This window comes from Cibotium barometz, chromosome 3, assembly GCF_041138505.1.
Source record: "Cibotium barometz isolate CiBa-2024 chromosome 3, ASM4113850v1, whole genome shotgun sequence".
Lineage (NCBI taxonomy): Eukaryota > Viridiplantae > Streptophyta > Polypodiopsida > Cyatheales > Cibotiaceae > Cibotium > Cibotium barometz.
Genome location: NC_141048.1, coordinates 10661706 through 10796024, shown reverse-complemented (window position 1 = coordinate 10796024; position 134319 = coordinate 10661706). Strand labels below are relative to the sequence as shown.

Genomic DNA, 134319 nt, shown 5'->3' with positions numbered 1-134319 from the left:
AACAGCTTCTTTTTCAGCATCATACCAGCTGCTCATCTCATCAAAAACAACATCCCTACTTACCCTCAACTCACATGTAGCAGGATTATAACACCTATATCCCTTTTGCTCAAGGGAATACCCAATAAACACACATTTTTAGCTTTTGGATCCAGCTTAGTTCTCAGCTCATCTGGCACATGCATATGCAATGCATCCAAAGACTTTCAGATGAGACAAATCAGGTTTTCTACCAGTAAAGCTCTCCTCTGGAGTTACAGAGAACTCATTGGAGAAGTACTCTCCCCCTCCATCTGACCTCAGGCACTTTACATGTTTCCCTGTTTGCTTTTTAACCATAACTCTGAAATTCTGAAAATGAGTGAACACCTCACTCTTCTCCTTCATGAAGTATACCCACACTTTCCTTGTGTGGTCATCAATAAATGTCACATAATACTTGTAGCCTCCCATAGACATGGTCTTCGTAGGACCCCATACATATGAATGCACAACATCTAGTGCATTTTTGCTCACATTTCTGTCACGTGGAAATACATGCTTTGTTTGCTTTCCAAATTGGCATGCTTCACATATTTTTGCATACCTTTAACTTTAAACTTTGGCAGCCCTGTCACAATTCTTTTAGTCTGCATAAACTTCATTCTCTGCACATTCACATGCCCAATTCTTTTATGCCAAATGTCTATGTCTGCAACAATTCCTGAACCATTTGCAAACATCGCAGCACTCACTTCAGGCATGTTTACATTCAATGTAAACATTCTGCCCACTCTGTTGCCTTTTGCAACCAGCCTACACTTGTCTTTTAAAGTCTTCAACATAACAACCATCAGGGTTAAACCGAATTTGCAAACCCTGCTCAATCATCTGGCCAACTGAAACCAGATTCTTTGTTATGTTTGGAACATGAAGTACATCTGCAAGAAAGGTACTTCACTTTGCCATTCTGCATATACAATGGCACATCTCCAACATGGGCAATTGGATGAGCAGTGTCCAACATGGGCAATTGGATGAGCAGTGTCATCCCCTGTTTCCACAAAATCTGGTCTTTCAAGGTTTTCATCTCCTTGAACCACTCCCCATGACTTGTCATGTGGTTCGAAGCACCTAAATCAGCGTACCATACATCATCTTTATGTGCTGCTTCAACATTTTCAAACATGGCATTTAACGACATGCTACATAACAAACAACCTTTCATTATCCTCATTGTTTCTCTTCGAGGATGCATAGTTGTTTTGCTGCAATTTCCCATTTTGCATGTCAGCCTGCTTCTTATAACAATTTGCCTGCACATGTCCAGGCTTAATAAAAGCATCCACGTGTATCATTATACTGCCTTTGCCAATTTCTACGACCTCTTTGACTCCCCCTGCCTCTGAATTGGCCTCTTCCACCTGCGTGTTGTTGTTGTTGTGAATTTTGGGACTGTTGTTGTTACTGCTACTGACCATAATTATGATTACCTGTTCGGCCACCTCCTTGGCCGCGTCCATGGCCTCCTCTACCTCGTCCTCTTCTTGAAGTTGTGTAGAAGGCCTGTTGCTCTGAACTGTTTTTGTTTTGTGAAGACTGTTGGTCTTCACCCAAGCTCTTCTCTTCTATAATCAACATAGATACCAAATCTGTGAAATTGGGAATGTTTTCCCGAGTCTGAAGAGACGTCTTGAATGCCTGGTATTGTGGCCCGAGACCATGTAGACAGACTTCCACCTTATCATCATCATCAACTGAAACACCAATAGATGCAAGGGATTCCACAATACCCTCGATCTTCAATGCAGTCATTCATAGACATACTCTTTTTCTCCACAGTATGAAGTTCATTCTTCAACTGTATCTTTCGTGCCTTGGTATTCATTTCATAGAGTTTTATACCAAGGTGTCCCATGCCTCCTTGGGGGACTTGGCATCCTGTATGTGCCCAATCATGGTGTCCTATATACTGATAGAGAGCCAATACATAACTTTTCTGGCTCCTTGGTTCCAATCCTTGAACTCTTTCACATCTGTAGAAGTCAGATTGATCTCCGGTATCTCCAGTGCCTCTTCATGCTCACCTTCTATGTAGTCCCAGTAACCCTTTCCCATCTCAGGGAAATTTGTCAACCTGAACCTCCAAGCATGGAAGTTGTTCTTATCAAGCTTCTCTCAGCACAACAATTTGGTTTATGCCATCATTTGACATCTTGCCAGACACACAAATTTACCAGAAACAGCACTCTGGTTTGTCCTGCACAAACTACTGTGTTTTCTGCAACGGTACTGTACTACACTCAAATGTCACACCCAGTGGCCTCAATGTGCATACATACACCCAATGGTAACTGTTTGACCTCCTTGCAGCACATACAATGTCTGCACAACCAATCTGTCTTCCAAAAGTTCTTAAAACAGAGTTCTGCATAGAATCGATGACTTACTCGCAGTGCTCAAAATCGCCTGCTTTCCAAAAAACAGAGATCCTAACGCGCCCGAAACGCATTTTCGGCCCAAAAAAATTTGTTCGATAAGACTTTATAGTTGCCCTATAGCTTTACTCCGGCGAAAAAAGCTCCTCAAACAGAGATCGTTTGCCAGTGCCTCCCGTGGAACTCCCGACAAGGGTGTAGTCGCCAACACAAATAGGGAAGAGTAGATGACGCTCTTACCCTCGTACCACTTCCTGTGCTTCTCTTGCTTGCAGCTCAGCCCTTAGCACGAACCAGGCTCTGATACCATGGAAAGTTATAGGGGAGAAGAGAGCTTGAGCTCTCGCAACAAGCACACACAGACACACTCACAAAACCCTAAAAGAGAACACACAAGGTGAGAGGCTGAAAATCTTCTTCTTCTTCACACAACACTCAACACACCATATACAAAGATAAGAATACACACAATATGAAAAGGTACTCAACCAAATACATACTAGGGTTCTCTATAGTGTGAACCCAACTAAATGGGCTGGCGCTATAACTATGCCAGTCTCTGGAATGGCTGTCACACAGCCTGTCATCCCACTGGCCGCATATCACCCATGATCTCACCAACCATGCCAGTGGTGTAAGGGTGGGGCCTATCCCCCAGGTGGGTCATCAGTGTCCACTGCCTCACTAGATGAGCTTGATATCTCAACACTTCTTTGGCTCAATACATATGGATCCTCGACATTGACTACCACTCCTATCAATACAAGATCCCAGAGCTCCAATGACAGAAGAAGACAAAGCATAAAAGGAAAAGAGGTAACACCACAACCTGATGTCTCAACATCCACGGGAACCAAGATACCCATCACGGTGCCTTGACAAAGATGCTAGAGCTTCATGCACATCGCCCATCGACATATAGCATCTCAGAGGACAAGCAGTCTCCATGCGTGTTGCCTCCTTTGTCCCTCCGAAATTCCCCCCTCGCAACTTGCTTACTAACCCCATTGTTTTACTAACTCCTCTTTAATCATACTACCTATCACTCACTGGGATACTGGTCATTAAATATTCCATGCTAGTCTACTCATTCAAGTACTCTGACTCCTCTAATGAGGATGTCCCGCTGCTGCTGCAAAGGTGACAAAAAATGATAAAAATATGACAAAATACCCAAAAATATAAATATAAAATATAAAGAGTACACTGGGCACGTACGGCTAGTTGGATGCTTAATCACCAATACTCCACTACCTTCTTTCCATCATACTAACTCCCCCACCCCCTCTCATTTCCAGAGAGATAGGAGAACCAACCAAGTGCGACCTTCCCTGCGTGCCTCACAACCCCTCACCGATCACGAGGACGTGATCGACTTCAGGACGGGGAGTATCCATCATTTGATGAGGGAAACGCCCTAAAGATGCTCCCAAGTATTGAGCTTCAAAGGACATGCAAGAGGATCTTGGTCAGTTGGCCAAACCATAGAGAAAAGCCCTGTAACTATGTTTTGGGCGGCCGCGGGGCGCCCGGGTCACTTCCTCCTCAGCGACCTAGTGGGAAAAGGCTTGGAACTATAAAAGCCAATTTCTCTTGTTCGTAACTTATTCTCCCATTTGCGCAATAGAAGTGGAGTGTTCGTAACTTATTCTCCCATTTGTGCAATAGAAGTGGAGTGTTCTCTCTCACTCTCACTCTCTCTTACAACTCTAATCTAGCATGTGTGGTGTGCTTAGGGTTAGGGTTTAGGAGTGGCTAACCAACGCGATCCTCTTCTGTAGAGATCCCACCAATCTTCATGAGAGAGCTTGCATCACCTATTAGATTAGAGCAACCGCCTCAGTGTGACAACAATGAGTGCGATAGGATGGCAGGATGAGCGACTACAGTGGATCTCTTGAGCCATGCTCGACGGATAGGCAACTTCCCAACGACATAGTTAGGGTAGGCTTTCCTAAACAGATATCTCTATTTTTATACCAGTAAACTTCTGTTCAAGTGTCATACCATAATAAATAGCAATGGAGGTCTTGTTCATGTACACAGCCCAAAAATAATATGGCATATTCTTTTTAGATAGAAAGGCACGTGCCACTTCTACAATGTGTCTATTTTTCCTTTCTACAACATCATTCTATTGTGAAGTGTACCTGCATGGAAGCTGTCTCTTGATTCCTTACTTTCTTAAGAAATCATTGAACTCATTAGAGAAATACTCTCCCCCATCGTCTAATCTCAGGCATTTTATTTGCATGCCTTTTTCCTTCTAGACCAAGGCTTTAAATCTCTAAAAGTGAGAAAACACCTCACTTTTATCCTTCATAAAATAAACCCACATTTTTCTCGTGTGATTACTGAATGTAACCTGCAATTGTTATAGTCTTGGTCAGTCCCCATCATACGTCCAAATGTTTAACATCCAATGGCCTTGCACTAACATACTTTTCATGTGGGAAAACATGTTTGGCTTGCTTACCAAGCTGGCATGCTTCACATACTTTATACATCCGAATGTATAATATCCAATGGCCTTTCATTAACATGTTTTTCATATGAGAAAACATGTTTGTCTTACTTACCAAGCTGGCATGCTTTACATAATTTATGCATACCATCAACCTTAAACTTTGGCAAACCTACAATAATATTTTGTGCCTGCATAGAAATCAACACTATATATTCAAATGACCACTATGCTTGTGCCATATGTCAATATCTGTAATAACATCTATCTCATGTTTACATCCAATGTAAACATCCTTCCATTCCTGTTACTCTTTATAACTAAGTGACAATGATTTTTGAAGTCTTCCACAAAACATCCTTGAAGATTAAACCTCACTTGTAGGCCCTACTCAACCATGTGTCCAACCATCTGTCCAATAGAAATCAAGTTCTTTATAATATTTAGAACATAAAGTACATCTGCCAAGTACTTTATTTTATCATTGTGCATAGACAATGGCACTTTACCAACATGCACAATGGGATGCATAATATCATCACATGTTTCTTCATAACTTGGTTTTTCCATTTTTTACATGCCTCTAAACCACTCACCATGTTTGGTCATGTGGTTAGAGGCGCCAAAATCCACATACCAAACATCTCTAGATCCTAACGTATCACCTATTATGGAACTGAGCATATGTTGCATCACAAACCACTGCTCACACTTCTATCATCACCACCCTGTTTACTTGATGATGCATAGTTGCATTGCTGCAACTTTCCACTTTTAATATTATTCTACTTTTTATAGCAGTCCTTTACTATGTGCCCTAGTTTGCCATAGTAACACTCTATGTTATTTGATTCTGATTTCTTTGCCAACCACCTCGGCCCCTCTGGCTCCCCCTACCTCTAGGTAGCATCTTCCACCTGTTTGTATATTTGAATCCTACTGTTGTTACTACCCATATTTTCTATCTCCAAAATGGCCTCCACCTCGACCTTTGCCTCTACTTGTATCTGAGTAGAAGGCTTGCTTATTTAAATTTCAAGAGAATGAACCTCCCCTAATCTCCTTGCAAATTAGAAGAGCAATCAATTCCTGAAAAATCAAGAAAGTCCTCTCAAACTCCAACTCAAACTCCAATGGAGGTCTCAAACTAGTATTCTTTGCCACCAAGACCATTCAAGGTCATAGACATCGTATCATCATCATCTACTGTGGTGATCTATAAGAAGCAAGGGCATCTAATATAAGCCCCTTAACCTTCATTGAGTAATCATTTACACTTAAGTTTCCTCTAGTCACATTATGCAGCTCCTACTTTAGCTGCATCTTCCGAGCTTAGGTGTTTGTGTTGTACATCTTCACCAAGGTGCCTTAGGCATTTGTGCATCCTGTATATGCACAATCATAGAATTTGTCACACTAACAAAAGACAACCAATATAGCACCTTTCTAGCTTTTTCATGCCATGATTTATATGCCTGCACTTGTGCTAAGTCAAGTTTTATTTAGCAATCTCTAGCTCCTTTTCATCACATGTGATGAACTTCCAATATCCTTTTCCCATAAGGAAATTGGTCATTCTGAACTTCTATGCTTGGAAGTTATTCTTTTCTAGCTTCTCACTCATAATTTGTGATTGATTGTTAGACATCTTTACTTGCAGCAATTTACCAAATAGTGCTTGTTGCAAAAAAGCTTTTACACTTGTAGCAAATCTGCAACCTTCTATAATAGTACTGTAAACCTATTATAATGCCATTGTATGTGAACCAATCACATACACACACAGACTGTCCTATAACCAATTTTCTATTATTACTTTTTAGTGAACCAGTCAAAATCGACACTTCACAGAGTGCATGTAGAAAACTTATAGAGCTAAAACGAGGCCTAAAATGTGCTCATCGAATCGTGCCGAAACCCACAAAAATGTAGTTAACTATGTTAACTACACACAATATGATCTTCTTCCTTCACCTAGGAGGATGCCTTAATCTAAGACAATGACTTCCCTATCTGGGCCTGTAGCTCTCTCTCACAGCTACCAAAGGTGTTGCTCCAAAATCAAAGAGGAGGGAAAGAGATGGAAAGGCTTCCCTGTCTGCTTGTAGCTCTCATAGAGCTACCGAACTTGGGGAATTCACTTTCCATAGAAAGGGAATGTCACCTGCATGCATGAAACTCATAAAAACTTCCTATTTAAGTTTCTCTAAAAAATAAACTTTACCCCTTTCTAAGCATATGAGTCCCAATTATGAAATTCAAGTACCCCCATTTAAGGTTTAAAAATAAAATAGTAGATATTGATGTTATACATGTGACAAGTTTCAACCCATGTAAGTAGCATGGATATAAGTGTTAGAAGCACAAAGACCTACATGTAATCTCCAAAAATTATTCAATGTGTGGTTATCTTAAAAGAGTAGTAAATTAATCAAGTTTTCAAACTATACCATTAGATCACGTATTGTAAACTACAAGAAGAAAGAAAACCCCTACTTTCATTCTCCGTCCCTGTCACCCTAAATCCTTCTCATCCCCTAACTTATAATCTTAAGCCCCCCCTTCCAAAAATCCCCCTCCCTTACACTCATGTGATACCATAAGATATGGCTTGTGAATCCCCCAGGCTATCGAAGGAGTTGCTCCAAAATCAAAGAGGAGGGAAAGAGATGGAAACCGTTACCCATGTAGTACCACTTCCTTGCTGCCTTGTTCTTTCCTCTTGCTTGCCTCCTTAGCTCCCACATGAACCAGAGCTCTGATACCATAAAGAGAATGCAAGGGAGAGGGAGAGGGAGAGCTTATTTTCCTTGCAAGCACACACATACACAAGAGAGAGCTTATTTTCCTTGCAAGCACACACATACACAAGAGAGAGCAAGACACAAGAGAGAGATGGATGGTTGGATTTTCTTCTATCTCCTTCTCTTCTCTACAACCATTAACATAAAGAGATAAGAGTACATACTATAAGAAAGGTACTCTCCTAAAATAACATAGCATGATTAGTCCATAGTGTGAACCTAACTACATGAGCTAGCACTATAACTATGCCATAACTCTAATACTCCGAAGTGGTCACACAACCTATCGTCCACCACTGGTGGTATATCAACCATAATCTCACCAACAGTGCCAGTGGCATAAGTGTGGAAGCTATCACCTAGGTGGGTCATCATGTCTGCAACACTAGTTGAGCTTGAGATCTCAACATATAAGTTTCACGTAACTCATCAATCATCATTGTGCGTTTACCCCTTACCTTACAATGACACTCTTAGCAGTTCTAACAACCATCTAAGCTCCCTTCATAAGAGTGCACTTGTGTGGAACACAATGATCCTTATATCCTTGCATAGTGCAGTGTACTCTTCTTCTCTCTATCATTGTCTTCGATTGTGGAACACAATGATCCTTATATCCTTGCATAGTGCAATATACTCTTCTTCTCTCTATCACTGTCTTCGATTTTGCTTAAGCAATGTTTAAAAAAGAGATCCTACATTTTGTAAATATTCTAGTTTACACCACCATTATAGGCTAGCTTACATTGTATACCTCACCATTATAGGCTAGCTTACATTTTCTACCCCCCTTCACCCTTATCTACCACTATAAGTATCTAAAGATAAAACTTGTCCTGTGACTTTTCTCTGTGGATTTTCCTATGGACTATCCTTCGAGGATTATTATACATGTTTTCCCAAGGATTGATACGTTATTCATCTCATGGTTAATTCCTAAGTAGAAACAACCTTCACACTGTTGGACAGTGGGATTTTGGTTGATCTCTTTATGCTATACCCTCTTCCTCCTCCTATCTTAGCCTATAACTTCTTCATCCACTCCAAATCGATTCTTCTCCCCATCCTTCTCTATGTGTTGTGCTCTCTTGAGACAGAACCCGCCTTTTTTTCCAAGCTCTTTCTTTACAGCCTCAAGTCTTGTTGTTGCTAAAAATCTCTAAAATCTCATGCATAGAATCTTAATCCTAGATGTTTCTTATTACACTCTAATATTTCTAGGCGTTTCTTATCACATGCTAATAATTCTAGATTTTTTAACTCCCACCAAAGCCACTAAGCTTACAAATTTTGTTCTTTGGATAGAACTATGATGAGTCTCACATTAGGAGGAAATTATCATAGTGATGCTATAGCCATGTAAGGTTGAAGATTTACTATACCAAATGAAGTTATACATCTACCAAAGCTATAGTGAAGCCATAGCCAACAAGGTTGAAGGTTTATCACACCAAATGAAGTTATACATCTACAAAAGAGAATTAATAGAGTAGCAATCCATATATTGGATCATAAGGTAGGGTAGATTCACTTAACATGAAACATTAAAAGAAGCTAATAGCTTGAAGGAAACCAAATTGTACAACAAATGTATAGTAATGACTTACATACAAAAGAGGTGGTAAGTGTAGAACAATCCACACATGTCTTTTCATGGAATAATCTATATGGCACCTTAAGTTCTCAACATTCTTTTAATTTAATCAATCTAATGTCTCAATGGAAATTTGCTATTACAAATTGATAATTATGGTGACATTACAAGGCAATTAAATTCTCGTTGAATACTCTTTGGTCACCCTTTGTTAATTCAATCTTATAAATGGCATTATGTTCAATATGATAGCTTACCTTAGCCTTTGCAAAAACAAGTTACATCTGGTCTTGCCTTATAGCCACAGACATAACCTTTTAAATAACATTGTGTTCAAGACAATAGCTTACCCAAAAAAAACAAGTGTTATTTTGTCTTGCCTTAGAGCTGAAAATGTGACTTCTTCTTGATGTGGATGTGGTAGCCCGTTTGATGTGTCATCACGTCGTTTGTCACACCAGAATGCTTCCATGGCCATGAGAGTAAAGGTATAGCTTTCATTACCTGGATGGAGTCAAAGAGGAGATAGCCTTTGTGATGACTCTCTCTCACACAAGAGGTGCATAAAGAAGAAGCTCATGAGAGGGAGAAGCCTACACTCAATCCTATCTAAGCAAGAAAACCATGAAGCTAAGAAAAGATCCATGAGAATACAAGAAAGCAAGAGAGTATAGAAGAGGGAGAGCTCACAAGTAATCTAATGTGCAAGGAATGAATGTCTATTGCTTAGTGTCAAAAATGACTTATATATACAAATGACTAGTTTTCACACTAGACCAAAAAAACTTAAAAAAGGTTCATGGTAGCCTTAAGCAAGTATGCATAGAGAAGTTTATGACTTCCCTATTTGGCATTAAGCTTAGGGTAAGGCGACTTCATAAAGTCTAGTGCTGTCTTTTTTTTACAAGAGATAGGCTTTCGCTAGAAGATGGCAAAGCACCTTACAGCAGCAGGATGGGCAGGTGAAACCATGTTAACATACCCTTCCTAGGACTACATCCTTAGGTGGTGAAGATTTTACCAATTCCAAAGAGATGTGGATGATTGAAGGAACCTCAAGAAAGCATTCTTGAGCTTATCAAATGTCTAGAAGTGGTCCAAACCATATTGTGCATACAGATTAGTTGCTTTGCCACCCGTGTTTTTTAAAAGAACTCTATCTTCTGAGCTACTAGAGGTCTGGTGGCCAAAAATGTGGTGTCAAATGAGAAAACATGGGTATTTGAATCTTGACCACTCTTCTCTTTGAACTTTTTCAATGTCATTACTACTAGTTGAGGTTGATCTTCGTGTCTTCTGTCTTGCAACACTAGCTATTCTCCACCATTGCCTTGTCCTCCTTATAATTCTTGATCTTCTTGAATTTCTTGACCTTGATCTTTTTATCTTGGTGCTTAGCTTCTTATTGTTGTTGCTCCTGCTATTGCAAGTCTTCCATCTAGAGCTAATTTGTGTGTTGTAGCTCACCACCATTCCCATATGGTCTTGGCTACCCTATGCATTGGTAACATATTGACCTAGATGAGTGTCCATCATTTTCCATGTAGCATCCATGTGCACAAATTCACTATAAATCACTCGTCACTCACATGAGTTCTTGTCCTGTGAGTAATAATAATTACACTCTTTCAAAGACATGGTTATACCACTCCTCTTAGCTCTAACCTTTATATGCAGGTTTCTTCCAAACTCTTGGCACTTCTAAAACTTTGGTGCTTCCTAAATTCCCAACAATCAGTTCCAAACGTGCACTCCTCTCATTCATTCGCCCACTTATTTGCTAGTGGTGAGTCCTCTCATTCATTCCCCTTCATTTGCCAGGGTCAGTTTCCAGTCAATCTCCCCATGAGTTATTTGCCTAGCAAGATTGCTAAACTGTGTGGTTTCGGACCACCTAGCCAGCTCTCCTAAGATATATGATTATGCCCAACACAATATGTGGGCAAAACATGCCCAACACTAGTCTGCATGAGCAACGACAAATGATTTATAGATAAATTCAAATGAGCTAGAGTACTATCTAGAATGAGTCCAGACGGGAGACGAAATGCATACTACTGTTAATGGTACAAGAAAGACTTAGTTATGTAAGCTATAATACTCATAAGGAATGCTTACCATACTGCAAAAATGAAAGCTCAACAATGTTAAAGTAAATCACATATGATATGCATAGTTATACTCCAAACATCACACATAACACAATGCACAAATATATTGAATCCATTGAGTAAAGGTAACATTCAGCTTTAGGATACATACTTTAGCTTCCTTAGGCACACCATTAGGCAGTTATTGTTATTAACCACAATGGTTAACATTATTCTAAGCATGGTTATGCTTCATGTAATTCATTTTTTATGCAAAATCGTGCTAAGCGCTTCATGTAAAAAGATATGGAATGACTGAGCTTACAACATGTGTAACGCCAACCATGAGCAACAAGCCTAGGTGTACATAGACCTAGAGAACCCATTTTTGGCTCCCAATTATTAAATGAGCGATCAGCCCTTGTAAAACGAGAGCTTATGTGTATAAGTGACTTATGAAATATGAAAAGGATACAATCCCACTATCACAATTGAGTCTTCTTCTTTTTCTCTCTTGCTCTCTTGTGGCTATGGTAGTGAGCTTGGGTGTTGATGCATGCTTGCTTGCTTGATTGTGTGTGTGTGCTTGTAGGTGTTGCTCCCCTCCTTCTCCCTTCTTCTTCTTCTTCTTAGTCTCTCTCTCTCTCTCTCTCTCTCTCTCTCTCTCTCTCTCTCTTCTTTTTGCACACATAATGGAATTGAGATATGGAATTGAGATAGGATTAGAGCTCTTCATAGATCCTTCTCTCATTGCTCCCTACCTAGATAAAGGAAAGCTCCACTTGGGTGACACAAGTGGTGGTGGAGTGAGCCCCTAGCGGGCTTCACATTGAGGAGTTAACCCTCTTAGGGTTGGCTGAGTGCATGTTCCCAAACTGACCCTTGCATCTTCTCTCTTCTCTTCTCTTCTTAGTCTCTCATGTAAGGAGAATGCTCATCTAGGTGAACATCTTTGGCATCGCTGCTAGGAATATCACTTCGCTTACGGTCCTCCACAATATGTTCCTAAGCTAGACGCTTGGTTTGCCCAAATGAAATTCAAATCCATTGATAGGTGAGATGTTTGTTTAATTTGTGTCATTTTGTTTTTCTTTATACAATGGAGTGCAATGGAGCATTGGGAGCATGAGGAGTTTCGACGGAGACTACACCAAAAGCACAAGCTACAAGTAAGTGCCCTAATTTTTCTCTTGATTCTATTAATTTTGAGGAGTTTCGGAGGCTACAACAAAAGCAGAAGCTACAAGTGCGTGCCCTAATTTTTCTCATGATTTCATTAATTTTGCTTTTCCCTTTTCAAGTAGTTACAAAATTGCATATTAGCTTAATCCCACCATTAGTCTTAGGATATTAGGTATTCCTTGTTGCATCATTAGGTAGCTTGGGACTAGCCTAAGCCATCCATAAAAAGAAAACCCTGAAAAGTCATCATTGAGGGAGAGAAATCAAGAAAAGACTAGGGAAAAACTGGGCGCAATTAAATCTTGGGTTGCATCTATGTGAAGTGAATGGTCGTTCACTTCACAGAGGTACAACCATACCTCCCTTGGCCACGCCCATTCACTTCTTGTTGGAGAATCTCTCCAAATATGTCTCATAAATGAGAGTAATGTGCATTAAAGAGAGCATAAATGTGCATTAAAAGGGCATAAATGTGGTACAATTGAACTATCAGGAGAATATTTGAAGGCAGCTATATTAGAAGATACGCCATTTCAGTGCAATTAAGACACCTTCTTGTCAGTCTATGAGCATACGTCCGTACTTCATAGACGTATGTCTGTTCCTTCACAAGTGAATGGCTATACCTTCATCAGTGAACGCCTATTCCCCCCACTTGCGAAGTCTTTTGCTAACACAAAACACAGCCATAGCCTTTTGCATTGAACATTCATTCCTCTAACAGACAAATGCTCATTCTTCTCTGAAGCCATGGCTGTACCTTCCTGACACACGAATGCCCGTTCTTGTTTCCAACCCACGATCATACCTATGGTAATGTACAATCATAACTCTTATTAAGCCATGCTCATATCTACATAAGGTGAATGCCCATTCCTCTGTGAACAAATAACCGTTCCGAATCTTGGAGTGTTTAGAAGGCCTAACACATCTCCACATGTTACAACATTAGATCCCAGTACAAGTAGTGCAGGGGGTTTCATGTTTAATTTTGTCACCGGGGTTGCAATAACAACCCAAGCCACTAGTTACACTATAGTAAAAACTATATAGAAAGGAGAATAAAGCTTCGGAATAGACCCGCTAGTAATGGGAGGAGCATACACCCCATAGTACAACCCAACCTTACATGGCTACTCGACAGTACCGCAACTTGCCTCAAAGGGTAAGGATATTATCCATCATATGCTATGCTACCACCGACGAACTAATATCTTGAAGAGAGTAGCCCAAATAGGGAGGGGGTAGCAAACAAGGCTTGCAAGTAACTCCACCACCTATAATGGTGGGCCAAAACCCTAGAGAACAAAATATGAACAAATTAGAAGTGTTTGATCAAATGTGTAACACATGTGGTTGACCTATTGATGACCTAGTAAGGGTGAGTGCCTTCTTCCTTACCATGGAAAGGAAAGCTGGATGTGGTTTCAATCACTAAAACCAAAAGACGTTTATTTTGACACCCTAAATACTACCTTCATGATTGGGTATTCCCGATGGAACCCAGTCGATCAACTTTACTATGTCACATAGCAAGAGAAAGAATCAATCAGAGACTATATCAATAGAGTGAGATACCTCCACTCTAGATGTGCTAATACTGACAAATTCTCTAATGAACTGCTAATTGAAGAACTCTAAGGGAGTCCAATCATCAAAAAGACTCTTCTAGTTAATGGAAGAGGATAGCCCTTTCATCTTGTCTTTAAACCCTTTTGTTATATTCCTACCCTTGTGTAAAACTGTAGTCTCTAAGCTAAGATTATAGCCTATGAGGCACCTACAGTGTAGGCCCATTAAATGTATGGTGGTAGTAGTTCATTACTTAAGGGTGTGTGTTGAAATAGCAATTTATGTTGGGTATTGTTTGGAGCATGGGGGAGTGGTAGTAGTTCATTACTTGAGGTAATGTTTGGAGCATGGAGGAGTGGTAGTAGTTTATTACTTGAGGGGGTCAGTTGAAATACCAATTTATGTTGGGTAATGTTTGGAGCATGGGGAGAGGTATGTGACCCTTAAACATTTCTATGAGTTACTTAAGTCATAGACTACGGTTCAAAGGGTCAAAGGGAACCCGAAGATAAAGGAATATGTTAAATGGCTAGCCTATGTGGAGACACCTAAAAAAAGATGTGGGACAAGATGCCAAATGGGTACTCAATTCAAGAGATATGGTGCTCAAATCTATGACAAATTAGGGAGGACTTAATCAAGCTTATGAGCAATTATTAATGGCAGATGAAGATGTAATCAAGCCTATAAAAAGTCACTCTATCTAATGGATTTAAACATATGAGCTTTTTAACTAAACCTCTTACCTTATCATTATAATTTAATTTTGTCATTAGTATTATCATTATTTGTTAATCTCTTTCTTGCATTTCTAACATGCGAAAATGTTAATTCTAATCCATTTCTACATACTCTAATCTTCTCTAGATGCAAATATCTCAAGTTTCTTCACCTATCGCATCAGAGAAATATTATCGTGACTACGATGACCCATGGAAGGCCAGCTTTCACCTCCCACACTAATTCTTCATTCACTGCATCTAGCGATGCCGAATCTAGTTGAATTGGTTGGATTGGTTCCAATGGTAGAGGTTGTGGAAATGGCTCTTTTTATAGCATCATAAGAATGGTTATAGTTTTGGTTAAGGCCTTTGGTAGACACCGATTGGCTCTGGAATGGGTTCAAGGATCTAGTCAGGTAAGGTCTATGGTTCATACTTGACCACTTGCTCAAACATTGGTTTTAGTTCAGCTTGAGCACCTTTCTTACCAGATCTTTGGATTGTTTTATTTTCTCTTTCTCCAACATGGGTTGGGGTACTCTGAGTTTATTTGGAAGGTTTGCATATTCAATGGGTTTCTTCTCTTTAGGGAGCTAGTTTAGGGAGATCTCTTGTTGTGCCTCCATGAGGGAGGCACATTTGGAGCTATCGTCCAAAACACAAGGGAGGAACCTACAGAGCTATCGTCCGTACCACTTTTAAAGATCACAACTTTGCTACCTTGATAATAACTGATAGTGCATTACATTTCCATGTGATCTTCAAGTTTTTTTTCTTTTGGATCTCTAGTTTTGGTCCTTTAGCCTTTTCAAGGGCTACTACAGCCTTTTGGGCTTATGTCATATACTCTTAGATGCTAACTTTGAGGTCAAATCCTGAGCTTTTTGCTTTTTTATTGCCTTAGATGTTTCCTTGGCAACTTCCCTCAACTTGGTTTGGAGCCTTGTAATGGCATTAAGGGGGACTGTATGAATAAGTCCTCCCTCTATGCTTAACAACTTAAGGCTCACTAAAGTGGCTTAACTCTCCTGCGGGTGATTATCGGGGCAGCCAATCCTTGAAGGCATGTTTGAATCCACACTTAAAACATGTGCCTCTATATGGAATAACATTAGGGTTTGGGTTTGGCACTAAATTCAGGGATGGAGTTGGGGCACAAGGTGTGATGGTTTTATGAGGACACTCGGTAACATGGTGCATGCCCTTATAAAGGAAACATTGTGTCAGTGGCCTAGACACCATATTGTTGAGGTCTCTCACTCATTGTTGCACCATGGCTTCAAACAAGGAGGCACAGTCAATGGCTAGAGGTTTCCCTCGATATCCATATGAATTATAAATGTTATAGCTCTCTTGTTCTAGGCTCTATGAGTCCACTAGCAATGTCATCGAGTACTATTACTAGTGCAATTCTAAGAGGAATCAGTTGGGGTAGTAATACTAGACATGGATACATTGGTGGTAGTGTACATACCTCTTTGTATAGGGTTTTGTTAAATGGGCACTAGATTATGTGCCGATTGAGAAGCATTTAGTATGGGTGGTAGGGCTAGTGGTTACTTTAGTACTGGGAGCATAAATTATGGTACTTTGGTTTCCCGGTACCAACAATGGGTTATATCGTGGCTCCCCATGGGGCTAGAATGAGCATGAAAGTGTTGATGTCTAGGCTGTAGCATTCATACTTGTATGATTTTGGTGACAAATTGCACACCATACCATATCTCTCAATTGAAATAAATGTGGGTGTCTCTTCTTAAGGAACTAGTTGGCCCTATCCCACTACTAGCCTTAATGGTTGAACAAGTTTTCCACCAACTTGTTTATGTTCTTGTCCTTGACTATAACTCTAGCTAGTGCTAATTGGGCACTCTTGGTCATTGACGCTTTGGATGATGCATCCCATATCTCTTGATTTGGTACATCCTTGTCTTGGAGATTTTCACTAGGTTTCTTGCCTTGTGTGGTGAGGAGAGAGGAAGCTTGCTAGCATCTCCCTTGTGATGATTAGATTATGGAGGTCCAAACATTGTTTCTATTCCCACATTGAATGTGCTTTCACAGTCTAGAACTGTAGATGGGTTATACTCCTTGGGGTAGACAATGCTTGTTATGAAGCTACAACTTCTCTAGTTTACTCCCATTGAGGAATCCTTACATCTAGACTCCATCAAGGGTTTCTAGGCATGTTGTATCTCTTGTTGTGAGTTTGTAGATCTTGAAAGGACCATCCCTCTCAACTCCAATTTTCTTTTATTTTTCTTCAGGATATAAAGTAGGACTAGGTCCCCTTCCTTAAACCTCTTGGTTTTGATATTGGCATCAAACCACCTTTTTCTTCTCTTTTTCTAGGCATACATGCCCACCACTGAGTGTAGCATTGCTTCATCAATTTTCTCCATCTGTACAAGTCGTTAGACAACTCGTTGATCATGAATTCTATTAGAAGTATAGCATCAAATTTGAAGACTAGGTTATATGGTGTAGTCCCCATTGAAGTTTTGTAGACAGTTCTATAAGCCCATAGGGTGGATAAGAGCTTCTACTTCCAATCTATCCTCGATGCTTTAACTATCTTTGTAAGCATAGTCCATAGGACCTTGCTAGTGCTCTCAGCAACTGTCCGTTTATTTGTGGAAAGTATAGGGAAGACTTACGGTGTACTACCATCAATTCTTCTAAGGAAAACTCCACCATGTTACTTAAGAAATTGGTCCCTTAGTCACTAATTATCTCTAGAGGGCATCCAAATCTAGTGATGATGTGATCAACACATGCATGATTTTATAAGAGCTAATGGGTCCCACGAAGTCTATGTCCCATTTGGCAAAAGATCTTATAGAAGGCATTCTATCCTTTTGTTGTTGAATGGTGTAGCATTGGCACACTCACTATCACAATGTTTAACATTTTCCATTGCATTTCTAAAGATTGTCGTAGAGTCTTAGAACATCATCCTTTTGTTGTTGAATGGTGTAGCATTGGCACACTCACTATCACAATGTTTAACATTTTCCATTGCATTTCTAAAGATTGTCGTAGAGTCTTAGAACATCATCTTTCCCTCTTCTATAAAGTTATTCTAAGGGTGTAGAGGGTTGCTGATTTCACTAACTGAAGTTTTCTTCTTAGGGACATGGTCTCATCTAAGGGAAGTATTCAACAATTTCATAACTCCACATTGGCACTAAGCTTATTTGAAATAGAGATGCATATGGTGGAAGATATTCCTCGATCCCTATCGGTCCCTCCCCATTTGAAATTTTAGACAAGTGATCAATTTTGACATGTGATGTTCCTTTGCGACAAAGCCTGATGGTCTATAAAAAATATAAATTTATTTGCCCAAAGGACAATGGAAAACTTCTTAATTACATAAACCATTGCTAAACCTTTCATCTCTATGGTCGTATAAGAGTTGTCTATTGGTGTAACTAATGGGAAAGTCTATATTCTTTTCAGTAAGTTGAGCTAAAATGCATCCTATAGCATAAGCAAATGCATCCTATAGCATAAACAGATGCATTTTAGCTAAAATGCATCCTATAATGTAAGGTTTTTTTTTTCTAGGTCAAGCTAAAATGCATCCTATAACGTAAGGTTCTTTTCTAGGTTAAGCTAAAATGCATCCTATAGTGTAAGCGGATGAATCTATCTATACATGGAAGATGACATCCCACCTTAGCACTTTGAGAATTAAAGCTATTTTTTCAAGGCCTCCCTAAGCTTATGGAATGACTCTTCGCACTCCTCAATCCACATAAAACATAACAATGGGGCATGTAGGGTTAAACAATCTTTACATACATGAATATAAAACGCCTATAATACCCTATGTGATCCATGAATCTTTGGACTGCTTTAGGTGTTTCGAGTCTTTCAAGTTCTATGATCTCTTAAATCTTTCCTCCTTCATATGTGAAGATTCCATTTTTAGACACCACGTGCCCTAGGATCACACCCTATCTCAACTTTGGGTATGTGCTCTTATCTCAACTCTAAGTTCATGTAGAGATCATCCATACTTCCTTAGGAAATGTTGAGATCTATGGTGCCTTATGCACTAGAAGAGGTAGGGAGTGAGTATGGCTAGCATTGAGCCCCATCATCAAAGCTATTATCCCATAAAACAAAGTAACAAGCCCATGTGGTACTCACCCCATATAAAAGGGAGTCTTTCTAACAATAAATCACTAACAATAAATCAATAAATCTCATCTGAAGTTTCTCTATGAGTACAAGTCCCAATCTTGTAACATGCACATGATGAGTTTCCTTCATTTCTATCCACCTTAGTTCACCTTCATTTCTGTCCACCTTAGTTCACCTTCATCATCATCACCTCATGGCTATGGAGAGCTCTCGATCCATGTTTTCTAACATGGTGTTAGATCCAAGTGAATCTCTCTCATAGCTACATTAACTTTCATAAGCTCATTAGCCATTTAAATTAATACACTCATAAAGCTCATTAATCCCACCCTTATCCACACTCTTCTCTTATGGCTTGATTTTCCCGAGCTTGCCATTACTAACTCTTGCATCCATTTTCAAAATCCTTTTTAGGAGCACCTTCAACTCATTTAGGCGTAGACACTCACTAGAGCATTTAACTCAAATTGCTAACAAAAGTGTGAATCTCATGGAGTCTATAGTATGAGATTCACAAATCAAAGCACTCATCAAATCTTCCACTATGCATGACATTGCAACAAAAAAACCAGTCATTACTAGAACTCATGGATTTCCGTCCATTTGGATATGTTTTGAGCTAGTTGCTAGGCTTCATTAAAGGCTACTCATCGAGTACTTCAAGGCCATGGTTTCATCTTCTATGAGCTCAATTTGAGCCTCTAAATTCTATTACTATTAATCACTATTTTGAGCTACTAATCACAATCATTAAGGAATTATTAGTAGAAATTAAGAGAAATGAGCTTGAAAATTTGAACCTTTGGGTTGCACTAGCCTTGTATAAGCATCAAATCTCATTATTTGGCATTTGGGATGTTGTCATAAAGCATTTGAGCATATTTCATTACATTAGCACTGTAAGCGACTAGATACTACCTAAGTGTAAACTTCAGCATATTTCACAACATTAAAACTGTCACATTATAAGCGATTAGACACTGCCTAAGTGTAAGCTTGGGTAAGACCTTCACAAATGGCATCAAAGCACAACGAGGCAAGTTGAGAGATTCATTAGGGAAGGGTTCCATACTTGGGCTTCACAAATGGAGAATCTTCTCTTGCATAAAAAGCTATGGAAACTCAGTAAAGAGAATGTATCTGCTAATCCTAATGATGAGTGGGTAGAAAAGGATGAGCAAGCACTTTTACTCATTGGGTTACACCTAGGGCCTAACCTTATCCATCACATAGACTACAAAGAACACACTAAAGAAACATGGGATAAGTTGAGTCGTGTTTAGGGCTAAAGCTAAGAATCAAGAAATTCATCTCAAAATAGAATTCTATGGGCGAGAAATAAAATTTAATGAGTCACTAGCATAATTTATTAACAAGATGAAAAGCATAATAACACAGCTAAATGGCATAAATTCGAATTTAGGAGATAAAGATGTATTAATCATTCTCTTAAAAATCATGCCAAAAAAGTATAATGCATTGGTGACTACACTAAAGAATTTTCCAAAACCAACTTTTGAAGAATGTGTCTCGTCTCTTCTCAAAGAAGATAGCGAGCCAAAGCAAGGAAGCACAACTATGGAACAAGAACTCTTTAACAAAACCACCAAGGATGCAACACTACCAACGCAAATGCAAACTTAAGTACAAGTTAAAGTTCAACCATTGTAAGAAGCTGGGACATAAAGAAAAGGAGAGTAGATTCAAGAACTAAGAAGCCAACTATGTGGAGTCTTCATCGAGCAAAGAGGAGATCTCCAATAAGAGTCTCTTATAAGATCTACATCAACAAAACTTCACTACCCAAGCCATTGTAAAAAAGGTCACCAAATAAGTAGACCTGAATTCTATTATTTCCACCACACTTCACCACCTTAGGTAGCCGTGTTTCTCTAAGGTGGGGTGTAGGCAATCACACCTTACCACCTTAAGTAGCTATGTTAGCAGTAAGGTGGGATGTAAGCAATCACACCTTACCACCTTAAGTAACTATGTTAGCACTAAGGGGGGGTGATGACAAGCTATAACACCTCACATCCAACCACCCTCACATCCAACCACCCTCACAAATTTAGACGTCAATCTCCTCTACTAAACAGAAATTCAAATGTATAACAATCTCGTTTACACCATTATCCGACACAAAGTGCACTCTTTGGCGATGCCAGACATTTACAAGATGGAGTTGCCTCTACTGAAGGAGCATTTGGAAAGACAATGGAATACAGAACACATAGAACATGAGAGGGGGGATGACCATGGGGCTGCAAAAGGAGAGGGTGGGCTACCATAGAACATGAGAGGGCGGGCTACTACAAGCCACCAAAGAATAATTTTTTCACAAGAAGCACAATGGAAAACTAGCCAATCCCACAATACAAGAACACATACCGCAACTGAGTGATTAGATTATAGAGGTCTAAGCATTGGATTGGTAGAGCTTGAGTGCCTAAATACGCTTGAGGTTTCCATTCCCACATTTAATGTCGTGCTTTTATGCTCTAGATGGGTGTTGGTGTAGATACTTGTTGTGAAGCTACAACTTCCCTAAATAGACAACTCCCAAAACTTTTATTATGTATAAATAAACTAAAATGTTTCTATGAACTTATACTTTAAATTTTTTACCACAAAGTCACTTTGCTAAAGCAACTTTGTCAAACTCTTTCAAGTTCTAGAGTTTTTCAAGTGACTTGCATAGTTGTTATCTTTGGGTTTTGATAAACTCCTTATTGCTACTTGAATTAAGTGATCTTCTCTTGACTCAATAGCTTGGTGAAAATATCAGCTACTATGACAACATCATTTATATTGACATGTAGCCCAACATGTGGAGTCTCTCACAAAGATAACTTCTTCTAAAAAACTCGTTAATGCACCTCTTCATACATTGTATAAAGATTATACTTTGCCTTGTAGTATATTCTTAATAATTCCACACATTTCCATGGTAGAGTACAATGGAGAGAAAGGGAGAGACATAGCTTAAAAGGGGGGAAAAAAGAGGAGAGAAAGCAATGTATGTGAAGAGGGTGTGCATCACTTCAAAGGAGAGTACTAAGTGGAAGAAGTTGAACTGAGAAGAGGAAAGGGTATGCAACACTTATAAGGAGAGTACTAGGTGGGAGAAATTGCATCACTTAAAAGAAGTACAAAACATGGGAGAAAGCCATGGAAGTTTAAAAATCTACAAGAAGAGTAGTAGGTGGGAGAAGACAAGGGGAGGGAAAAGAGGACGAAAGTGTAGCACCTAAACAGAGTGAAAAAGCTGGAGAAATCCATGAAAGCTTAAAAGATAAAAGAAGAGTAGTAGGTGGGAGAAGACGAAGGAAGGGAAAAGCAGAGGAAAATATAGCACCTAAATGGAGTGCAAAAGCTGGGAGAAATCCATGAAAGCTTGAAGCTAAAAGAAGAGCTTGATAGGAGAACATGGAGTTGAATTTGTGGTTTTACAGAGACAAAATAGGTTTCTTTTGATGGTAGGTAGATATTTGGGGGGGGGGGGGCTTTGGAGGTGCAGATCTTGCATTGAGTAATGGGGATTACAAGATGGGAGAAGGGATGCCAAGTAATCCCACATGCAAAGGTAGTGTGGGATGATGAAAGGGTATATATAGTCTAAAGGGACCCCTCCTATCTTCAACTCCCCCAAGCTTATCTTTTGTGGAATACTGGAGGGTTGGTTAGGCATAGTGGGGACTTGTCTTAGCATGCTATAAACTCCATAGGTCCATGACAGTGGCCTCATGGAAGGGGCACGCTGGGCACATTTGTTGGCTAGCCGTCTATATCATTTTGGTGTGGTGTCATATAGTAAAACAATATTCTTTGAGATTGACTATAAAAGATTTAGGATGTACTTATAAGCCATGGTCTAAGCAAAAACAACAGTCATGTTTTGTGATTTCAAGCTTTCCAATCTTTATCACATTACATAGAATCACTATTATTGAAATTGTGCATTACTTTTTCCTAATTCATATGGACTTCCTTCTTATCTCAATAACAATTGTATATTATTTTTGGACATTCCAAGTTTAAGTAGGTTTTAGGTATAGAATATGCCCTCTGAATCTTGTTGACAAATCTTTTATAGATTTAACCATGTTTAAATCAATATTTTCTCAAGTAAAAAAGCCAAGAAAAGATGGATTCATATAATGCACACAATGCCAACGATACATATAATCATAGTGTTTATGAAGGAAATGATTTGTGGATCCTTGGTTGCAAAACTTGGAAGAATGGGTAAGATAAGAAGGCTTATAATGCAGTCCAAGCATTCAAAAAATTAGTAATATTCCAAGTTGTATATGTTTTAGGAAAACATTTAAAATATTTGTTAAAAGGGTTTGAACTAATTCACCCAAAAGAAAGGTGCTTAGTTGAACTACTTCTTATTGAATTGCCATACAAGATTTCATTCTTTGTGCATTGATATTTTAGGAGCACTTAACACCTAGGAAAGAGCCTAAAGAAGTTTCCTTGAGCAAACAATCGTGTGCCATGCTAAGCCAACTTCCACACATCTTCACAAACAAGGAATCATCAACGATGTGTTATATTAAGCCAACTTCCACACATCCTCACAAACAAGGAATCATCAAAGAAAGGTGACGAGGAATGGAATCACTTGATCGTGAAAATGGGAAAAAAATATGTCCAACTATGTTTTTCATCCTAATCATGAAGAATACTATCCATTTCATTTGTGGTTGATATTGGAGCAATTAAGACTATTACTAGGTGTCAAAAGCTAACAAATCAATTAAGACTATTACTAGGTGTCAAAAGCTAACAAATCAATTCAATTATGACATCGTAAGGTCATATTAAAGGACCTCCACTTATTTAAGAATATTTAACTTTTAAATGTTCTAATTTTGAGATAGATTGGATTGATAACACTGAATATATTCTAAAAGACTTTATTCACCAAATTAAGGCCCTTGAATTCCCCCACATACCTTTGATGTAATTGATTATAAAACAATGTATTCACCGCATTTAAAGCCCTTAAATTACCCCACATAACTTTGATACTTTGACATGTTGCTGCTGCTTAATGTCTTTCCCCTCTACAAAACTTTAAATGGTTTTTATTTGGTTTTTAGATACAAGTTTACAAATAGAAAATTTAAATTGTGTGGGGGCCCTTGTCATTAAAAGAGTCGCTAGACTTTTATTTTAAGACACTAAGGTAAAAAGAAAACCTGAGAGTCGCTAGACTTTTATTTAAAAAGAAAACCTGGGAGGGGAGCTGTAAGAATAATCTTTTTTTATTTTTACCACTTTATGAAATTCACTTGTGCCATTGAGAAAGTGAAGATAGAGATTTCAAAGGGTATCGTGAGATGGTTTGGATGGACATCGTTGTAACAACACTTTTACCATTTTAGGGGCTCCACATCAACAAGTGCCAACCCCATCATTAGGTTCTTCAACATCTTTTAGGAGACACAAGTACACAAGTGGTAGAGTGGTCCATATACTTGAAGTTGGGTAGGAAGTTAGCATAAAAAGGAAATAGAAATAAGGGTTGTGGATATATACAAAAGCATGGTAATTTAAAAATGTGTGCCCCTCACAAGCAGAGGGGTTTTGTCCACATTTTAATCAATGACGAGGTGATTCTAAAATTTGAGAAGGTCAATATCTAAGGTCTTGATATAGTATATTTGGGTAAGAAGGAACATGTTTTTTGGGGGGGCAGAGGGTGGGGTGCGGTGGGGAGATTTTTGGGTGTTCTCATTGCAAGAGGAGGCGCTAATTTGTTTTTTTGCAGGAGAAACTTAAAGAGATTTGCAATCCTTGTAGAAGGTAAAGAAATAATGAGAGGGGATATGCGAAAGGTAAGAGAGGTTGATGGAAGAAGCTTGGTTCCTACCTTGATTGGTTAATTAATTAAAAAACCTTATCTAGACTAAGGTTTGAGCCTTAGCTCACTCCCTCTCTCCCTTCACCTACACTCAGGGAGATTGGTGCAAAACAAGTGCAAAACAACCCATTATTTGACGATACAAAACACATCGTCTCTCTCTCTCTCTCTCTCTCTCTCTCTCTCTCTCTCTCTCTTCGAGGCGGTTTGGAACATACGTACATTTGCTTCTTCTTTTAACCATGTGAACTCTCTAAACCATCAACGTGTCAACCTCAAGGTCCCATTCCCTTAATTTTTTACATAAAATATCATCCCTAAGGTCCCATTATCTCACTCCCTAAGGTTGCCTATACCCCCACTAATTAGTTAATGTAAAAAGCGTTTGTGACCCATATTGGGAATGGCGAAGGGGTAATAGGTGCAAGGTGAGGTTTGGTGAGATGAAGGAGGGCTTTCATGCGGCAAGGCGTCAATGAGTATCATTAATTGATGGCCCCACGGGTGGTTCTATGAATATGAATGGATTTACTTCATCGTTCCAAGGCATTAAGATGAGCTTGGCATGTCAATCTTTGCACACCTTCACAACCCTCAAATTTTGAGACCAATATATTGCACGGACATAATGACAAAACCTTGGCGGGCTAAGTAGTAGGTGCCATTCTTAGTTATCGGGCAAACTATTTCCATTCATAGTTGCATGTTGCATGGCATCAACCAAGCTATACAATATTCACTCTATCAAAGAGCTCATACTCAATCTCAATGTGTTTTGTGTATTTATGAATCAACAGTCATGTAACTTTTGTTGTTGTGTTGCAACATTTTGGGATACTTTTCCACCATTTCTATATCCTATAGAATTATCCTTTGCCACAAATCCTCACAGGATGCAAAACAAGAAGCTATGTACTCAAGCTTTGTTGATTTTATAAATACATCTCAAACCAAGAGAAAAACAATACTCTCGTGTAAGCATCTAGTGTTTAAATCACATATCTAAAGTCACAAAAACCATTGAGGACCTTGGTCATAGCCTAGGTGATGCCATACTCTTGAGTACCTTGGATATACGAGCACACATATAATCATGCTTTCTTAGGGCTTATTAGAGAAAGTGCTCAAAACACCAACAAAAGCATTGATTGTATTATATATAAGAAGATTAGACTCTCTACCAGCTTCTTGTATTATATATAAGAAGATTAGACTCTCTACTAGCTTCTTGTATCAACAAGACTACCTTCCTATATAAGGTCTCATCATATCAACAAGACTACCTTCCTATATAAGGTCTCATCACAACAAGATTTGAAACATCTTCAATGAACAATTTCATGTCAACCTCCATTGTACTCTCTTGGATACTTCTTCTGAGAGATAAAAGTGCTGAATGACATCTACTAGATCTCAATCCCCAAACAATACTATATAAGCCCAATATTAATCATCTCAAACTAGCACTAAGTGTCTATGGATCATTTTTTTCCGATGATCCCCTGTTATTAAGATGAGGTCATCCACACAGTAAACAATGACCAAATGTTTACACTACTAAACTTTATACGACCAATCATTGTAGTGGAGTGGAAAAGTGCCAACAATAGGACCTAGAGGTCTCACTCCTCATAGAGAGAGCAAGCGTTCAGCCCAAAAGCAATCTGGCCTCCAAACCCTCTCACATATCCGCACCCTTTCCGACCAAAACCCCGCGCGAGAACTTATCAACTGCTGCTTCCTCATTTTGTGCAGGATGAGCGGACCTTTGTGTGTGTAAGCACGGTAAGTGTGGACAGTCCATCTAAAGTCTCCTTAAATGAAGAGGTCTTATGAACAACTCAACATTTGGCAGAATGTTGCTTCCCCCATGTTGTGCAGGATGGGCGGACCTTTCTGTGTGTAAGCAACCTACGTGTGTACAGTCGATCTAAACTCGCCTTAGGTCTCATGACTGTGCCACTGCGATGCTGCCCTAAGCCTTACCTTTCATTACATGTTAGTTTCTTCTCCATCATGATCTTTAATTATCTTTTGCTGGCTAGCTTTCTTTCTGCAGAGAAACCCTGACCCTAGTCCTCTCGCACAGGCAAGTCTCTGCCACTACATGCTGTTGTTTCTTGTCTTTTCTGATGCAGGCATCAATGGATGCCCACTGTTGCTTTACTGTGTTTCGTTGCGATCTGACATCCTTAGCTTGACAAGCGCGGATACGGTGGGCGGATGCGGTGTTGCTTGATACTAGAAGCAACCTGTGCTGTATAAGAAGTCTTCACTGCATTGTTTTGAGAGAGAGAGAGAGAGAGAGAGATAGAGGGTCTGGGGTTTAGGAGGCTACGTTTGGCAATGCTGGATAGCCCGGACAGTGTGCACATGCTGAAACCCGAGGTGGACAGTCTAATGGAGGCTACTGCCAATGCACATTTCTCTGGCCTTCGCCTTGATGATGCTGGCCATTCTTCCCCAGTAGAGTCTGTTCACAAGCAGCCCTTTGTCATCGGTATGCTGCACAAATTCACTCTACATAAATCATATAGGTCTAGTTGTTGTGTTCAAACATGTGCCTAACTAAGCATACAGTACCGTTTTGAGCTGCCTTACGTCTAATGGACAACTATGTTACAATTGTCATCCTGTAGGCGTGGCTGGAGGTACTGCTTCAGGCAAAACAACAGTTTGTGATATGATTATTCAGCAGCTCCATGATCACCGTGTAGTTCTTGTTAATCAGGTAGCATTTATTCAGAGCTCAATGGATCCAATGTTTGATTCTGATGAATGCTTGCTCTTCTAGTTGGTTTATTGTAGCGGTGATATGAAACGCTTGCAGGATTCCTTTTATCGCGGTTTGACCCCCGAGGAGCTAGCCCATGTCCAAGAGTACAACTTTGATCATCCAGGTGCTGCTAGTCTCTACTCTTCTCTTTTGAATGTTGCACGATGTTGAGAGAATGCAATGCTTGCACTTTGTCAGGGCAGCTTAAGACACATTTTGCTTGTTCACTGCTTATGTGCAGTTCTTTTCATAGAAGATTTATGGTAGTCTCAGGGTAAGTGTTGTGATTCTACTAGCCAATAGCGTGCAGCTGAAGTTCTACTGTAAGAAGGGGATTAGAACCAATGTCAGAGAGTCTGGTGGTGTAATTAGAATGCAATTAAATTAAACACATGAGTTGCATGGACAAAAAAACATCCACACGTGAACAGCACTGGGTCCAACCTGCCAGGACAACAAACAACCTCCTCTCCCTCCCCCTCTCCCCCACCGCAACCCAAAAAAGGAAAAGGCTATTTTTCGGTGGATTATTTGCTTTGCATGAGAATGAATAATACAAGGCTGAAAACAGTAAATATTCCTCACTAAGTTCTTTGTGCAATAGCTAATTGGAAACCTGAGCTTTTTCCATTGCCTTGTGTCGGGCAGGTTCTCTTACGGGGCGGTAGGAGATTGTGATAGCACATTTGTAGGGACCCGAAATTGTTAGAGTGGGCACAGGCAGAAGCATAAAAGAGAAAGGAGAGAGAGTCAGTAGAGAGAGAGGAAGTACACAATGATGAAGTTCTATTATCATAGCAAAGAGGTTACAAGGGTAGTGCAGCCAGCAGATGGGCGTCATTACAAAATGTGCTGGGATTGAATGAATACAACAGTGATGAGAGGAGGCCTTTATAAAGGAGGCCATGTAGTGAGCCGACTGCTATCATGAAGCTGGCCGACTAGATCCCATTACTTGTCACCGAACAATGTTTGCTACCTTGACCAAGAACAAGTCCCTAATGTGCCATAAAAGGTCTATACCTACACATTGAGATGCACAAAATTCTAACTTCCCCTAATAAAGCTAATTTAAGCATGTTACTTTTGATTAATTTCTGTAATTAGATTGGTTTCCCAAGTTTATGGAATGATATGAAGGATTAGATGGAGGGACACCTCGGGGCAGGCATGCACGAATATATGGAGCCTCACAGCCCTACCCAGCAAGTCGGCCATGTGTGGGAGGCAGTCCCACACCCATGCGCAGGCTGGACAGCAGCCTGGACATCAACAGATGCATGCGCATAAGTGGCCAGCTTTCATAAGGTGTGAAAACGCTGATTATTTAGCATAAGTAGCTATTTTACCCAGCCGTGGAGAATATTTCTGCCACCCGACTCCTGTTGGAACAGCTGATGAGCAACCTGAAGGGGTATATAAAGCCCAGCCATAAATCAAGTCATTCATCTCATATTTCGCAAAGTGCCGCAACTACTCAAGGGCCCGGACAGCCAAGGGAGAAGCTAATGCAAGGGTGAAGGTCAAGGGCAGAGATTCATCTTAGCCAAAACAGGTCAAGTTAGTCTTTTATTTTCAGATTTTGCATCATTCTAATAAAGCAAATACACCATTCGTGGTGGGGGTCCTACAGAGGGTATTTGGGACCCAATACTGTGTCCTCTTCTCCCTCTCTCTCTCTCTCTCTCTCTATTTTTCTGCACATCTACTTTCAGTTTTGTGCGTTATTTTCGTGAATGATTGCTGATTTCTAAGCATTGAAGTTACCGATCTACCCCAAAGCTTCTGCATATCACAAATAAGCTGATGAAGATGCAACCATGGATACTCTAGTACTGTAGATACTAGATACACCTCAGAAAGAGCACGTGCCAACCTAGCTCCGCGAAACAAAATGCTACCCTGAATAGCAAAGAAATCTGCTTGGCTTTGAATTCCCATGTCAATGTGCAATGAACTCCATTCACCACAACAGTAGATTGTGAACACATTACAACCTCAAACAATGAACTTGGAACACATCCAGTCCATAGCTTTTGTCACACCAAGCAATGAATCTGGAATACAATCGATCCATAACTATCAAAATTAACCTTTACTTGCTAGATTTTTCATGCTTGAAACTCCGACTCACGGTTCCCATGCACTAGAAATGAGGAGTTGCTGACAGCTCCCTCTCCCGTCCACAAGTGTCGGTGGTCAGTTTGATGGACAAGATAGTCGCTTACTGGTTGAAAAGGGATTTGGCAATGCCTAAGTCCAATGGGTTTGGAAGTCACAGATTCACAGATTGATCAGATAACACAGAGAAAACACAAATGCTTACTCTCTCACTTGCTCACTCAGACAGTTCACAATGCACTCAGACAGTTCACAATGAATAATATTTAGACACTCTGTATTAGTGTGCTTCTCAAACTTGTACAATTCTACTCTGTCTGTCTATTTTGTCTCTCTCCTTACTCCTATCTGCTTTCTACTTTATTAAGGTAGAAGGACTCTCTTTCTTGTTCCTCCGTTTGCCTTTATGTTGCAAGAACATTCTGTTACAAGAAAATACATATGATTACAATGAATGCGCTAGTGTCTATTGTTGGGCTGCGTCCAATGGCTAGTTCTTTAGGTCCCACTAGTCCATAGCTTCCGTTGGACGGTCAACACCTAGCATGCTCGGTGGCTTTGCGCTAGCAGCTGCGATTACAATGAATGCGCATGTGCGCTAGTGTCTATTGTTGGGCTACATCCAATGGCTAGTTCTTTAGGTCCCACTAGTCCATAGCTTCCGTTGGACGGTCAACACCTGGCACGCCCGGTGGCTTTGCGCTAGCAGCTGCCTTAGATGCTGACCGGAACGATTGATGGATGGGTGGGGGTGGCATAGTGTTGTCCGACTGAAGCCACCCTTTATTCTTTCACTAGTACCTTTTTGCTACATGGGGATCACATCCTAAGCCTCCCTTATGATCTTGGGGTTGTATTTGTTAGAAAATATATCATCTCTAGATGGTCTACATGTACCCTAGCATGCTTGTACTGGTCATTTCTATGAGGCCTTGCATTGGCATATCTAGCTGACATCATTTAGGATTTTCCTAGCATTTTATGAGTCTTTTTTAGACTATTTATGTCATATTTATGCCTCACGACGGTCGTCGGCCTGCTCTAGCTGGCCGATTGGCTCATATGGGAGATATGTAAGGGTTCACACCCTTCTCATCATTTCCCATCTCATTCTTGCATATTTGGTGGTGGAGGTCCTTGGCTGTTGCAACAGTCTCTTATGCTTGTAAGGACCTATGGGCTTCCCTTGTGCTCATTTTCAGCAATAATGAACTGTCTACAGCCTTCTACAGCTTGTACTTGTGCCTACAAGCTGTGTTTTCTCTTTCTTTCATGGTATCAGTGCCAAACGTTGTCTACAGGTAGGAAAGTGCTGCATTTTTCTTCTTGGAGCAGAGGTTTCCTCAAGAGTTGCGTTTTTTGCAACTCTACCCTGGGATTGTTGCGTTTTTGTTGTTGGAAGCTGAAACCCTCTTCTAGGTGCTGAGGACAGAGTTCTTGAGAGATTTGCTTTCTTCCCACCCTCTTTCCCTTTCTTCTTTCTCTTCTCTTGCTGTGCACTGCTTGAGAGGAGGCTATTTGCTGTTTTTAACAACCCTCTTGCTTTAGAGAAGGTTTCTTGTTAGAGGACATGGCTTCATGAGATTTCTCTACTGCTGCTCCTTCTCTAGTTAGCACCTTCATAGCTTGGATCCCTGCTCCCGCTCCACAGGTGGTTCCTCTTTCCGAATCTCTCTTCTCTTGAGTTTCTCTCATTGACTTCTTGCTCCCACCCCTACCGATATACCATCCTACAATCCTCCCCAAGTCAATGACTCCATGAAGCTTCCAGCCACCAACTATCATACTTGGTCTTTGTACACTCAGTTATTGCTAGAAAGAAATGGTGTGTGGATGTCCATCTCCACACCTCGCTTGGTGGACCTTGCTTTGAGAAGCATATTGGATGCTCGGTCCCATCTTATCATCATCCACTAGATGACTGTTGAAAACAGGCACAATTTGTCTCTACTCGGAGTAATGCTCATCAGATGTGGACGGAGATCCAGAGGAGGTATGGGAGAGTTTCGACAATGAAGATTGCCAAACTAGAGTCAGATTTGGAGAAGATTACAATCAATGAGTCAGATAACATGGTTGAGAAGATTGGAGAGTTCACCTGTATCAAGCTGCAGCTTGAGGAGTACGCAGCTTGAGGAGTACGGGAGCACAATCAACGACCTAAAGAAAAGGTTTCTCCCTCCATAGTACATGAACAATCTTGAGGATGAGTTCTACAAGCTCTCTCAAAATGGGTCACCCATGTTGACTTACTCTAAGTAATCACGTCAGCACAACAGCTGGGTATATCTGAGGAGGATAAATTGAAACAATTCATTAGAGGTCTAGATACTGACATTAGGTTTACTGAACGTACGTCTTATGATAGGGCTCTCACTCTTGCTCAGTATCAAGAAATGATACTGAACGGAGGTAAGCATAAGCAACCCCAGGCTATCTCCAAACCCCAACAACAATCATCCATAACCCAATAGTCATCATCTTAGGGGGGGAAGGGGACTCAGAATAGCAAAGATACTAAGAAATAATCTCAGAGCACTTCAGGAGGCAAGAAGGATAAAAACTTCGTGCCTAAGAAAACACTTGAGGAAAAGGCCAAGGAGGGCATCGCTAGTGGATATCTCCAACCAGAAGAGCAAACACGGTATAAGGGGGAGAACAGATGTTTCTTTTGCCACACTGTGGGGCATGGTAAGAAAGATTGTACCAAGTGGTAGGTTGCACAAGCCGCCAAAGCTTCTGCCTCCACAGTAGCCATCGCAACAGCCACAGCTACACCTCTCGCATCGGCCATCAATGCAATCCAACTCTTGCCCCGCCTTAAACGCCGTACCCACAGTTGTATTTGACGATAAGCAAGAGGGCGAGGTTGAGGAGCAAAAGAAAGCCCTCATTCGTGCTTATGGCATTGCAAAGGGACAAGAGTTTATTGTTCTCTTTGATGTGGGCAGCTCTGAGGATGCCATTTCTCCTTAGTTGGCTAAAAAGATGAGTTGTACACTTGTACTCTTCGTTTGGACGTCGACGGGTTCACATCCGGTCTTTGCATGCATCCCTCTCATAAAGCTTAACAATTCTCATTCATGGTTCAAAAGGCCACATTTCAATGTGACTTCATTGTCTCACCTCTTTTGGGGTGTGATGATTCTCGACATTCAGTGGTTTATGAAGTATGCACCCATTCGTGATTGGAGGCGAGACACTTTCACGATAGTTGATGGTGATTCTGAGCTTGTTCTAATTCGCGGGGATAGGAGCATTCTAGGTATTCCCCTAATCTCACACATCCGGGCCCAACGAGCTATTTCAAAAGGAGCCGAATGTGCATTTATATACGTCCGTAGCCAGTAGTCTACTGTTCAATCAGTAACCCCATTAGAGCTAAAGTTGGATGGTCTCCTAGCATAGTTTCAGGACATCATACTAAAGGATGATCTTCCACCACAGCTCCCACCTAGTCGTCTTGAGGATCATGGTATTGAGTTGGTCCCCGAGATAGAACCACCGAGTAAGTTCCCCTATCGCCTTTCTAAGGCACTAGAGAGCAAACTGGAGCAACAACTTTCCTAGCTACTTCGTGCTAGATTTATTCGGCCGTATTCCTCGCCCTTTGCTGCACCTATCTTGTTTGTGCAGAAGAAAGACAAGTCTGCACGAGCATGCTTGGACTGCAGGGCTCTTAACAAACTCATAGTGAAGAATAGGTTTCCAATGCCTAGGATTGAGTAAATCCTTGAGCGACTCAATGGTGCGAAATTCTTTTCAAAGATAGATCTCAAAAGTGGCTATCATAAGGTTCGGATCTTTATGGACTGACATTCCAAAAATAACCTTCAGGACTGAACGTGGCCATTACGAGTTTGTGGTTATGCCATTCGGTCTCACCAATGCACTTGCGATGTTTAACAAGATGATGTCTCAGGTGTTTGTGGAGCTTATAGGAAAGTGCGTGTTCATCTTTTTAGATGATATACTCATTTTTTCTACAACTGCAGAGCAACATGTGAAGGATGTCGAAAAGGTCTTGCAACTTTTGTGAGACAATGTGCTCTACATCAATGCAAAGAAGAGAGAATTTGGAGTAGAAGAAATCCATTACTTGGAATATGTTATCAGTTTAGGCGGGATTAGCCTCGACCCTGAAAAGGTAAGGGCAATTCTCGAATGGGATGTTCCCAAGAATGCGCAAGAGATCCGCTCTTTTGTGGGTCTCTGCCAAGCATATAGTACCTATATGGATAAATTTTCTAACCTTGCAGCACCTCTCATAGATCTGGTTAAGGGCGTGAAGATGAGCCGACAGAAGGTGTCCGTTAACGGGCAAAGCACTCGAGGCATTTCATGCAATGAAAAAAGTGGCCTCTGAGTCTCTGGTTCTCAAATTGGCTTCATGGGAGGATTCTTTCGAGGTAATCACTGATGCCAACAATCTAGCCATAGGAGCTGTCCTCCAACAGGAAGGGTGTCCAGTGGCTTTGTAACATGTGTTGCGGAAGTGTGTTCATGATTAACGCTAAGCAAAGAAGATTAACGCTAATCCTATGTTTAGCAAAGACACAAAAGAGAAGGAGAGAAAGACCTAGTCTATTGTATATTGCCGAAACATGCTATATATGCAATGATCTTGCTGATTGACAGCTTCGTAATGCATACCAAAGATCCTTGGAGCCCTCTACTTGCAATCGAAAAAGAGAAGCTCCTATTGATCCACCATTGTGTCCTTGCTGCCTTGTAGACTCTAACAAACAGATCCTCTTGAGCTTTGAATGATGCATTCTAATGAATGCCTAATGATCCTATTTATAGGAAAAAGGCATAAATTCGTAATCAAGTCGGTTTTGTCTATTTTTCCCACAAAACTTTGTCCAAAAGGTCATATTTTGTGTCCAAACTATGCCCAAAAGGTGTCCCAACCATTGGGCTATGTCTTTGGCACTTCCGGGAACTTGTAGGGCTTCCAAATCCGCTCTAAATCTGCCCCTAAATCTACCCATATATTTGCTAATGAGAATATACATGTCTGTGAGCATCGGGAATAACGGATGCACATGACATGCTTATTATAGCCGGAAATTAAATGATGTAGAAAAGAATTATTCTGTGTATGACAAATAGCTATTGGGGGTGATGACATCGCTTAAACATTGGAAACATTTCCTTTATGGGAGAGAGTTCACCATTAAGACAAATCACCAGGCACTAAAATGGTTACAAACCATGCCTAGTGCCCATTGGAGTGACAGACAAGCTAGATGGAGTCAGATGTTCCAACAGTTTGGAGGTATGATTGAATACATCCCTGGCTCAAATAATCCCGTTGCCAATGCTCTCAGTCAAAAAGGCACAATTCAAAACTTGTAGGAGTCCACTGTGTTTGAAATATAGGGAAAAGATATGAAGGCACAATACGAGGATTGGTTGGAATTCGGGACTCAATTTAGATTGGTGCTATAGCCAGAATTGGGTTACTACACCATTCATGATGGCTGGTTACTTTACAAGAACTGGCTGTGCATTCTCAGGGAAAAGCGACAGACACTTCTCTATGATGCTCATGACTCTCGTTGGAGGTCATCGTGGTATCAAACTTGAGCAATCATTCTATCGGCCAAAGATGTGATGGGATATCTCTCAATATATCGAAGCATATCAAATATGCCAAAAAGTGAAGATACCTCATACGAAATAGGTAGGGTTACTTCAACCTTTGTTAGTTCTAGACGGTCCTTTCCAGGATATCAGTATGGACGTTGATGGACCTCTTCCCGTTGCATTTGGATCTCGGAACACATAGTGCATGACAATTGTGGATCGATTCAGTAAATTCTGCATGTTGATCCCATGCAAGCAAACGGCCACAGTTGAAGACATTGCTTGCCTGTTCATCCGGCATTGGTACTCCATCGGAGGTTTGGACAATAACATCAGATAGGGACCCCAAGTTTACTTCAAATTTTGGAGAGCATTCAAATTTTGGAGAGCATTGTTCGATAACTTTGGGACCAAGTTACATCTGTCCAGTGCATTCGATCCGTAGACAGACAACCAGACAGAAATATATAATCAGCTGGCTGTTGATGTTCTCAAATCGTATTGCCATGACAGGCAGTCAAAGTGGAAGCATTACCTTCATTTGGTTTAGGCCATCCTCAACGACACTCATTCATCTAGCATTGGTCGAACTCCGTATGAGGCAGTGTTTGGTCATCATTTCTCGTCACTTCTGACAAGGATGGTATCACCTTCCTTGGAGGCCAACAAGACCATCGAAACATTTTCAGAGTTCCGTTGCCAAAACACATGAAGCATACACCAGGCAAGCCAACAAATTAGGAGGAGATGTCAACTTTAAAGAAGGGTACTGGGTATATCTCCGGATTATGAAGCAAAGACTGAAGCAAGTGGGCAAACATTGTCCAAAACTAAGTGTGACGTGCGTATTGTTCACGAGACGGTGCCCAAGGACGTGCACACCTAGCCGGTGTAGTTTCAGAGGGAAATTGGTTTATATACTTACAATTGAGTGCGTGCATGGCACCAGTCAGTGCACACATCTGAACTAGGGTTTATACAGGTGCACGGGAGCCTTTTTGGCATAGCTGGGGTTTCACAGCCGAGGATCAAGGTGGGATGGTAGGTCAAGGAGATGCATCTAGGCTAGCAAAGTTCGTCTATTTGGCGAGAACCACTCAACATTGAAATGTGTGCAAGATGTTGGCAGCAAGTGAGAGTGCTACGGGCCTCCGTGCTCTTGAGGATGTGGTGGTACATGTGCCCTGTGATCTTGCGGGAGAGCATGACAAGATTACTTTCGGCAAAGGTTGAAAGTCCAAAGATTATTTGATTGGTGATTTCGTGAAAGTTGAAGAAGAATATAGAAAAAGGTAGATTCAAGTCATGTGGGTTGATTGACAAAATTTAAGAGTTGATTAGGCAAAGAATCAAGTCGAGAAATTAGGGGATTTGATGGAGAAATGGATCTAGATGCTTCCATCAGAAGCTATAAATTGATCTAAGTCCTTGCTCATTTGAGGGTGATTATCAATGAAATGAGAATGGTTGAGTTAATTGCCTTGATTAATGTGCATTTGCATTTGGTTAGCTTTTCTTAATTAAATTTTAGTTATCTTAATCTTGTAATCATGAGTTTTAGCATTTGGTTAGCTTTTCTTAATTAAATTTTAGTTATCTTAATCTTGTAATCATGAGTTTTAGCATTTGCTTTGATCTGCCTTAGTGTAGTGATTTTCAAGTTGGTTGTTGTTTGCAAGTTGCCTTTCACGTGCAATCTTATGGTGGCATTGTGTGTAGATACTTAAAGATTAACATTTTGAAGTGAGTGTTCGGTGGTTGATGCATACTCATTTGTTCATTGAAGACTATTGTGGTGGGTCTATTCAGATGCATTTGACACAGAGCAACTTCTTGATTGCATTCATACGCTTAGACGAGGAGAATCAGTGCAGATACCCACTTATGATTTCAAGAGACATCAGCGTTCCTCTGATACTTTTCGGAAGGTTCATTTCACCATTGAGTTATTGTTTTATTCTGGGGCATCTAATGCTATGCATAATTTTGTTGCTTTACTTGTACATCGTATAGTTTGAATACAAAGTCGTGTAAAAAGGCAATGATGACTTTACAAGGTCAGTCTAATATGTATTTTTTTGTTCAAAACCTACCTGCATATTCTATATGTATTAAAAATAGACAGCAGGGAAATAGCTCAAGGATGACACACACATAATCTTGCATTAAGAGAAAGGGAAGGGTCCATGTTCATTACAGCAGTTTCTGCAATTACATTTTACAGTCATTTGTTGGGTCTCATCATAGCAAATTTTAAAGCAGTATTGTACAGGTAAGGAACACGTGGATCTGCCTTGCATCCTTGTAGAATTTTATAGTTTCGAGGCCCTTAATTTGGGTTTTCCTTGAAGCATCAAGACTTAATCACTTTGCTTTTCTTAATCACCGAAGCTGTTTGCTTACAGGTGAATGTTGCTGATGTTATGATCTTGGAGGGAATTTTGATTTTTCATGATCCTCGAGTTCGCGTTCTAATGAACATGAAAATTTTTGTAGATACAGGTTTGTCTGTAGATCCCTTTGAACCATGGTCACATAGAGCTCTTTGTTTGCTCTGGAGATTGCAAGAGGTGTTTGGTGGCTTTTCGTCATGTTTTTCTTGTAAAAAGGGATTGTTCAATAAGTTTGTATATCTTATTCATGTGACTCTACGTCTAGATTTATACTTTGGAGGCTTTTTAGAAGCAATGCTTTGCATTTGAATATTTGTCTACCTTTCATTCATAACTTCAATACACGTGTAAGATGTGTGGATCTACTTTGCATTTGGGGTGGATAAAAGAACCGAGATTTTGAGAAGCAAAGATATGGGAAGTGTATTTGAACGAGAAAAGAAAGGATACAGGGCGAGAGAGCAAGGAGGCATTCCTAATAAACAGCAAGAGAGAGTCTTTTTGGTTGGAGTAAAATTATTCAACAAAAGGCCATACATTTCAGGATATGACGTTCTTCTTTAAAGAAGTGGATGAGTGGTGTTTTTCTTTAAAAAGCATTGCTGCCAAAGACTCTCAAGCCAAACATTCTCAAAGTATCAAATGCTTTTTGCCCTTGTATGATAGTGTTGTCGGGACAAGTCACTCTGTATGCCTACAAATCACGCAAGAAGAAGGTTACACTTCTTGGTTTTCACAGCTAGTGACTTAGTGTAGAGGACTGAAGTCTGAATGGCAATGCATTTACAGAATGTTCACGAGATACATCTCAACCTGTGGTCCCTGCATACCGACAATCAATGTCAGTCGAGTTGCTATTTGGATAAAGAAAGATAAGGAAGATAGTCTTTGGTTGCTCTCAGCTGTCTCTCGCATGTAATTGGCTCTTTGGATGTATATGAATTCAAATGATATAATTGGGCAAGTTGCAAACGTGGTGAAGGATAATGTGACGTGGGATGAAAGGTTTACCTTGGATGAGGTGCAACAACATGATACTTTGTAGTCTCTATATCTGGCTTCTCAGCTGTCTCTCACATGTAATGGGCTCTTTGAATGTATATGAATTCAAATGATATAATTGGGCAAGTTGTAAACGTGGTGAAGGATAATTTGACGTGGGATGAAAGGTTTACCTTGGATGGGGTGCAACAGCATGATACTTTGTAGTCTCTATATCTGGCTCAACTCTAGTGAAGGTAGGTTCAGAGCCCACCATATATCACTGGTGGGTGGACGAGAACTCAGAAATGACTGCTTTGCTTTATACTTGCTGAAACCGGTCTGAAAAGCAGTGTTGTTCATAGTGTGGCAATGATAGCCTGCCATGTGATATTACAGCTGTCTTTTCATAAATATCGGGCCTATAAAGATGACTTGTAACCTGTCCTAGTGTGTGGATAATTATAATCTTGGTCTTACCAAGGTTATACTAAGTCTTTGTGCTGGAAAGACTTAAGAGGGCTTCTAAATGGGATAGTATTCTTTTGGGAAATTGTGATAGGTATTTACATCACATGTCATCTTGGTCATTTAAGGCAGGCCCCTCTTAGGTGAAGCAGCTTCCTCTGTGACAGAGAGGAAGAGAGGGCTTGAAGGAGAGAGGCTGACAACCACTTCACGTCTCAATTATGCACACTCTGCCAGTAACTCGCCACTAGTGTCATAGTGACCCAAATGAGTAGCTGCTCTAGCTCGAGCTATCTTTGTCTACTGATCACTTGAGCTTCTGTGACTGCATCAGAAAGCTTTGCAGAAGTCAGATCTTTGCTATTAAGTCCCCAACCATGATAATGTGGGGTTGCTGTGGGTCCTTTGGCTCTTTGACAGGAGTTAATAGATGGGAAATTTGTTAAACAGCCAAACATTTCTCCTGTCTAGAGAGCTTTCTTGGAATTGTCTTGTTTGGTAGATTAGGCTTGAAGAGTTTAAACAGAACTTTAGGATGTGAATGGCTTTATCTCATGATGCTCAATTTTGGAGGTGGATCATACAATTTTTTGTATGGATCTTATGTCTTATACTGTGTGTGGCTCTTGATGCACTGTGTCTTTAAATGCTGTTGTTTGGTTGTTTGGTCAAATGCCTATTGTCGACTTCAAGTGGTTTATGGATGAAACTCAAATAGAGGCTATGACATTGAATGGGCGGACCCTTGTTCATGGCCATGACCTCTAGTCACAAGCTAAACCACAAAATTTTGTAAGGTCACTGTTGAGCAGTACATGAAATGAAGGAAACCTTCTATCAAACAGGGTCGGTACATGAATTGAAGGGAACTTCTATCAAACAGGGTCGGTACATGTTTGCATGAGGATTTATCACCTTTGCATGCATCCAGTGACATATAGCCGACGAACTATTTTGCTGCGAAATTTAGACTTTGTTAGGAAAATGCAATGTTGTAGTTTTAATTTCTTTCAATCATTCATAAACATTGCTTAAAGAGTGGTTTTTAATTAGTGTACGTGTACAGTGCAGATGCGGATGTAAGACTAGCCAGAAGAATAAGACGTGACACTGTTGAACGAGGAAGGGATGTAAACAATGTCCTGGAGCAGGTGACCTTTGTGTGGATCTTTCAGTTCACATGATTCGTGACTACGAATTTCTTTATTACATGTTTCCTTGTTTGTGCTTAGTTGGCGTTCATCATCTCTGTAGACTGTTATGCAGTCCATGTAACTCAACTGCCAGGGCTGAAATATATTTTGTGTTAATTGTAGTTCATAGTCGCCGGGAAGGTTTTAGGCTTTGGAAATTTCTGTTATGAGAGGCTTCAGCTCTGAAGGGAAAAACTAGCTAGATATTACACAAAATGTGTTGAAACATGTTGGTAGTGATGCATCAAAACCCTTTCCTGTAATGCATGGACACCTATACATGTTGGTAGTGATGCATGAATTCATACCGCGTGGAAGATTTGAAAAGGCAGATGTTTTTGCATGGAGGTCATTATTATTACTACTAGTATGATTCAGTGCATCAATAGTATGAGGTCAGAGGTGATGCACACTCTTAGGGGACCCACTTTTTTTGCTGTTGTAGGCATCCATTGATGCCCTATCCCTGGGCAAATATCAAAATCTGGACCTCCTTTTTTTTTGCTTTTCCAAGGGGCGAACCAGGAAGGAAGCAGGCTGAGAGCATTAAGGGGCCTATGAGAAGGGTCTTCCCGCCCTCCTCTTCTTCTATTGTGAGTAAGCAAACAACTAGAATGTAAGAGCAAGTTGACTGTAGGAGATGTCCAGTTGGCATCACCTCAATGTAGAACAAGTACCCTTACAGTTTCTTACTTTTCAGCAACAGTTCTACGCACATCTTCAAACCTTTCTTTTGGTTGGATGCCCCAGGCTCCCAGTCCCTCAATTTGCACTCGCATGGGGGGTGGGAAAAAGCTGTGGCAAAGTACTCGTTTGTTTCAGATGAAAGCATAGTGCATCAGTAATCAATTATCAATTGCAACAAGGGAAAAACTAGCTAGAAATCACATGAAATGTGTCGAAACATCATCAAAACCCTTTCCTGTAATGCATGGATACCTATACATGGTAGTGATGCATGAATTCATACCACGTGGAAGATTTGAAAAGGCAGATGTTTTTGCATGGAGGTCATTATTAATACTACTATGATTCAGTGCATCGATAGTATGAGGTCAGATTTGATGCACACCCATCGCGTATCAAAAAGTGGCATGGTCCTGTGGCATCCAATGCCTGTTTCCATTGTGTACCGAATTCCTCGGAATCTGCGTATGTGTGCTTCATGTCGTCTAGTCCCATACAAACAAGGTCGAGTCTAGTGGTCTGAATCAAAGTTATACTGGGGGTATAAAATGGTATACATCAATGAAGGGGGTGTCCACAGCTCCTTGAAGAACATGCCTGGGTCTGCTCTGAAGCGACCCAGTCGCTCCGCATCCTCTCTGTGGAACTGAGCTCTGATCTCTGCCATCTCTCTCTAGTATAGGCGTGGTGTCTGAAAGCCAGGTGTCCTCTGTCTCTTGCGGGCTCTGAGTGTCTCTGCTCTCTGGAGAGTAATTCCTTGCTGTGTAGGGGCTGGGAGTGGGGTGGATCTCTGAAAAAATGTAGTAATCTGTGTCTGTCGTCGTCCCTCCTCTGGAGCTGTCTGAGCCTATAATGATGTCTCTCTGTGACGCTGTATGTCTAGAATGAATCTCCCCTGTATGCGCTGGTCTGCTGCCTCAATGAGCTGGCGTAGGGAATGTGGCTCTCTGAATAAAATGGGATCTCTCTCTCTCTCATGGCTGTATATGCTCTGCATCTGCATACATAATGCTCCTCACTCTCCACCTCCTCTCTGCACAATCTGCATACCCTCTCCTCTCGGGGGATTCGTGCTGCTCTGCCAGTCTCGATCTCCAGTCGATGTGATGAGACTCTAAGCTGACCAATAGCTACTCGGGAGCCGTGTGGTAAAAAGCCCTCCATGTATCTAGGCCTCTCTATAAATCCATCATCAGTGATACTCATGAAGTGATCTCTGTAGTAGTACATCTTCGGTGGAAGAGGCTGTGTAGGCGTTATCCATGTCTCTCGTGTATAGAGCTGCCATAGTTCTTGTCTCAATACTCTGTTCCTCTCACTATAAGAGAGACGGATATGTGGTGCATCCCTGTCATACTGGAATGGTGGCAGATGATCCATGTCTAGGCCATGCTGTGAGAACCAATGTGTGATTGTGCATACCATGATCCTCTGTCTCCTGCCTCAGCCAGCTGTCTAGATGCCTCAAAAGCTCTGTATGACAATCTGTCTTGTGGCATCTCTCTGAATCTGTCTAGCAGGCATATAGTCTGGAATATGGCCTCTACCATCATAGGAGGCGCAGCAAACTCTGCTCGGATAATGTCATGAGGTACTGACGGTTTGCTGCGTATCATGCGTGCCATCATGAGGGCCTGTGGTCTCTCTATCTGTGTCCACCAATGGGTAGCAAGGCCTGTCGCCCATACCGTTGCTCCATACATCAGTGCCAGTGTGACTAATGTGTCAAATAGCCACCCCTTCGTCCGGGGCTCCTGAAAATGCGCCTGGTGGCACTGTCTCTCTAGCATAAGCAATGCTGCATATCCCCGTGTCAATCTAGCTCTGGCTACTGAACCCATGGTGAAGCGTGTGGCTGCTGCAGAGAAGGTAACCCCTAGGTACACGTATGATGTCACCACCTCCACCTGGCGTCTTGCAAGAGTGAATGTCAGTTGACTTCTACCTTGTCTCGATGTATGAAAGACCATAACCTTGGTTTTCCCAAGGTTCACAGTAAGACCCCTCTGTGTGCAGAAATCATCAAGTGCATGTAGATGCTGCTGTAGACCTCCTGGAGACTCAGACACCAATACAATATCATCAGCATAAAGCATAATATGTATTGAGGTACCTGCTAAATCAACTCCATCTCCGCCTCCCTGTGTAATGAAGTCAGCCACCTCATCAATGTATAACCCAAATAGCGTGGGGGAAAGTGGGCATCCTTGCTTCACACCAATGGTGCTAGCAATAGTCTCGGACATACCTCCTGGGCATCTGACTCGCCCAAAAACCTGCTCATATAATGCATAGATGCCCCATGTCATATCTGCTGGTATGCCAAGAGACTGCAGGCGCTGAAAGAGCCTCTCTCGTGGTACTGTGTCAAATGCCTTGCGGAAATCCACAAAGCAGCAATAGAGCTTTCTCTTCCTCACTCTGGCTTGATCAATCATACATCTCAAAGTGAATACATGGTCAGTGGTAGAGAAAGCTCTCCTGAAGCCTGCGTGCCCTGATGAGCGTAAACTTGCTTGCTCAGCATATAAGCTAAGCTCTTGCTCCAACACTGCACCATAGAGTTTGGCCAACACGTGGCCAACCATAACCGTCTTGTAGTTGCTCGGATCGAGCATATCCCCTGTTTTGTGAATCGGCACAATGGTGTGCATCGTCCACTCCGCAGGCAAACCCTCTGCTAGTGTCCTGTTAAACAGGTGTGCAAGAAAAGGAGCCAAAGAATCTACTGCATATATGAGATGCTCACCCTGTAGGCCCATATGGTTGGCGGCCCGTCCATGCTGTAGGCGGCGGATAGCTTCCTTTACTATCGAGTGGGTAAAGAAGCTAGCTGTGGTAGGTCGAGGCTCCTGTGGCTGAGGTATAGGTGGCTGCTGTGGGGCGTGGTATAGGCCCTCTGCATATGTGTGCCATGTCTGTGGGTCTGCAATGGGTGTCGGTGTCCGGGGCTCTTTGAAGTGCCGCCATGAGATAGGGCTATCTCTACTCATGAAGAAATGGAAGATCTCTAGCTCCTGTATCTCTGCGAAGGCCCGCCTTTTGCGGCGAGTAAGTCTCCTCATCTCTCTCCTCGACTCCTGCTCTGTGATGGCTCCCAAGGCTCTTTGTATGCGGAGCCGTGAGTATAGGGCTCTGCACTCGTCATCATACCATCTGTAATGGGGCATAGTCCCAGATCTCGCAGGCTCTCCTGAGTGGACACGATGTGGGAAGCTCTGTAATGCAGCCGTGTGTAGGAGTGATGCTAGCTGGGCTGTAATGGTATCCATAGGTGCTAGGCAAGGTTGCTGCCGTACGCATGTACGGATCCGTACAGTACAGTACAGCCGTACGGTACGGTACGGTACCATACTGTATGGATCCGTACGGAATCATTTAAAAAAAATTAAAAAATGTGTGGCATGTGGCTCTCTTCAAAAGACTCATCATCTTCATCTGATGATGAGATTTGAGACGCTTGCGCCTGCCGTTGCTCCTGCCGTTTTTGGCCGTTGCGCCTGCCTGTTTTCTAGCCGTTTATGGCTGTTGGAGACAGTAGTAAGAGAGACAGTACGAGAGATGATTTTGAGTTCGTTTCAAGCTTCGGGGGCAGCGCCCCCGAACTCCCCCGCCAAGGGGGGCCTAAATGGCTGCCGCCGGCCCCCCTTGGATCCCCCCGGCGGCAGAAATTTAGAGAGAGTATTTTTTGAGTGCCGTTCCCTCCCCCGTCCCCGTTCCCTACTTATGGCCGCCCCCCGTCTCGTCCCCGTCCCCGTCCCCCGTCCCTTGTGACTATACTCTAGAGTCTAGACAACTGTAGTGTTTCATTGTTTTGCTTTTTGCACTTGTGGACCAGGACATGTGCTGTAGACATGATATTTGTACTCTCTTTTATCATCTATGACTTTCATGGTTCTTGCTTATATCACTATGACTGTTGACATGAGGTATTGTGTAATGGGCTTGGTAACTGATAATTGATTTAAACTTTAAGTAATGAGGTTCAGTCTTTATTTTAAGTATTTTGGTTGCTATGTCCACAAAATATTCAGGTTTCTAGGACTGCTTACAAATGGTACGTACTGTTTACGTACCTTAAAATTTGTTCCGTACAAAAGTACGTTCCGTACGTACTGATAGCGTGCCGTACACTACGTACCTTTCCACCTTGGTGCCAGGGGATCCATGAGTAGGAGCCCATCCTCTACTCTGCCAGTGTATATATCTGCCATGTCATGTGTGAAGTAGATGGTAGTGTGTGGCGTCGGTATGTGGGGGCCTGATGATACTGGTGATCCGGCTAGTGAAAATGCCAAGTATGTATGATCTGCCCCAATAGGACGAGGTGGAATGGAGAATGAGGTGACAAGCTGTGATGCCTCCAAAGACCCCTTAATGTAGTCTACCACCATGCCTCCGGTCCGTGTATGACCCCCATGTGGGAAGCATGTCAGCCCTCTTGATCCCGGCTGATCCCGGCCACTATAGCATCCCGTTATAAATAACGAGACGATGCCTGGCTCCCAACTCTAGTAAGTGGTCCCCATAATGTCCTATGTCTGGTCTAGTGTCCTCTAATGCCCGACTAGCCCCTATCTCCTCTGGATCCACAGGGTGGAGGATCTCCATGTCATCATAGTCATACACCTCACACTGTCTGCTCTGTGTGTGGGCATTGAAGTCGCCCGTAAGAAATATTTTCTCCTAGTGTAGAATAATGCATAATCTTCTCTGACAGACAAGTGTATGGCGAGGCTCCTGTCTCCTCCTCCTGTGGCATGTCCTCTGTAATGACATAGGAGGATCTTGATGGAGGAAAGTAACATAGGGCTATGTATATAACCTTGTCCTGTGAGAGTTGTAAGCTGATCCACATGTATCTGGCCTCTGGATCCTGTGCTACCACTCTCAGTCTCCCATGTAGCTCCCGTCTGAATAGAACTGCTACTCCCCCCGACCCTCTTGAGGTACCCTGGCGTGTGGTCCTCCTGTATGCTGACTCCCACTGGAATCCCTCTACTCGAGGTAGCCCTCTCTCTGGGCTCTGATGTGTCTCTATTAGAAGTATGATGTCTCTCCCCACCATAACATGCTCCAGCCGTCCAGGCTGCACCCATAGTGAACCATTACAGTTCCATACTGCCGTGTGTATCTCTGTCAGTGGCCTGGTTTGTGTCCCATAGGCCCCAAACCGCTAATCCATGGTCCGGCCATCAATGATGACCCGGCCATCTCGATAGAAGGCCTTCTTGCCTTCTCTCCTCGCGTGTAAGACTTGTGGCATGCAAGCTCTCCTATGCTCTAGCTGCATCCTCGTGAGATCATCATCCAAGAAAATAGGAGCTCCCTCTAAGCCTCGTAGTATGACCCTCTTCCTCATGAAGGTGACCCTCTCCGTCTCTCCTGCAAACTGTAGGATGAGGACTTGCTTGCGTGTTGAGTCTTTCCCGGCTCTCCATGCTTTGGTGAAGGGGAGAGGGTCCTCTTCCCTGTAGCCTAGCTTCATGCATAGAAGCTGTCCATCTTTCTCGGGAGTGGAGTTGGGTGTCTCGGCTATACCTGTGACTTGAATGTTGAGGCGGCGGGCATGCCTCATCTTCTCCTCCTCAATGGTGGTGTGAATGATTTGATGTTCTTCCCTTTGAGTCTCCTCCCTCACTTCTTTGCGGATGTTCTTCTTCACCATCTCAACCCATCCTGACTGCTTGGTTTCGAGTTTTCCCTCCATGTCCTTTGTGATCTCCTTGGAGATCTCTTCTTTGATGGCCGTGAGAGTGTTCTCATTGATCTCCCCCTCTTTCTTCTCGGTGTTCTTGACGGCTACCAGTTCCACTTTCAATGCACTCACCTCCTCCTTGAGTGCTGTGTTCTCTTGTTCAAGGTCCGTGACCCGTGCTTCGAGGGCCATGATGTGCCGGTGTAGTTTGTTCTCCACCTCATTGAGGTTGGAATCGGATGTCGTCTTATTCTCCTTGATTAGTGCCTTCATTGTCGTCTCGAGGGCCTCGAGTTTCTCTTGGAGACTCGGGGGCATTCCTTGAGATCGAGGAGAGAGAGAGAGTTATGTTGCTGCCTTCGGCCACCTTGGTCGGATCAAGTCGAATGCCTTTTGCACTGATTATATATCCAAGGTAATGAACCTCGAATAAATAAAATTCAGACTTCTTCTCATTGACGTAGAGCTTGTTGCTTTTCAGCAACTTCAGGACTTTCTCCACATCAATGTCATGCTGCTCAACCGTAGTTGAAAATACCACTATGTCGTCCAAAAATATGAACACACACTTTCCAATCAATTCCCGGAACATCCGCATCATCATGCGGTTGAATGTGGCTGGGACGTTCGTCAAACCAAAAGGCATGACCACAAATTCATAGTGGGCCCGTTCCGCACGGAAGGCTGTCTTGGGGATGTCCCCCTCAACAATCCTTACATGGTGTTACCCACTCTTCAAATCGAGTCTTGAGAACACCTTAGCCCCATTTAGCCTCTCGAGAATATAATCTATTCGAGGCATCGGGAATCTACTCTTGATAGTCAGCTTATTGAGTGTACGATAATCGACACACAAACGAGAAGACCCATCTTTTTTCTTGACAAACAGGATCGGTGCTGCAAATGGCGACACGTTGAGGTGGATGAAGCCAGATTGCAACAATTCTTGGAGTGGGCGGTCCAACTCCGATTCCATTGCCTTGGAAAAGCGATACGGAAATTTGGTTCCGAGCCTGGGAGGAGATCGATCTTGTGGTCCTTTGATCTGGACGGAGGGAGCTGGGGAGGGAGATTGTCCCGAAGAAAAATCTTCTGGAACTTTTGAGGAAGAGCCAAATACTTCTCGGAAGCACTGGCCACCGTCTGGGCAGTCTGGATGTAGATCATGGTTGTTAGAGACGTTAGAGGCGTTTGGTACTAGGCGGGTATGGTACGCGTCTCGAAAGACTCGTATTTTTTAGAGACGTTAGAGGTGTCTGTTTTATATATATATATATATATGTGTGTGTGTGTGTGTGTGTGTGTGTGTGTAGTGATAGATATATAGTGAAAGTTGTGAGAGAGAGAGAGACTAGAGTGTGTATGTATGAGCCTCGAGGGAGGGAGAGAGAGGGTGTGTATGAGAGAGGGAGAGAGAGAGTGTGTGTGAAAGAAAGAAAGCTGTATTAAATGTCTGCAGGACAGAAGGCCAAAATGACCTATGAGACCAAAATAGTGCATCCTCATCATTCGGATACATCATCAAGATTCAAGGGTACAAAGTAAAATGAAATGAATTGAAATGAACCGGTAGAGTATAGAGAGCTCCAAAAGTGGGTATAAAAAACATCATCATCCTAGTGTGTTTGAAGTTTGAAGTTTGAACTTTGGGTCTTGAGAAAGGCTTAAGGGAGGGAGGGAGAGAATGTATGAGAGAGGAGAGAGAGAGTGTGAGAGGGGCTGCCTTGGGCCCTTAAAGCCCCAGTCTAAAGACTCAAACCAGTAAATTTTTTTTTTTGGTGGACGCCTCGATCAGGCAGTTGTACACCTCGAACGCCTCATACACATCGAACGCCTCGAACTGTTAGAGGTGCGCCTCGTAACAACTATGATATAGATCATCACACAATGTGCGCCTTTCCTGATTGCTCGTTTAGCCTGCAAGTGGCTTATGAGCGGAAAGTTCGGAATTCCTGGCTCACACTTAATGGTCACTGGGGCGTTTGACACATTCCGACTAATCTGGAAAGTGTGCTTGTCCCACTTGACATCAAGAAGGAACTTGTGAAACCACTGAATGCCCAATATTATGTCTGCTCCTACAAGAGGAGCAACCATAAAATCACGCACAAACTCTATGCCCTGAATAACTAACTTAGTATCTAGAGCTTCATACTGGAGGGTGACAGAGAGGTTAGTGATGGTTGGAGAATTATCTTGGATCGTCTAGTGCCAGATGGAGGCATTAGGCGCAAAATCAGAGACCGGCTTGCTGCATACAGGTCCTTTCGTGGTGCTTTTGGTTGTGGATAGGTTGAAGGTTGGGGCTGCGTTGTGGTGGGAAGACTATGGTTTAGATGGGCCTGAGCTGCAACACTTGGCTGTCCGCATTCTCAGCCAAGCTGTAAGCTCCTCTTGTTTGGAGTAGCTTTGGAGTTCTTACAGCCATATTGCATCAAAGAAGAGGAACCGCCTTGGTGTAGAAAAGGCCAATGATCTTGTTTTTGTAAGCGCAAACTTGTGAATGCTTTGCAAGGGTGCGACTGCAAAGGCAGATCCCTTTACTCAGTGGGAGATGGAGCAGGAGGAGGAAAATGAGCAGGTGGAGACACAACAGAGCCCAGAGGATGATGCCACTACCTTTCAGACTGGTCATGTAGGCAGCCATGATCATGACGCCAATACTTCTCACGCTCCAGCCTTCGATTGAGCATTGCAAGGTCTATGATTTATCATTTAGCTATGTTTCATTGTTTTTACTTTTGAGTCTTGACTCAGCACTTTATGTGCATTGTAGACACTAGTCTTTTGTTATTTGATAGTGATCATCATTCCATGCTTATATATTGGTTTGAACTTTGTCGGTGTACTTAAGTCTTATTAGCGCTTGTTCGGTGTTTGTGCCACGTATTGCACATTTAAAGTGATGCCTTGAATGTTCAAAGTGTAAAAACATAAATGTTATTTTATTTAGTGTGCTTTGTAGTCAATAAATTGCATATTCCATATGCCGTTCCCTTCCCCCCGTCCCCGTTCCCTGCCTTTCGCCGTTCCCCGTCCCCGTCCCCGTCCCTGTTCCTGTTCTCGTTCTTGTTCCCGTTTCCCGTTCCCCGTCCCATGTTACTATGGTCTTCTTAGGACTCTCCCGAGAAGTGTGTCCTTTTGTATGACAAAAGAAACACCTATCCTCCTTCTTGTACCGAGCAATCTCCTCATCACTCAACTTGCCACCAGTCTTGCATGCCTTCGCTTTCTGGTTTGGAGTAAGCTTGGGCGCATTGGTCGAGTTCTTGGAGCCAGAGGCTCTCGTGCTCTGTCTTGGGGAAGACCTTGTCTAGTTCTGGCCTTTTCTCCTTGAGGTGGTAGCCTTGGGAGTAGTTGGCTGGGAAGTCTTGGGCTTTCCATTCATTTCAGCAGTCTGTGTAAGTGAGAGTGCGTCTTCGAAGGTGGCTGGCCTAAACATACGTAGCTCCCATTGGATTTGTGTGTCAAGACCGTACATGAATTGCCCTTTCTTGTTCGTGTCAGATAATCCTAACTGCAAACATAAGTTTGAAATTTTGTTGGCAAACTGAAGGACTGGTTGCGCGTTCTGACCGCTTCCCTAAACTTGTCTTCGAGTTGCTCAAGGTAATGGGGTGGTAGAAACCGCTGCTTAAGGTCGCGGACCCAAACATAAGCTGCCATACCTAATTTGGTGTGGGCATGAGCCCACTGGTCCACCAAGGAATGGCCTCACCTTCCAAGTACCAACTGGCTAAGATCACCCTGTCAGTATCATTTTTTCTAACTGCGGCAAAGTAAGCTTCAAATTGATGCAACCATGAATAAAGAGTTGTGGGGTCGAGTTTACCATTATACTTACTGAAATTTATTTTCTCAGGAAAATGATTTGAGGAAGTTGCTGGTGTCAGTCTTGCGTCCAAAGCCGCAAGGTATTGCTCATATTCCACACGTCGCATGGCGTCGTCTTCTTGTAGTCGGATCTTCAATGCATGCATTTGCAACTCAAGCATCGAACTCGGCTGCGGTCGTGACCCTTCGAGAGGGTCCTTGTGTAGAGGATCTGGAATTTGGGAAACGGAAGGAGAGGGAGGAGGAGACGGAAAACGCGCAGCTGGAGACCGGGTGCGCTCTTCCAGAGCCAGTATCTGCGTCTCTTGCTCTTCCAACTTGGTGCTCTAGTCTACGATTGCTCGCATCATCTGTTGGAACATCTCTTTAACACTCATGCTGGATGCCCTAGCTGGGCTGCTTGGTGCACGTAGGCTCCAAGGTTCTTGGTCTCTCTTGTCGTCGAAGCTTGCTATAGCAAGAAAATGCACCTCCTTTCCGGAGTGCAATTTGACCATCCACTATGTGTGCGGGAGACTTCCGGAGGCTGAAAACCAACCGTCCTTTGAGGGACTGGAGTCACTCTGAAAGGGGTGGTCCACCGGAGTCTGAAAACCAGCCACACGAGCGAGAAAAAATTTCTGGTTTCTTGCTGAATCTTGAAGTAGGCTTTGATACCTCTGTAATATGCGGAAGCTTCGGGGGAGATCGGTAACTTCAATTGTCAAAAATCAGCACACTTGTTGCGACGAAAATAGCGCAAAAACTGAATGTAGATGTGCAGAAAAATAGAGAGACAGAGAGAGAGGGAGAAGAGGACACAATATTGGGTCCTGAATACCCTTTGTAGGGCCCCCACCACGGATGGTGTATTTGCTTTTATTAGAATGATGCAAATCTGAAAATAAAAGACTGAACCTGAACCTTCTTGGTTGAGGAGGATCCTTTGCCCTTGACCTTCAATTTTTCACCCTTTGTGTTAGCTTCTCCTTGGCTGTCCTCGCCCTTGAGTTAGCTCCAGCACTTTGTGCATTATGAGATGAATGGAACTGAATTATGAGATGAATGGAACTGAATTATGCCCTGGGTATTTATACTCCCAGAAGATGCTGGTCAGCTGGTTATTTTTCCCTCCACGACTTGTTTAAATCGCATTAAATGCTGAAAAGTCATGCGCATTCACACCTGGCTGTCTGGCCAGCATGTGCATTTGTTATGGGCTGCTGGGCAGCCTGTGTGGGCTGCCCTACACCTGGCTGACAGGATTTTGAGGGCCTGATGCCCTGTCGGCTGCTTGGTCTAGAGGCCCTAGGGCTGACCGACAGCCCTTCCAGCCCATCCCATGGCTGGTGCGCACAGCCAAGGCCCTCCTGTCCTCCATGCCCACATAATTGTTCTTGGGGCAGCCCTATGGGCTGGCCCCATCCCTACATGCAAATCCTACTTGTCTACACAAAGGTTTGGCATCTAGTGTCATACCAGATACATAGAACCACTGACATCATGCTGGAGGGAGACTCACAGCACGGACTGGCACTGTTTCATGTGCAGGACAATGCACACCTGACCTTGGACGCATGTGCAGGACAATGCGCACCTGACCTCGGACGACTAGAGTGGAACCTTGGCTGACTCGTCCCGGACTCGGCTCACATGGGACCAGTTTTCCACCCCAGGTCCTGCAGCTTCTTGTACTGATATGTCTACGTGGCATCCAAGTGCAGGATGTACGTGACACTCGTAGAGGATTTAGTGATTCAGTACATCAATAGTATGAGGCCAGATCTGATGCACACTCTTAGAGGATTCAGTGGGACTCATTTTTTTGTTGGAGGCATCCATTGATGCCCTATCCCTGGGCACCCATCAAAATCTGGATGACCTCTTTTTTACTTTTCCAAGGGGTTAATCAGGAAGGAAGCAGGTTGAGAGCATTAAGTGGTCTATGAAATGGGTCTCCCCTCCTTCCAGGGATAGGGCATCGATGGATGCCCAGGGATAGGGCATCCATTGATGCCCTATCCCTGAGCACCGCGACCTCTTTTTTGTCTTTTCCAAGGGGTTAATTAGTAAGGAAGCAGGCTGAGAATATTAAGGGGCCTATGAAATGGGTCTCCCCTCCCTTCTCTTCTTCTGTCATGAGTAAGCAGGCAACCAGAATGTAAGAGCAAGTTGACCGCAGGAGTTGTCCGGTTGGCATCACCTCAATATAGAACAAGTAGCCTCACAGTAAGTTACTTTTCAGCAACAGTTCCACACACATCTCAAACCTTTTTCTGGGTGGATGCCCCAGTCTCCTCAATTTGCACTCGAATGAGGGTGGGAAGAAAGCTCTGGCAAAGTACTCGTTTATTTCAGATGAAAGCTTAGTGCACCAGTAATCAAGTATCAATCCCCTCCCCCCTCCTCCCCCTGCACGGCCCCTTCCATTTTTCTCGCAAACCAACAAAGCTACTCTTTCCCTTTATGCACAGGCTGGAAAACAGGTTCCAAAAAGTGGCTTCATCATGTTAACTAGTAACTCCAATCCTGGGTACTTGTTTGGATTAAAATCCAGAACTTTTTCTTTTAAGTGTATATATAAATTGGTAGCCTTCATCTTGGCTGTGTCATGGAGAAGTGATTTAGATCCTGCACAATGGTAGTGTTTTGAAATTTGGACATTAACATTGTGATGATGATGCCATCCAACCAAGTGAGTTATGTATTATGCCATGTCTTATACTCAAAATTTTTCCTTTAAGCTATGATACTGCTGTGAATTTCTCTCCAAAAGCATGGTTGTTTAATATTTAACTAATTTGGGTTTGTGGATCTGAATGCAGTATGCAAAATTTGTAAAGCCGGCGTTTGATGACTTTGTGCTCCCAACCAAGAAGTATGCAGATGTCATTATTCCTCGTGGAGGGGACAATCATGTTGCCATTGACCTCATTGTACAACATATCAGAACAAAGCTAGGGCAGCATGATCTTTGTAAAATATACTCCAATGTTTATGTCATCCAATCCACATACCAGGCATTTTTCGCTTTGCTCAGCTTTCCGTTTTGATGGTTCTTTTTTTTCCATGTAGTAGTTGAGTAGTTGCTCAGCAGGAAAAGCTTTTAATAATATCTTGCTATTCATGTTAAGCTGTTTGTGGTGTTCATCATAACGACAAAACACAGCTAATATCAGGAAAATATTTCGATTTGCCAGATTCGAGGGATGCATACTTTGATTCGAGATCAAGAGACAACAAAACATGACTTTGTGTTTTATGCTGACCGGCTTATACGATTGGTATTCCTTACACAGAAACATAGTTCTTCTCTACAATTTGGTCTTAAGTTAACAACAGAAAACCATGGGTATTGGGTTGAAAAGTTTTTTACAGCCTCAAGGAAAAAACAAAGATCTGCTTCTTTCATTTTATCATTTTTCAACCAGTTGCCAATTGCTGGATTTTATTCTATTTAGGTTGTGGAGCATGGCCTTGGTCATCTTCCTTTTACAGAAAAGCAAGTAATCACTCCTACTGGTGAGCTTGTGTCAAATTCTGTTGTCTTTTGTACCTTGGAATCCATAAATGCTAAAGTTTTCAGGTGGAGTATTAATAAAGAAGCTCCTCCAAAATAAATAATTGCCATTATTTATGTTTGTTTCTACTGAGACGTTTAATTCAGCCAAGTGCTATCAGTCGGTAAATTTGTCAGTTCTCTGTAGATCTATCAAGTGCGCTGTTCCAACTTCCAACTTGAGTCTGTATGGAAGCTTGAGTTGTAGGACATGGGAAGTGTCCCCTGTGGATCTCTCCAAGAGATGTCCGACTTATTTGTGCGCGTAAGTGGAACCAAATGATCCAGTTTGAAAATCCAACATCATCCTTCCCTTCAAGGGATTTTTTAATGGCTTGGAAAAAAATTAACAAATGTCTGCTTCTCTCCCTACATGCAGCCTTGGTATAGACCATGGTTGGCTAAGAATCTTGGTAGTAGTATTCCATACTACTACCAAGATCATCCTTCCCTTCAAGGGATTTTTTAATGGCTTGAAAAAAAATTACAAATGTCTGCCTCTCCCCCTACATGCAGACTTGGTATAGATCATGGTTGGCTAAGAATCTTGGTAGTAGTATTCCATACTACAGTCCCTCACCTCTGAGGGAGACTTTGAGAAAGAGTATGCTCCAAGGCCAACTCGCACTAAGGCCATGACATCAGATCTACATGGACCCTGAGAGATATTTTATCCAGTAGTTTTATAACTGAGCCCTAAGCCTTGCCAAAAATTTTTACATGACTTTTTCAAAATTTCAGAAAGTTTAACTAGGTGCCAAGTAGCACTGACCTGTTGATTCCATGCTTATAGAGTCAGTAATGGAACATGACCGAGTTCTTACCTAATGCTAGCTTTCAAGTTTCAAGTACAGCCTTAGTCAGAAGTCTAGACGGGCAATGAAACAAATGATTTCTGCATATAACTTGGTGAAATTGCATTTGGCAAATTTCACACATTCCTATTTATATTTGTTCCTTGACTAATATCAATGAGGCACTGGTTTCTAAATGCCATACTTTCATGCCATATCATGAAGAGGTTGGTTGTTGAGAATTGTCAGTCAGTTTCTAATGACTGATAGGTCTGAAGGCACATATCCTTGAAAATACTAGGTGCCAGAAAATTCAGCTTGCATTCAAACTGTATCAACCATCATTGGGGAAAAGAAGGTTACAGTCTAAATCACCATTCTTGACGTGGCAGCCTTCTGGTGCTCAGAGTTGATGCAAGTGATTTTGCTGCTGGGGCTGTCTTGTGTTACAAGTGGTAGGCGAGATATTATGTCGGGGTTCTCATACTCGATTCAGATGCTATAGGAGCTCTCTAGGCAGGCCTTTCGGCTTCCATGTGATGGCACAATTTGGTTAGCCCAGTGCAAACTTCACTAGGAATTGCATTGGTTGAGAGGTCATCCTTTATACCAAGACACAGGAGTTTAGAGAGGGTTTCCAACACCACATTGGGAGTTGGCATACATGGATAAGGCCTGAGTAAGTGGGGGAGTCTGTGGATCTGGTGAGGCGTCTATGCTTTTCGGTTCATATCTACAAATCATGATTACTATTATTGGGTGTGATGAGCATGCTATATTCATTTGGCATATTAATTGACAGATTGCTTGGGGCCTGTACATCACAGTGTGCTACTCCATTCTGAGAGAATGGCAACAACTATGGTCTGCCATGAATTCCACAAAAAACTCCATCATGTCTTCTATACCTTACTCAGCTTTGGCAAGGTCTTAACTCCATTCTCACATTTTCTTGGGAGTAGCAGTTGCCAACCCCTTTGAGACATTTGTATCCAATAGAGTTGCTAAGTATTCTTTAAAAGGTATCTGTTTTTTACGTATTGAAGGAACTTCTCTGAAAAAAGGGGAAAAAAAGCTGACACATGAATGGAGTCAAACAGCTAAGTGGATTCATGTGAGCTACATAATCCATGTGAATTACAACGTGTGTGGCTAGGTCTGTGATTTCTGAAAACCATAGGTATGCTTGGATTCTGAATTCAGAGTTGATTTTCCAGCTATAGATATGCCAAATAGAGCTTTCATGTTTCTTTTTGACAAAAAACGCATTAAGTGCTGCCGGTGAAATGTTCAAACACGCATCAGTGTTCAGTAGCTTTTATACATTTCTGTGTTTGTATTTATGTTTGCAATAGAATGAATTTACTCAGTGTGGTTTGTATTGTTGCAGGGTCTGTCTATACTGGAGTAGATTTCTGCAAGCAACTTTGTGGAGTTTCAATAATTCGAAGGTGAATCTGTTTGTGGTTTCTAAGTGATGCATCATTTTATCTGGGCCCCTTGAAATACTACTACTGCTGTTGGTGTGCACTTTGTAGTTTGAATCAATCAATAGGTTATTTAAAAAATAAAATTATTTTTGGCTGCTTTGCTTTTAAAAACAAGTAACTTCTAGACCTAGAATCTTTGTAACCTCATTGATTTGCTTCTCAATCTAGATATGTGATGCTTCTAAGCTGCCTACATGGTAAATATGCTTGTATATGAGCAAAAAATTTCAAGTCAAAAGATAAATTGGGGAGGTAAAAAGCAAAAGCATGGAGTGGGTTCAGTTATAACTCATGGATAGGAAACTGGCACATAGACAATGTTCCGAGTGTAGCGGAAGGGCAGTGAAAACGGAATTTAACTACTGTAAACCATGATTCAGCATAAACCACGACATAGTTCAGCCAAGACTAAAGGAAAAGAAAGAGAGAGTTCTTGCATAGTACACCACACAAGGGGCCAGAAGATGCGCCCCACCCCCCAGGCCCACCTTTCCCTTTTCTTTAAGGCTAGCTTACCAAAAAGGAGTGTGCTACAGATTACAAACTTGCGGGTGCCCGGGGTTCACCACCGGTCTGCACCTGATTCTTCCGGATACAAAGATGAATACAAGTGAAACAATACCCCGTGAACTTCACGGTTGACCTGACATAGGACCATAAAAGCCCAAGGCCCCGCCTGCCAAGCCTGGAAAGACTTCCGGTTGCTAAAGCCTACAGCCTTTCACGATAGATTCACCCGAGATCTCGTCTCCTTCAGATTCAGCTCTGTTAAGTGTCCAAATGCCTGTAGACACCTTGGAAACAAATTGACCAGTCTTGTTCACAAGTGCTCCGCCTTGTATGGGCTGGAAACAGTCTCAGACAGCCCCTTACTATCTGCACAAACGCTCCGGAAGCCTGTAGTGAAAACGTTTTTGTTTCCGGCAGCCCGTGGAGATGTCAGTGAGCCCTGAATCAGGCCCGAATCTCAGCGACCAGTCCTCAGCCCTCTCCCTTGAAGATTAGCACTAGCTTTTTCTGCCTCCAAAAGCTGGTCTACGTGCATATTTATCAGTGCTCATCACAAATAGCAGTAATTGTGCTTTTTCTCATGCAAAAAGGGGTGCCTGTTTGATGCATGACCTCCAGGTATCTGATGCCCATATAAAAACTGGCCTCGGTTTTTAAATATCGCCCGGTCCATGTGGAAACTTTATAAAGTATTCGGCCTTCTTTAAGTGAGTGTGTACACCTGCACTTATAAACCTTAGTAACTTGTACATAAAGCAATAAAATGAATTAATATGTACTTACCAGGTGTAAAACCCATGCTGCCACCTGTTAGTCCCAAATAGGTGCGCACAAACCTGTCCACCACAGATTTCTTTGCCATGATCAGGTCCTATTTTCGTCATGAAGGTATCCGATCCTTGAGTAGGTTAGATGGATCAATGGCAGCCACCTCTCTAGAGGTTTGGGCTGTCGCCTCTTAGCATTATCATGCCCTGGTCTCTGCTGAGCCAAACTCTCCCTATCATGAGAAAGCTTGCTAGAGGGTCTAGCATCACATTCAGCCTTGGGTTTCAGCCTTCCTCCAGACATCACTAGATCTTCCTTTCTCCTCATAGGAGCTTATGCTTCCCCTCTTGGCACTCCTCCGTAGGAAGTGCCATGGGGAGGAAGAATTCTGGGTTTCTCTCTTAATACAGCATTGGGACCTCAGGAAGGATGGCTTCCATGCAGCTTTCAACGAGGTCATGTGGACTGGCTCCCTTCTGGAGCTCATGGCAGAATATCTCATCAGGAAGGACCCCGGGGGGTGACAGACTCGTGCACCTCCCGAATCAGATTCACTCGACACAGACATGCTTAAGCATCTTGGATAACATTTTCACTTTTTGTGAGGCCATCACGACCACTAGGATGCAAGGAGAGGATCTTGTAGTTCTTCTTCTTGACCTTGAGAAAGCTAATGACAAAGTTATTGGCCCTTCTTTGAGAAGATCATGATCTGCCTAGGCTTCTCACCATCCTGGTATGAGGCATCTTTGCCTTGGGGGTTTTGGTGGCTCTTCTTTGATTTGAACTAACGAGGGTACAACCACTGCACATAGGCTTGGTGAAACGTCCACGACCACCTTTAATGGTGGTGTCGGCGCATGAGTTGATGTAAAAGCTCCTTGCTCTCCACTCCTATTTAAAATTTGGGGGTGTTGTCACCATTTGGCCACCCAGTTGGTCCGCCCGTGCTTTCTCATCATGTATATATACATTGGACTGGTGTCCATGGCAGTCGTATATGCCGGGGATTGATGCCACTCATGTGATAATGTGGACCTGGCTTTCCATTGGGACTTGTGCCTTTCTATACATGCCCGGAAATGCCTAGTGGATTGGTGTTCCATTGGGTCTGATACCTCGTGTACTTGCCTGGAGCACGTCTATGTTGGTGTAGTCTCATGAACGGGGATTGTCTATACCAATGCTGCAGCAAGTTCTGCAAATTCTGGTGCCGGTATAGTGGTATGGTACAGTACAGCAGGTACGGGTACAACAAATATGGGTACGACTGGTACAGATAAAGCTGGAACACGTACAGCAAATACTGGTGCAGCAATTACGGGTTTTACAGGCATGAATATAGTATAGTACCTGGCTGAAACAATCGTTACAAGTATGGTGGCTGGTACAACACCTGGCGGCTGGAACACACAGCAGTCAGTACAACACGGCTCATTGATGTTCCGTTGAACAGCAGCCTTCGTTCGAACCAGTCAAAAACGACGACTTCGTGCATCAAAACAATGAAGAAAAGGTATTTCCCGGGAACCACCAGCGGCGGGTATTTCCTTCAGCGAAGGTGACCTAGTCAGCTTTCTTAAAGGGTTCAAGGTGGTCGATTATTAGAAACCCACGCAAAGATGGCGATTCTCTCTCTTGGGGGTACATCCGGCGACTTCTATTTTACTACTCTCCACGAGTCTTGTTGCCAAAAAAGAATGCCCATCCTTTAAATAATATTGTCCAAAGTTATAAATGGTGCCGTCCATATTTAAACGGGTGTGAACCCAAAAGCTTATAAATGGGCCTTTATACAAAATATCTCTTTTCACATGCTTTAAGCCTGTAAAATATAAAAAATAAGTCAGCAACAAGAGCATTCACTCTGGATAAGTAGCTTGCAGTACCAGGCGTCCCCAGTACTACCTATCCAGGCAGTTTGGACACAAAAACTCGTCATTCCCTAGCAAAAATCTTCTAATGCATTCACATGCATCCATGATTTGTGCACATGCATATGAAATGGAAAATCTCTTGTTCTCAATACTTACACTTTTTGGGCTCTCTGGAATTTTGCAGTCCTTTCCCATAGGAACATGTCCAGAATGGTGACATCTTCCCGGCCTTTTAAACAATTGATTGCAACTGTGACGCTTCCTTGTGGAAAAGCTAGTTTGTTTTGGATATTAAAACATTTAAACATGGCCACAGTCCTAACACGTATTCATCATCACTTTGCGTAAAACATGAAAGTTGGACAAAACATCCATAAATGTTGAAAATGGAGCTTGCACATGTGACACCGCATAGGGGCCGGAATGGGCCAACCCCCCCTTGGAGTATTTTATTACCCAAGGAGAATATTATCATGTACAAGCTTTGAGGGCCTTACTCTCCCCACGGGAGATGCCGGATTATCCATATACATCACCATGAACAAGTTGGGCAGCACCACCATGAACAAGTTGGGCAGCACCATGGGCAACCAAAACAAGTCAGGGCAACACCATGGGCAACCAAAACAAGTCAGGTCAGCACCAATAGAGCTGGTACAACATCTACAGAATTTGAAACAGTAGGTACAGTTCTCCACTCAGCCGGTACAACATGTACAATGGCTGGTATAGCAGGTACAATGGCTGGTATAGACGGTACAACAGGTACAGGTACAACAAATATGGGTACAATTGGTACAGATAAAGCTGGAACACGTACAACAAATACTGGTGCAGCAATTACGGGTTTTGCACGCACGAATATAGTACAGTGCCTGGCTGAAACAATTGGTACAAGTATGGTGGCTGGTACAACACTTGGTGGCTGGAACACACAACAGTCAGTACAACACGGCTCCTCAATGTTCCGTTGAACAGCAGCCTTCATTCGAACCAGCCAAAAACGACGACGTCGTGCATCAAAACGATGAAGAAAAGATATTTCTCGGGAGCCACCGCCTTTCACAACCACCAGCGGCGGGTATTTCCTTTAGTGAAGGTGACCTGGTCGGCTTTCTTAAAGGGTTCAAGGTGGTCGATTATTAGAAACCCATGCAAAGATGGCGATTCTCTCTCTTGGGGGTACATCTGGCGACTTCTATTTTACTACTCCTCTCCATGAGTCTTGTTGCCAAAAAAGAAAGCCCATCCTTAAAATAACATTGTCCAAAGTTATAAATGGTGCCCGTCCATATTTAAATGGGTGTGAATCCAAAAGCTTATAAATGGGCCTTTATACAAAATATCTCTATTCGGGCCTCTTTTCACATACTTTAAGCCTGTAAAATATCAAAAATACGTTAACAACAAGAGCATTCACTGCGGATAAGTAGCTTGCAATACCAGGCGTCCCTGGCATAGTCACAGGGGACGGAGGGGACGACAGCTTGGAACGCCGGGATGGCGATGCGGGACGGACGGGGACGGACGGACGTCCCCCATGCACGTTTCTCATAGGGGACGGCGACGGGGACGCCGGTCGGGAATGGCACTGTGCGGGGACGGCAGAGAGCCGTTGCTTGCCGTTTCTTGCCGTTGCGCCTTCCCGTTTCTAGCCGTTTCGCTTCCCGTTTCTAGCCGTTTATGGCTGTTGGCTCTTTGAGGCTTGGCCATCTCTCTCTCTCTTGCCCTTGAGGCTTTCCTCTCTCTCTCTCTCTTGCCTATCTATATAAGAACAAGCCTCTACAAGGCTACAAGCACACACAAGTTCACAACTCTCAAGGCTCAAGCTTTCAAGTTCACAACTTTCAAGGCTCAAGCTTCTTCTCTCTTCCAACTTCCAAGTTTCAAGCCTCTAGGCTCTCACACAAGGCCCGCGGGCCGCCGCCCTACTATCTAGATTCTAGAATCTAGACTCTCTCTCTCTCTCTCTCTCTCTCTCACCTCTTCCTCAAGCCTCTTGAGTCTTGACTCTTCCAACTTCCAAGCCTCTAGGCTCTCTCTCTCTCTCTCTCTCTCTCTCTCTCTCAAGGCTCAAGAGTCAAGCCATCTTCAACCATGTATCCTCCTCACGTGCCGGGGCTTCTCGTAGAAGGACAACGGGATGGACATGGTGGGAGGAGGTTAACTACACCACATCCGTTCATGGAGGCGGTTCTCGGCCATGGGTATGCAAGCTTTGCCCGTACCGGCGAATGGGTGGCGCCGACAAAGTGCGAGCCCACCTCTTGCATGAGAGTGGGCATGAGGTGAGGTTTTGCACGAATGTCACGCCCCAGAAGAGACGGGAACTTCTTGACAAGCTTAGCGTCTACGAAGCGGTCGAAGAGACAAGAAGGACACCATGAGTGGCCGTGGATCCCGCGACAATGGGGAGAGGAACTCAAGCCTCTACAATGGAGTCATGTGGTGGATCGGGATCAGGCACACCATCACCTTCACCATCAAGTCGGAATGTTACTCCATCCACGAAGCCGGCACCCTCCATCTCCACGGCCTCTCAATCATTACATGACCCACGGCGACAATCTACACTTGGGAAGAATTTGAACCCCAAGTTGAAGGAGGAGGTGGATATGGCGGTGGCCTGCTTCTTCTTCCACGACCACATTGCCTTTCAAGCGGCTAGGTAAGTGCAATCGATCATTGCCAATTCATCATTCATGTTTTCATCATCCTAGTTCCCTTCTCATTAGTAAATTACGTTCTTGAATAGGTCGGAATACTTCAAGGTCATGGTTAAGAAGGGGAGTATGGCTCAACCGATACGCCCCCCTCATCCGAGAGCTTGCGCACTACATTGCTCGAGAAGGAGAAGCGCATTGTAGAGCAAGCGGCCGACAACACAAAGCGGCAATGGGAGAGGAACGGAGTCTCCCTCATTGTGGATGGATGGAGTGACACCCGCAAGAGGAGTATTCACGGCATGGTTACATATTCCCACGGAGAGATGTACTTCATCTCATCTCATGATGCATCCGGCACTGGGAAGAGCGCGGATGTGCTTGCGGTGGAGTGGGCTACCACCATGGAGATCGTTGGCCCTGAGCATGTAGTGGGCTTTGTTGCGGATGGGGAGCCTTCCAATAGGGCGGCGGGAGCTATTCTCCAAGGTATGTATGGACATGTCACGGTGTCCTTTTGTATGGCTCATTGCCTAAACAACCTCCTCAGCATTACCATGGATCAGCCCGCTCATTGAGTAGGCCAACACCATGGTCTCCTTTGTCCTCAACCACCAAAGACTTCGGCATGAGTTCAACAAGAGGTCCTGTCTCTCTCTCTCCTCAAATATTCCGACACCCGGTTTGCCTACAACTTTCTCATGTTGGGCCGGTTGAAGGATTGTAGCGGTGCTTTGAGGGGGCTTTTCCTTAGCGACGAGTTTGTCGCCATGCAAGAGTCCCATACAAACACTGGCCAAGAGTGTAGGCTACGGGCGGATGACGCCTCTTGGTGGGAGCGTGTGAAGACCACAGATGCTATGGTGAGGCCCATAGTCCACCTATTGAGGATTGTAGACGCTATGCAACCATGCATAGGCAAGGTCTACGAGGCCATGGATCGCATGATAGAGAAGTTGAAAGACTTCGTGCCTGACGAAGACAGATACGAGGAGATCCATGCCTTGTGTCTAGGAAGGTGGAACTCCTACTACTCGCCATTGCATGCAGCAGCTTATGTGGTGGACCCAGAATTCCAAGGCAACAAGCAGGAGAGCGACCGGGAGGTGAGCGCTGGATGGAGGATCGTCTTGGATCGTCTCGTGCCTGATGCATCGATTAGGCGCAAGATTAGGGACCAGCTTTCGATGTACAGGTCATTTCATGGCTCCTATGGCTGTCATGATGCACAGGTTGACCGCGCTCCAAAGTTGGTGCTGCTCTATGGTGGGAGGACTTTGGTTCAGATGGACCGGAGCTGCAGCAGCTTGCCATCCGCATACTTAGCCAGGCTGTCAGCTCCTCTTGCTTGGAGCAACTTTGGAGTACCTACAGCCACATTGCCTCTAGGAAGAGGAACCGACTCGGGGTAGAGCGTGCCAATGACCTTGTCTTCGTCAGCGCGAACTTGCGAATGCTTTGCAAGAGCGTGACCAAGAAGGCAGATTCCTTTACCGAGTGGGAGATGAGTCAACAAGAAGAGCAACAAGAGGATGAGGTGCAGGAGCAGCATGCCAGTGAGGATGAGACTGAGGATGAGCTTGATGCTTCTTTGGCACAAGCTACCCATGACCATGAGGCGAGCACTTCACGTGGATGATCATTCATGGATCATGATTCATGGGCCTTACTACTTAGCTCTAGCCTCTAGCCTCTAGTCTTCAGCACTTTTTTGTCATTGACTCATTTGAGTCCGTCCATGTATTCTGCCTCCTTAAGGCTTAGTCCTGACTCCTGACTCTTGAGTCATGACTCATTTTGTATCTACTTAATTATTAATATTACTCAAAAGCTTACCATTTTAGTGTAAATTTGTGCTCATTTTGATGTACTTCCAAAGTAGAATAAGTGTAGAGTAGAAAAATTAAAAAAAAAAAGTATTTTTTGAGTGCCGTTCCCTCCCCCGTCCCCGTTCCCTACTTATGGCCGTCCCCCGTCCCGTCCCCGTCCCCGTCCCTCGTCACCGTCCCCCGTCCCTTGTGACTATGGTTCCCGGTACTACCTATCCAGGCAGTTTGGACACAAAAACTCGTCATTTCCTAGCAAAAATCTTCTAATGCATTCACATGTATCCATGATTTGTGCACATGCATATGAAATGGAAAATCTCCCGTTCTCAATACTTGTACTTTTTGGGCTCTCTGGAATTTTCCAGAGTCCTTTTCCATAGGAACATGTCCAGAATGGCGACACACCGCACAAGCACAACCATTCAAGCTCACCCCTAAGCACAGTGGGCTAGTAGCATTTGAGACATGGCTCCACGAGCAAAGTCTCTGGCGTCCCATACCACTAGTACACACCCATTGGATTTAAGCATGGAGTAGTCTCAAGGCCTCAAGTCCGGGTTTGAGGAGCTCTCCCTTGAATTGACTCATGAAGTCACTTATATAGGCCTCCTACAAACCAGGAGCCAAATATAGCACTACTCATAAAAGCTACCAACCCCCACTTAAGATGCCTAACCCCTAGGCTGAGGTTAACCTAACTTGAAGGCTTTAACCCGGATTAGCCTTGGGACGTAACAGCCCCACCGCCTCCCCTCATTGGTTGTCTGAGAGGATCTGGACCACCTTTTTAGAGGATTTCTGGCATTGCCTCTGGAGCAGGTTCCGCCCCTGCAAGGTTTCATACTTCTGGTTGATAGCTTACCATAGCCTTGCGGTGGGCACTTGGCTCGCGATTTTGGGACATGGCATACAGCCCTATTGCAGATGTGACGGCTCGGATAAGTCCCTAAACGGCACTGCCTTTGGGATTTCCTAAAGGCCCAACAGGTTTGGTGGTGCATTCTTTGCCTCTTCACTTCCGACCCCACCATTGCAGGTACCGTTACCTTTTTTTTGGGGGGGGGGGGGTGTGGTAGGTGGAGGCTGGCTCCCTTCTATGAGGATGATGGGGGAGGCCGAGCTCTTGTGCTCTCGCACCACCGCATGTCAGTGGCCGCAATGGTCACAACCTCCATCTGACATTGGACTATGGAGATTGGCACATGCTAGCATTGGGACCCCATCTGCAGCCTAGCCGCCTGGCACATTTGGTGAGTCCTCTCCTTTAGTGGAGATCATGGGAGCTATATGGGTTGATCTCATTCACACCCTGCCAGGATGCTTGGAGCGCCTGGCAGGGGACTCATTGTGCTTGCAGAGGTAGTGGGCAGTCTTCGTCTGCACTTGGAGCACTGGACCCTTCTACATCAGGAAGGAGGGCACGGTCATCTGGCATTAAAGGCCACTTGCTTGCACACAACACCCCTCCCCCTCCTCCTCCCCCCCCCCCCCACTTTTTTTCAGTTTTCTTACCGTCATAAACGGGGTTGTATTATGCCTCTTGGTGGATTTTCTTTTAATTAATAGAAGGATCTATTCTTGGAAAAAAACAAAAAGGTTTGTTATAGTGATTAAAGGAAAGCTGTGTTTTTAGAAGCAAAGCATTTTCCTACGAAGTTAAAGACATGGCTTTGCTTGCTAAAGAGAAGCTTCTGACACTCTAGAAGCTGTGTATATGAATGGAAATGGCTTGTTTTGGAGGGAGGCTAAAACCCTCATGTGGGAACAAGGGAATGTTGCTGTGTTCAAGCTTGAAATGTGCTAGGCCCCACTTTCTTTGTTTGATAACGAATTTACAATATGAAGATCTAGGCTCCTTGCTTATGTAACTGCAATAAGTTTATCGCTTAAGATCTTCCATTGGGTTATCATGTCAACTAAAGCTAGATACCGTGTCAACCTCACAGTGGTGAAAGCATGGAGAACGCTCTGCGAGCTTGTTGCAAGGGCATCAAAATAGGGAAAATTCTTATTCATCGCGATGGAGATAATGGCAAGCAGGTGTGACAGTTAAAAGACATTTTTTTTTGGCCAATTGTTTCCTGGGCCTGCTGCTTATTCTCAGAAGTGTCGGGGTACTTGCATCGTTCATTCTGTTCTAGAACTACTTGTTGATCGCTGTGAAAGTTTCTAGTGATTTTGGAAGGTATCACTTGTCTGAATGTTGCATTCAAAATACTTGATACACTCCATGTACTTCACGCGCTGCAGTTGATCTATGAGAAACTGCCACGGGATATTGCAGATCGGCATGTTTTGCTTTTGGATCCTGTTCTTGCAACAGGTTGAGTCTCATGTTCTGATTTCGGGCCCCCGTTTTTGCATTATATTGAGTTTTATAATCTATTTTCAGCATCTTGGCTCGCTCACATATTACTGGCTTCAAATCTGGGTTTTTTTTTGGTTCCGGGTGGGGACTGCAGGAAATTCAGCTGTCCAAGCGATTGAACTGTTATTGCGGAAGGGGGTGCCAGAGGCTCACATAATTTTTTTGAACCTTATCTCTGTACACCTTCCTGCTGTCTCCTTCTCTTTGGTGTCAATAGATGTAGCAGGACTGATTTGTTTTCCTTGCCAGCATCGAAGCAGGTGTTGAAACCAATTTGACCCCTTTTTTAAAGAACTTACTTCGATTTAATGCTGTGGACAGGCTCCTGAGGGTATCCATGCTGTCTGCAAGCGCTTCCCGTTCTTGAAAATAGTTACGTCTGAGATTGATGCTGCTTTGAATGAAGAATACCGTGTTGTTCCTGGTATGGGAGAGTTTGGTGACCGCTACTTCGGGACTGATGACGACGGACCGGATGTGCTGTATGATACTCCTTTTCAGGTCTCCAGATCTTGTAACAAAATTTCAAGAGCTTGAAAGGCTTCAGTGGGTCAGGCCCAGTGAGCAGCAACTCTCACAAATGGCAGCAGGCTTTGCTCGATCTGTTTTCCAAGTTCACGATTTTTCCCATGATTGTTGATTTCACAATAAGAGATTTTTGTCCCTGAAGAGGGATGAAATCCATAAAAGAACAAACCTCCGCTTCGATTTCAGAGTAGTCTACAGGTGCTTTCAATAAATGTGGAAGGATTATACGCAGTTCAGTTGTATACCTGTTCCATCCTAACAGTTTTGCATTGTCCTCATGGAGGCACATCAACATTTAGAGAAAGGCAATTCAATAACTTTATTTCGTGCTTAAATTGTGCTTCTCCAAGTGCTTAATTGCTTTCGACAAAATTATTAGTCCTAGTATTTCTCACACAATTGTTATGTGTATGTGTATGGCCAAAACTAACATTTTCATACAAGGAAGTGATACATTCTGCACTTTAAGCCTCCTTATTGCTCAAGGTGATAGTCAAGCTTCATAAATCTCACACAAGCTTTATCTTGTGCAGAGAGCATGACTGCTCCAAGTTAGCGGTGAGTTAGTGCCTGAAGATGATACTACTGTTTGCAGCAGCAGCAGTAGTTCCTTTCCAACCTCTTCTTCCTCTGTTACAGCTTGTGGGAGTATCTTGAGGTTATCTTTGTGTGAACATACCTATGCAGTGATGTTGGTTCTTGATCACATGGTTGTGCATGCAAATCATTAGAGGCTCTTTTCTTGAGAAATCAGTAGGAATATTTTCTCAATGCCACATACGATGAGTTGAGGGATGTATAATAAAGTAGTGGTAAGGCTAGGTTTGTTTTAGCCACGTTCAGCTATTTCCTGGACGTACGTGGCTTTACATCAAGTCTCTTTTTGACGGTTTAGGAAAGCTGAGGGAGGATACTAAATTCTCATTTATGTTTCTTTAAAAGAGGCTACATACAATTGGTCCTGAAATGAGGCTTGCTCAGTATGACCGTTCCCCGTCCATTCTACAATATTGAAGCTATAAGAGAGATTTTCTGTGGTTCTCATAAGCCCTTTGTGAGCTGGATGGGTGTTTGCTTGAGTGGGGCAACTTGAGGTGGTGTTAATGGACTTCTCCTATGCATATGTAGTCGGAAAGATAAGTTTGGCAAAACATGAAAGCTTATATGGCAGTATGCGAAACCCTCCTTTTGCTGACTACAAGCCATCTAGCCTTGTGAGGCGACCATCTGGTGTTCATACGGGGATTAAAGACGGGGGACTGCACGACCATGGTGGAAGTGTTATGGCCTCACATCTATGGGCTTTGATTCTCTGAAAGTTTCATGGTGAGCACTGGTGGGGACACCCATGTCCGACGCCTTGGGTGGTGCCCTAGCATGTCCATTTTGAATGAGACAATTGTTATTTTGCCGTGACAGATCACATCTAGAAGCTATCTTGCCCATCAGACCAATCAACCACACCACGATTCACCATATCCATCTCGATATAACTACATTGACGACTAAGTGCCAGTCTCGGGAGATGCTCATTGTTGTATGTGTTTACATACACGATGAAGATAAGTAATGTGTAATGGTCCAAAAGAGAGCATCTATGACCGAATAATCTCATGTTGCACATATGGCTTACTCATGATCATACGCGAGAGCATCATCACGTGGAGTCACTTTATGCTCTTCCATGTTGCCTGCTCACTAAGATCCAGTCCCTAGAAGGAGGCACCATACATCGCTGCTTTGCGAGAGCACCAAGGCATCCAATAGCCAACATTTGGTGCAGGTTCTTGGAAATGGATTGCCTCACTAGGCAGGCTAGGAGTGTCTATCATCTCACTAAATGTGCATTGGCAGCTGGGCTCATGAAAAAGGTCAAGCTTGTAGAAGTAACCTCCAGGTACACATAAGATATAGCAATTTCCACCTAGGATCCCCTCTGTATGATGAGAAAGATAGGCTAGAAGTGACCTTTTTTGTGTGACTTTTTTTTTTGACATCCAAGGCTAATGTGAGCAATGATCAAGTGATTAAAGAATGTAAGAGTTTTTAACTTTTTTCTTTTAGAAATATTTAATAATTTAAAGATTTAGTTTGTACTAGCATTCACTAGTTTATATTTGGTGTAAGATATATTTTGATTAGCATTTATTATGCATGGAAGTATAGTTATTGTTAGCACTAAAAAATCAAATCATTCAACAAAACCAAGATGAAAGTTTATTCAATTGAAATGCCTCTAACTCCCTCTCCCACTGCTGGAACTCAAGACTCCCCCAATGAAGTCGAATTTGCTGGTAGAACCAGCCTGCCACAATCATGCTATGGGCGTCAAAAGAAAACCCATGATCATCCACTGTATCCTGGTCAAGGATTTAGTTTGGCCTAGTACAACTCATCAGATAGTAGCCTACTCCCTCTCTATTGCCCTCACTGGCAATAACAACAAATACATCAACTTCCTGTAGCAAATCTGTCAGGTCATCATAACTGGCCATGAACACATGACTTGTGTGCTCATCGGACAACACTGGATGTGAAGGATACTCGGGGGAGAGGACTGTCTGTACCCATGTATCTACCCGTTCTCTTGAGGCACAATGTGTCCAACCGCCATCCATAAATGCTCGATAGAAGCATCCAAACTGTCGTGTGTAAATTGTGGGGGCCACCATGCAGTGCTCTTGATGGAATGTAAACCCAAGGTGCCAGGTACTGTGTCACAATCATGGGAGGCTCTACCGTCAATCATGCCATCATCCACATGCCAAAAAAATCTCATGACAATCCGAGTATCACATTTGGGATATGATGATGCTGCACTCCCACACACAAATGTTGGGAAGCACCACTCGACGACGTGGCCTGCATCTCTGAACCGCTCAGCATCTTCCTGTAGTTGATGATGTCTCAGGGCACGTTTCACACACGTGACCGCACCATCATGCTCTCCCTTCCTGTGACCAGTCTCAAAGAATGACCAAATCATTGGGGTACTAGACTGCATATGCCACCTATAAACCCAGAAAACAAAGTCTTCGTTATTGTTTTCTTTAAGATGTTCTAGTGAATTTAGTTTAATTACGAATATAAGAGAACCATAAGTACTACCTGTAGAGCCAATAGAACTATCGTGACGACTTGAGTTGTGTGCCACAGCCATCGGACCAATGGCCACATGTGATCCCACAATCTCGTAAAAAAATCATCATGGAGACCAAAACAGTGTTACACAAAATGTGCATCATGTCACTGATATAGAAATGATACTCTCGAATAATGACACGGGCCTCGGGGGTACTCACTATCCCATCTACATGGGCCTCTGCATGTCGATAGCTAATGTGGACCATAATAGAAACTTGGTGAGGTAAGCAAGAGAGACGATTAGGACACAACAAATCAAATAAGTAATATAGCTCAAACACAAAACAAATATTATGAAATATAACCATTACCTGCTCCAAGAAGTAATACTTAGATTGTATCTCCTAAAAAGGTGTAAAGGTGTAGTTCTTTGCAAAATCAACCACAGAGATGACCACACCAATAGGAAACTTTGCCGCGCGAGGCATGCTCGAAATTGACGATCCTGCCACTTGGCATAATGACTGTGCCATATAAAGGGGTAGATCTGCTCCCTAAATGTGGGTATTGAAGTGACAACGTGGTGTATGTTTGTCCATGACCTGCAACTTCCTAGACTGCCTACCACTCTAGAGCTAGTGTGTCACATGCTCATAACGTCGCCATGACACTATCTCTTGGTCACTTGCATCAAGATCTACCATTCGTAGATGTGCAAGTAAACCACATAATGTGCAAGTGCTCTCCACATAAGGCATCCTATGGACTTGGGCATCCTCCGTGCATGCACACAAAAGAGAGTGGATGAAATCACGAGGACTAGGAGGCAACTCGCTATGCCCACTAAGAGAACGGAACACATTATAAAAAAGTTGAAACTCAACATGGTATTGACAACAACATGCGTCATGTTGTCGTGAGTACCTCACAAACCAAGGCTTACACCCCTGAAATGACTTTTGCCCAATTTTAAGCTCTGGATATGATGCCACAAATTGAGAATACAACTCTATTTGGGTCATTTCAAGAAAGCAAGCACCATGCTCAATGAACATTCCTCTTGTCACTCTCTTATGCAAAGCTTTCTTGAAAACTGGCAAGGCACGACAATTTTCCTCCCAACAAAAAACTTTCTATCAAGGCTCTAGTGGTTTCATCTAGTAGGCAATCATGCCTAGCTACACGACCACTACTCGCCCACAAAGTACCAACCCCATTGGGCATCTAAACTTTTCCATTTAATAGACCCAACTCTAAGTGCATGTGGCTATGGAAATGATGCGAGATGTGGCACTCACCTTTCCCTTCATTTGGGAGCTACTTATGACTGCCACCACAATAGCTCGTCGAGCAGCCAAAGCGTCCATAGAGTTCCTCTTCTTGTTAACTGTATAGGAATGACGAACACTTTGTAGCACCGCCATGCCAACTCTGGAAGGGCGGGTTCATGTGGATTATCTAAACTAAGGGGTAGTGGGGGGGAATAGGGCAGAGGGAGAGGAAGTGGAAGAGGAGGAGCAAGGCAAACAGAAGGTGTTTCTCGTTGACATGCTCTCCACTCTCTCTTTCTCTCAGCTACCCTTTTGCTCTCCTCCTCTTGAACTTGGTGGATGGGGGTAAGTTTAGTCCTATCACGTTTCTGACTCCTACAATTTGAGAAACCATTTTCAAGGAAGCTAAAAGAGAAAAAACTCTGAAGGCTCAATGATGGGATAATACTAGATATAAGTGTGGGATAGTACTAGAGACGTGTGATTATATAGGAAAAATAGATTATCCACTTCAAATCTCATTGGATTTCCTATCTAAGATTCATTGGATAATTAAGATAAAACATAAAAATAAACTATTATCCGCTAAAAAATTAATATTATTATTAATAAATATTTATAAGTCTAAATATTTATCATTACTAAATATATAAATATATCTTTAAATTTATCTTTTGTTTCATAATTATATAATTGTATTTTCTTTTATAATGTATATTTTTAAATTTTAATCCTAGACATAAAATATTTTCAAGAAATAATGAATTTAAAAAAGTAAATTTGTTTAAATTAAATAATATGAATATTAAAAATAATATTATTTATCTAATTTCAAAATATAATCCTTTAAAATTAGTGATTTTAAATTATTTTATATTAATAAGTTATATATATATTTTATTATTTAAAATTTTATATTTATTTCTTTTAAAAAAAACTAAAAAATATACTAAATTAACTTTTTTTAAAAATACGTTTTTGAAAAAAATGAGAAGGTGCCACGTGTCACATATGTGCATGACACATGGCATTTTCTTGACATGTGGCACTATTATGGTGGCTGATGTGGCAATTCCATGATGTAGCATGCCATGTCACCAAGTGCGAGGGTGGCATGTAAAGGTGGCAAGAAGATGTGGCATTAATGATGTCTAGGATGATGAGGTAAAAAGTCAACTAGGTTGACCATGTTGATATGGAGGGTGGAGGTGGCAAGGTGCTTACATGTATCCTCTCGAAGCTGATAAGGACATAAAGTGGCATGCATATATAAGATTTGTGTCTACCCAAGACTCACACATGGCATGATATCTAGGCTTTGAAGTTTACCAAGACTAGATTTCCAAACCTAGCTAGGATTGGTTTTAGACTTAAAAAGGGGAGAGTGGACACAATATGGGAATTTTCACTTGGGAGGATTGAAAATGGACCTGCCCATACTCAAATGAAGCCAATTTATTAAAAATAAATTCATGGCAAGAAGTATATTGATCCTTAGAGTTTTTAGATTGAAAGATTCAATATTTAATTTTCTAGAATTAAATTACAATTGATTTAATGAGCCTCTAACAATCATAATAAATTTTCCAAAGTAAATCTACAAAAATCCAACCATTAGATTTGTAATTTTACCTTAGACCCACATTGTAATAATCTTCCCCAATCTAATCAAGATCCATACAAATTAAGCGTTTTAAATGGTAGATGTGGTGGGAGGACAAAATAGTATGTTCTTAACAATTATAATACCTTTTAAATAATATAGAAAATAGTAGAACACATCAAAAATTACTCGATAAATTAAGTTAAGCTCTATGTTATTTAAATTTGTGATATGCAAAGTGGGAACATCATATGAGTATTAATGTAAAAGTTATAGGCAATTTACACACATTTAGTGTACCTATCCAAACCTCCAACAGGGCCTGTATACAAGTTTGATTCCCAAACATCTATTGTTCGTGTGTTCAACATCTCGTAGATGTAATGAATGCTGTGGTCTTATAAGTTTTCTTTGGAATACAATGGAAGTTTTAGATCATAATTTATAGTGTCTTTGTAAATGTGTTGCAATGATAGTGGTCCATGGAAGTAAAGAACATTTTGTACACACATGCTTTCATATATTGTTGCATGTGTTCAACAACTCGTAGGTGTCTGTCATATAATGCTGTGGTCTTGTAAATTTGCTTTGGAATATAATGGAAGTTATAGATCATAATATGTTGTCTTTGTAAATGATTTGCAACAATGATAGTGGCCCATGGTGTCTAGTACTCAACATCTCATAGGTGTGACAGTAGAGAGAGAAAAAACCCCTCGTGTAAATGTAATTCTATATTTTTTAAAATTAATATACCCCTCCTCATGAACTCACGTGCTACAATTACATATTTTTAGGTGAATTCTATGTTCTTGCTAGGTTCCATAAGTCATGTCACTGGCCTCTCGAGGAAGCTACATCATCATCATCACCTCTCTCTTTTTGCATTTTCTTCTCTTCGTTTTCTCTGCCTGCCCTCCTCCTCCTCCTCCTCTCTCTCTCTCTCCACATTTTCTCTGCCCCCTCTCCCTCTCTCTCTCTCTCTCTCTCTCTCTCTCTCACACACACACACACACACACACACACACACACACACACACACACTATTACATGTTCACCCCCTCCTCTATGTGTGTGTGTGTGTGTGTGTGTGTGTGTGTGTGTGTGTGCATGTGTGTGTTTTCTTTACCTGCATAGCAGGTTGCTATAATCTAGTATACATGAGAAGTAACACTTTACTAGGTCCCATGTCCTGACACCATTTGTACCTTCTTTTGTCGTAGTGCAAAGGGCAACAAATTCAAAATCATGATCAAGAAGCTTTAGAAGAGTAGACACCCTATGAGAAGAAACCCTTGTCAATGTAAGTCCACCAAGAATGAAGGAAAATTTGCACTCTAATCTTGTAGAGAAAAAGCTATTTTGTGGCTTTTAGAGACTTTTGTATATCAAATTGTACTTTCTAACTGTTGTGCTAAAGATAGACCTGTCGAGAAATACTACCCCTAACACTATATAATAATTGAAAGAAAATAGTGAGGGGAAATTTTTCAATGTTTATATGGCCACCCCTTAGCCTCATGCTGTCTACATTCTCAACATAAAAACCTCAAATATTTTTAGAGCTATCCAAAACTTTTATGAAGAATCCATCTAGATGTGCATATTGCATCTATAATGTCACAATTTTATGAGCTTGACATAAAAAACTGACTTTTTCCATTGTTCCAAATCACATTACATTATCTTGTTTTACATATAAATTTACAATTTGTTTTGGAAAGTGACTTTTTAATTTTGAATTTTATAACTTTAAAAAAAGTTTGTTAATAACAATAGAGAGAGAAAGAGAGAGAGAGAAAGAGAGAGAGTCAATGGAGGATTGCACCCAAGAGTTTCACTATGGTGGGAGGGGAGAAATTGATGTATTTTCTACCCTCGCTCTCTTTCTCCTTCCACGCGGCCTTCCCAAAAGCGTGCTTTTACTTTGATTTTTAGTGTGCTTTTCAAGAAAGGTTTGCTTTTCGCCGGGAGCCTATAAAAAGGAGCACATTAGGTTCTTTGAACACATCGCAGAGCGGCGAAACTTTCTCTCTCACACACACACACGCACTCACTCTCTCTCTCTCTCTCTCTCTCTTCCTCCCTCCCTCTCTCCACACACACACTCACACGCACACGCACACCCACACTCACACTCACACGCACAAAGACCAACAACAACAAATACAACAGCAACAAGATGGCGAGAAGAGGAGCAGGAGTGCTTGCGATGAAGGGTAACAACAGAGCGTCTATGAGCGGCAAGGGTAGTTTATTTCCTGCAGAGATCAAGACGGCAAACATCTTCTGTGCTCTAGAGAATACTAAGAAGCAGCAGAAAGTGACGCGGGAGGAGGAGAAGAAGGAGGCCAAGCAGCCGGTGCTGGTGATGGGCTGTTGGGCGGACTGCAAGGACGACGACGACGACGAATTCTTTGCGCAGGTAGCCCCTTTGGATACACCCCCCAAATTAGAGATTGCTGGAGCAGCTGAAGAGGAAGATGAAGAGGTCGAGGAGGAGGAAGAAGAAGAAACGAGCCCAAAACCAAGCAGCCCTCTGCAGAAGCCTTCGCCTGCAGCTGCAGCAGCTCCATTGAAGCAGATATTGACGAAGAAGGAGCAGAAGAGGCGTGCACTCGCAGAGCTTGACTCTATCTTGGCAGAGTTGGGCCTTTCGCATATTGCTGCTGATGAGCCTGCTCAGGCCTTGAAAGTAGAGCTTGCAGCGGTTGCTGCTTGTAAGAAGAAGGTGAACAAGAAGCTGGTTAGTAGCTCATGTAAAGAGATGGGAGGTACTGCAGCAGCAAAAGCAGCAGCGGCTGCTGAAGCCAGTGCTAGGGCCGCTAAGATGGCGGCTGCCAAGAAGAAAGACAAGAGCAAGCAGCACTACTACTCCTACTCCAACTCCAGCAGATGAAGAGTCATATTTTGCCTTGTAGGTATCATATTTTGCCTTGTAGAAAGACAAGAGCAAGCAGCACTACTACTGCAGATGAAGAGTCATATTAATTTTGCCTTGCAGCAGGTATCATGATGATGTTTGCAGGCGACGAAACCCAGCCATACTCTGACAAATTGAATGTCAACTGACACTTTGTTTCTCGTTTCTGAGTACAATCTTGCCTTCTCAAAACTATGTCTTGTTTAGTTTTCAATCGAGAGAATAGTGGATTTTTCAACTATGGATATCCAATACACTTATGTCACTCATGAGTTCCTTATGAATGATCATGCAACCCTGCAAAACATGCACTCATCTTTTTTTTTTCTTTTTCTTAGAAGTTAGAAAAATGGAGTGGATACTTACCAAAATGTGTTTTGAGTTTTATACTCCCCTTCCACGTGTGCGTAATCAAAGGTAAGGTAGATTCAACCTCTTAAACCAAATCCAAAATAATTTTGCATGTGATATTTTTGACAATTAAATCAATATATTTGGTTTAATCGGCAATGCATGATCGACTACTCCAGGCATCTTGCATAACAAGGTAACCAAAGGATTTTCCATGTCACCCTAAAAGAATAGAGTAAGGAGTTTGCTTTTGCCAACTATAAGGGGAAGTCAAGAATTGATAATTTAAGAGGATGTGATCCACATAGAGCATGGCAATAAGTTAACTCTTGAGATATCATCTTCTCTATTGGTGTACATATGTACTGTTAGTGTGCACTAAGGCACTTTTCTCCCACCTAGTTTTTATCTAGTGGGATAGGCCACTTAGGTAGGCTGCTATAGCTCTCATTGTAGCACACTCACTTGTATTCTCATTGCATGCATTCTAGACTAAGCTCTCTTCTACACTTCATGTGTTATGTATGATGCTATGCTATCCTCTCTCTATTAATTAATCTACTTGCTTAATCATCATTCTAGACAATCCTAATTCTAACATTTGGTATCAAAGAACCATTATGGCCATTGCAAGTTTTCTTCGCAAGCTTCAATAGAGTCCACACAATTTGTGTGCTTGCATGAACCATCTTCAAGCAAGAGTTCATAAAGTGACAGCTATGCATTGTTTTGGCAAGTTTTACTATCAAAGCCAAGTGCTCGCACCTCAAGGGGAGAAGGCTCCACACCATGTTAGTAGCCAGAGAAGTGGTCTTGCTTAAGTCATGCATGTGTGGGCCCACGTGCACCAACCGACACTGGCATGCCTCGCTAACGTCAAGCGCACACATCCATGGTGGACCCATGAAAGCCCACGTGCCTCTCTCTCTCTCTCTCTCTCTCTCTCTCTCTCAAATGCATATGAACCCACATTTGTCTCTTTTACATCTCCAGTTGGTGGCCTCTCTCTCTCTCTCTCTCTCTCTCAAATGCATATGAACCCACATGTCTCTTTTACATCTCCAGTTGGTGGCCTCTCTCTCTCTCTCTCTCTCAAATGCATATGAACCCACATTTGTCTCTTTTACATCTGCAGCAGTTGGTGGTCTTTTAGTGCATATGCGACAATTTAGTTGTCGCATGATGGTACCCCGCGCCTAGCCCTCCATGTTCTTGTCTTCGTCCCATAATACCTAGGCCCACAAGCTAACCTTTTTTTAATTAAAAGTGTAGTCCAAAAATATACATACACAAAGCACGAAAAAGACTTTCTCATATATTAAAATTATATTTAAATTGCTAATCTTTTCAAGGATTGGGGGCCTCAAAAGGGGTTTTTTTTAATTCTTCTTTATAAGCTTTTTGTGGAAAAAAGTTTTATAAAAAAGAGCAAGGTACAATTGGGGGGGGGGGGATTTTTTCACCATTTGTAAGCCTCGTTGCCCGGGCATGCTTTGAGCTTCAATCAGCAAACCATCAGCACAATTAAGGAGATCTTATCATGATCCTCAACTTATTATCATTCTAACATTGTGAAGCACTTGCTACTTTTTTGCAAAAGTTTTTGCATCTTTGCATTGTAAAAAACCATCAAAACTAGCTTTTTCTTGCAATTTTTAGAGATTGAACAAGTTGTTAACTAAGCTATTTAGTGCTTAATTTTGCATAGTTGTAGCTTAACAAGAGGCCACAAATCCTAGTAGTGATTCACTTTCTAAATTTTTATCAAAAGCAAGAATAAATTTAATGATAGTAATTATTCCCTATGGTCATTTTTCTTGAAGTAATTTCTTGTTAGACACAATGTTTGGGATTATGTGACTGGTGATAAAGCAAGGCCAATTATGATTGCACTCACTGCTCCACAAAGAACATAACAAGTTGCGCTTGCAAGAGTTCCCCTAACTCAAGAGAAAAAGAGATGGGATCAAAGAGATACGCTTGCATGCAATTTGATTTTCTTGATAGTGAAGAGATTGATTGTGCCTCACATCAAGTTGTGTACCACTAGCAAGCAAGCTTGGGACATACTTTGTTATTTGTTTGAAAGCAAAAATAAGGTAGGGGTTTCTTTCTTAAAGCAACAAACTAGATAGGTTGCATACAAATAAAGGTGATAATTTGATAGAGAATGTAGCTAAGGTGCACAATCTTTGTACTCAACTCTTTAATATTGATGAGATCATTTTTGATGAAGAAATGAACCAAAAGACACTAGCCTCTCTACCGACGTCTTATTCTATTATCTTCAAAACTTCTAGTCTCCTTCCATGAGAAGCAATCTAGATCCTATTCCATTTGCAAAGCTTATCTCTCTTCTTCTTGAAAAGAAACAACAATGAAAGAACACATTGCTCATTGGTTCAAGGAATGATGATGCCTTGGCTATCACTCGCAAGGGTAAATATTCAAAGCACACACATAATTATGCAAATAAAAGTACATATGCGTATGCAAAGAAGTCGTTAAATTGTTGAAATGTCAAGCTCAACATGAGCTGATACTCATGACATATGCGTATGCAAAGAAGTCGTTAAATTGTTGAAATGTCAAGCTCAACATGAGCTGATACTCATGACATGCCTTTCACCTTTACACCATTCGCACATTTCCCAACTAATTATACAACGAATCTTTGCTAGTGATTCTATAGCTGGACTACACCTATCAAATTCACCCACCAAGTTATGCCATATCTTGTCGGTTGTATATAGTACTCTTGTACTTATGTTGGTTTTCACTTATGTTTTGTAGACCTCTTTTGATAGGCTTCCAGACTATCTACAACGCTTAACACTATTGCGAGCAAAATAGATAACTGACGAGGCTTACCTAAAAAGATTCCCTCCCAAAATGTGTGAAATCTTAAAAATGTCTTAAAAACATAGTTTTTTGAAAACACATCTAGATTTTCATGTATAAAAAAATACACGAATTTTGCTATTTTTTTCAAGATTGAAAACACTTGTGACCCTCGTAGATTTATAAACTGTTGTTGTTTGTGACATAAAAATAAACTTGACTTACAAAATTACATAGGAGTCTACATAACTTAAAGAAATATCAATCTTTTTCAAATAAAAATTTATTTTATAAATTTCATGAATATAAGACACTTTTTTTAATGGACTTTTTGGGACAAATTCTACCACTATACATAAATATGCACATTATTTGATAAAGCACTCAAAAAATATTAGAATACATAACAATTTAAGCTCCATAATTTATGAAAAAATCTATAAACATCCTTGAGTCTATTTTTGGACCCAAATAGTAAAGCCTTTAGTATATACTTACCTTGACAGTTTGCATGATATAATTATTTGTTCTATTATTTATAAGCAGATAGTGGGCATGATATACAACCAATGCTAAGAGTTTAAAGAGGTCAACTTATAGGTGTGCAAAGGTAGACTTGTACTCATATATATATGTAGAAGATGGTAACTATGGAGGCTCTGAGTAAACCTAAGCATGTTAAAAGATATATTTGTTCAGCGCACGACAATCTTAGAGGCAGACATCATATAGTCTATGGGTGTAAATTTCGACCCACATAGTTCATGAAGGGAATTGTTGTTATGCAATATGGATAAAGATGATGGGAAGAAATTGTAGCCTATATCATGTACATATGTGATGGTGGAAAAAGTATGCATATGTTGATGTTTGATCCTCCAGATAGCCATTATCATGAGCATAGGTGTGCGCTTTTGCCGCACAGGTCGTAGAGCTGGGGACTTGCCGGACACCGTATGCGAGCCACGAATGGCTGCAAGCATATAACCAGGGAAGGAAGCTCAAACAGAATGCAAAGGGTGTGTCACTCACCGCTCAACCGCCGCTCAAACAGAATGCAAAGGGTGTGTCACTCACCGCTCAACCACCGCCTTGAAGGATTCCCGCGTCGCAGTGAAGAAGGAGCCGCCGTCGCCGCTCTACCGCCTCTCCGCCGCCGCCGTGCCGCTACACAGTGCTCGATCGCTCTCTCACTCACTCACTCTCTCTCTCTCACACGCAGGAGAAGGAAACCAAGGAGATAAGGCAAGAGCACTCTTGTATTCACAACACATGAGAATGAGGATTTTAGGGTTACATTTGACTCTTATAGGTGACTTGGCCGTTCACACTTGGACGCCCATACATGGCCGGTCGACCCTAACCCTTATCCTACTGATATTCAAGGTGCGCCTCTCATCGACGATCACCCAATCTCTTCATCCTTAACATATGGTGCCGAAAAGCCCGGCCCATGACTCAGAATATTTAAATTAATGACGTAAAACATAGTACGTCTCAATGTCTGTCATAGGTTAACATGCCCCCCTTCTTGATGTAGATTCCGTCCTCGGAAGCTATGGTATGGTAAGCTCCAGAGGGTTGTTGTGGTAGACCGTCTGCAAAACAGGGAAGTAGAGTGAAGGTATGCTGGAATTCAAAAGATATAAAGTGTATAAATTCAAGCATGTTAGACCACAATGGATGTTGCTATGAGAACTTAGTTTAAGGGTCACATGAATGAGCTAGTGTAGCAAATTAACAGGAGTTTAAAATTATTAAAAGTAAATCAAGAGTTAGCAAGGTGTCAAAGGTTAATCATGGTTTATAACTGGCCTAAGTCAAGGAAAATAACCAAGCTTAATAAATAAACAGATGACCACACTGTGTCTACTCTAAGAACAAGTTAATACCACGAGCCTAGGGACACAAGAAACATCTGAGTTACAGGAGCTTTTTGCCTTTATTTTATTTTATTTTATTTTTTTTTTGCACGTGACAATTTTTACACACAATGGCGACCTTTCTAAGGCAAAACTAACATCGATCCTGGTACCATGTTTAACACAAGGCATTATCCAGGAATCTATTAGCTCACTTTAGGCAAGGCTACCCCCTACCAACCAAGGCATCGGTCTGGAGTAGAATACTTCTCGCCTACCAAGTATCAATAAGGCGATAGGCCAACATTAAAGCACATCATAGACTTGTTTTGCCATTTATTGTAGGCTTTTTTAAAAAAAAATCTATTTCTCTGATCTTCGCTCCTGAACTATAATTTGTCTTGCATCCTTTCGACAAAGGGATAATAGCTATGTCCTAGAGGTCAACACACATGGCCAGGTGTCAAACATTAAGATGGTTTGACCCTAGACCTAAGACAATCGTATTCCAAGGTTAACTAAAGACGTCATGCTGCCTAGGAATATTTCCAATAAAGTTAAGCTCATTAATGATTTACACTAGCATGCAAGCAACTTCAAAAACTAAGTAGTACATTGACAATTTCCATGTGGTCATGCATTATAGTTTATGCAATTAATTGAAAAGTAAAAACGAAAGAGAGTGGGTATGGAAGAATTACACCTGTAATTGGAGATCTCCTTGATTTGACGAGACAGCTTGCAATTTGATGTAGATATATTTTGATGAACGTTGCGGCAGTCTCAGGACTTGAAAGCGAACCCACCTCAAACTTTTTAACCTGTACAATCAACTAACAAGCACTATACCTCGAGAGGCACATCAGTGTGAAAATTTCAAGACTTGTTTAAGGAATCTAAACTAGAAAAAACTAGAAAACACTAACCTACCTACCAGTCACCACACTACTACTGAGGATACGGTAAGAGGATGTTGTAGAGTCCTGGCTCTAGCCCTAAGGCTAAGCCTCTATCCGCATCATCCAAACAAATAAAGTCAACCTCAGTAGTGCCATGAGTTTCATCCGTCCATTCATCATTGTCAGATATTTCCTTTTCATTTTCCCATCCACATAAACTCATCAAAAATGTAACCATGCGAGGATAGTCATCTTGTGGAAAAGGAAAGCATTGGGCTATCGGGGATATGTCCTCTTACGGAGTAGGGGTCAGTCATGGTCAATAGGCGAATTAGCCATTCTAATTCCTCAACATTTTCTTCTCTGGCTAGTACATCTATATGATCCCATTCAGTTTCAATTACAGGATAGCACATGTGGAATATCTGAGAAAGGTACAGATGATACCTCTCACCAAAGGTAGGAGTGGATGAAGTGTATGATGATCGGGCATCTGCCATATCTGCAAACACAGATATAGCATCAGTAGGTTTATGACAGGTCAATCTAGTTCTTGATTGTAAACGGATATTTCTCTTGTTTTTGTGCTCTTGCTCTTTTTACTATTTTTTGTTTTTCTTTTCTTTGTTTTTTTTAAAAAATGTATGAAGCTATATATATACATCTCCTTGAATTTGGCAATTACATGGTCAGGGGAGAAGGTTAAGGAGGAAGCATTAGAATGTCGAGCGTGAGTACATGCTCCCCCTTTCCTTGGGTAGATCATATTATTTACAATGATGTTGCAGCCTCTTGGAACCAATTTGTCCAGCGGGTCATAGGTTGTGATGTGGGCAGATAGCTTTTTATGACCCTTGTGGCCACATCCAATTGCAAAGATGGTAGTGTACGCTCCCATTGATGAATGGAGGAAATGGTTTCCGACGATACTATTACAAGGGGAGACGTAGACTCATCGGTTTTTTGTTTAGTGTTGACAAGAGTAGGTGTAGAGCATGTAGAAACTTCTATATGAGTGTGTGCCTGGCATGAGGAGCTAGAAGCTTCATGTGGCTCCCCCCTTCCTGAGCTAGGTGGTAATGATCGATATCGTTTGGGAATCCAAACTAACTCTGGAAGAAGTGGTGCGGAGCACTTTGTTACCTTTCCCTTACCACGGTCTTGAATTGTCATTGGGGTGGCAACAATTGGTTTGCAAGTTTTTACAGGTGATGTAGAGGGATTCAACTTATGTTTAGGGACCCAAATCTGGTCATTCCCCTCGTAGTACCCTTGGGCTACTAATAATTTTTTAGGGATCCATCGCGATGTTACATTGCCCTTTCTCGGGTGGGTAGCTGCTTTCCTTTTACGAGGCTTCTTGGTGGCTGAACGAGATTGAGCAGGGGAAGTAGCTATTAACGAAGCCTTTGGGACCCATTTGTATGTGTTTTTGGGCATAGTAAGCGGAGCTTTAGAGACCACCTTGCCTATTTCCACTCTTGGCGTTGAAGCGTTAGAGGGGTGGAAAACAATCAAAGATGGTTTTGCCACTGGGCTTTGTGATTTTTCATTATCTAATATTTGAGTGGATGACTTAGGTGCGGGATTTTGAGCGGTCAGACCTAGTGTTGGTTCTTGCGTTGTGACTCGTCTAGTTGCCCAATCGATATTGCACTTGGTGGCCATCATCCATTTGCGCCCTAAGTTTACAGTCCCTTCCATGGTACCCGCAAGCATAACCAAAAAGCTTTGAATTATGGTTCCCTTGTCATAAGCAACCGGAGTGTGTAGAATTCCTGAGACAGGGGTTTTCTTCTTGTTGATTCCTTGAACTTGGATAGAACTCTTGGATAAAGGTGGTTTTCCCAGTTGACAGCACACGCCATATGATAGCAAATTGTGTTGAGCTCCTGTATCCAATAATGCATTATACAGCACCTCCCCGTAAGGACTCTGTAACTCAATTGGGTATCTTAGAGGCGGGTCGGATTCCAGTGAATCCTCCTCTGCCTCCTCGAAAAATACTTGCGTAATTCCCAAGTTGGCTTCTCGTTGTCGCCTAGCACGCTGTTGACGTTCTTTGGCTGTGCGACTCTCGCTTCATGTATCTTTTTAAGCTCAGCTTGTTCTTTACCTGCCTTCTTTTGATGGATTGCATGTAACTCCTCTTGGCTCAGGGTGTCATAGTATCTTTTGAATTTACTCCCATTAAGGAATCCAATGGTTTCAACTCCGTCGAGAGTCTCCACTCTGATGGTACCTTGCGGGGTAATTTTACATACTCTATATGGCCCCTTACCAACATATTTGAGCTTCTTCTTTTCGTTACGCACTCCATACATTAGGACTTTATCCCCAACCTTGATGTCCTTGTCCTTTAGGTGGCGATCAAACCATTTTTTCCTTCTATCCTTCTCCACAAGGGCATTGTACACAGCCAATTGTCTTCCTTCATTTAGCCGTTCAAGGATATACAGACACTCTACTAAGGGATTACCATCCCAACCCTCTTGAGTAGCAACACGAAGACTTGGAATGACAAATTCCCACGGCATGACTGCTTCTTGGCCATATACCATTTTGAATGGTGTGCAATTAATAGCCACTTTGTACGCAGTACGATAGGCCCATAAAGCTGTCGTAAGCTTTAGATCCCAATCCGTGCGATGAGCTTCAACTGTCTTTGTCAAAACAGAGATTAAAGTCTTGTTGGTACTCTCAGCTTGGCCATTCGCTTGCGGATAGTAAGGAGTAGATTTATGATGGGATATCATGAAATTTGTTGTGAGCTCCTTAATCACTTCATTTATAAAATGCGTACCATTGTCACTCACAAGTTCAAAAGGATAACCGAATCGTGTGATTATATTTTCAAAGAGGAACTTGGCTGTTGTCCTCGCATCTGCCTTACATGTCGCTTTCGCTTCAGCCCATTTGGTCATATAGTCAGTGGCCACAATAATATAGCGAGATTGTGTGTTTTGGGCCGCTGGACTAATTGGACCTACAAAGTCTAAACCCCACTTTTCAAATGGTTGGTTTACTTTGATCGGATGTAGGGGCATCTGATCTTTCCTCTAGGGTTTCTTATATCGTTGGCATTCATCGCAACCCTTCACAAAGAGTGATGCGTCTTGGAACATAGTGGGCCACCAATACCCTGATTGTAAGATCTTTCGCGCAGTTAAGTCTCCTGAGAAGTGACCACCGGCTACGCCCATATGTGCCTCTTGCAAAATGTATAGATACTCATCCTCTCGGGCACAACGCCTAAGAATGTCATCCTTTCCTCTTTTATAAAGAGTCCCGGCTATCAGGCAATAGGGTTTGCATTCTTTGATTAGCTTTCGAGCTAGATCTTTACGAAGCTCCTTGGGTGGAAAGCCATTAACCAAAAAGTTAACAATCTTCTCACTCCATTCAGGCATTGTCTCCACCATGAACAGGGAAGTGTCCGGTAAGTCATCATCAACCCCCGTAGGAGCCTCACCATTAGGTATGCGAGACAAATGATCAGCCATAATATGTTTTTTGCTAGGTCTCACAACAACAGTGAAATCAAACTCAAGAAGAATCAATAGCCATCGTGTGATTCTTCCTGTGGAGCATGGTTTGTTTACCAGATATAACAATGCTTGATGATCCACATAGAAAACAAACTTGGTGGCAAGGAGGTAATAACGAAATTTCCTTACTGCATATATCATCGACAACCCTTCTCGTCTGTAGTGGTGTAGTTCATCTCAGCATCGTTCAACTGGCGACTGGCAGTCTAGCTTGTGTTCTCCAGGTTGAGTTAACACACACCCAATAGCAAAGTTTGATGCATCAATATGCACATGGAAGAGTAAATCCCAGTTAGGCATTCTCAAGATTGGAGCACTCACCAAGGCCTTCTTTAATAGCTCATAGGCACGATCACATTCTTCGGTCCAAATAAACTCGATGAGAAGCTTATACAATGGTCGAGCTATCTCGGCGAAGAATAGAATAAATCTTCGATAATAACCAACGTGGCCCATAAAGCGTTGGACTCCCTTGTAGTTGGTGGGTGGGGGCAATTCCAGAATGACCTTGATTTTACTCTCGTCAGTGGAAATCCCATTTTTGGACACTATATGCCCTAAGATAACTCCGTGTTTAACCCAGAATTGGCATTTGAAAGGATTCAAGGAGATGCGATATAATCTACACCTTTCAAATATTTTTCGTAAACACATCAAGTGCTCGTCCCAAGAGGAATGAACACAAAGATCATCTAAGAAAGCTTCACAGAAGTCCCTTAGATATTCCTTAAAGGCCGTGTTTATCAATCGTTGGAATGTTGCAAGTGCATTGGTCAAGCCAAAAGCCATGACGCGAAAGGCAAACACTCCAAACTCCATGATAAATGCTGTTTTAGCTTGGTCCTCGATTGCAATTGTAATCTGATTGTAACCCGAGTACCCATCTAAAAAGCTATATGCCTCCTTGCCTGCCACTCTTTCAAGCACATGTTCAGAATATGGCAGAGGGTAATGATCCCTTCTGGTGGCTGCATTAACCTTTTTGAGATCAACGTACACTCTGAGTTTCCCATTCTTCTTTGGTATGATGACTATCGGAGAAACCCATTCTGAGTGCTCAATAGGGTATATGAATCCACATTTTACAAGCTTTTCAATTTCCTCTTGTACAATCTTTGCGTACTTAGGATTCATTGGGTAGGGACGTTGCTGGACTGGTTTAGCAGTGCTAATCATTGGAATCGTGTGTTGCACCACCGAGGGTGGAACACCCTTCATATCATGATATGTCCAAGCAAATATGTCCTTGAATTCTTTGAGAAGCTTCGTAAGTGCAGCTTCTTCCGCCTTGGTGAGGTCTTGAGCAATAAAAACTCGTTTAGACTCCTCACCCGGATCTGCTAAGTCTATCTCCTTAACTACCGCAGGGCCATCGTAGACACCGCTACTCCCATTGGTAGGCGTTCGTTGGGCTTTTGTGTAGACCACTTTACGTTCCCCTGTAGTAAATGATTTGAAATGCTCAGGTGCGGGGTGTAAGTCTACTGGTTCTTGTTGTGCCAGGCTTTTTTCTTTCAATTCCGCTTCCTTTTGTTGTTGAGCCAACTCTTGGTTTTGCCGCCTTCTTGCAGTACGACTTAGTTTCGGCTTCTCTTTGATTTCTAATTGGGCGACGTCATGAGGTTGCAGAATACACCACATGACACTTTGGAGGTATTGTCCCCAATTATCCGCTATCTTCTGATGAGCATCAATGGCTCCTACATAACTAAGCCATTCTGCAGTGGATCTTTCCTTGTTTATTGCAGTGCGTACATTAGCTCGATAGCGTTGGCGCTTATGCCTCGTTTTCTTCTTACCAAGTTTTTGATTTTTGTTTCTGTCAGATTCGAACTCACTTGGTCGATCTCCACTTGTGTCCCCCTCACTTTCGGATGAACTGCAGGAGGTCACTGTCCTAGGCCTTGAGCACCTTGCTTCCACATTTGGGTGAATATTTGATTCATTTTTCCCTTCAGGCTCAGGGTCAGTTTCTTCTTGAGATTCATACTCAGAGTTGCATTGGTTAGAGTCTTCGCTACTTTCAGTGTCAGTGGAGTTTGCCACTTTCTCGCCATCAGGAGTCAAGTGCATAACACCTATCATGTTTATTGGCACTAACGGTGGCATATCTTGCCCCTCAGGTGTTACCCAACTTGTGCCTCTATTTCCCCATGTGTCTATGGTGGTTGCCGCTAGGTGTACCCAATCCACGTTATCCGACTCAGTCATACCTGGTAGGACATCCATATAAGGAGAATCTTTCCCATCATCAGTCTCTTTTTTGCATGTATAGCAATACCTTAATGGGGCGGAGTGAATAGTGGTATCCGATTGATTATCAATGATAACCTTGCTTCCTAAAGGATGTGCAGGACCACTCTCAAGATCAACTCGAATGACAGAGTCCTGGAATTGTAGATAGACATGGTTTTTCGACCAATCATGTACCATTTGTGCTTCCCTCATGAAAGGACGTCCTAAGATCATTTGATATGACATAGGATGCTTGGAGAAATCCATTACAATGAAGGTATGTCGTACCTTGTATCCCAGAACCTTGATCTTAAGGTCCCTTAACAATCCAATAGGTTTAGCAATAGTTCTGTTTGCCATCTTAACCACTATGTTTGTGACTTCGAGGTGAGGTCTCCCCATAGATTCCCAACAGTTTTTAGTCACAATGCTCACTCCAGCACCACCATCAAGGATTCCCTTTAGAGTTAATCCCTTGGTAGTAATGGGGAGGGTGGCATTAGATTCATCACCTTCAAAGTACTGTCCCAACTTGTTCACAGGTATTTCAACGACCGAATCTTCATTTGGGTTGGGTTGTAGATCCCAATGTTTCCCTTCATCTTGAAGCGTGTCGGGTCTATCCATATTTGCAAATTGTGGTAGCCCCGCCTTTAGTTCTCCATTGAGAAATGCCCGAAGAGCTAAGAATAGCTTAGGATCTCCGTATAATTTGGATATGATCGTGGTTCTGATTTCAGAGGACATGAAATCCAATAGCTTAGACACATTCAATGGTACTTTTCGAGATATCATCCCTTGACTAGGGACTGGTGAAGATGGAATTACTTCCTCTTCGATGGGGTCATGCATTCCCTCACTAAACATTCTTTCAAGCAAAAAGGGTGTTTGCCCACTTCATGATGTCCTATCCTCACTTTCTTCCCGAATGATACTAGGAATAGCTAACGGTTTATGGTTCCTGTGAGGCTGAACTTGCGTAGGAAACACTGTGTCTGAAATCTTGATTTTTCTCGGGTTTGGCTCCAGTTCTCTTTGTGTCTCTTCCACCAAACTCCTTAAGTGTTGCACTTGCTCAATCTCCTCAACTGGGTTTGGGTAAGTTCCAATCTTTTTCTTGAGGGTTTTTGGCCCACGTGGCTTGTCTTGGGGAGTCTCAGTCAGTTTGGGTGGTCGAGAGGGAATTAACTGACTTAGTTGTGGGGCCGAGGAAGTTCCCTTCTGTTTCCCCTTATTTATGTACTTGCTTGATTCTCCTTCGTTGAGCTCCCGAGTGGGTTCCTCCCTTAAGGTAGTGGCTTTGGTCCCCATGGTTTCTATTGAATCAGAATCATCTTCAGGATCATTCATATACACGGGGTCGTCTCCTGTCCCTATGTTAGTCTTTGAACTAGGCTTGGAGCTCGTGGCATTAAGCGATCTCTTCCGTCGTGTTTTCTTTTTCTTTGCCTGAGCGATTGATGCGGTATCCCTCTCTTCAAGAATGTAGAAGCATTGATCGTGTAACTACATTCACGGGTACAATGGGTGTGGTTTCTCGTGCTTGGTTGGTGACCTCAACCAAATTCAATGGCGTAATCTTGGGTGCATTAGGATTATGTGGACATTGAGCGATCAAATGATCTATGCCACAACGATTACATGTAAGTACCGGCATTCCCGATGTGCTCCCTTTATTTGGTTGCATATGAGTAGCGATCTTCTGTAGCCTATTAGGGCACTCCGCTACACGATGCGGTCCACCACACTCGTAGCATTGAAGAGGTGGTCTCCTCGCCAAGGTATTAAGGTTTTGCCCTCTTGTGGCAAGAGCAGCCGCTCGATATACAGGCTTGACTTGCCCAAAATGATCCTCCATGTAGTACTGGGGAATCATTTCAAACGTATCAATCCCATATGGAGCCGTGGGGTCTATCTCCTCTTCATAATCCCCACACGCACTATGTGACTCACAACCCATCTGGTTTATAGGAGTAATCCTTGGATGTGGAGGTTGTGGTCCTAGCACTGGCGGTGGTAACGGCACAGACTGGACTACATTCGGATTCCTTGAAACTATATGCTGTGACGGTTGCTCGACAGGTTGTGCAGGCATTAGCACGGGTACTTGAGGTGTATTTGACCAGGCTAGTGGTGCCTGATTTGCCAACATTCGCTTAAGTACTAGGCAATCTTTAGATTGATGGCCATACTTACCACATGCATTGCAATTCCCATTGAATTTGACTCTGAATGTGGGACATTCACTCGTGCTATGTGGTCCTAAGCACACCGAACACCATTGTTGCTCTCTCCTTGGGTACATATGGCTATTCTGAGGAGCTCGATTACCCCTAAAGTATTCTTGGAGAGCCTTAGTAAGGTCGATCATAGACATTTCAGATATCTTGGGTTCCTTGGCACAATAGGTTTCACCGTCATTGGCTCGTGCCCAGATACTTGCGAACTAACGGATTTTGTTTCTGAAGACACCTTTTTACCTGCAATCATCAAGTTGTCTTCTAACTGGATTGCATTGGCAGTGACTGCTTCCCACGTTGTAAGACCTCTAATGACTAGGCCATTGTAAATGTCCTCATGGCGCAATCCTCGGATGAATCTATCGAGCAGTTGGTTATTATTGAAGCGCTCATCGGGAGTGCAGCGAGAATTTAGATGCTTCAATCGACTTATAAAGTCTCTCACTGACTCCCCTTCCTCGCGTTCAGCTTTTTGGAGTTGAGATGCTACTCCCCAAAGCACACCCTCACGTATGTATTCTTTCAAGAACAATCTCTTGAGAGTGGGGTAGTGAGTGCGCTCTTCAACCCTTAAGGTTCGATACCAATCTCCGGCCTTCCCACTTAAGGTCTCCACACAAGGCATCCTATGGAACTGGGCATCCTCCGTGCATGCACACAAAAGAGAGTGGACGAAATCACGAGGACTACAAGGCAACTCGCTATGCCCACTAAGAGAACGGAACACATTATAAAAAAGTTAAAACTCAACATGGTAGCGACAACAACATGCGTCATGCTGTCATGAGTACCTTACAAACCAAGGCTTACACCCCTCAAATGAGTTTTGCCCAATTTTAAGCTCTGGATATGATGCCACAAACTGAGAATACAACTCTATTTGGGTCATTTCAAGAAAGCAAGTACCATGCTCAATGAACATTCCTCTTGTCACTCTTACACAAAGCTTTGTTGAAAACTGGCAAGGCACGATAATTTTCCTCCCAAAAACTTTCTATCAAGGCTCTAGTGGTTTCATCTAATAGGCAATCATGCCTAGCTACACGACCACTACTCGGCCCCACAAAGTACCAACCTCATTGGCATCTAAACTTTTCCATCTAATAGACCCAACTCTAAGTGCGTGTGGTGCTATGGAAAGGATGCAAGATGTGGCACTCACCTTCCCCTTCATTTGGGAGCTGCTTATGGGGCTGCCACCACAATAGCCTGTCGAGCAGCCAAAGCGTCCATAGAGTTCCTCTTCTTGTTAACTGTATAGGAACGACGAACACTTTGTAGCACCGCCATGCCAGCTCTGGAAGGGCGGGTTCATGTGGATTATCTAAACTAAGGGGTAGTGGGGGGGAATAGGGCAGAGGGAGAGGAAGTGGAAGAGGAGGAGCAAGGCTTGGATCATCGCCAACGGAATGTGTTGCTCGCGTTGAAATGCTCTCCACTCTCTCTTTCTCTGAGCTACCCTTTTGCTCTCCTCCTTTTGAACTTGGTGGATGGGGGGAAGTTTAGTCCTATCACGTTTCTGACTCCTACGACTTTGAGAACCCATTCGCAAGGAAGCTAAAAGAGAAAAAACTCTGAAGGCTCAATGATGGGATAATACTAGAGATAAGTGTGGGATAGTACTAGAGATGTGTGATTATATAGGAAAAATAGATTATTCACTTCAAATCTCATTGGATTTCCTATCTAAGATTGATTGGATAATTAAGATAAACTATTATCCACTTAAAAATTAATATTATTATTAATAAATATTTACAAGTCTAAATATTTATCATTACTAGATATATAAATATATCTTTAAATATATCTTTTGTTTTATAATTATATAATTACATTTTCTTTTATAATGTATATTTTTAAATTTTAATCCTAGAAATAAAATATTTTCAAGAAATAATAAATTTAAAAAAGTAAATTTATTTAAATTAAATAATATAAACTTTAAAAATAATATTATTTATCTAAATCTAAAATATAATCCTTTAAAATTAGTGATTTTAAATTCTTTTATATTAATAAGTTATATATATTTTATTATTTAAAATTTTATGTTTAATTTCTCTTTTTTTTAAAAATACTAAAAAATTTACTAACTTTTTCAAAAATATGTTTTTGAAAAAAATGGGAAGGAGGTGCCATGTGTCACATACGTGCATGACACATAGCATTTTCTTGACATGTGACACTATTATGGATGTAGCATGCCATGTCACCAAGTGCGAGATGGCATGCAAAGGTGGCAAGAAGATGTGGCATTAATAATGTCTAGGATGATGAGATGGGGAGTCAACTAGGTTGACCATGTTGACATGGAGAGTGGAGGTGGCAAGTGCTTACATGTATCCTCTCGAAGCTGATGTGGACATAAAGTGGCATGCATATATAAGATTTGTGTCTATCCAAGACACACACATGGCATGATATCTAGGCTTTGAAGTTTACCAAGCCTAGATTTTCAAACCTAGCTAGGATTGGTTTTAGACTTGAAAAGAGGAGAGTGGACACAATATGGAAATTTTCACTTGGGAGGATTGAAAATGGACCTTCCCATACTCAAATTAAGCTAAATTTTTAAAAATAAATTCATGGTAACAAGTATATTTATCCCTAGAGTTTTTAGATTGAAAGATTCAATATTTAATTTTCTAGAATTAAATTACAATTGATTTAATGAGCCTCTAACAATCATAACAAATTTTCCGACGTAAATCTATGAAAATCCAACCATTAGATTTGTAATTTTACCTTAGACCCACATTGTAATAATATTCTCCAATATAATCATCACTAGATCCATACAAATTAAGCATTTTAAATGGTAGATATGGTGGGTGGACAAAATAGTATGTTCTTAACAATTATAATACCTTTTAAATAATATAGAAAATAGTTAAATACATAAAAAATTACTCGATAAATTAAGTTAAGCTCTATGTTATTTAAATTTGTGATATGCAAAGTGGGAACATCATATGAGAAATAATGTAAAAGTTATAGGCAATTTACACACATTTAGTGTACCTATCCAAACCTATGACAGGGCCTGTATACAAGTTTGATTCCCAAAGAAAAAGGGATTTGCAATTATTGGATATTCAATCAGATTATAGTTTTAGGTTCCCAACGTTGCATATGATGTTTCATTAAAAAACCTTGAAGTGAAATCCTTGGCTAATTAGGAGAGATTAGCTATTCTTCTTGAAAAAATGCTTGTTTTAGGCTAAACCCAAGGGTGCCCACTAAACAAAACTAGATAACCTCATCTTGAAACCACCCAATGCACTCATTCAAGGGTGCATTTACAATAGCAAAAAAAAAGGGTGAGCATCAATTGTATGGTCTCAAATCACATGATTAGCATAAGATGATGCATGTACGTACATAACTATATCTATGTTTTGGGCACTCCTCGGTTTATGTTGTGACCATGGACTCTATATTGATCTTTTATTGTTTTAAAAAGTTGATTGCACTAGTTCATACTTCCAATATCAATTGGTGGGTGCACATAAGAGAAAGCTCGGAATGCCATCTATAAACTAGGTGGATTGGCAAGGTGAGTTCTAATCAAAACTATATATTTGTGCGTTTGGTATAACATATAGCTTTGAAATTATCTAATATTCTTTAATTTATTATTTATTACTTTGTTGATTAGGTGGATAGCATCAAAGTAGATTCATCCAGATTCCATTGAGAATGCTTGAGTTGAGTCAATTGAGGTGGTGTGTATGATTGAAGAGAGCCTTCCAAGAAGCATACTCACAACTCAATTGCACCTTCTAGTATATTTGGTGGATGAGGTGGCTATATGTGGCGTTGTTCATAGCCGGTAGATTTTCTTTCTTGAACGCTTCATGAAAAACTTGAAGAGATTTATAAGGCAAAGGGCAAGGCCAAAAGGAAGCATGGCAGGGGGATGGGTGGTGCAAGTATACATCTTTGAATATTTGAAATGAATTGATCCATCTATGCCGAGATTCATGCATAACGATGAGGATGAACGAATGGTGTCACATGGAAAAGGACACATTCAAAAGATGGTTGAGTCCATGCATAGCAAAAAGGTCATTACAATTTATCTTCTTGACACTTTTGTGATGGAAAAGTCGATTGAGAAATATGAAGATGCAAGAAAGATAAGTATAGAGGAGAGAAGAGCATTTAAGAGATCAACACAAAGGTACATGGCATACCCACCCAACCTAAAGGCTCTTCCAAAGGATTGTAATATTGAATGGCTTACAGATGCCCTCATAGAACAAGCCAAAAGGACGGGAGAGAGGAGATTACAAGAGAAGAATGGGAGCATGCAAGGGGATGTGACTACCATGTAAGTAAAGATATTGTGCTAAGATATACAATGTTGAATAGTAAATTACTTACATATAAGCTATATTAAAGATTTTTGTTTGGGTTGTAGTATAATGTGCATAATGCAATGTGGTCATAAGGTCAACATTTTCGCACTCAACTTGTGGACTCTAAGAGAATCACGTATGATTATGGTATAATGGTAAGTTTTGACCAAGAAAGTCGAGCTAGTAGAAGAGATGATAATATTATAACAGAGAAACTTGAATATTGTGGAAAAATTCAAGACATCTTGGAGATGATAATATTATAACGGAGAAACTTGAATATTGTGGAAAAATTCAAGACATCTTGGAGATTGGATTTAGAGCTTTCAAATTGTTCATCTTTGATGTTAAGTGGTTCAAAGTGGTATATAGAGATACTCAAGTAACCATAAAGAAGCGTCCAAGCGGATTTATTGCAATTGACTCAACTAAATTGTGGCAAGATTCAAGAGACATATACGTTCTACCACAACATTGCAAACATGTTTACACTTGATTTTCAATTTTGATGAACCTATAGATAGAAGGAAGGCATTGTATATATTTTCTTGTAAGTATTTTGTGGTTCTTTCTTTCAGGTTGTGTTTCATCCGAACCAAAGAGATCCTAATTGGTGGTATGTAATACAAGTCGCTCCTTGATCTCAACGTATATTTCAAGATCAAGATGTTGAAGAAGAAACACATGGTGGACAATTTTTAATGGAGGATGCAACTAACAATTAATATGATGACCATGATGATAATACCTCTACATCTTCTTCAAGTAGTGAAATAGGACTTTGTATTGATATAGGAGACATTGAAATGATGGATTTAGAGATAGACCAATTGGCATGCATTGATTTATTACAATATAAATTTGATGATGATACAAATTAAATATATATCAGCATAACATATACACACATTGATCGGTTTGTATAACTATTTGATGATTTTTTTGTTTTAGTTTAATTTTGTCAAGATTTTTGGATTATAATTTATTTTAAGTTTTCATTTCCATTCAATTTTAATACTTTGCTTTCTTTTCAGCGTCGCTAAGCGGCTTTTTTTATAGCGCCGCTGAGCGACGTTTAATTAGCATCCCTAAAAGATGTTAATAACAGCGCTAGCGACACTTATTGCGGCATAATGTAAAACGTCGCTAGAACGTCGTAAATAAATGTCGCTAAGGCAACCTTCTCTTATAGTGGTGGTGTCCTTACTGATGTATTTCACTCGCTTGTAATGAAAGAAATATATTATTTTAGACATTATTGTGATGCACCCTTGTACACTAAAATTATGTCAATGGCCTTGTTTTTAGCTTCTGCTGTGATCGTTTAGGTAATTAAATTAACAATTGAGAGAGATAGAGCAAGATGGATAGAGATCTCAAGGCCATGAGAGAGAGAGAGTGTGAGTGAAAGAGAGAAAGGAAGTTTTAGTGAGACCCTAAACGAATTATTTTTATGCTTAAAATAGTTATTTTTATTTCTAAGAACTTATAAATACAGTAGAGATTGCCATGTTCCAGTACTCGTCTTCTAGGTGCACATCCCACCCCACCCTCCCCTTATATCTTCATATTGCAATAGGCTGGGCATAAACTCAATTATCATGTGTTGATCCAACAATCCCTCTAATACTACTACGTTTGTAAGCATCTTAAGTAAAGCTCTTCAATCTTTCATGCACCTCAAAGAAAAGGAACCTGGATCGGATGTCCTCATGGAAGCATGGACAACAAAGGCTGAAGTGCAGGAGCTCTACAAGAGGCTCGCAACAGAGAAAGTGGTAGACCTTGCAGAGAAAAACATGCTAGAGGTGAAAGCACCAGCCATGGGGATATGCAGAGCTTATGGCATCATTGAAGAGGCAAAAGAGGCTCCTCTTCGAGGAGAAGTTGCCACCTTCATTGCAAATTTTAGGGTAGACAGAGAAGGCCAAGATGATAGTTGAGACCCAAAATGCTTTCATATATTGTTGCATGTGTTTAACATTTCGTAGGTGTTTGTCATAATATGCTACATTATTGCAAATTTTCTTTGAAATATAGCAGAAGTTGCATCTCTTGATGGTGTCTTTGTGTGAAGAAGTAGCAATGATAGTGGTCCATGGAAGTAAAGAACATTGTGCACACACATGCTTTCATCTATTGTTGCGTATGTTCAACATCTCGTAGGTGTTTGTCATGTAATGAATGCTGTAGTCTTGTAAGTTTTCTTTGGAATACAATGGAAGTTTTAGATCATAAGTTACGGTGTCTTTGTAAATGCGTTGCAATGATAGTGGCCCATGGAAGTAAAGAACATTGTGTACACACATGCTTCCATATATTGTTGCATGTGTTCAACAACTCGTAGGTGTCTGTCATATAATGATGTGGTCTTGTAAATTTGCTTTGGAATATAATGGAAGTTATAGATCATAATATGGTGTCTTTGTAAATGATTTGCAATGATAGTGGCCCATGGTGTCTAGTACTCAACATCTCATAGGTGTGACAGTAGAGAGAGAAATCTAGTAGACAGAGACAATAAAAGTAGAGAGAGAAACCGCTCGCCTCAACACCAAAAAATGTGAGCAGCTTAACGCTCACTAAAAACTACTCACCAAAAAAAAAAGCATATGGGGCTCAAATACCCAATCCCTCTAGCCATGTGAACTTGGCCTAAGGACTAAACTTCTAGAGTTTTTGTAGGAGGAGCCAAAACTTTTGGCTGTGAACTTGAAATATCATTACCCCAAAGTGTTGGCTCTTAAGCCAAATCTTCCATTGGTCATAGCCATTTTAGCCTAAGAGCCAAAACTCTAAGGTGGCACCTGAAGAATTGGCTGAAGAGCCCAAACTTTCAAAGGGTTAGTATGATGAGACAAAGGTTTTAGCCCAAGGGCCAAAACATCTGGCGGCATGACATTGGGATTGGGCATGTGTGATGCTATTGGTGAAACGTAAGAGCCAAAACTTTGAGATACTTGACATGATGAGGCCATTTGGATGCTTTCAACCAGTGGATGAAAAATGTTTTTGGCTGAAGAGAGCCAAAGCTTTTTTTGCACTTTCCTAGAATTAAGCCAAAACTTCCATTTGAACCAAAGGTTTGGATCTTGAGCCAAAACCTCATAGCCCTAGACTTTTGTCTCTTTGGCTAAAGCTTTCATGATCATAAGCCGGCTCTTTGGTCAAAACATCCTAAAAAATGGAAGATTTGGCTCAATATCCTAGACTTTTGGCCATCAATACGAGGCTTAACGGCCCAATCTATTACTTGGCTCTCTCAAGAGTTGCTCTTTAGTTAAGATTCTTGCCTTCTCATACAAACCCTTAAAAAGGTTTTGGCTTTTGAAGGAGGTTTTGGCTCTTCAAGAGCCAAAACTTCTAGTGAGAAGAGTCCTACAATCCCTTGTCCAAAAACTAAGTACTCTTTTAAGATAATGCTTTCGTTGTAGCAATGACTTTGAAGATCAAATTATTTACTGGAGAGGTAGTGATCCCAATGTGCTGTTAAATCTCAAGGATGGCCTTTGAGTCCAAAGGATAGAGTTAACATGTTTGATGTGTTTTCTACCTTGGAAGTGCTCTCTCTCTCTCTCTCTCTCTCTCTCTCTCTCTCTCTCTCTCTCTCTCTTTGGCCGATGAACGTGTGCATTTCTTATGCTATCACGCGACCTTCCCAGAAAGCGTGCTTTTCATTAAGGTTTGAGCCTATAAAACGAGCACATTAGGTTCTTTGAACACATTGCAGAGCGAAAAAACTCTCTCTCTCTCTCTCACACACACACACACACACACACACACACACACACACACACACACACACACACACACACGCAGAGACACACTCGCTCTCTGTTTCTCCCTCCCTCCCTCCCTCCACACGCACATGCACGCAACATGGCGAGAAAAGGAGCAGGAGTACTTACGATGACGGGTACATCAGCGCCCTATAACAACAGAGCAACTATGGGCAGCAAGGGTAGTTTATTTCCTACAGAGATCAAGACGACAAACATCTTCTGTGCTCTAGTAGAGAGAGCGAGGGAGCGAGAGAGGGTAAAATAAATAGAGGTACCAGGAGGGTTATAATGCACTCTTCACTAGTTCATCATCATCTTCTCTCCTCTTCATTTCTCTTATAAGGCAAATTATTGTGAATATTTCACTTCGATTTTTAATGGTCTTCACCCTTCAAAATGACCAATTCCCCAAAGTATATAAACATTTTATAGTCTTATTTGACAATCATTGAAAAAATATGTAGGTACTTAGTTGATAAAAACATCAACTAAGTACATCAGAATGTGAGCTAACCCAGCCACTCTGGGTTTAGCCACTTACTCAAAAGATCAAGGCATAATCTACGGGGCAGACATAAGAATCTACTCTCTTAAAAAGGAGAGTAGCCCAGAAGAACCTCTTGCTCGCAAGGTGGTACAAAAAAGAATTTAAAGAAAAAGAAAAAAACAAAAATACAAGGGAGTCACACATATGGCCTACCTAAAAATGGTAGAATATCACAAGAAACTCCCAAAGATCTACAATAGCCTATGTTTGGGTATGATGGCATGGGGAAGAGCGGGATTTTCCATGGCCTCTCAAGCACCAAGAGACGTGAAAAATCATCACCGGGCGCTAATTGCTAATCCAAACATGCTCCGATGGTAACCAAACTTTGCGAGCATGTGGGGGTGGCCCCCCCACATCCTACACAGTTTTATCACCATCAGAGCATGTTTGGATTAGCAATTAGTGCCCAGTGTGGATTTTTCAAGTATCTTGGTGCTTGAGAGGCCATGAAAGATCCCGCTCTTCCCCATGCCATCGTACCCAAACATGCTCCGATGTGGTAACCAAACTTTGCGAGCATGTGGGGGTGAGTCCCCCCACATGCTTCCAAAGTTTGGTCACCATCGGAGCATGTTTGGGTATGATGGCATGGGGATTTTCAACAAACAATATGATAGCCAAAGTGTTATAAAAATCCAAAATCCACGAACATAAACTAAAATGCAATGATCCTCAATAATGAAAAAACTCATAATGATAAAAACATCAACTAAGTACATCAGAATGTGAGCTAACCCAGCCACTCTGGGTTTAGCCACTTACTCAAAAGACCAAGGCATAAGCTATGCGGCGGCGTGGCGGGCAGACATAAGAATCTATTCTCTTAAAAAGGAGAGTAGCCACAAGAACCTCTTGCTCACAAGGTCGTACCAAAAAGAAAAAGAAAAAAGAAAAAGACAAAAATACAAGGGAGTCACACATATGGCCTACCTAAAAATGGTAGAATATCACAAGAAACTCCCAAAGATCTCCAATAGCCCATGTTTGGGTATGATGGCATGGGGAAGAGCAGGATTTTCCATGGCCTCTCAAGCACCAAGAGACTTGAAAAATCATTATTGGGCGCTAATTGCTAATCCAAACATGCTCCAATGGTAACCAAACTTTGCGAGCACGTGGGGGTGGTCCCCCCACATGCCTACATAGTTTTATCACCATCAGAGCATGTTTGGATTAGCAATTAGTGCCCAGTGTGGATTTTTCAAGTAGCTTGGTGCTTGAGAGGCCATGAAAGATCCCGCTCTTCCCCATGCCATCATACCCAAACATGCTCCGATGGTAACCAAACTTTGCGAGCATGTGGGGGTGAGTCCCCCCACATCCTTCCAAAGTTTGGTCACCATTGGAGCATGTTTGGGTATGATGGCATGTGGATTTTCAACAAACAATATGATAGCCAAAGTGTTATAAAAATCCAAAATCCATGAACAATGCAATGATCCTCAATAATGAAAAAACTCATAATGATAAAAACATCAACTAAGTACATCAGAATGTGAGCTAACCCAGCCACTCTGGGTTTAGCCACTAACTCAAAAGATCAAGGCATAATGAAAATGAGCTACCCTACTATTCTGAGGTTAGTCATTGCCAATAAATCTAAGTACAATGTAAGTGAGCTAACCCAGCTAGTCTGAGTTTAGTCACTATCAAGATAGAGATCTAGTCACAGCAGCACCCTCTCTAGCTCACAAATGCTCTAGAATGCTCTGATGGTCATCCACTCGAAGTCGAAAACGAGGGGAGAACTCTGTTTTCGGCTCTGTACTCGATCAAGAGTGAGCGTGGTAGCAACCACTAGATGAGAGAACTGAAAAGCCTCTAACTCCACTTCCACTGCTACTAGAACTCAAGATTCCCTTGATGAAGTCTATATGCTGGTAGAATTGGCCTGCCACGATCATGCTATGGGCATCAAAAGAAAACCCATGATCATCCACTGTATCCTGATCAAGGATGCACTTTGGCCTGGTGCAACTCATCACATAGTAGTCTACTCCCTCGCTATTTTCCTCATTGGAAATAACACCAAATACATCACTCTCTTGTAGCAAATCTATCAAGTCATCATAGCTAGCCCCCATGAACACAGGACCTGTGTGCTCATCGGACAACACTGGATGCTTGAGGGAGAGGACTATCTGTATCCATGCATTTGCCCATCATCTTGAGGCACAATGTGATCGACTGCCATGTGAAGGATGCTTGAGGGAGAGGACTATCTGTATCCATGCATTTGCCCATCATCTTGAGGCACAATGTGATTGACTGCCATCCATACATGCTCCACAGAAGCATGTAAACTATCATGTGTAAATCGTAGGGGCCGCCATGCATGTGCTCATGATGGAATGTAAGCCCAAGGTGCTAGGTACTATGTCACAATCATGGGAGGCTTTATGGTCAATCATGCCATCATCCACAACATGCCAAAAAAATCTCCTGACAATCCGAGCATCACGTTTGGGATACGATGATGCTGCACTCCCACACAAATGTTGGGAGTACCACTTGACCACCACGTTGCCTAGATCTCTGAACCGCTCAGCATCGTGCCGCAATTGATGACGTCTCAGGACACGTTTCACACATGCGCCTGCACCATCATGCTCTCTCTTTTCGTGACCAGTCAAAGAATGACCAAATCATTAGGATACTAGACTGCACATGCCACCTATAAACCCATAAAACAAAGTCTTAGTTATTGTCTTCTTTAAGATGTTCTAGTGAATTTAGTTTAATTGCAAATATAAGAGAACCATAAGAACTACCTGTAGAGCCAATAGAATTGTCGTGATGACGACTTGAGTTGTGTGCCACAACCATCGGACCAAACTCATTACTGGCCACATGTGATTCCACAATCTCATAAAAGATTATCATGGAGACGAAAACAGTGTTGCAAAAAATGTGCATCATGTGAACGATCATCAATGATATAGAAATGATACTCTCGAATAATGACATGGGCCTCGGGTGTACTCGCTATCCCATCTACATGGGCCTCTACATGTCGATAGCTAATGTGGACCATAATAGCAACCTGGTGAGGTAAGTAAGAGAGACGATTAAGACACAAAAAATCAAATAAGTAATATAGCTCAAACACGAAACAAATATTATGAAATATAACCTTTACCTACTCCAAGAAGTAATACTCAGATTGTATCTCCTGAAAAGGTGTAGTTCTCTGCAAAATCAACCATAGAGACGACCACACTAATAGGAAACTCTGCCAAGCATGCTCAGAACTAAAACGATCCTGCCACTTGGCACAATGACTGTGCCATATATAGGGGTAGATCTGCTCCCTAAATCGTGAAGTCTTTGAAATAAGATTGGAAGATTGTATGGGCACGATGATGCGCCCGTAACTTTGATAGTTCTTTCCTATCCACAATATGGGCACCCAAAGGAGGGGGTGGGTTCTTGTGGAAGAGAAGGGGGCTCAAGAAGGGTGAGTTCATGTGGATTATCTAAACTAAGGGATAGTGGGGGGGAAGAGGGTGGAGGGAGAGGAAGTGGAAGAGGAGGAGCAAGGCTTGGATCATCACCAACAGAAGGTGTTGCTCGTTTTGATGTGCTCTCTACTCTCTCTTTCTCTCACGAGCTACCCTTTTCGTCTCCTCTTCTTGAACTTGGTGGACGGGGGGAAGTCTAGTCCTATCACGTTTTCGACTCCTTACGACTTTGAGAACCCATTCTCAAGGAAGCTAAGAGAGAAAAAAATATGAAGGCTCAATGATGGGATAGTACTAGAGATAGGTGTGGGATAGTACTAGAGATGTGGGATTATATAGGAAAAATAGGTTATCCACTCCAAATCTCATTAGATTTCCTATCTAAGATTGATTGGATGATTAAGATAAACATAAAGATAAACTATTATCCACTTAAAAATTAATATTATTAACAAGAAATATTTATAAGTCTAAATATTTATTATTACTAGATATATAAATATATCTTTTGTTTTATAATTATATAACCACATTTTCTTTTATATTGTATTTTACTCAAATTTTATTTAAAGGTTAACCTACACATAAAATATTTTCAAGAAATATTAAATTTTTAAAAGTAAAATTTTTACATTAAATAACATGAACTTTAAAAATAATATTATTTATCTAATTCTAAAATATAATCCTTTAAAATTAGTGATTTTAAATTTTTTTAGATTAATAAGTTATATATATTTTATTATTTAAAATTTAATATTTTATTTCTCTTTTTTTTTAAAAATACTAAAAATAAACCAAATTAACTTTTTCAAAAATATATTTTTGAAAAAAATGGGAAGGTAGGAAGGAGGTGCCATGTGTCACATACGTGCATGACACGTGGAATTTTCTTGACATGTGGCACTATTATGGCTGATGAGATGTGTCATTAATGATGACTAGAATGATAACGTGGGAAGTCAACTAGGTTGACCATGTTGACATGGAGGGTGGAGGTGGCAAGGTGCTTATGTGGATCCTCTCGAAGCTGATGTGGACATAAAGTGGCATGCATATATAAGATTTGTGCCTACCCAAGCCTCACACATGGCATGATATCTAGGCTTTGAAGTTTACCAAGCCTAGATTTTCAAACCTAACCAGGATTGGTTTTAGACTTGAAAAGGGGAGAGTGGACACAATATGGGAATTTTCACTTGGGAGGATTGAAAATGGACCTTGCCATACTCAAATTAAGCCAAGAAGCATCCACAGATTTATTGCAATTGACTCAACTAAATTATGGCAACATTCAAGAGACACATACGTTCTACCACAACATTGGGAACATGTTTACACTTGATTTCCAAATTTTATGAATCTATATATAGAAGGAAGACATTGTATATATTTTCTTGTAAATATTTTGTGGTTCTTTCTTTTAGGTTGTGTTTTGAGCGGACTAAAGAGATCCTAATTGGTGGTATGTAATACAAGTCGCTCCTCGATCTAAATGATATTTTAAGATCAAGATGTTGAAGAAGAAACGCACATGGTGGACAATCAATGGAGGATGCAACTAACAATCAATATGACGACCATAAGGACCATGATAATAATACCTCTACATCTTCTTCAAGTAGTGGAATAGGACTTTGTATTGATATAGAAGACATCAAAATGATGGATTTAGAGATAGACCAATTAGCATGCATGGATTTATTACAAGATGGATTTGATGATGGTACAAATTAAATATATATCATCATAACATATATACACATTGATCGGTTTGTATAACTATTTGATGTTTTTTTAATTTTAGTTCAATTTTATCAAGATTTTTGAATTATAATATATTTTAAGTTTTCATTTTCATTCTGTTTCGATACTTTGCTTTTTTTTTTCAGCGTCGGTAAGCGATGTTTTTTATAGCACAGCTGAGCGACATTTAATTTAGCATCGCTAAAAGATGTTAATAACAGCGCTAATAGAGCGACGCTTATCTAGCGTCGCTTAGTGACACTTATAGCGGCATAACGTAAAACGTCGCAAATAAATGTCGCTAAGGCAACCTTCTCTTATAGTGGCGGTTTCCTTACCAATGTATTTCACTCGCTTGTAATGAAAGAAATATATTATTTTAGACATTATTGTGATGCACCCTTGTACACTTAAATTATGTCAATGGCCTTGTTTTAAGCTTTTGCTGTGACCGTTTAGGTAATTAAATTGACAATTGAGAGAGATAGAGCAAGATGGATATAGATCTCAAGCCATGAGAGAGAGAGAGTGTGAGTGAAAGAGAGAAAGGAAGTTTTAGTGAGACCCTAAACGAATTATTTTTATGCTTAAAATAGTTATTTTTATTTCTAAGAACTTATAAATACAGTAGAGATTGCCATGTTCCAGTACTCGTCTTCTAGGTGCACATCCCACCCCACCCTCCCCTTATATCTTCATATTGCAATAGGCTGGGCATAAACTCAATTATCATGTGTTGATCCAACAATCCCTCTAATACTACTACGTTTGTAAGCATCTTAAGTAAAGCTCTTCAATCTTTCATGCACCTCAAAGAAAAGGAACCTGGATCGGATGTCCTCATGGAAGCATGGACAACAAAGGCTGAAGTGCAGGAGCTCTACAAGAGGCTCACAACAGAGAAAGTGGTAGACCTTGCAGAGAAAAACATGCTAGAGGTGAAAGCACCAGCCATGGGGATATGCAGAGCTTATGGCATCATTGAAGAGGCAAAAGAGGCTCCTCTTCGAGGAGAAGTTGCCACCTTCATTGCAAATTTTAGGGTAGACAGAGAAGGCCAAGATGATAGTTGAGACCCAAAATGCTTTCATATATTGTTGCATGTGTTTAACATTTCGTAGGTGTTTGTCATAATATGCTACATTATTGCAAATTTTCTTTGAAATATAGCAGAAGTTGCATCTCTTTATGGTGTCTTTGTGTGAAGAAGTAGCAATGATAGTGGTCCATGGAAGTAAAGAACATTGTGCACACACATGCTTTCATCTATTGTTGCGTATGTTCAACATCTCGTAGGTGTTTGTCATGTAATGAATGCTGTAGTCTTGTAAGTTTTCTTTGGAATACAATGGAAGTTTTAGATCATAAGTTACGGTGTCTTTGTAAATGCGTTGCAATGATAGTGGCCCATGGAAGTAAAGAACATTGTGTACACACATGCTTCCATATATTGTTGCATGTGTTCAACAACTCGTAGGTGTCTGTCATATAATGATGTGGTCTTGTAAATTTGCTTTGGAATATAATGGAAGTTATAGATTATAATATGGTGTCTTTGTAAATGATTTGCAATGATAGTGGCCCATGGTGTCTAGTACTCAACATCTCATAGGTGTGACAGTAGAGAGAGCACTTTTGGCCATCAATACGAGGCTTAACGGCCCAATCTAGTGGGCGATGTGAACTTGGCTCAAGGATTAGATCTCAAGAGTTGCTCTTGAGTTAAGATTCTTGCCTTCTCATACAAACCCTTAAAAAGGTTTTGGCTTTTGAAGGAGGTTTTGGCTCTTCATCAAGAGCCAAAACTTCTAGTGAGAAGAGTCCTACAATCCCTTGTCCAAAAACTAAGTACTCTTTTAAAGATAATGCTTTCGTTGTAGCAATGACTTTGAAGATCAAATTATTTAATGTGCTATTAAATCTCAAGGATGGCCTTTCGGTCCAAAGGATAGAGTTAACATGTTTGATGTGTTTTCTGTGCGCGCGCGCGCGCGCTCTCTCTCTCTCTCTCTCTTTGGCCGACAAACGCGTGCATTTTTTTTATGCTGTCACCCGGCCTTCCCAAAAGCGTGCTTTTCCTCTGATTTTTAGTGTGCTTTTCAGAAACGTTTGAGCCTATAAAAGGAGCACATTAGGTTCTTTGAACACATTGCGGAGCGGCAAAACACTCTCTCTCTCTCTCACACACACACACACGCGCAGAGACACACTCGCTCTCTGTTTCTCCCTCCACACACACGCACGCACAAAGGCCAACAACAACAAATACAACAGCAACAAGATGGCGAGAAAAGGAGCAGGAGTGCTTACGATGAAGGGTACATCAGCGCCCTATCACAACAGAGCGTCTATGAGCGGCAAGGGTAGTTTATTTCCTGCAGAGATCAAGACGGCAAACATCTTCTGTGCTCTAGAGAATACTAAGGAGCAGCAGCAGCAGAAAGTGACGCGGGAGGAGGAGAAGAAGGAGGCCAAGAAGCCGGTGCTGGTGATGGGCTGTTGGGCGGACTGCAAGGACGACGACGACGACGAATTCTTTGCGCAGGTAGCCCCTTTGGATACACCCCCCAAATTAGAGATTGCTGGAGCAGCTGAAGAGGAAGATGAAGAGGTCGAGGAGGAGGAGGAGGAGGAAGAAGAAGAAGAAGAAACGAGCCCAAAACCAAGCAGCCCTCTGCAGAAGCCTTCGCCTGCAGCTGCAGCAGCTCCATTGAAGCAGATATTGACGAAGAAGGAGCAGAAGGGGCGTGCACTCGCAGAGCTTGACTCTATCTTGGCAGAGTTGGGCCTTTCACATATTGCTGATGATGAGCCTGCTCAGGCCTTGAAAGTAGAGCTTGCAGCGGTTGCTGCTTGTAAGAAGGTGAACAAGAAGCTGGTTAGTAGCTCACGTAAAGAGATGGGAGGTACTGCAGCAAAAGCAGCAGCGGCTGCTGAAGCCAGTGCTAGGGCCGCTAAGATGGCGGCTGCCAAGAAGAAAGACAAGAGCAAGCAGCACTACTACTCCTACTCCAACTCCAGCAGATGAAGAGTCATATTTTGCCTTGTAGGTATCATATGATGATGAGCCTGCAAGGAATGTTTGCAGGCGAAACCCAGCCATACATACTATGTAAATGCTCGTTAAATGTCAAAGAAAAACTTTAGCACACTTTGTGCTTGCCTTCTCTCAAAACTATGTCTTGTTTAGTTTTCAATCGAGTTCAGGTACAATCAATAGGTCCTCCTTCATTATAATATAAGAGTAGTGCTATCCAATACACTTATGTCACTTACGATTTCCTTATGAACGATGCAACCCTTCTCATCATTTTTTCTCTCCTAGAAGTTGAAAAATGGGGAGGATACTTACCAAAACGTATTTTGAGTCTTGTACTCCCCATCCACGTGCGTGTGCGTATAATCAAAGGTAAGGTAGATTCCACCTCCTCTCCCCCTTGCCGCCCCTCCTCCTTCCCTCCGTCTCCTCCTTCCATCCCTTGTTACCAATGATTTCATGGCACTTATCAACGAACGTTGCTGAGTAGCGAAAATAAACCTACAAAAAAAAAAGCTAGGGCAGACTGGAAAGCTCTCATAGAACTTCCTAGTATGCCCCAGCTTTAAAAAAAGTTGTCCGTCGTCCTAGCCTCATGAAGAAGCTCTATGCAAACAGGTTTCATGAAGCTCTATGCATGAAGGTACAAATAAGTAATTTTAAAAAACCTCCCAAGCAGCGAGGCTGCACATCATAAGAATGAAAAACATCAAAAGAGGTGTAAGCGTTGACCTCTTACTTCAAGAGGTTTGTTTGTGTTGACTTGGCGATGTAGAAGAAGAGCCTACAAAATCAGAACAAAACAAATCAATTAGTAATCAACATTTTATTAGTTCTCTACACAAAAAAAGTTATAAGTAAACTACATTTTATTATATGAGAAAGGAAGAGGAGAAGTGGAAGAAGAGAAGAAGGAGCTTATGCTGCATGTATGCGGCATAAACATAAGGTTTATACATGAGCTTATATCTAAGCCTCATGTATGTACCTTATGCCGGTGGCTACCAGCATACTTAGGAAAAGCACCTAGCATGTATTGGAGCTGCCGGTGCTGCATGCGGTCGTCGGTAGCTACCAACATGCATATCGACATGCAATAGGTAGCACCCGGTATGTAATGGGAGCTCCTGGTGCATGCTGGTAGCTACTACCATCCATAGGTAGCACCTAGCATTCATTTGGAGCTCTCGGTGCATGTCGGTAGCTACCGGCATGCCTAGGTAGTACCTGTCATGCATTGGAAGCTACCAGCATGCCTCGGTAGTAACACCTAAAATGCATTGGGTGCTCTCGATGCATACTGATAGCTATCGGCATACTTAGGTAGCACCTGTCGTACATTGGCAGCTCCCGATGCATGTTGGTAGTTATTGGCATGCATTGGAAGCTACCGGCATACCTAGGTAGCACCCGTCATACACTGGGTGCTCTTGATACATGTCGGTAGCTATCGTCATGCCTAGGTAGTAGCACTTGGCATGCATCTCAAAGCTCGTGCTACACTACACATATGCTTCTATTATGAGCAGTGGATGAAAAAGAATAGTTGTTGGGTCCCAATGGAGGCAGATGAACAAGTTGTTTTGCCTCTTGACACATGTGTTCGGTTGCCCAGTGGTGCAGTGGAAGTTGTATGTGCAAGTAGACATTGGAGCCTCCTAAATATTAGAGAGCACCTCAATATCATGGGAGGTGAGGATATTAGTAGAGCACAATTCAAGGTGAACAATAGGAAGATTCGAAAACAACTAGAGCCAAAGACCTTGGTAGATCCCGATTGGGATGCTGATAGTATATCGCTCAGAACTTAATAGGAATTTTGAATTTTGTGAATTTTGAAGCTACTTCAAGTATGTTAATTTTGTAAAGTCCTTGCCCTCAAAAAAGTGTTCTGAGCAATGAATTTTCGTCTTGTAACAGCTATGAATTTAGATTTTTATATTAAAGTTATAATGTAGCTCAACAAATTTACTCTGAAGCTGTCTTGTATGTACACAATAATGGTTAGTCGAGTGTAGGTACTAGGGTTCCTATTCCAAAATGGTTTAGTGGCACACGTATTTACAGCACATGGTTTTTTTATGTCGATGGTTTTGGAGTCCATCCAAAACAATATATAAAGACCAGTCCTAAGGGAATTGAGAACATAATATCTTACAACTTATAAGCTCTATACAAAAGCCACCCTTGGATGCAAATTCTTCTAATGATGAGAGGATTGTTCCTACAAAGGTTGCTAGGCCAGCTATTTCAGATGTTTCTTCTTATGATGAGTCCTATTCATCTGTTGGGGATATAGATGATCAACCTATCCAGATATCTGAAATCTTCAAGAAAGACCTTGAAGATGTAGACAAGCTGATAGATGAAGCCAAAGAGGTGCATCAAAGAATTCTTCAGATGAACAACCCAAAGAAGGAGACTTAGGAAAAATCTATCGTACAGAATTAGAAAGGTCTTGTATCGAGGGAATTAAGCCCAATAGAAGTCATTGTAAGACTTATACTGAAGTGTTGTATCTTAGCAATGACTAATGTGATGAAAACTTTATACATGGACATGTGTCTACAAAGTACTCAAAACGATGTTGAAGCAAATGTCTTTAAAATTCAGTTTTAACCAAAGATAGGTTATGAGAATGAAAATTCTCAACAATCTATTTTATTATGGCAAAGCACAGTACTCATAAAATACAAAAATGAGTAGGGCTCAATAAAAATACATAATGTTTATAAAAAAATGAGCCGAACTCAATAAAAATACAGAATCTTTACCACGCTTTGTCTTTGGACATATACAAAATGCCTCTAAATGGTTTCGGGCTCTGTAGCCTCAGCCTTGGCCTCCTCCTTGACTCAGCCTTCGGCTCTGTCTCCTTTGTTGTTGGAACCTTGCCTTCCTTGTCCTTGCCCTTGCCTGCAAATGGAAGCTTTCTCTCTGCCTTGCCCTTGCTTCCCTTCTCACAGGGACTCCTTGTTTAAAGCTGTTGAAATGCTTAAAAGGGGAATGAAACGACATCTTTTTTCTCTTCTTTGATGCACTAGTGCCAGCCAACTGGTGGAAGTGGCGAGTCAGGGTCATCAGGCATAATTGCATTGTTGAGGATAATGTTTATTGCCTTTGCCCGCACACTCCACAGCCAGAACTTGTTTGAGCGAATAGACTACAAAACAACATAAAAGTCAATTAGAATAATGTGGGATCTCTCATGAAATGAACATAGAGAAATTATATTACATTGACACAAGAAACTTGCACAGCTGTCAAAATTAGTGTACTTGGAAAGGAGGAACTTCCAGACATTTGTGGCTACGTGCTAGCCACAAGAGTGCGAATCCTTTTGCATAGGAACGGGTTGGTTAAGAAATTTCCACTCTATATCCTTTTTCAATTCAGGACATAGAGTTTCAATCAATGCAACCGCAAGAAGGAAACGATATAAAGTATAATGACTTACAATTTAGACTATCCGTGCATTCCAAGAAGGCTATTCATAAAAATTATCCAGCATTTCACCACATTAATTATCCAGCATTTCACCACATTAATTAAACAAGTAGACCAGTGCCCTCTGAAATTGAGAAAGTAAACAAAAAATATAAGAAACCTAACACATGCAACTAATAACTTAACTTCCATCAATAGCTTAAAATCCAAAGAAAATACATACTTCTCTATTTATGGCAGCACAACAAAGTAGGTACCCGGACTAACTCCCTGGAAATAAGGAGCAAGGTCCCCTTCAGACCTCGACGGGTCAATTAGGATAGTTGATAACAAAGGATCACAAATATATACTTGCTTTGCCTGGTTTGGCAAAAGCTCTTTCCAACAGTGCCCTGCAGATTGAATTAAAAACATTAGGAAAGGGAAAAAGAAATCAAAATAAAGAAGCATTCAAAAAAAAGGCGAAGAGTACACACCTTAAACAAGTAAGCACAATACTTTCATTGATCTCTCTATTCTTTTCAATGAGCATATAAACATCTGTTGGAGGTACTCCTTCTGCTCAGCGGTGTACAAGACATTGTATATGATCTGACCAGGCACCGCCTTAAGTCTGTCATTATTCTCTCCCTCCAACTTCAGAAGGTTTTTTGCCAATTCATCCCTAACCACATTCTCCTCTAAAACTGTCTCCTTTCCCTTCAGATCCGCTCCCTTTACAAGCCTCTTCAGCCCTTGTGGATCTAGTGTTGTCACCTCTTTAATAAACACCTTGTCGGTAGCCCTTTTCCTCTTCAAGCAAGAGGAATGGAGAGGATTTCTGCTACCTTCTTATCCCTAAATGGTAAAGGTCGCATGAACTTATCATACCTATACTTAACTCTGGTTACTAATGTCATGTTCTTGTCCATTAGTGTGACCCTCCTGGCATGGGCAGCACAAATGTTACTATCATTCAATAAGTCTATAAGGAAGTCCTTGCATGACTCTTGAAGACATGCGAGAGCACTACTCTACCGTTTAAAGTAACCTTTTGCCTTTATTCTGTCGCTAATGGATCTGACAATCCTCAAGAAAGGAGCTTTGGGGATGAGGAGATTCACAACCACCTATGCGCCTTCCTTATCTCCCGCAAACATTTTCCTTTGCCTCTGCAAAGAGACCTGGGCCTTTGAAATATTCCTGCTGGTGCTGGGTTTGACCTTAGGAAGAAGCACATGTTTGCTTCGACTTCCTTTGGAGGAACGTCCTCTGGAAGATCTGGAACCGGCGCTGGACTTGGTGCTGGATTTGGTGCTAGCACTGAAATTCTCCTGACAGTCTGTTTCGTGCATGCCATGGCAATACTGGAAAAGAAAAGGCAGAGTTAGTAGCCAAAAATCACTTGACCACCATCCATCGTGCGATAAGGTGAATCCAAATGTGGACCAATGTAAATATCGCGCGATGAATGAAACAAGAATGTATCAATAATATAAAGATGTCTTTTGATAATTTCCATACTGTCCATGGCCCCACGGTGCGAGTCGTTTTTTTTCTGCTTTTCTCTGCGCTCGAAAATTTCTTTCAGTTTGGAGGATATTATCAAGGACATGGCAAGGCCATTGCTAGAGGGAGAGTGGATAGAGTATTGCAGATTGGTCGGTGGAGGGACCGTCTCGGATGGGTCCATTATGTATGTCCACATGTCAAGCTTTGCAGTCACCTCATCTCAGAATTCAAGCATATCGAAGAGGTGAGACACTTACTCAGATGATCAACGTATCAAGATTTGTGTTGACATATGCCTAGTGCATGGCAGGAGATGCAGGTTGCTAGAATATCATTTTGGGTTTGTTGCCTACCTCTTTCTTCATGCTGATAAGGAGGATTACAAAAAAGAGGAGCTTAAAGGAAGGACTGATAAATCAAAATAGTCCTTTATTTCAAGTGCTCAGTCTGCAGAAGAAGAGGTCCTGGACCTTGTGTCCGAGAAGGAGGAGGACCTCTTCACAGCACAAATTTTGATGTGGTAGAGTTTAAGGCCTCCACCATCATTGATGATGAAGGAATGTCATTCGTCCATGGGGAGTGATTGACATCCAATTTTGTCATCCCCCTGGGCTTCCTTCCTTCCTAATTAATGGGAAGTATTATCTCCTCCTCTTCCACATTCAAAAACTCTATAATTTTAGGGAGGATTACTGTCTTGCTATAATAGCAGATGGTTGTGAAGCTGCGTCCAGTATTCTCGATGTAGAGAATGAGCATAAGGATGAATTTCTCGCATTGGACACGGAAGTGACAGAAGACTTCATAGAGACCCTGGAAGCAATATCCTTGTGCTTTAAAAAAGCCAAGGAGAATGAATAATTTTCTCTTCCTTCAGAGGAAGAATTTCAAGCCCTTCAGCAGGATATGGGCATTTCGGAGTTTGGCAGGGAACCTCTTCCTGAACTTGACCAAAGAAAATGAAGAGGGCTCCATCAACCTTTGGGATGCAGCCAAGTTGGAGGAGGATGAGAACCAGAAGGTAAATTATTGCTTAAGTTTGCTTGAATTAATTAATTCTTTAGTTTTTCTGGTTTAATTCTTATTGCTTTAGTCTGTTTGATTTATTTCTTACTTTAGTTTGTTCCTTCTTGGTTCTTTGTCAATGCAGATAGATCTTGACAACACCAATGGATTTCTTGGACGTTGTGGTGCTAGTCGTGCAAGAGTTGGGCAATTATTGCTTAAGTTTGCTTGAATTAATTAATTCTTATTGCTTTAGTCTATTTGAATTATTTCTTACTTTAGTTTATTCCTTCTTGGTTCTTTGTCAATGCAGATAGAGCTTGACAACACCAATGGATTTCTTGGACGAGGTGGTGCTAGTCGTGCAAGAGTTGGGCAAGATGCTGCTCTTGAACACTACGTCTCTTCTATATCGATAAAAATATATTTATTATATATCATAGCAAGTATTCCAGGGATGCAGAGATTCCACTCCTTACACTGAAAGCCCTATCTAGGTATACAAGGTATGCATTTATACCTTATAATTATATACATTACGTCATGCTTATAGAGAAGTGTGTTGCCATCCGTATTTTTGGATACGGCCCTGGTTTTTGGCCTTCTCGAGCAGGTTATTTCCTATGTTATTCAAGCTATGCCCTGGGTGCAGGAGTGGAGGATGTAAAGTCACTCAAGGGCTATAGTCGTAAGAGGTTTTTGTGTTATAGAGGGAAAATGCCTACCGAAGAGGGAGAGCAAGAAGAGAAGAGACTCAAGAGCAATTAGCTCTTTTTGTTGTAAATATTTTCACTGTAGATCTTTAATATAATGAAATGGTGCAATTATTTTTTATTTTCAAGTCAAAAAGCTTTACAACTTTCTTCTAAATGTTGTCTACTTCCTAAGTCAAAAATGTTTACAACTTTATTCAAAATACTTTCAATTTCAAAGTGTTGTTTCTCCTTCCAAATTCTTCCTATGCGTCTTCGTGAAGATGTCCATGTTGCATGACGTGCTGGTCCTGTGCCAGCTTTCCACTTTAGTGATCTTCTTTGTTTGGCATTATTTTGTGCTGCCCTTGCTAGATTACTCATATGTGCCCTTTCCATGGATAATTTTTGCCCAAAAGTGTCTGTAGAACCAGTTAAATATCTCCTTGAGGTAATTTGTACGAGTCTTCCCTCCTCCATGCTGGGTGTTTTTAAAATATACTCCTCTAGCTTTGATAGTGAGATTTCTCCATTCCTTGTGTGCTCCACATGTCGAGAGAACCATACGCATTCATGAAGTATGCACCATGAGCATAAAGAATGTGCTACACAAAAATTAAGACAGAGTCAGTAGTTATTCATACTCGTTTCTTAATATCCAGTAGGAAGGAGCAAATGTGTTTACCATGTAGTGCATAATGTTGGTTTCACCCCATGTATCAACCATGGACTTCGAAAAATTAGAAAGCTCGTCTTGAAATTTTTGTCGCTCCTTGTTATATGCACATTATGTGTGCATATACTAGGAGGCTAACCCACATTAGGCTTGTGAGCATGGGAGCATGGGAACAAGCTCTAGTGGAGCATGGGGTAGGACTAACCTTAAGGGTTAAGGTTAGGGTCAGGCATCCAACAGTCACTCATGGGAAATGGAGAGTCAAGAGTGAGTCACTTGAGGGCCCTCCTATATAATAGGGGCATGGGGCACACTCAAGGGGGGCTTAGGCTATGGTCTCTTGATGTTATCTTGAGGCTAGGTTATGTTATGTTCTCTTATGTAGAGGATCATAACTACACTCACCTACCATTTCACACTATGGCTACATGCTATTGGATTGGAGTTATACCTCTTGATAGTATGGGACATCAAGGTAAAGGTATGATGTATTTCATTATAATTCATGTGTGCATCCCTTGGGCTGCTCTTAGGATGGTCGGGTGGATGAGTTTATGTCTGATTTATGCATGTTTATGCATAACAATTATCTAGAGAGATCTTAGGGTTCTAACAGTGGTATCAGAGCAATCTCTAGTTAATTGTTGTTATTGTTTCTTTCTTATTATAAATTTTTGATATTTTTTGAAGTAAATTTTATTATTTACTAAATAAAAAATATTATTTTGTTGATTTTTTATGATGATTTGCATGTGGATCATCGATATGGCGGTTGGAATGCGTGTTACTAATATTCAATGGATGAATCAACGTTGCGGGGGAATTCTGAGTTTAATGCTATTTTTTCTATTTTTAATGGTTTAAAATAAGCATTGATGGAAATTTTTACCAAAATACCGCATATTTTATTACCGATATTTTTGGTACAATGGATTCCCTAAATTTTTACAAATTTTAGGAATTTTTTTCTAATTTTTAAAATTTTTAGAGCATTTTTATGGTTAAAAATGTATTTTTATGTAGTTTTGCGGGTTTTCCGTGGATATTCTATCCATTTTGTGTCGATTTTCGACTGAAATGCAGTAGGGGTAGCATGTTGTCGATTTTCTGCTGAAATGCAGTAGGGGTAGCATGTTGATGCATGGAATGCTCTCCTGTCTTCGTGGGATCCTCTTCGCCTCTCAAATCCAAATTTTTTCTTCTATTTCTCTCTCATGCGTGTGAATGCCTTTTAATAGGCATGATTTGATTAAAGTTTAATCATAATTAAACTTTAATTATGATTAATGTAAGTTTATTTAAATCTTAATCCTCCTTCTCTGTAATCAAAGAAGGAGGGGGTGGAGAGAGAAGGTTAGATGGAAGAAGATGGAGAGAGGAGAGAGTGGAAGGAGAAGAGACTCTCTCGCAGAGTCTTGCAACGCGCGCGGGGGAGGGGGGGTTCGCTGCAGGTGGCCGGCAAAAAAAGCCACCCCCATGAAATCGTTTTTTTAATTAAAGCTTAAAGCTTAAGCTTAATAAAGTTTTATTTAAGCTTTTTATTATTATTAAAAAAAGTGGTTTTTAAATTAAAAAAAAGGAGCTTTTGAAATATTACAAAAAAGCTTGCAAAAGCCTGAAAAACATTTGAGAAATTATGAGATTTGAAAAAAACAATTCTCTGAAAATTTTAAAATTTTTTCTCTTAAAACCTCTTGGCTTTCCGCATTTTCGGGAAACTTTTTGGCTTTTCGAATTCCGGAAAATCTTTTGACCTTTCACATTCCGTTTTTTTTATCTTTTTATTTTCCCGAAACTGTTGGCTTTCCGTATTCCGGGAAGATCGTTGGGATTCTGAAATTTTTTGACCGTTCGTATTCTAAATGCGTTTGGGGTATATTAAAAATTTAAAAAAACTCCTGAAAATTAGACAAAGGTTATTTTAAATTTTTGAAAAATGTGGCGTTGGTGTTTGGCATGTGGTGTGTCCGTTCGAGGGCCCGTGAACATTCAAACTCCTTTAAAAATATATTTTTTGACCTAAAAATTTTAAAAATCCATTAAAATTATAAATTTTCATTGGATTTGAGAATTGTTAAGCGAAATCGAAAATTTCGTGAACGATGGGATTCTCATGAAAAATTAGGAAATATCTAGAAATTATTTTAGAAATCCTGAAAAATTGGTATTTATAAAATATCAATGGTATTTTGGTAGATTAAATTGCTAATTTTTTTTAAAAAAAATATATAGGTTTGGAATGCCATAAGATAGGTTTGGTGGAATTCAAAATTATCATATTTTGAGGCCCTATTAAATTAGAAAAAATTAGGAAAAAATCATGATAATTTTTTTTCTCGAGAATTTAATATTTTCGAGGGTTATTTATTGTTGAAGTATGTTTTCTTGTGCTGACATTAGATAGATGCGGGTTATTCGCATATTATTAATACGACTATACCTCGTGTTAATAGTTATTTCTGTTTGGATTTATTCTAAACGATATTTTCATGATTTTTTACCATTGTTTAGCCATTCTTTTTGGACATGTTCCTTGATTTCTTCAATGATGGCTAGAATCTCCATTCAAAGTGTGTTTCACCTTTGACACTTTTCCATGATAATTTATTTTGCACTTTTTTAAGTGTGGTCTATGCTTAATTTCCTAAGCCTAAGACAAATTCTATCATGGGTTAGTTGATTGGTTTGTTTTGGTTGATTTTATTGGATGTTTTCCAAGTTTTATATGGACTCGTCAGGTTTTGCCTAGATCACTTGTGTCTAGGGTTTTTTTTAATGAGTGTTATACACGTGTTTCACTTGCTTACTTTGGAGTTTTGCATGAATGACACCATGTTCATATACTCCGGATTGATGAGTTGGCCACCAATTTTAATGCTTCTTTTGGTATGATTAATGTTAATTAGATGGTATGCATTGATTTTTATGATCAACTATGGTTTTCATGGATTTGAGGAGCTTCTATGCTTTTATCCATGGTTTTATAAGGATCTTTTGACCTTTTTGGATAATATCATTTGCCTTTGTTTTTTGCATGTAATTTTGGACTAATACTCCAACTTGGATACCTAGTTGCTTATGTATCTAGGTAGATTATTTTTCTACCCCAGCTTTATTATGTTTATTGGGTAGTTATCATTAGAAAGGCGCCAATAATTCAAAATTCTTTTCTAATGATGTACTCTCAGAAAGAGTTATTCCTTGATGTGGTCTCAGGAATATAGAGACAGGTTTTAGTATGTGAAAGTTTGGGATAAGGCCATCTTATTTCTTTTATAAAGGATTTTATTCATATCTCCTAGATGGCATACTAGGGAGTTTCAAATTAATAAGGTATGTATGGGTGGTATCATGGTGGTATGGGACGCTAGCGATCCCTCACAGATATTATCTTGTGGGATAATTTGGGCTCAAGATTGTTGCTTTGCTTACATCACTTAGCATGTTGACCTCAACATTCAAAGATAATCTCATTTTCTGAATTCATTTAAAGTTATTGTGTGGGCATTCTCTAGATAAACTTCTTTTATCTATAGCATGCATGTATTGATGAGTGTAATCCTAGGCATTTTCACTTGTTGAAATCTCTTTCTCTGAGAGTTCAACGAGTTTATCTTGTTGTGTTCAGATTAAGGAAATTTGGAATTTTCCTTTGTTGGCATTTCTTTCTCTAGTTTTGTACTTAAGGTGATTTATACAATCAACCTGCTGATGGTTTACGGATGGACATTTCTTTCTCTAGTTTTGTTAGGTGATTTATACAATCAGCCTGATGGTTTACGGATGGACATATGTGACTCATCGAGACTTTGGTGACTCTCTATGTTGATATGGGTAACTCGGGATATCGATAATTCCATGAGCAGATGTGGGTACATCGGGTCGTCAATGGATACCTAGTTCCTGCTGCTATAATGCCATGTTTTCCATGAGCAGATGTGGGTATGTCGGGTCGTCAATGGATACCTAGTTCTTGCTGCTATAATGCCATGTTTTTCTACTTTATTCTGAATGGTTTACAACGAGGAAACTACCTTGAGTATGAATTCCTCTGATCATCCGCAGTCTGATAGGCAAACAGAGCGTATGAATCAGATTGTAGAGGATATGCTTCGTGCATATGTCTCTGGAAAAGCATCAAATTGGGAAAAATATCTTCCAATGATGGAATTTGCCTATAACAGTTTTAAACATACGACTATTAGTTTTAGTCCGTGCATATTTATGTATGGGTATCAACCCAGGGCACCTATTGATGTCGGTCTTCTTAAGGACATCGATCTTGATGCATCGAGGGATTTCTTGCGTGATATACAGGAAATTTGTGATGCCTACAAATCGCATCATCGAAACATAGTCGTGTTCATACTCAAAATTTGTGGAATAGGTCGTTTAAGCATGCCAACACAAACGGAATCGATAAAAATTTGTTTGTGAAAATCAACCTCCGATCCTCCAACTTTTTTCTTTGGAGCATCTGAAACTTGATGCAAAACATCAAGTTTTATGGTAGAGTTATTGTTTGGCATCAACTTTGATGCAAAACATCGAGTTTTGTGGAAAATTTGATGTTTTGCATTAACTTTGATGCAAAACATCGAGTTGTGAAAAAGTTGATGTTTTGCATCAACTCGATGCACAGCATCGAGTTGTGTGGAAAAATTGATGTTTTGTATCAAGTCGATACAAAATATCAACTTTTAGGCTCAAAATATCAACTTTTAGCCTAAAAGTTGATATTTTGCATTGAGTTGATGCAAAACATCAGTTTTTCCACACAACTCGATGTTTTGCATTCGAGTTGATGTGCAAAACATTAAGTTTTATGAAAAAGTTGATGTTTTACAACATCAATTTTATGCAAAACATCAACTTTTCCATAAAACTTGATGTTTTGCATAGAATTAAAGAAAAAATATACCTAGGATAAGGTGATATAAGTAGAACATAGGTTTACGGCTATAGATGTGAAAAACACATATGGTCGCAACCTTTTACAAATTTGAGAGGAGGTCATTAAAAAAAATGCTTGTCTATGTAAGCATGTAACCTTTGTATCATAAATAATATCGCTACATACTAGATGTCAAAAAATCATGATAATAAAAGAGCTAGATGAGATAATCCATGATGACCTGTAATCCATTGGTTTTAATCCAAATGTACAAGGCTCCATTGATTTGGAATACCACAAGTCGATTGATTCGCCAATCCTGATTTTGGTTCTACAATTCAATTTTAAAGCTGAAGAACTATAAGCAAACCATCTATGTTGAGGAGGGGGGTGCATGTGACCCTAGACTCTGCAGTAGTATGCTCTCCAGCATAGGGGACCTTGAATCTATTGTCATCACATGAAAGCTCTAAGCTCTTCTCTACCACCATTCCAGAAGCCCTAAGCTTCTCTTTTTTCTCTTTGTACACAAAAACAATGTCACGAGCGAAGATTGCATCTCTCAGCATCCTTTGCATGTCCTCTAAACAATTTTAACCAGAGTTCATTCTACACTACCCTTAGACATACCATCTTTCAACATCCTTCACATGCACTGTAAATAATTATAACTAGAGCTCATTCCTACACTACTCTTAGATATACCATCACCTATGCTCATGATAGGCTATCTGGAGGATCAAACATCAACATATGCATACTATGAATTTTTGCCACCATCACATATGTACATGATATAGGCTACAATTTCTTCCCGCCATCCTTATCCATATTGCATAAAAACAATTCCCTTCATGAACTATGTGGGTCGAAATTTACACCCATAGGCTATATGATGTCTACCTCTAAGATTGTCGTGCGCTGAACAAATATATCTTTTAACATGCTTAGGTTTACTCAGAGCCTCCATAGTTACCATCTTCTACATATATATATGAGTACAAGTCTACCTTTGCACACCTATAAGTTGACCTCTTTAAACTCTTAGCATTGGTTGTATATCATGCCCACTATCTGCTTATAAATAATAGAGCAAATAATTATATCATGCAAATTGTCAAGGTAAGTATATATTAAAGGCTTTACTATTTGGGTCCGAAAATAGACTCAAGGATGTTTATATAAATTATGGAGCTTATATTGTTATGTATTCTAATATTTTTTGAGTGCTTTATCAAATACTGTACATATTTATGTATAGTGGTAGAATTTGTCCCAAAAAGTCCATTAAAAAAAGTGTCTTATATTCTCATGAAATTTATAAAATAAATTTTTATTTGAAAAAGATTGATATTTCTTTAAGTTATGTAGACTCCTATGTAATTTTGTAAGTCAAGTTTATTTTTATGTCACAAACAACAACAGTTTATAAGTCTACGAGGGTCACAAGTGTTTTCAATCTTGAAAAAATAGCAAAATTCATGTATTTTTTAAATTTATACATGGAAATCTAGATGTGTTTTCAAAAAACTATGTTTTTAAGACATTTTTGAGATTTCACACATTTTGGGAGGGAATTTTTTTAGGTAACCCTCGTCAGTTATCTATTTTGCTCGCAATAGTGTTAAGGGTTGTAGATAGTCTGGAAGCCTCTCAAAAGAGGTCTACAAAACATAAGTGAAAACCAACATAAGTACAAGAGTACTATATACAACCGACAAGATATGGCATAATTGGGGTGAACTTGATAGGTGTAGTCCAGCTATAGAATCACTAGCAAAGATTCGTTGTATAATTAGTTGAGAAATGTGCGAATGGTGTAAAGGTGAAGGGCATGTCATGAGTATCAGCTCATGTTGAGCTTGACATTTCAACAATTTAAAGACTTCTTTGCATACGCATGTGTACCTTTATTTGCATAATTATGTGTGTGCTTTGAATATTTACCCTTGCGAGTGATAGCCAAGGCATCATCATTCCTTGAACCAATGAGCAATGTGTTCTTTCATTGTTGTTTCTTTTCAAGAAGAAGAGAGATAAGCTTTGCAAATGGAATAGGATCTAGATTGCTTCTCATGGAAGGAGACTAGAAGTTTTGAAGATAATAGAATAAGACGTCGGTAGAGAGGCTAGTGTCTTTTGGTTCATTTCTTCATAAAAAATGATCTCATCAATATTAAAGAGTTGAGTACAAAGATTGTGCACCTTAGCTACATTCTCTATCAAATTATCACCTTTATTTGTATGCAACCTATCTAGTTTGTTGCTTTAAGAAAGAAACCCCTACCTTATTTTTGCTTTCAAACAAATAACAAAGTATGTCCCAAGCTTGTTTGCTAGTGGTACACAACTTGATGTGAGGCACAATCAATCTCTTCACTATCAAGAAAATCAAATTGCATGCAAGCGTATCTCTTTGATCCCGTCTCTTTTTCTCTTGAGTTAGGGGAACTCTTGCAAGCGCAACTTGTTATGTTCTTTGTGGAGCAGTGAGTGCAATCATAATTGGCCTTGCTTTATCACCAGTCACAAAATCCCAAACATTGTGTCTAACAAGAAATTACTTCAAGAAAAATGACCATAGGGAATAATTACTATCATTAAATTTATTCTTGCTTTTGATAAAAATTTAGAAAGTGAATCACTACTAGGATTTGTGGCCTCTTGTTGAGCTACAATTATGCAAAATTAAGCACTAAATAGCTTAGTTAACAACTTGTTCAATCTCTAAAAATTGCAAGAAAAAGCTAGTTTTGATGGTTTTTTACAATGCAAAGATGCAAAAACTTTTGCAAAATAGTAGCAAGTGCTTCACAATGTTAGAATGATAATAAGTTGAGGATGATGATAAGATCTCCTTAATTGTGCTGATGGTTTGCTGATTGAAGCTCAAAGCACGCCCTTGGGCAATGAGGCTTACAAATGGTGAAAATCCCCCCCCCCCCCCCCCAATTGTACCTTGCTCTTTTTTATAAAACTTTTTTCCACAAAAAGCTTATAAAAGAAGAATAAAAAAAACCCCTTTTGAGGCCCCCAATCCTTGAAAAGATTAGCAATTTAAATATAATTTTAATATATGAGAAAGTCTTTTTCGTGAGCCTTTGTGTATGTATATTTTTGGACTACACTTTTAATTAAAAAAAGGTTAGCTTGTGGGCCTAGGTCTTATGGGACGAAGACAAGAACATGGAGGGCTAGGCACGGGGTACCATCATGCGACAACTAAATTGTCGCATATGCACTAAAAGACCACCAACTGCAAATGTAAAAGAGACAAATGTGGGTTCATATGCATTTGAGAGAGAGGGAGAGAGAGAGGCCACCAAGTGGAGATGTAAAAGAGACATGTGGGTTCATATGCATTTGAGAGAGAGAGAGAGAGGCCACCAAACTGGAGATGTAAAAGAGACAAATGTGGGTTCATATGCATTTGAGAGAGAGAGACAGAGAGAGAGAGAGAGAGAGAGGCACGTGGGCTTTCATGGGTCTGCCCCGGATGTGTGCGCTTGACATTAGCGAGGCATGCCAGTGTCGGTTGGTGCACGTGGGCCCACACGTGCATGACTTAAGCAAGACCACTTCTCTGGCTACTAACATGGTGTGGAGCCTTCTCCCCTTGAGGTGCGAGCACTTGGCTTTGATAGTAAAACTTGCCAAAACAATGCATAGCTGTCACTTTATGAACTCTTGCTTGAAGACGGTTCATGCAAGCACACAAATTGTGTGGACTCTATTGAAGCTTGCAAAGAAAACTTGCAATGGCCATAATGGTTCTTTGATACACCAAATGTTAGAATTAGGATTGTCTAGAATGATGATTAAGCAAGTAGATTAATTAATAGAGAGAGGATAGCATAGCATCATACATAACACATGAAGTGTAGAAGAGAGCTTAGTCTAGAATGCATGCAATGAGAATACAAGTGAGTGTGCTGCAATGAGAGCTATAGCAGCCTACCTAAGTGGCCTATCCCACTAGATAAAAACTAGGGGGGAGAAAAGTGCCTTAGTGCACACTAACAGTACATATGTACACCAATAGAGAAGATGATATCTCAAGAGTTAACTTATTGCCATGCTCTATGTGGATCACATCCTCTTAATTATCAATTCTTGACTTCCCCTTATAGTTGGCAAAAGCAAACTCCTTACTCTATTCTTTTAGGGTGACATGGAAAATCCTTTGGTTACCTTGTTATGCAAGATGCCTGGAGTAGTCGATCATGCATTGCCGATTAAACCAAATATATTGATTTAATTGTCAAAATAATCACATGCAAAATTATTTTGGATTTGGTTTAAGAGGTTGAATCTACCTTACCTTTGATTACGCACACGTGGAAGGGGGAGTATAAAACTCAAAACACATTTTGGTACATTTTTCTAACTTCTAAGAAAAAGAAAAAGAAAAAAGCTGAGTGCATGTTTTGCAGGGTTGCATCATTCATAATAAGGAACTCATGAGTGACATAAGTGTATTGGATATCCATAGTTGAAAAATCCACTATTCTCTCGATTGAAAACTAAACAAGACATAGTTTTGAGACGGCAAGATTGTAATCAGAAACGAGAAACAAAGTGTGTCAGTTGACATTGTCAGAGCATTTACAAAGTATGTATGGCTGGGTTTCGTCGCCTGCAAGCATCATCATGATACCTGCAAGGCAAAATTAATATGACTCTTCATCTGCAGTAGTGGTGCTGCTTGCTCTTGTCTTTCTTCTTGGCAGCCGCCATCTTAGCGGCCCTAGCACTGGCTTCAGCAGCCGCTGCTGCTTTTGCAGCTGCAGTACCTCCCATCTCTTTACGTGAGCTACTAACCAGCTTCTTGTTCACCTTCTTCTTACAAGCAGCAACCGCTGCAAGCTCTACTTTCAAGGCCTGAGCAGGCTCATCATCAGCAATATGTGAAAGGCCCAACTCTGCCAAGACAGAGTCAAGCTCTGCGAGTGCACGCCTCTTCTGCTCCTTCTTCGTCAATATCTGCGTCAATGGAGCTGCTGCGGCAGCACGCGAAGGCTTCTGCAGAGGGCTGCTTGGTTTTGGGCTCGTTTCTTCTTCTTCCTCCTCCTCGACCTCTTCATCTTCCTCTTCAGCTGCTCCAGCAATCTCTAATTTGGGGGGTGTATCCAAAGGGGCTACCTGCGCAAAGAATTCGTCGTCGTCGTCGTCCTTGCAGTCCGCCCAACAGCCCATCACCAGCACCGGCTTCTTGGCCACCTTCTTCTCCTCCTCCCGCGTCACTTTCTGCTGCTGCTGCTTCTTAGTATTCTCTAGAACACAGAAGATGTTTGCCGTCTTGATCTCTGCAGGAAATAAACTACTCTTGCCGCCCATATGTGATAGGGCGCTGATGTACCCTTCATCGTAAGCACTCCTGCTCCTCTTCTCGCCATCTTGTTGCTGTTGTATTGGTTGTTGGTCTTTGTGCGTGTGAGAGTGTGTGTGTGTGGAGAGAGGGAGGGAGGAAGAGAGAGAGAGAGAGAGTGTGCGTGTGTGTGAGAGAGAGTTTCGCCGCTCTGCGATGTGTTCAAAGAACCTAATGTGCTCCTTTTTATAGGCTCCCGGCGAAAAGCAAACCTTTCTTGAAAAGCACACTAAAAATCAAAGTAAAAGCACGCTTTTGGGAAGGCCGCGTAAGAAATGCACGCGTTCGTGGAAGGAGAAAGAGAGAGAGAGATCAGGGGTAGAAAATACATCAATTTCTCCCCTTAGTGAAACTCTTGGGTGCAATCCTCTCTCTCTCTCTCTCTAACAGTATTAATGATGTAAATGAGCCCTAAATGTGGCTAATGTTATTAACAATCTTTTTTTAAGTTATGAAATTCAAAATTGAAAAGTCACTTTCCAAAACAAATGGTAAATTTATATGTAAAACAAGATAATGTAATGTGATTTGGAACAGTGGAAAAAGTCAGTTTTTTCTGTCAAGCTCATAAAAATGTGTTATAGATGCACTATGCACATCTAGATGGATTCTTCATAAAAGTTTTGGATAGCTCTAAAAATATTTGAGGTTTTTATGTTGAGAATGTAGACAGCATGAGGCTAAGGGGTGGCCATATAAACGTTGAAAAATTTCCCCTCACTATTTTCTTTCAATTATTATATAGTGTTAGGGGTAGCATTTCTCGACAGGTCTATCTTTAGCACAATGGTTAGAAAGTACAATTTGAAATACAAAAGTCTCTAAAAGCCACAAAATGGCTTTCTCTCTACAAGATTAGAGTGCAAATTTTCCTTCATTCTTGGTGGACTTACATTGACAAGGGTTTCTTCTCATAGGGTGTCTACTCTTCTAAAGCTTCTTGATCATGATTTTGAATTTGTTGCCCTTTGCACTACGACAAAAGAAGGTACAAATGGTGTCAGGACATGGGACCTAGTAAAGTGTTACTTTTCATGTATACTAGATTATAGCAACCTGCTATGTAGGGGTAGAGAACACACACACGCACACACACATGCACACACACACACACACACATAGAGGAGGGGGTGAACATGTAATAGTGTGTGTGTGTGTGTGTGTGTGAGAGAGAGAGAGAGAGAGAGAGAGAGGGAGAGGGGCAGAGAAAATGTGAAGAGAGAGAGAGAGAGAGAGAGGAGGGCAGCACGTAGAGAAAACAAAGAGAAGAAAATGCAAAAAGAGAGAGGTGATGATGATGATGTAGCTTCCTCTCGAGAGGCCAGTGACATGACTTATGGGACCTAGCAAGAACATAGAATTCACCTATAAATATGTAATTGTAGCACGTGAGTTCATGAGGAGAGGTATATTAATTTTAAAAAATATAGAATTACATTTACAGGAGGGGTTCTTTTAACCAATTTTGAAAACAAACCATACGTTTATGAAGAAAATAGGGTCATTTTATTCATAAAAGTATGTAAGTATAAGGGGTTTTTTTAATACCCCTTAAACGTGATACATAAAATTTCCCGAGGAGACTTGTTGAATATGCAAAATTATCCATCATACTATATATCATTGAAAAGGTCTCGAAGGGTAGATTCCAAATGTCCAAACTCCGCTCACTTCTAAGTTGCTTTGTAAAAATTTAACCATGAGCATATTTTTGTAGAGAGAGAATATGTAGAAATCCTTAAAGGGCCCAATTCAAGTCCAAATTTTTCGTAATGTTAATGCATTGTGCATAATGCATAATGCAATAAGCATTATGTATAAGCTATCAAGCATTATTGTATATGCTTAATGTATAAGCTATCAAGCATTAATGCATAATGCATAAGCTCTCAAGTATTAATGCAAATTAATGCATATTCTTAATTCATTATTGCATACGCATAAGCTATCAAGCATTATGCATAATGTATTAAGCTTCATGCATAATCGTAATGCATTAATCATATGCTTAATGCATTATGCATAATACATAATGCAATCATCTATTAAGCATTAATACATATACTTGATGCATTATTGCATATGCTTAATACATTATTGCATATGCTTAATACATAAGCGTAATGCATTATACATATGCTTAATGCATTACGCATAATGCAGTAAGCATTAATGCTTTATGCATAATACATAATGCATTAAGCTTAATACATAATGCAGTAATGTATTAAGCTTAATGCATAATGCAATAAGCTATTAAGCATTATGCATAAGATATTAAGAATTAATACATATGCTTAATATAAATATTAAGCATTAATGCATATGCTTAATGCATTATTGTATATGCATAACGCATAATGCAATAGGCATTATGCATAAGCTATTAAGCATTAATACATATTCTTAAGCATTACGTATAATTCTTAAGCTACATTACGCATTTTGGATTAAGCTTAATGCATTAAGCATATGCTTCATACTTTATGCATAATGCATAATGCAGTATACATAATACATAATGCACTAAGCTCAATACATAATGTATTAACCTTATGAATTAATATATTAATACACATAATAAATTAATGCATTAAGCTTTGCATAATACAAGAAGCTTAATGCATTATGCATAATGCATGATGCATTAAGCTTAATACATAATGTATAAATATTAATGCATTAAGCGTAATTCATTAATCTTAATGCATTATGCATAATACATAATGCATTAAGCTTAATACATAATATATTAAGCATAATACATAATACATTAAGCTTATGCATTAATGTATTAATATGCATAGTACATTAACGCATTATGCTTATGCTTTAATGCATTAAGTATAGGCTTAATTCATTAATGCATTAAGAGCTTAAGCATTATAGATAGGCCAAAAAGAAACTCAAGAAATAATCCCGAATACTCGAAGGTGCAAAAAATTACATAGAGTTCCGTTAAGAGCTTGTACACGATTGAGGGAGTTTGGATAAATTTGCCAAGACCTAGCCAAAGAACAGGAGAACCTAGCCACAAAAAGAAAAAGATGAGTAAAGTTTAAGCCATATGCTTTAAGCCATAATGACTTAAGCTTAATGCATAAGCTATAATGACTTAATACATAAGCTTAATGCATAATGCAATACAATAGTAAACATAAGAATTATGAATTAAGCTTATGCCTATGCTTAATGCATGAATACATTATGCATGCATTAAACATAAGAATTATGAATTAAGCTTATGCCTATGCTTAATGCATTAATACATTATGCATGCATTAAGCTTAAGCTTATGCAATAATGCATTAAGCTTACAATAGTAAACATAAGAATTATGAATTAAGCTTATGCCTATGCTTAATGCATTAATACATTATGCATGCATTAAGCTTAAGCTTATGCAATAATGCATTAAGCTTATGCTTAATGCATTATTGCATAAAGCTTAATGCATTATTACATAAAGCTTATGTGCAATAATACATTAAGAAGTCAATATTAGGTAATTTGGGAAAAATCTCACATTTTGGGAATCAATTACTCCATATAGTTTTGGACATATCTTAAACATACTAACTCCAAATTTGTCGGAGATCATAGATTTAGATTCTACTCTTCAAGATATTTTCGATGATATGTCACATGAGGGGGTTTTGACAAACTTTTGGACAAGTTCACCATGCTCCCATTTTTCAAATGGAAATGGGATTTTTCCCAAATTATCTAATATGGTGTTTAAGCATAAGCTTAATGCATTATGCATTAAGAGTAGTCTTGTAATTGAGCCACACTAAATGGTTATAGCCACAAAAGTGGCTCAGAGTCTTATTTAGGTTATCAAAAGTAGAATCAGGTAACCATATTGAAACTTAGCAAGTAGCACATAAATGAGCTCCCCTAACAAAGTGCATCATATGGGAAATTTTAAAAAAAAGCAAAGAATGTAAAATGTTAAAACTAAGACTTTACTAAAAATAGTAAAAAGCCATAAACGTGGCTGAAATATTTAGCACCATGCTCTAATTATAGGGCCAAAAAATGTTGTTAGCTTTGATTCTATCATCATTTTAAGTGAATACATACATTTTATACATGGTGATACATTTTTCATGGGATTTTTGGCATGTGTAAAAATTATTTGATTGGGTTTGAATAAAATACGCAAAGTTAGTGCTACTTGTTGTGGCAGGTTCCACCTAGTTTAAATTGAAAAATAGTATTTTTGATTCATTCTTTGTGGCTCTATTTTTTTTCAACTCTGTATGTGTTAAGAAGAGTTTCCTAAGAGGATTTTTTAAAACTCAATAACTTAAGAGATTTAAATTTTTTTTAAAAAAACCTTCAAAAAGCCAAAAGGCAAAAAGCCACAAAAGTGGCTCTTTTTTTACAAGACTAGTGTTAAGCTTAATGCATGAATGCATATTGCATTAAGCTTATGCTTATGCTTATGCTTAATGCATTAAGCTTAGACTTATGGAATAATGCATTAAGCATAAATATTCTACATTAATGCATTATGTACTAAGTTTAATGCATAATGCAATAATACATCAAGCATAAGCTTATGAATGCATTATGTATTAAGCTTATGCTTAATGCATAATTGCATAATTGCATTAAGTTTTATGTAATTATTTCATAAAGCTTAATGCATTATTGCATAAATCTTAATGCATAATTTCATAAAGCTTAATGCATTATTGCATAAATCTTAATGCATAATTGCATAAAGCTTATGTAATAATGCGTTAAGCATAAGCTTAATGAATAATGCATTCAACTTAATGCAATAAGCTTAATGCTTTATGATTAATTCATGCATAAGTACTAGAGGCAAGAAAAACTCAAGAAATAATCGTCTGCACTCGAAGGTGTAAAAATAGGCTTACCTCATGCTTTTTAGTAGACGGTTGATATTTTTTGGATAATATTTCCTTAACCTAGACAAATAATGCCTTGACCTAGACATAAAAAGAAAAATATGAGTAAAGTTTTTATTTATCAATAACTATTAACACAACTAGTTAACCATACAAGCATATAAGAGAGCAAGCAAGCATACAAAAGAAAAAGCAATACATTTGAGGTAAGTCTCAAATGAAAAAGCAATACATTTGAGGTAAGTCTCAAATCCTAGAAATTAATGCACTTTTAAAAAACAAAAAGATTAGGGAAAACAAAGAAGATAAGGATATGGTACATACCTTGATATGGCTTGCTTGTGATGCTTGTGGAGGGAGGCCTTGAGAAGAGGGTTTGTTGTGAAGGGTTTAGGGTTGTCAAGTTGAGAAAAGGGTCTTCTTATTATGAGAAGAGGGTTTGTTGTGAAGGGTTTAGGATTGTGAAGGTGAGAAAAGGGTTTGCTTATTGAGAAGGTCTTGTGTAGGTGAGAAGGGGGTTTCCTTGCGAATGGAGAAGAGGAAAAGGGCTCGTGAAGGTGAGGGAGGGCTTGTTAAGGGAGTAGAGAAGAAGGGCTTGTGAATGGCAATGATGAAAAAAAAAACCACCATCAATCCAAGAGAGACTACGCTCATGTTGAAGATAAGCAAGAGTTTTAATTGATGTACATGCTGAGAGTTGAGATCTATCTAATGGTGCATTTATAAAACCATGAGTTCTCCTTGGAGGTACATAATAAGTTGTTGTCTTTGTCCTATCTCTCACAGGAACAGACATAGGTTCATCCTCCTTCTGATTCTCTTCTTCATCTTCATCAATAGAGGACGGTGATGAAGGTGTAAATCTCTTTTGGTTGAAGGCTTCAATTGTTGTCGACACCTCGGGGAGGAAAAGTGGCAATGGTCCCAACTCGGGGGATGCACTTCTAAGAAATCCTATGTATCACATGTGTTCAAGGGGTATTTGAAAAACCCTTTACCTATGAAATTTTCATGAATAAATGACCCCTTTTTCTTTATGGACTTACGAGTTTTTTTTTTAAAAAAATTGATTTAAAAAACCCCTTCTGTAAATGTATTTTTTATAAATTCACCTTCAAATTTTGAATTAAAAAACCCCTTCTGATGAACTAAAGTGCTATACTTATTTTTAGGTGAACCCACCTAAGGGTCCCAAAACCTGGTCGAGTTTGAGCTTGTACTTCTTTCTCTACAATATGTTGGTAGGCTTGATACTTGTAGCACCATCTCTTCTCTCATGTTGTTGAACCCACCTAAGGGTCCCAAAACCTAGTCGAGTTTGAGCTTGTACTTCTTTCTCTACAATATGTTGGTAGGCTTGATACTTGCAGCACCATCTCTTCTCTCATGTTGTTTGTGAAGCCTCCACTTGTTAGAAAAGGGATCTTTTCATGGGTAAAGTAGTAGCTTGCGCTTCCTTTGTAGTTTTTTAAAAGAAAATTCATTTCTTTTCTTCTTTGTAGCTTGTATTTGAGGAGGTGAATCAAATCTTGGAGCCTCGATGGTGGGCCTCTTAGAGGACTTCTTCATCTCGTCACCTCTACTTTATAGATGTAAAGAAATAGATTTAGAAGAACAATTATCAGCTGGTTCAATCAATTAAATCCAAAAAAAATTCAATAAGGTGAAGCCTGACCAACAACCCCTTCCCCTCTTTCTCTATCTCTCTCTCGACTCGCACTCTCTCCCCACCCCACCCCACCCCACCCCACCAACTAACTCCCCCCCTCCCCACCCTTCACTTCCTGTCTCACTCATTGTAAGATTCCTCCCCCAGCCCCTCAAGATGTCCAATTTCTCTCCCTGTAATCAATCCCCTTTCAGAATAATAATAGATCTTGCTTCTATCTGTTTTAGCCTAGAGAGAGAAAATATTTTAGAGAGAGATAATTTAGTTTCTAGATATCTTTGGATGGAAAAATATCCCTTCTTAGTTCATGCATTGCATCAACTTTGCATCATGTTTTTTAAAGTTGATGCATTGGATCAGCTTTTGATGTTGTGAATCAACTTAATGCACAATATCAAGTCGATGTGAAAAAGGTGATACAATGCATCAACTTTGCATACACAAACAAAGTTTTTAAAAGTGGATGTATTTCATCAAATATGCCACACCAACTTGATGTTGTGTATCAACTCGATGCTAGCATCACGTTTACATGGCAAAGTTGATGCAATACATCCACTTTTAAAAACTTTGTTTGTGTATGTAAAATTGATGCATTGCATCAACTTTGCCACACAAACTAGATCTTGTGCATCATGTTAATGCACAACATTAAGTTTGTGTGGAAAATTTGATGGAATGTATCATCTTTGCACACACAAATAAATTTTCTTAAAGTTGATACACTGCATCAATTTTGCTACATAAACTTGATGTTTTGCATCAACTCAATACAAAACATCAAGTTTGCGTGAAAAATTTTATACCATGCATCAACTTTGCATACATTTTTTTCTTAATAAAGTTGATGAAATGCATTAAATTTCAACACAAAAAAAATAATTAAAGTTGATGCATTGCATCAACTTTGCCACACAAACTTGATGTTGTGCATCTTCTTAAAGTTAAAACATTGTATCAACTTTGCTAAGCCACCTTGATGTTGTGCATCTTCTTAAAGTTGAGACATTGCATCAACTTTGCCAAGCCACCTTGATGTTGTGTATCAACTTGATACAAAACATCAAGTTTGTGTGGCAAAGTTAATGCAATGTATCAACTTTTTATACAGAAACAAGTTGATATAATGCATCAATTTTATACAAAAATAAATTCTTTTAAAGTTGAATCAGATGCATTGCATCAACTTTGCATACACAAACATAGTCTTTAAAAATGGATACAAAGACTTTGTTTGTGTATGAAGACCATATTAGGGAGTTTGGGAAAATCCCATTACTTTGGGATTTTTCTTTCAATCTACTTTTTGGTGTATCTTGGGGATAGCAATTCCAAATTTGTCAGAGAATGTGGATTTAGAACCTACGCTTCAAGAGCTTTCCAATGATATGTTATGTTATATGCACATTATGTGTGCATATACTAGGAGGCTAACCCACATTAGGCTTGTGAGCATGGGAGCATGGGAACAAGCTCTAGTGGGAGCATGGGTTAGGACTAACCTTAAGGGTTAAGGTTAGGGTTAGGCATCCAAGGCCCACACATGGGAATGGAGAGTCAAGAGTCACTTGAGGGCCCTCCTATATAATAGGGGCATGGGGCACACTCAAGGGAGGCTTGAGGGCTAAGGCTATGTTATCTTGAGGCTTAGGCTATGGTCTCTTGTTGTTAGCTTTGAGGCTAGGTTATGTTATGCTCTCTTGTGTAGAGGATCATAACTACTCACCTACCATTTCACACTATAGCTACATGCTATTGGAATGGAGTTATACCTCTTGATGGTATGGGACATCAAGGTAAAGGTATGATGTATTACATTATATTTCATGTGTGCATCCCTTGGGCTCGGGGGTGGTCGGGTGGATGAGTTTATGCCTCATTTATGCATGTTTTTGCATAACAATTATCTAGAGAGATCTTAGGGTTTTAACAGTGGTATCAGAGCAATCTCTAGTTAGTTGTTGATGATTTTTCTTTTTTATTGTAATTTTTGGCATTTGTTTTGAAGTAAATTTTAATATTTACTAATAAAAATGTTATTTTACTGATTTGTGTTGATGATTTGCATGTGGATTGTCAATATGGCAATTGGAACACGTGTTACTACTATTCAATGGACGAATTGATGTTGCGGGGGAATTTCGTGAGTTTAATGCTATTTCTTCCTATTTTTTATGGTTTAAAATAAGCATTAATGAAAATTTTTATGAAAATACCATATATTTTAGAGTGTGTGTTTTTGGTAGAATGGATTCCCTAAATTTTTTAGAATTTTTAAGAAAATTTTCTTAATTTTTAAGAAAATTTTCTTAATTTTTAAGAAAATTTTTGAGCATTTTTATGGTTAAAAATGCATTTTTTATACATTTTTGCGGGTTTTTTCGCGGGTATGCGATCAAATTTTTATTGATTTTCTGCTGAAATGCAGTAGGGGACAGCATATTGATGCATGGAATGCTCTCCCGTGTGCGTGGGACCCTCTTCGCCTCTCAATTCTGATTTTTCATTCTGTTTTGCTCTGCCGCGGGTGAACTCCTCTTAATAGGGATTAATTTTTAATCATAATTAACTTTTAATTATGATTAATCAAAACTTAATCAAGTATTAACTACTCTGATTAACAAAGAAGAGAGAAGAGGAGGAGGGTTGGAGAGTGGAGTTCATTTGTTGAGAAGAGAAGGAGGGTTGGAGAGAAGAGAATCTTCTTCTCTCTCCCACATTTTTTAGCGCAGCAGTCGCGCCGGGCAAAAATCGCCCCTCTCCCCCCATAAAATTGATAAAATAAGGTATTAAGCTTATTAAGCTTTTTTTTAATTTGTTCATTTTTAAAAAAATGAGTTTTTAAATTCCATTTTTAAAAAAACTTTTGAAAATTTTTCAAAAAAAGCCTGAAAAAAAAGCCTGAAAATTATGAGAAAATATGGGATTTGAGAAACAAAAAATCTCTGGAAATTTCTGGATTTATCTTCTTGAAATCTTTTGGCTTTCCGCATTCGCGGGAAACCTTTTGGCTTTTCGAATTCCAGAAAATCTTTTGACCTTTCGGATTCCGGAAACTTTTGACTTTTCACATTCCGATTTTTTTTTTGGTCTTTTCATTCTCCCGAAACTGTTGGCTTTCTGTATTCCCGGAAAACCATTGGAATTCCAAAATTTTTTGACCATTCGTCTTCTAATGCCTTCAGGGTAAATTAAAAATTTCAAAAAACTTGTGAAAATTGGTGAAAAATTATACAAAGGTTATTTTAAATTTCGAAAATGTAGGGTTGGTGTTTGGCATGTGGTGTGTCCATTCAGGCGCCCCTGACCATTCAAACTCCTTTAAAAATATATTTTTTGACACAAAATTAGAAAATCCATAAAAATTATAAATTTACATTAGATTTGAGAATTGTCGCGTGGAATTGGAAATTT

At 40.7% G+C, this 134319-nt stretch overlaps 2 protein-coding genes across 3 annotated transcripts; both read left to right on the top strand.

Annotated features, from left to right (window-relative positions):
• The first annotated feature begins 26707 nt into the window (after positions 1 to 26707).
• LOC147639701 (uridine/cytidine kinase UKL1, chloroplastic-like) lies at positions 26708 to 67950 on the top strand. 2 transcript variants are annotated; one of them, XR_015261836.1, is made up of 15 exons: positions 26708 to 27375; positions 27515 to 27606; positions 27706 to 27775; positions 37174 to 37292; positions 37770 to 37866; positions 40278 to 40357; positions 53423 to 53617; positions 53798 to 53881; positions 54059 to 54119; positions 56341 to 56401; positions 66034 to 66127; positions 66338 to 66410; positions 66550 to 66632; positions 66777 to 67288; positions 67517 to 67950. XR_015261836.1 is itself a non-coding variant. In XM_086772942.1 (14 exons), exons 1-14 carry the CDS (start codon positions 27222 to 27224, stop codon positions 66990 to 66992), a joined length of 1479 nt encoding a protein of 492 aa, XP_086629068.1. In that variant the 5' UTR covers positions 26708 to 27221; the 3' UTR covers positions 66993 to 67318. The 2 variants fall into 2 exon arrangements, 1 of the variants encoding a protein (XP_086629068.1); XM_086772942.1 differs by lacking the exon at positions 67517 to 67950 and having other exon boundaries at positions 66777 to 67318.
• Positions 67951 to 75123: 7173 nt separating this feature from the next.
• Positions 75124 to 75840, top strand: LOC147639700 (uncharacterized). The gene has a single exon (XM_086822135.1). It carries the CDS (start codon positions 75124 to 75126, stop codon positions 75838 to 75840), a length of 717 nt encoding a protein of 238 aa, XP_086678261.1.
• The last annotated feature ends 58479 nt before the right edge of the window (positions 75841 to 134319 follow it).

Bases quoted from the DNA above. Each gene is read 5' to 3' on its own strand.
- LOC147639701 (XM_086772942.1), top strand. From the start codon at position 27,222: ATGCTGGATAGCCCGGACAGTGTGCACATGCTGAAACCCGAGGTGGAC. The intron at 27,607-27,705 runs GTAGCATTTATT...AAACGCTTGCAG, and splicing joins GTGTAGTTCTTGTTAATCAG to GATTCCTTTTATCGCGGTTT. The intron at 53,618-53,797 runs GCATTTTTCGCT...TCGATTTGCCAG, and splicing joins TCATCCAATCCACATACCAG to ATTCGAGGGATGCATACTTT.
- LOC147639700 (XM_086822135.1), top strand. From the start codon at position 75,124: ATGGCGAGAAGAGGAGCAGGAGTGCTTGCGATGAAGGGTAACAACAGA.